This window comes from Platalea leucorodia (genome assembly GCF_965183815.1).
Source record: "Platalea leucorodia genome assembly, chromosome: Z".
In the NCBI taxonomy this organism is placed as follows: domain Eukaryota; kingdom Metazoa; phylum Chordata; class Aves; order Pelecaniformes; family Threskiornithidae; genus Platalea; species Platalea leucorodia.
The window spans coordinates 64,960,485-65,081,972 of NC_138858.1; the positions used below are offsets into that span (position 1 = coordinate 64,960,485).

Below are 121,488 nucleotides of genomic sequence, written 5' to 3' on the forward strand. Positions count from 1 at the left end.
TTACGATTGGGAGCTGGCCGCTAAAGCATGTCCACCGGCTCAGGGCACGCCAGAGCCCGCCTTGAGAGGAGAGGCCTGCGGGACGGAGGCGCCTCAGCGCGAAGCTGAGGTGTTTCTGGCGAGGCTCACTGAGCGCGTGGACAAACACAGGCTGAGCGGGAGGATGGATCTTCTGCGGGGGGAAAGTGCCTCGCTGGCTGCCGGGCGAGGTCCCAATAAGCACACAGAGAAAGGGGGAAGGACCCCGGCGCCGCAGCCGAGGCCTCGGCGGCGGCGGGCGGCCCCGACGGCGGCGAGCGACCGGTAACGGCGGCCCGGCCCCGCCGCCCGGCGGCCCCTCCCGGCCGCGGCCCCGCCCCCCGCGGCAGGTGCGCGCCGCAGGGAGGGGGGCGGAGCGGCCCCCACCTTCGCGCGTGCGCGCCGCCGCCGCAGCGGCCGGGCCGCGCCTGCGCGCTCGCCTCTCGCCTCGGGCAAGATGGCGGCGGGGAGATCGGCCCGGGGAAGCGAGTGAGGGGGGCGGCTGGGCAGCCGGGCTGGCGGGGAGGGGGCCCCGGCGCCGCGGCCGAGGTGCGCCGGAGGGAGGCGGCTGCCGGGCGGGGGCCGGGCCCGCGCAGGAGCTGGGGAGGAGGCCGGGGCCGCCCCGGAGCCCGCCGCGGGGATGAGGAGCTGGGGAGACGGGGCAGGGACCGGCCCTCGCCGGTGAGGAGGGGGAGCGGCCGCCCCCGTATGCGCGCCCGCCGGCGGCCCCTGCACGCCGCCCCGGGGAGGAGGCGCCGCTCTCGGCTCCGCGGGTCCGCGCCGGCGGCGGCAGCGGCGGGAGGCGCCAGAGGTGTCGCGGCGGCGCTGCCGGGCGGGGAGAGCAAGGCGGACAGGTGAGTGCACCCTGCCCGCTCCACCGGGCCCTTCGCCCCCGCCTCCGCCGGCGGCCCCCGCTAGCGGCAGCCCCGGCGGGCCGGTCTGAGCCGGGCGGCCGGCCGGGGCTTGTGGGCACCTCGCTGCGGGCGCCCGCCCCTGCCCCGCGTCCCCGGCGCCCGGGGCAAGGGCTGAGCCCCGCCGGTGCTGCCCCCGGGACGGAGAGAGCCCGGCCTAAGGGGTGCTGCTTAAAGCCAGTAGTGGCTTTTTCTTTGGGTTTTGTTTTTTGTTTTTTTTTTTTTTGTTTTGTTTTGTTTTTGTTTTTTGTGGTAGCATACTGCGATTTGACTTCATTTAGCGGTTTTGTTCTTCCAAATCTGCCAGGAAGTGTTCGGATACTCGACAGCTAAAATACCACTGGAATATGAAGGCAACAGAGTCAAGGCCCAGCAACTAGGTGTTAGCAAGAGCTCAGCTGCTGTCTTCTAGGAAAAGACACTTAAAGTCCTTGATGTGCAAAAACCTTCCTCTAACTGTTAGATGAGTCTTTGACTTCAAAACACAGTATTAGTAGGGCTTATTTTTTCTGTTATGTGTCCTCTCTGTCGTCTTGTAATGAGGGGTGCATCTGTACAGGTGTCTGTGACTACAGCCTCCGTTTCTGAAGTCATTCTAGCCTCAGCGGCCATTTGTAGCTTCAGAAGTGATTGAACGTAAAATAAAATAGTTCAGATTTCTGTAAATGTCAGCTTCATTGTGTAACTGCAAAGTAATGGAGAAGTGAAGATGTGAGTGTACTAAACTATATAACTGACTTGTTTGTTGTTGTCCTTCCCCCCCCAACTATAAACAATATGATGGTAGTGGCCTGTAAAACTGGGAAGACAAGCCCTTGGGTAAAGCTGTCGTAGAAACTTTTAACTTTCTGAAAAAGAAAATAAGGTTCTGCAGAAACTGTTTTCATGTACTTGCGTCTACCAGCTACTGATTGAACAAGAGGAGATTTTTTTATGTAGTAGTGGAGAAGCACTGATTTGAAAGCTTTGCTTCAGGAGTACTGCTAACATTTTGGTAAGTTAAGGCTATGGCAAGAGTTAAGTAAGATTAGATCACTAATTGAAATGCAGAGAAACGGAATAATTGAAGTGCAGAGAAACTGAACGTTTTTCCTGTTTAGGTGCTGTAATCTTATATTTTTCAACTGGGTTTGAAAAAAATTATATGCCAGATGGGTTCATCCAATCCTAAACACTCAAGAAGTATTAGTCTTAAAGTGAATGTCATGAGATCATTGTTATGCTTCACCTTCAACTTCCTTTAGTTATGGTGACGACTATTTCTAGACTAGTTCTGCCAGTGAGGAAGACCTTGCAAGTACTTGCTGTCCTTGGATGCTTTAGGTTTCAAAAAAAAAAAAAAAATTATTAAGTAAAAGGTATTTATACTTAGGGGTATAAAGGGAAAAAACACCAAACTCTGGAAATCCAAATGGTGATGCAGTTGATAAAATTTTTTTTTTATTTCAAAATAATGCAATGGGAAACACACTGAGTGTAAGAACATGTCTTACCATGTGTCTTATTTCCATGCAATGAAATACATGCTCAAGCATGTCAGCTTTTGATACCTAGGCATGTGTTGCACAAAGTGTTCGTTGAGTAACTGACATCACTACAGTTTCTTTAGAATGTCCAATGAATACTATCAACAATGTGCTGTGCCACTGTATGCAGAAAGTTTCTGATACTCTGTAGTATCTTTTTTGATATCTTTTGATATCTATTTTTGATCTGTACTAGTGCTAAACTTATAGCTTTGGGCCCCAACAAACACCTGCATTTTGTATTTACAGTACCTTGTGTATTCTTTCAAAAACTTATATATTTGTGTGTATATATTACTTATTACTTTCAGTGAAGACTTCTAGATTATTTCTAGAATCTTATTATATCTAGATAATCTCTAGTGTAAGGGAGTTATATTCCTCTATGATTGTATTTGAAACTCAATAGCATGGTTAACAATAAAACTTCCTTAATCCTGTAATGATCAAGAAAGAAAATTTTGATTTGGCTAACTTTATTTTGGCTAGACTTTGAAAATTCTTTGAGTAAAAGCAAAATAGTTTGGATTGTTTTAGAGAAGTTTACTTTTCTTGTTTGTTTTAAGCAGCTCAGTAGCAATAAACAGAATTAGTTGCACAGGTATTATATATATGCTTTTGGAAATATTTTATGGTAGCAACTTGTTCTGAAATATCATGAGTGGCACGTGAAAGCATAGTACTGATGTAGGATAGTGTGCATCTTGTTTCCACTGTCAAACTATGCTGTAGAAGTTGTTTCATAGCATTATACAGTAGAAATCCATTAATTCTGTGACCTCTCACACTATCTGAAACTCAGTGTAGGAATCTGGTTTTTTTTGTTGTTGTTGTGCCTCGTATATTCTCCTTTGAGTTGTCTTGATTTGGACAGTAGAAAGCAATGCGTCTTTTTCTTTGTATCAAGTTACCATTTTTTCACAGTATGATTTTTAGTAACTCATATGATAGTGATGGAATAAGCAATGATTTAATGTACTGAAGTTATGTAGGTAACCAGCTTGGTGAATAAAACATACACTGCTAACTTTTCATGTTTTAATGAGAGTATAAATGTTATGAATGTTAAAAGAAAAAACAGTATATCAGGATTATTTTATGAGCCAAGTTTTCAATGAAGTCTTCATTGTAAGTTTAAAAATGCAGTATGGCTGTACTAAAGGAGTGTACATGGACTCAGCTGGGAAGTGGAATCCAGTAGTTGTAACTGATCTTTAAATGGATCTTCTAGTTGTTTGCTGTTCATCTTCATATTATTTTCATCATCCACTTATTAACAGCATTAGCAAAGCAAAACCACTTTTACTGTATAGTCTTAGCTTTAAGTCCTCCAGTTTCACTTACCCAACTTCTAAAGTTTTGACATTTAATACCCCACACTGTTGGGATTTTGATCCTAATCAATTTGAATTATGACTACAAGTATGACTTTGTTAAAATAGTGTTAAAATAACCTGTGATATGGCAACTCATGCTGTGCTGTTGTAGAACTTGGGTTGTTGAGTGATTGCCATTCAATTTTAGTTGAAAGTTGGCATCTGGGTGCATCAATTGTAGCTGGACGATAAAACTACTAGGCAGTAAGCATTTGCTCAGAATATCGGAGGCCTATATTCAGCAGGGATGGTATGTTTCAGTGAAGGTTATGGGAGAGGTAGGTAGCTGGCAAGAAGGTTCAAAAGAATAATACATGTTTGGTTTTGTTATCTCCATGTGTTGTTATAACAGTACCTCTGATACTGCTTGCTGGTCATGGTCACAAGGCTAGTATATGCTAATTTGAATTGACTGCCAAAGATTGATTGGGTTCCCTGAGTATCTTCATTTGTGTCTTTATTAGAGGATGATTGCTTTAATGTTAGTCATCACTAATGGAAATGAGAAATTTTAAAAACATGAATGCTTTTTGAGATCAGAGAGAATTCATTTTGCCATTACTTCCACGTGGATTTTCAGCAGGTGAGAAATTAAATTCGGTAGACAAGAATATCTTTTGAATTAGTAAATACAGTTGTATTAGAGCACAAGTAGTTTGATTTCTCTATGGAAATGGTAACTAAAACATTGAAGTTTGAGCATCAATAGCATTTTGAGGTGTCTTTCATAAGCGTGGTGTTATTCTTCAGGGGTGCATTTTTAGGGTTGCAACCACAAATGGATAGAATATTAATCTCTAATCGAAGAAGAGACCTTACTCATGTATGCTTTGTAGTTCAAAACAAAAAGAATTTAGGCTTGTGTGAAATAGCATAATGATACCTCTCTTAATGCTGTAATTTTTTTTGAAGATACGAACTTTTTATTCTTATCTTGTAAGAGAACTCTGGTGACACAGTAAGACATCACTTAAGGCTTAGCTTTTCATGCATAGATTAAATTCTTTGAGTGGAAATTGTGTATTTTTTCTGGAAATCAGATATCAATAAAAAGCCTTGTTATTTGTGCAGTTAATGCATGAGTGTTGGTTGCTTTAAAGAGATTCTGAAAGGTGCTGGGTTTCACAAAACTGAATTTGGCTGTTAGTAGATTGGCCTTTTTGTAGTAATTGGCATGTGGAGGGAACTGGAAGGAAACTAGGACTTCTCATTGTTGTGTGACAAGAGTGCAAAGAAATCATGAAAGCATAAATTGTGTGAGTTGGCTCTCCCTTTATTAATGGAAAAAGGTTCTCAGGATCACATGAGCTTTTTCTCCTCTCTGAAACCCCTGCTATGGAGATCTCACATTGCTGCTGTTCTTCTGTTTAAAGGGCTTCAGCTAAGAATCCCTTTAGAACTAAGCAATAATTTTTCTGATATAATAGTGTTAAAAATTCCAATTTAGCACACATTTTATACACAAATTTAGTTATATTACTCAAACATGCCTACTTTGTCTCATTGTTCTTTCACTTTATGCTAATTGAGTCATATATTGAGTTTTATGACTTGGTTGTGCTTTGCTGCTATTTCTTGGAGTAAGATTTCCACTTTTTTTATACACTATACATTGAAATTCAGTTGATCAACGGGAAACGTTTCCCTCAAGCCCCCTCTGGCTTGTTTTGTTACAGGCTTTGCTGGAGTTTGCATTTGGATTGCAAACTCCATGTTTAGGTAGTGGGGTGTCTAATAAAATTATTTGAATGCCTGAGTAAGCATGTGAGGATAGAACATGCAGATGTCACTGTGTATGCTGAAGTGGATTCCTGCTCCTTATTTTGGTTTGTCTCCTGATGTGTGATTTGTTGGGTTGTTTAATTATTGGGTTTTGTTGTTGTTGTTTTTGGTTGGGTTTTGTTTGTTTGTTTGTTTTTGTTATACAGGTGTATCTTTCTTAACTGATTTTTGGGAATATGGAAAGGTAAGTATTAGTGTGAATAAAAATATGATGTAGATGGAGGCTCTGGTTATATAACTAAGAAATGAGGTTCAAACATGGTGGTGAAAATCAAAAGTACTGTAATATTAAATGTGTCCCTGTAGCTTTAGAGGAAATTACCTATCAGGTTGTCTTTGCAAGATTTTTTTTTTTGGACAAAAGTCTTGTGAACATCTTTGGTCACAGACTTTATATTGAGGTATCTACAGTAGAACAGATCTGAATCCATGTTGCCACTTGTGTTATCCTTGGAGAAACAGACTAATCTTCAGAGTGATAGAAGCAAAGTGTTACTACATCAGAATTTTTAGAAGGAGTCTGTCCAACCTAGTATTTTTATGTAATGTGGCTGTAATTATTTCCTAGAAATTGAGGGGCGTTAATAAAACCAAAGAAATGGCATGTAGTGTGCAGAGATTTTTGTTGTTGTGAAAAGTGTTTCTTGTTTTGGGTTTTTATAATGAATAGCCTTTCATGACTAGTCTTCGTAATAAATTTGTGGCCTTCCTTGCTAGGATACTGTTGATAAGAGTTCTTTCTTCTCTACAGTTCAGTAATTATAACGATGGTTCTCCTGTTTGTGATAGGTAGCTGTTACTGCACTGTGGGTATAAAGTTCTTGCTTACAATGTCTTATCTTGCAGCTGATCTCCGTTCTCGGAAATGATTGATTTGCCAAGCTTGTGGAGTTTGATGTGATTAATGTTGCTTTTCATGCCAGTTATGCTTGCATTTGGAGGAGAATATAAGAAAAGGTGTTGATGGTAAGAGAGTTGTAATTAGGAGAAGCAAAGGAGTGTGCTGCAGAGCAAGTTAAAATTGAGGTGAAGATATAGCTGTACCTGTATTTCAGTGCTTTTGTTTGAGGGGAGGAGCAGGGGAAGGTTTAGTTATTCCTTGCAGCATAGACCTGAAGATCAAACTTACACAGTCCATTAAGAAGCAGTAATAAATGCTGTTACAGGAGGACTACACATGAAATAGCTCTTTTCACATGTGTATGGGTTCTTTGTTAAGGAATAGGATGATCTTTTTTTATAGAACCATAGAATTGTTTTGTTTGGAAAAGACCTTTAAGATCATCCAGTGAACTTAGCACTGCCAAGTCCACCACTAAACCATGTCCCTACGCACCACATCTACACATCTTTTCAGTACCTCCAGGGATGGTGACTCAACCACTTCCCTGGCACTTCATAGATAATATGTACTATTTTTTATGTACAAACTACTTGTATGTTAAACAGACATTGTAGGAAGTCCTACTGTGTAGTTAGCATTAATGTACCTTTCTTTGGATATGTTTGAGAGCATATGAAGGATGTCTTGGGAAGGAAATTTACCATGTTGATACCTACTTACTGGCACTGGAAATTAGTAGTTCGGAGGTTAGACTCTTTCAGTTCCTAATTTTTAGAAGTGTTATTTCAGATATGGTAACAGTACTGTCCTGGAATGTCGTAACTCTAGGAATTAAGCTTTTCAAGGGGCTGTGGTATAAGAATTTGAGCAGATACGTTCATGTTTTACAAGAAGCAGTCGTGCTACTTGTTATTCTAATAGATGCTTTAATGGTCAAAGTTTCTTCTAATAGTGTGATATAGCAACAGTTTTTGTTTTTATTTGAATGATAATGGAAACAGTGAAGCATTCAATTATCATTGATAATTTAAACATTTAAAATGTTTCTATATTTAAAAAAATCTAGAGTAAAAAATGCATAATTTATCTTTGATTTATTTTAATAATGCAATCCATTCCTTGCTGGCTTGAACCATCTGGAAAAGAGGATGTTAGAAAGTGCAACAGTTTTTTTTTTTTAACTGTGGCAGTCTTAATTGCTACTTCAGTCAGTAAGAGTTACCTCCGTTGCTTTGTGTATGTATAACATCCTTTGGAATAGTCTAAGATTAATCAAACTGTGAAACAAGACATTCCTTTTGAAAATGGAGTAGTTTGATCAAACAAGTTCATAATCTTACTAAGTTGTATTTTGTGTGTACAGTGTCTGAATAAAAATACTGAGTTCCTCAGTTGTTCGTCTTGGAGGCAGGTCATAGTAGTGCTGTCTTTACAGGATTAAATTCAGATGTCAGTCTTGCGAAGAACCTCCACTTTGCCTCAAGTTGCTGACATCTTAGGGTAATACTGCTACTGTCTATTTGTCTTCATTTGTGCTACTCAGATTAAATATTGTTTTTCAGTGGTTACTTCTTTTCAAAACATCATCCTGATATCGGATGCATTTTGAAAATATAATTGAAAATACTTTTTCTTATTGCAAAGTCTTTTGGTACTCGTATTGGTCTTGGTAGTTGGTCACGTTGGTCTTTACTATTCAGTAAAAATTAAATGCAGTGTAGTTAAACTCTGGAATTCTAGAAGCTTGCTCTTAAGACCAGCAATTTAACATGCCTTCATTTGTGAACTTTTTCATGCAGTTAAATGCTGGCTTCTAGTTCCCAAAGCTTTGAAACATTGTCGGAAGTCTGCTTAATGACTTGTAAGAGCCTAAGAAAGTGGGTGAGCTTCACACTACTCTTGCCTACTTAGTAAAAAAACCCTTTTCTGTAGCCGATCTAGTGCCTGGTTTGAAATTTTAGTATCATGTTGCAACCTGCTTATTTCAGTGAAAATGCTGGCCATTTTATCATTTTGCTATTCTGTAAAAGCTTCAAATAGGTAGGCTCTTCACTTTCATGACAGAGAAGTCATCTTCCATTCTGAAAGAGAAGTTTGTATTTTCAGTCCTGCTCTAGTGTCCTTCCAGTGCCCATAATGCTTGCCCCAAGGAAGGATTGTCTCTTCCTCATGTTTAGGAGTTCTTCGAGTAGAAAATTCCCATTAATGATTTGCAAAGCATATAGGTCATAAAGGGCTAAGTAGCTGTGGTTCTTTTACTGTAGGAGAAGGGATACACAACTGAAGTTGTTTTGAACCCAGAACTTCTTTTTTTGTATGGGTTTGTTTTTCTCAGTGGGTTTTGTTTTGTTGATTGTTCTTTTTCTTTTTTAGAATTCACCTGTGCTTTTTAGTGGGGTGAAAAAAAAAAGATTTGGGTATTTGAATTAGACATTCCACAAAGGAAACAATGTACATGCCTTGAACAATGGGATTTCTGGAGTTAAATGCCTGTCTTGTCTAAGATTGTTTGCAACGTCTGTATTTTCTCCTCAGAGAGATCTACATTCAAGATCTCTACTCTTTCCAAGCTGTTTCCCGTAGAAGTTGTGATCCAAGGGCTCATGTAAAGTCTCCTTGATTACTCTGTATTAGTCATTAAAGCCTTGGTTGTGGAATGAAGTTTGGGTAAAATTGTTGGCTGTCAGCAGGTGCTATACATGAGGATCTAGACCAACCGAAAAAAAAATGCTGATTATGTTAGAATTTACTTATTTACTTACTTTTGGCATCAAAAGCCTCCTTGTCAGCAGTTTTGGAGTAAAAGCTTTGGTGCCAGTAACCTTGACACTATAATTGGCACTTATTGCTGCCGAGAAGACAGCGTCAGCAGGCAACGCTGAGATACATGAGATTCCAAGGTTAGCAGAATCTAATATATGACCATATTCCTTCCACACTGTTGCTTTTTAGCAGAAAGCAAAAGTGATTTTTTTTTATAACACAATGTAACAAAAATTTCATATACAGACTTTACCAATACCAGGATTAAGCACAACTCTGAACACTTCCCAATTGCCTTATATATCTATTTCTTTAATCTTTCGTGGTACTAGTCTTGCTCCTCCCCTCTATTTCAGCAGAATGACTCTATTGGGGTTTTGTTTGCTGGTATTCAAATTGTTCAACTGCAAGCCTTTCATTGTATAGGACTCTAATTTTAGCCCAGTCTAGTGGAGTGGTGACTCAAACTTCTGTAAAATTCTTGTTTCCGCAAAAGCAGGCAAAACACCCACAGAGTTCCTGCCATTTGCTCTAGCATTTTTCTACATTTTGGGTTTTGTTGTTATTTCAGGGAAAACCACAGATCTAAATTAGAAATACAAGCTGAAAAAGGGCATTAGCTCATGTGATTTTTCTTCTTTGGTTCCAAATATAGCTTATTTGTTTATATGTATTGTTACATACGTTCATGACTTTTTAAAAATTCTGTATAGACTGAGGGTAGAAATGTCAATGTAGAATAATGGTACTTAGTTCACATGTGTAAGTCTCTAAATATGGTTCAGAATGAGCTCCAGAAAGGTTTAAGATCAGGACTCAGCTTGGAATCAATGAAACAGTTTTAATTCGATCACATCCTTTTTTTTTTTTTTCCCCCCACTTGGATCTTAGTATAATTGCATCCAGGCTACCAGGAAGCACAGAGTATGCCTGAGTACCAGTTCATACACGAATGTGGTTATTCATATTTTTGTCTTAAAATATGCTTGCTAGTTTAACGTGTGTAAACTGTAAATTTGTGTCCTTGCATTCAGTTAGATTCATGCCACTGTTGCGTTAATGCATTCCAGTGCAATCAAGTAGCCAGAATATTATGAGACTTCTTGTTAGTTAATATAAGACTAATGGGATGTTTGAATTGGCATGGAATTAGGTCTCTGACAAAAGGTTTAGATGCCAGTCCAAGTGATGGCTGGCTAATTAAATGTCTAAATGTCATTGTTAAGACCTTGAGAACTAGACTTGATTCATAAAGCTTTTTCCAAAAAATGTTTCAAGTGCTGGAAGCTGAAAAGAATGAATTGAATGGAGAAAGAGAGCTTGTCTTCCTCTGAAACCAGTGGATTTGTGTGTTGCTTTATTTGCATGAAAAAGTAGTTGTCTGTACATGACTGTCTTTATACTGTTCCAAATCTCTCTCTGTTTTACTTGTGAGCAAGATGTCCAGATTTTTTTTTTACAAGTGAAACAGTGCCTTGAATGATGTAAAGGTACTGAAGAGTCCATGTGACAGTCTCGTATACATGTAGCAAAGAGGACCTGAAACTAGTAGTAATGGCAAAGCCTGGTTGTAATTCACTGTTTTATATTTTAGAAGCCTCAGGTGTTTTAGAATGTTTTAACTTGTGCAGAGAAGAGTGACAAAACATCTACCTTCAGCATACTGGGGTTGCCATGGCTAAGTTTTATATTTGCTCTCTGCTAATATATTAATTCTTGCCTTTAATGTCAGCTGCTGTGAATATAGGTAGTGTAGGAGCGTACGAATTTGTTACTTGCTCAATCAGTGTTTATTGCTTGAAAATTTTCTGACTTGTGACTTACAAGTGATGGAGTTCTTTACAAAGCCAAGTAATTGATTGTGTGGGCAGTCTGCCACCTAGTTTGCTGTTTGAAGGACAATTGTCCGTTTTATTAAATTCATGTTCTTTTAAGTTTATTGCCCCATTTGCAAGCATGGATGGATAGTGCTTTTCATCATTCTTGCCTCTGCTCTGCATTTCCTAGGTTGTTAATGTAATTATATTGCAGGAGTCTCTAGAAGCCCTGTAAACATCAGAATTGCTTTGTGTTGAGCAAACCTCGGATCCATAAAAAGGCACAGTTCCTGTACTGAAGCAATTACACTGCTCATAGCCTGTGGCATATAACGTTACCAGGCATTTGAACTGGGGAATAAGGTTTTCATGAGGCTCCCTACTAGCACTTGCCAGCGTTTACTCTTTGGGAAAGGAAAGGTAATACACAGTAGATAAAAGAACGTGAGGAAAGTATCAGCCAGGTGTAGACTAGAAAGCCCCTGCTCTTGTAGCTCACTTGTCTTTCAGTGAAGTCATGCTATACAGTCTTTCATGGAAGTGCTTGGACTTGGTGGAGTGGCCATGCTCTGCCACATGCCTGAAGCACAGCTGTACCCTTCTGTGTAATGGGTGCACATCTGGGCACACAAGAAAAGTTCCAGTCAAGCCACTCGGCCAGATGACTTTAGTCACATACATGTTTGATCACACAGTGATTCAGTGCCATGATGTGAATGTCACATGAAATTTCCAAGTGATAACACATGTCTGGTCATGAGATAGGGCAAAAAATTCAGGGAAAGTGGAAAAAGTAAAAAGTGAGACTGGGGAACAATTAATCCATAATCTTAAATAAGAAAATTTCGATTACTGCCAACTGTGTTTCTGGAGAAGGACTGTGGTTTTCTGTTCATGTGAGAGAAGGAATTTTGCCAGTGACATGGGATCCCTTCCATTGTTTCTTCCTGTCAGAACAAGTAATACCTACTGTGAAGATTTCTGTTTTTCTCTTGCCACCTGGGGTAATTAGCTTGCAAAATTAACCCCTTCAGTGTTGTGGGAAATGCTTAAATTCTTGGCATCTCAGCTTATCTTGATTTGCAGGCACTAAGTTTGCCTGCCACTTTATTTGGAATTTTTGTTTGGGTAGAAACAATGTGTTATGTCTGCCAGAGTTTACTCAGGATCATTCAGTGCCAGGCAAACTTTAAACTTGAATGGTTTGAGTTTTAACATTAAAACAACACAAATTATTTCCACTAAGGGATTCAGTACTTGATTAAAACTGTAAACAGTAATAAAAGATTAATGGATCAATAAAATGCAAATCCATGCTGAGGAGGAAGATCTGTGTCAAATATGGTTTTCCCTAAATCTCAGCTAGTTGGGGCTGGTGTTCTAGCTGACTTGCCTTGGGGACCTTTGAAAATACATCTTTTCATTTAAGATTGAAGTATTGGGGTTATGTGTTAGGAGGAAAGAAAATGAAAGTATTCATCTAGTACACTTAGCAATGGGAAGCCTTTCTAAATATGGTTGTGATTATTTAAAATTTTCCCTTCCCATGTCCGTAGGGATTGGAGGCTGAGATGCAAAATGTATCTGTAATCAGTAAGATGTTTTTCCTCTCAGTGACAGTATTTTAAATTGTACCTCTAGCCTGAGTGTTTCAAGAGACTTGCAATGTTATACGCTTTAATCATGCATGCAGTTTTATCATACAGTTGTAAGATATAATGTTTGCAATTTAGGTATTTTGATTGTCTAAGTTGAGTGGCTGATGGCCCTGGATCCAAGCTGGGGGAGGGTAGCTGGCACTCAAATATTCACTCTCTCTAGAACAAAGAATTTAAAAACACTCCTTGTTTCTCAGTTTTTACAAACTTAAGTGCCTTTTTCTCTCTGTAGCTCCACTGATGCCTTATTTGTTCTGGGCATGGCTATCAGCCCTTTTCTTCTTCAGTTGCTTTTTCCTAGTACTTACCTGAAGTAACTTTGGTAGTGGTAAACTTTTAGTGGCAACTGTCTCAAATGCTGGTTTTGTTACTCTGAAGTTGCATGTTGATTTCCAAGATGAAGAATGGCCCAAAGAAAGGCCACTGTTGCTACATGTATAGAGCTTGGTACTGGGAGCAGCTTGCCTGGAGATGCAATGAATAGTTCAGTTTTGTGTTCTTTTTCTACTGAGCAGGTAGATCAATTTCAAAAAGTATTTGTGCTGCTGAAATACTGGACGGGGCAGACTGAGTCACCCACCCTTAGCTTATACTTGAATTTTTCTTCCTTACTGACTGACTATTCGGTAAGCTGAACCTTCATTCTTAGGAGAAAATATCCTAAGATATTATAGACTTATCAGATTTTTATAAAAACACCACGCCAATGGAAGCAAAAAGTCTTTTTTCAACCTCAGTAGTGTTACAGAAATTAAGATTTGAAGATGCTGTTCATTCAAAACGCCAAAACAAAAACATAACTCCTAGCACCCACTCCACCGACACCATAAAACCCCATATTTTGAAATGAGGCTGTGGATTTTTAACTTTCAGTAAACACACTAAACTGTGTGCCAAAAGAGGAGGGGGAAAACAAAAACCCTTAGTATGCCACCAATGCCTAGAGGCTTGTGTAACAGCAAATTCCCTAAGGGAGTGAGACCCAGATCATCCAAGGGAGCATTTTTATGCTGAATAAATAAGCTGAAGAGAGCAAGAACGTTTCCAAAACAAAAGCTAACCCAAAAATCTGACATGAATCATTATGTTTGATGATTAATATGGCTGTGAGCAGGAAAACTGCATGCTGGCCAGGTGTCCGTGGGGGTTGTGCTACCTGGGAGCACAAGTCCATTCTGCAGCAGTGCTGCCTCCCACAGCAGCTCATCTCTGCACGCACAGAAATGAATTAATGGTGAAGTTCTGCACTGGTCCTGAGAAAAGAGCTGGAGGACTTGCTTTCCTAACCTTAACAAGCCATCAGCTAAATCTCAGCAGTGTGAGACTTGATTATAATTGTTGCAACACATTCTGAGCATTGTGAGGCATTAAATTCTTGCAGGATTAAATGTATTGTGAACTTTCATGCGTTTCAAGCCCAGAACGGATCCCAGCACTGTTATGTATGACCCTTATATTAGAAGCTGCAGAACACTGAAAGTCAATATTTCTTAAAGAAATACCTTGTGGGCTCAGTTCCTACTGAGCTTTTGTGATTTGATTAACCACACCAATGTTAGGAAATTCAATTCCAGTTTGTCTAATTTCCAACTGATGGATCTCTTTAAGCTTGTGACAAACTTGGAAGTATTTTCAATACACAGTAATAAAAAACAGCCTACTTTTTGCTAAACCAGCTAAGTTGTATTCCTTAAACCATACAGCATAAATCTTCCTTAAACTGAGCTGGTTTTTGTAGTCCTTCTTCGAACTCCTTAGGAATTACTGTTATGTACTGAAATGTGGAAATTTTTTGAGATTTTTAAGGAAGATATATGTATCCTCAGATTTTTTGTCAACACTTTAGCTTGTAAAGGACAGTTTTTCTGGATTGATTTGATACGGTTGTCGTATTCTAGCTAAGAGCCTCTGAGGCTCAGGCCTTAATTTAAGTGTTTAAAAGATTATGATTATGGTAAGAGAACTCACAGCCACAGCTTAGCAAGATCTTTGTGTTTCTAGACCTTGTCACAGCCTTTCTTAATGCAGTGAGCTTTAAGAAACTTGCCTATAGCTGGAACATTTTTTTTTTCTTAGCAGACTTGTAGAACGGTGATGGTTAACATACCTTTTTGTAAAAGGTCTTTGCTACTGGATTCCACAAAAATTGACCTTCCCTCCATTTCAATATTCTGGGCAAAAAACATGTTGATGACCTTTAGCTAAACAGATTTTTAACTGATTTATTACTACTAAAATGTCAGAATGCTTACAAGAAGTCAACTGTTGCATTAAGAACATCTGGTTCAAACCAAACAAAGGGAGGACTGAAAAGAAGGTTGTGAAGAAAAAGGTAAATATTCCAATGGAGTGACAGAGCTTCCATCTGTCAGGGTGGTGTGGACTTCTGGGGTGCTCCTCCGTTCACTATAAAGCTTAGGTAACCATGTAGCATCCGTTATTTTAGCAGTGAGCTCTGTCAACCACAGTGTAACAAGAAACTGAATCTGATCATCCATTTGCATGTGCAGTCATCCATTTGTCATGTACAGATGTAAATACTGCAGCTTCTTATGGCCAATGCTAAATACTAAGAACAAGCAAAATAGGGCTTTGTCTTGTAACTCAGGCCACTGTAAGTATTCTAGGTATGCACTCAATTTCTTCTACTGGGTCTGACCCTTAATCAGTCTCTGAGCAGCTGATGCATGTGCAGCCCTGGGTAAAGAAGTACATCAGAGCCAAGAGCTGTGCGACAGCTAAGGACAAAGTATTCTAAGACTAAGTGCTTTGATTACAAAAGATAGCTCTGGTGGAGACCAGGCAGATCCAGAGCCTGGCACTCTCCAAGAAACATGGGAAAACATCAAATTCTTGATCTTTTTCTAGACATTTAATATTTTTCTACTCTATGGCCCAGATGAGGAAAAGAGGAGAAATCTGTATTAATAAACGAAGTCCTCTAGGAAGAGCTTTTCCTCTGAAAAAAATTTCCCAGAGAATCCCTGAGGTACGCTAGACAAGGGCTTCTATACAGAAGGTGCTCAGCACTATATATGTTCAGCCTTCAATACAGTTAACAGATTACAGAAACAGAATTAAAGATAGGTTAGAAGGTGTGATTACAGGTTTCCAAAAGTGCTGAATAAGGCTTTAGTTTGCTGGAGGTTTGGAATGAGTGGGTAGGCACATGCATGAATCAGTGGAGTGAACGAAACTACACTTGGAAGTCAACTCTTTATCTGGTCAATGTGAACTCACTTTCTGCACATTGCCAAGAAACGATAAGTTTTCTACCTCATATCTTTAAAATCAGCTTTCTAAACTTCTGTAAAAGTCCACCCCTTTAGTGGATTGGATGAGCACCATCCATTTCTGTTTTCTTCCTTTTTAGCTTTTTTATCTTCCTTTTACATTGTTGCAACAGAGCTTTTTGGATAGGATTGTTTTGTGAAAATTAATGCATAATGTTAATATTGCATAAGATGAAGATATCTGTAGTTAGTTGGGGAAAGCAAGAGCTCATGTAGGTATGTATTGAACTTCTCTGTTGCCTTTCATCCGAGGTACTTACTGGGCAACATTGCTCTGACTTGCTACCTCCTGGTGTCCTTCAGGTGAGGCCCAGATTAAATAACAACTCAGTTTGTTGATATTTGACCAGAAATATTTCTTTGAAGGCTTGTACTCTAAAGTCCTTTAGAATTGAGGCCTAACAACTATCATGCTTTGCCATAGTATTAAGAGGAGGTGGAAAAGAAAGGTAAATAGAAGGAAGGCTGAAAATATAAACATGCAGCTGGTTAGAAGGGCAAGAAAACACAAGGCATGGCTGAAGTAAGAAGTGGTAATTACAGTACACAGGTGCAGTAAACTACCTAACAAGCCTGAAAGAGCTGCAGCAGAGGAAACAAAGCGATACAATACCAGGATACTGTGATGTTTTTAATTAGAGGGTGAGGAAACCATAGTTAATGTGAAATGAAGTTGTGTCAGGTGGCGTTTATTATATAGCTGAGATAGAAAAACGGGTAAATGGATGGTGAAGTTTACTGGTTTAATGGCTTGCTATGCAAACTCTTTTCATTATTGTTGTACTGATTTTAGAATATACGTGACTAATATTACAGATTGGGCTGTGGCACCATGCTAGATCTTAACAGATGTGAGGAAGGAAGCAGTCCTTCTCCTTGAATCTTCATTTCATTAAGTTGCAGCAAGAAACTTGCATGCAGATGGAAAAACTTAGTGAGAGGGAAGAAAGCATGAGTGGGAGATGCCCCAGAGAGCACAGTACTTCTGGACAAAACTGAGGAATTGGCAAACAATAGACAGTATTAGATAGTAAAGGATTTAAAGAGCAGGTGATAGCTTTCTGTACATCTGACTTATTTGTGAAATAATTAAACAGCATGCATTTCTCTGCTTTTCTTGTTTAGCTTATGTTACATGACTTTCCGGTAGTTAGTTGACTCCTGTGAAAGACAGATCCTTTCATTGCCTGTGGGAAAATCTTCTCAAGTTCAGGAACTTGTAGCATAACCTTCTGGGGGAAGAAAAAAAAAAAAGTGGAATTTTAATACATTAGTGTAATAGAAAATCTTAAAAGAACAACTTGATTTCTGATTCTTTATTCTCGGTACAGAAGTTTCCTGTCTATTTTTGTAGGATTAGTGTCAGAAGAGTTGAGTGCATGTGCTCTGGATGATGCATTAGGAACAGTGACAGAGGTTTTTTTTCCTTTCTGCATCTGCATGAAAAAGGTGGTCCTTTAGTTTCTTGATCCTCAGGAAACCTTTTTCTGATGATCTTTCTAATGCTTATAGTTGGAGGTCATCTGTATGGGGAAATAACATGCAATATTTCTGAGAGAATCTTGATGGACAAAGTAGGAATACAGCTTTTCATGGTCAAAACACTGGTATTAATGCTGATGGGAGCAGGTTATGAGTATTCCCAATGTGTGTATATACAAACTATCACTGATCCCAGTCGCATGGTAAGGACAAGGCTCAGAGAGAACAATACACAGTCTGTGTGTGGTAGTGAGAGAGGTGAAAGCAACTTCACAATTTCCAAGGAAATGAGAAGCAGAGAGCATGTTCAGCTTCATTGATTTTTAAAATAAAGTTGAAAGGCAGGAGGGGATCTTTGGTTATAACAGCTGCTTAAGTATTTTATCAAGTCCTGTGTTAAGATGAAAATTACATCTATGTAAAACAGATGTGAAATCTTTTCAGTTTATTTTGTTAATAAAAGCTGTTTACACCACCTTTCTAAAAGATGCAGCCTGATGTAAGTCAATGTGTAAAACTTACCTTAGTAACTGAAGTTCTGAAGGCAAGATCTCTTGAGTTGGCAACGCTACATTTCACATTTGCGAGTAATACCAACCTTCGTGCCTGGCAACAGAGAGCGAGTATTTAACTCATTATCCAATCCACTCACTGTGCCCAGAGTCTCTGAAGCAGGTAGTACCGTGCATGTGCAATGACTAATAATGAAATATCAATCACTTTAAATATACTAAATAGTAAAAAGCTTCTAGGGAGAAGGGTACTGCTGCAGAAGGTGAGGTTGTGAAGGCACAGAGAACTGTCCCATTTATGAGCCAGTTATCTAAAAACAGAAACCCCCTTGCATTTTCTATTGTAATAGTCTTGATTTTATGAAGCAAATAAATACTCTGGGGAATGTCCTTTATGTTTTTTAAAACGTGGATCTTAATCTGCTGAGAGCTTCTATTTAGCCCTACTTAGTAGAGAGGGAAACAGGGTTATGACAACTTCATTTGGTCTCAAACTGGATTTCTATAAATGCAGGAAGAAGTTGGGAAATACTCAGTGCATGGATTACTTCAAATATTCTATGAAAAGATTGCCAATTCCTTTTCTGGAGAAAATTCCCATTTGGCTGTTTGAGAATGCTGTGCTGGGTAGACTGCAGGGATCTTGTCCAAAATAATAGAAGTAATCGTATTTTGAATACTGAAACTGAGCTGGTATTTTTCAGTAGTAAAGCTTTGTGTCCCTGGGATTTGATCGCTTCATGCAGAGCTTTCATTCTTTTAATAGATTTTAAAGGTTGGTTTTTTTTTTTTTTATGTAATACGGAGCAGGTATTGCTAGACCTGTCTTGGTAATGGCATCTTTCAAAGAGTGAAAAAGCCATCTTGTTTGTTCTGCCAGATAGAAAATAACCATCCAAAAATAAACTAAGTCTAAACATTACTTTTCTCTGTACATTTCCTTTCTGTGTTTTAGTTTTTCCTGAGAGCCTAACCTTTTTTGTTCAAATACTGTTTAATTGGTATCAGTTCTATTAGCAGAATCCAGTACTGCACATAGAAAGCAGTTTTGAAAGAAAATAAGAGTATGTGTCACAATACCATTCACCTGTTTGGCTGTGTATCAATGTTTTAACACCACTGGAATATACAGTATGAGAAAGGTCATCTTATTACTAATAACATACTATTTATTAAACTGAATTTCACTTAATACTGGATTTTGCTTCAGAGGCAAGTGCGTGTGACACAGACATAAAACATAAGCTGCCATTTTTATGAAATCATAACAGAGTGGACATGACTATGAACAAGGAAGGGAAAGCTTTCTGTCTCACACTCAGCTGTCATCTTGGCAGAATGTATTGGAGAATTCATGCTGCTGCTTATGCTCTGCTTGTTCTGCGAATAGATACGGGACTTCAGGCTATAGAGCAGTGAACCTAACATCACTCATCACCACTGCATTTACTCAAACTTAAGCAGCTTGTGACTACCAGGCTTTAACCAGAGCCAAAGGACTAACCAGTACCAGGACTAACAAGAATCTTTTCACAGAGTGAGAACTATAGATAGTTTTTCAGAGTTGCAGAAAATGCCATATGATGTGTGTAAACAAATGGAATACATTATGTAGCCTTCAGTCTTTTGATATTCCTATTTTGGATTCCAGAAAATTAGGTGTACTTCTCAAGCTTAGTTTTTCAATTCCAAGTATGCAGTGTAGCTCTAAAGTATATAGGATTTCAGTTTCTCTGGCATTTTCTTTGGCATCGGTTATCTGGTATTGTCTTTGCACACTTAAAGTAGTCACTGCAGACTGCGTTGCACTTGCAACTTCTTAAGATGATTTAAAACCATTACTGGACCAACCTGATGGGTATATAAGCCACAACTCATATTGCAACAACTTGCCCACTGATAACGTAAGTGTTGAGCTATGTCTATACTTACTTGAGTATACACTTATGCTAATGTAAATAATTTTAGGATGGAGAGAGCTGCACAATAACAACTGGGAGCACTTCGCTTTTCTGAGGGGAGGAACAGTGGTGTGTATCAGTAGATATAAAGTGAGCTGGCTTTAGATCTAATGCCTAGCTAGGTACTAAACCGTAAACCTGGTAAGAGTAATGTGATAATTTGTTACAGCTGAGGGAGTATGAACTCAGTCTCTGTAGTACATCAAGTCTGAAATGAAATTGAGTGGATCAAAAGCCAGAAGGGTGTCAGCCATTGCTGTAATTAATAGCAGCTTTGTAGCAAAAAATCATAGAGCCTGAAACACCCTTGAATACTGGCCCTGTTAACTTTTGTTTAAAATGGTTTACTGTAACTGCTGAAGCGACAGGACCTCTATAGCTAGCCATACTGGTGAAATCAAAGAGGATTTTGTGTGATACCATGCTGAAGGTAGCAGATGACATAATGTTATACGTGTCCTTAATCATGAAGACATTTGATGAAAGGTTATCTGGTCCTGAGAGTGGAGTATTGCCTTCTGTGACTCTGGAAAAAGGAGCCATGAGAAAACAGCTGGAATTAAAGTAGTAGTATGTAAGTATCTGTAGTGCAATTGCTCACGTGCATACATAGGCCTGTAGTGCCTTTAATTTTGTCTGTCTGGTCCCAACCACGGCGTTATCACGAGCCTGCTTGTTTCATACAAATCAAAGCAATTGTCATAGGAAGAATGAAATTTCCTCAGGCAGGTAAGGATATATGTTCTTAATGAGCTATCTATCCTTATGTCCACTTGTATAAAACTCCATGATTTATGTGAAGTGCCACAGGGAAGGGCATTCATTTGCTCCAGTTGAGAAAACGGTTGCACTTTTTCAGATGTCTTTTATCAGGCACTATTCTGTTGAGATGGACTACACTGCCCATAGATTTATTCTTGAATGCTTCTTCTAGAGGATTGAAAAGACTTAATATTGTGCTGTTTCTACAAAGCTGCCTTTTATGTTAGAGCTGGATTTTTTTAAACGTCATCCCCACGGTACCTGTTATCCATAAAACCTTTTTTTAAAGCAAAAATACAGACTATGAATTCGAACAGCTGAAATAACAGCTGAATTTCTGCTGTCTCTTGTATTCAGTAGTGTGCTTCTGTGAGGCTTTAAGTCTTCTTCACGAGTACTTTGTTGCGTCCTTATCCTTGGAGAGAGATCAGTTCTGGAAGGGGATTCTGAAGTAGCTTCATTAATTGATTTGTTTATTGCTCTGTCTTTTGGATTTTTTCCAACCCATCGCTAAACTGGTATCCGTTGTTTGAAGTTGGTATAGCTTAAACGTAGACATACTCGATCTGTTACTAAACTACCAAGTAGTAGTGACAACTTTATACCTGAAAAGCACTTGAAAAGTGTTTTACTGAACCGCAAATAAATCTGAGATGCCCTTGAAGGATACGCTAACAGTTGGCTTTTTGGTGAGCAGCGTCTCTGTGTATTTCTATAAAAACTAGCCGACCTGTATGAGCTTTAATTCTAGTACGTGCAGAACCTCGTTCCATTTTTATATAAAAGCAAAGTGTCTTCCTTTATATAAATGCAGAAGACTGTCGTCTTACATGGTATTTCGTCCTTGCGTCCTTTTATTGAAAGGTGGACGAATGACTTCACAACTGAAGTGATGCGGGCGCTGGTGAGGTCATTTCTGCAGGGCGTGCGTCACGGCTCTTGCCCGTGGCCACGCGGAGCGAGTCCCGGTGCCGCAGCACAGAGCGGGGGCGCTTTGGGGGGAAGCGGAGGCCTCCGCCTCCCCTCCCGGGGTTTAAAGCCTCCCCGGCCGCTGGCGCCGGAGCCTGCGCGCACTGGCAGGAGTCACAGGCTGTGTTTTACGTCACGCGTGCGCAGTGGGCGGTAGCAGGTTTCGGGCGGCGCAGGCCTGCGGCGGCGTGCGGCGGCGGGCAGGGCCGCAGCGCTGCGCCGCGCCGCGGGGAGGAGGACGGCGCCCTGGCACGGCCCGAGCGCGCCCGGCCGCCTCCTTCCCCTCAGCGCCCCGCCGGGGGCGTGCCCCGCCTGCCGGCTGCCAGCGCCGGGCCCCGCCTGCCGCCGGTGCCCGCGGGAGAGCGGCCGGGCCGGTGCCGGCCGCCGAGGGCCGCCGGTGCCGAGGGCCGCGGCTCCGGGCGGGGGCGCAGCTGCTCCCCGCCGAGGGGGCGGGCGCATCCTGCGGGACGCGCCGCCCCATTGGCCGGGCCGCCGCGCCGGGCGGCACGTGACCGGCGGGGCAGCATTGGCCGCGGCGCTGGCGCAGGCGGCGGGCGCGGGCGGGGCCGGCCGGGCCGGGCCGGGCGCTGGCGGCGGGATGGAGGCGCAGCGGCCGTGGCCATGGGGTGAGTGCGGCGGCGGCGGAGGCTCCCCGGGGCCGCCGCGCCCGGGCGGCAGCGGCGGGGCGGCTCCCTGCGCCTGTGACAGGGAGGCGGCCGCGGCGCCGCCGGGAAGGGAGAAGGCGGCGGCTTTTGTGGCTAAAAAAACCCCAGAACCCACCGCAGAAAGACCCCGGGCTGCGGGCAGAGGGCTGCCGGCGCGGGGGGGAGGCGGAGGGCCCGCGGCCGGGCACGGCGGGGAGCCGCTGCGGGCGGCACCCCGCGCCAGCCCGCGCCGCCGGCGAGGGGCACAAAGCCGCGGCGGAGCGCTGGCGCGGCCGTGCGGGCTGCGGGGCTGGGGCGGGCGGGCGGGCGGGGGTCCCCGGCGGGCAGCCGCAGCCCGGCGGGCGGAGGTGCCCCCGCGGCGCTGCCCGCGGGTGGCAGCGGCCCGGCTTTGTTAGCGGCGGCGGGCGGCGGTGCCTCCGCTGCCGCAGCGCGTCCCCTCGCCGGGAAGGGCGAGCCGCGGGGGGACGGGGGCCGGGCCGGGAGGGGAGGGGAGCCGGGCCGGGCCGGGCCGGGCCGGGCCAGCAGCGCGCCGGGGGGAGCGCGGCGCGTCCAGGGCGCCCTGGGATCCGCTGACTTCTTACGAATTTATTTAACATCACAAAGAGATGCTTGGGTCCGCGACTTAACCTGAATGCTGTGGGAAATCTTAATAAATTATGTATGAAGCAGTGGGTCCTTTCTTTCCCTTTGTCAGATACGCAGCTTTTATTCTAGTAATTAGGTCATTGCCAGCAGAGCGCTCCTTGCTTCTGCAGAAATCTGTGGCGATTTTTGGAAGGCACATATGCTGCCAAATTATTTCATCCTATTCACCCTTTGGGTCAAGATTTAAAATCCTTCCTGTGGGCTTACGTGGAGGACCCTGGCTATGAGCTCCAAGGAGCATTTTTCATTTGATGGGATTTTCTTCAAGGGATCAGCAGAGCCCGGTTTTGGCTCGGTTTGGGTAGTCGTACAGTGAAAGATGCCTTTTAAAGGCGTAGCGAGAAACCTACAGCTTCTTAGTTTGAGTAGAAGTATTTTCGTAAATTACTGTGCATATGTGAATAATACAATATAGATCAACTTCAGGTTTTAAATACTTCCCCCCCTCTGCTGTTTGTTCCGTTGAAAGTGCTCCTTAATGTTCTTTCTACTCGTTTTTTACTGTTTAGTCAATTTTTCTGTTACTTCTAATGCAGTTAATAGATTTATGAATATTTTGTCGAAATTACAGTTCTTTGAAAATACACATAAACACGTGTACTGAAAGTAGTTTCCTGGAACCAGACTCTTCTGTATTTTACTCGAAGTAACTGGTAAAATATTTTTTTTGCTCCTTCTCAGTTCTGTTAAATACGATAAAGGTTTGGTGAAGACAAATCTAACTGACTGAGTTTAAATTTCTGCTTTATAGTAAACATCCCCTCAAAACATTTTCTATATATACCATTATTTTTTAGAATCATAGATTTCCTGTCTATCAGTAAGAGAGGCTTTGGATGATGTGAAATTTTAAAACATCAGTTGAGGACTTACCATTTGGAGGAATTGGTTTCAAAAGGTAAATTGGTCATACTAGATGTTTCTCTTGTAACATTTTGGATGTTCATTATAGTTGCTTAAATATTAGAAGATACAATAGGTGCTTTCACCACTTTTTTTTCCTGAAAGGAAAGAGGATGACAAAAGCACAGTACTGATTATGGTGATTATTATGGTGATCCTTCTTCCTGTGCCTTTTTAAGTCTTAAAAAGAAACGGTCTTAGTATTGTTTTGTGTAACAAGTGGAGTAGTTCCTGAAACAAGCGGTAGTCACACTCTTAAAAATGGCAGCTTGACTAAAACATCACTTTTAAATGTAATACTTTAAGTAATTTAATGAGTGCCGACTCTCCTAAATGTCATCTCTCAAATGCCATTGTGATACTTGCCAAAACATTTGTACAAAATATTTGGTTATGTTAAATATTCTGATATATGTTGTCATAGTACGCTATTAGTATATCATCAATATGGAGTAATACAGCGTAAGTTGGAAATGCATATGGCTGAAATCGGTTCCTTTGGACTCTAAATTCTTATGTTGGATTTCAATGCGTCTTGGACTCTAAATTCTTATGTAGGATTTCAATGTGTCTTAATTCAGTGGGTAAAATGTTTATGTTGATGAAATGTGATTAATTATTTTTTCATCAATGTCGTGAAATCCTGTTTAAAATAGGCTATACTGCTAATGATATGCTGTGACAGTAAGTCATTGTCAGCGAAGACCAAGTCTCCGCTGGTGGTTTTCCAAAATTTGTGCAGGACCTGTGTGAAACGATGCTGATATATTTCCTGCAAGACAAATGGTCTTCTGTTCCCTACAAGCGCTGAAGGGAACTCTGAAGATGACCTTGATAGGTCAACCAATATGGGGATTTATTTCTTTATTACAAAATAATACTTTTTTAATGAAAACTGATTTATTTCATGTTAATGGTTTTGGGTTTAATTTGTGTTTCCAGTTAAAATAGGAAAATAGAGACCTGTCTCAGGCTTTTTAATAGCCTAAACTTTCTAGAATTGAATCCTTAAAAGATTATGAGAAATATAGAAGTAAACAGGAACAAGTCATATGCAGTGAGGGAATACACAATTAGCCGTGAATAGCAAAGATGATCATCATGAAGAATGAGTGTTGAGGCTTGTGAATCATCCCTGGTCCAATATAAATTATGATTCAAATGATGTCTGGACTGCTTTGTGTTCAATATAGTATTTAAATGCAAATCATGTTTCGTATTTTCACAGTTGCATTCTGAATGCAGCATGACTAACCAGCTAAGGAACTAACCAACCCAGAATTATAAAAGGAAGAAGTGGGACTTTTTTCTTGGCAGTGTAATAAAAGCTGAACTTGACTGTTCATAGCCTGAAATGTATGACTTCTGGATTTCACTCTTTTTTTTGTACTAAGAGGAATGTGTTTTGGATTGTTAGCATTCTTCAGTAAAATCCTAAACATGGGGTCATTTCTGTTTCTCACACACACGCATACTAGACTCCCATCATACTTGACCTGTAATGAGGAAGGCAAGCCAAGAGTTCAGACCATCATCTTCTCTTTCCTTCTCCTCCTGGTCTTTTAAGGAATGCGGAGAATATGGATCACTTTTTATTTCGAACCTTCATCAGCCAAGTTAAGTTTTGGTTATGCTTCTGCTTATGGTGGTTGGTGAGTACAGGCCAAGTATTGACCTTAAGGAATTATCCCAAAATATAACAATGGATTGAAAGCTCTTGCCAAGTTATGAATTCATTTATGGAAGAACAAACCCAAAAAAATTCTCTACTCTACCACCCGCAGTCAAAAGGATTTAGGAAGGTCAGGTATAGTAACGCTTCAGTGTTCTAGTCTGCTGTCCACAAAGATAACCCTCATGCAGAATTGTATAGAAAAACTAAGAAAAAATCCTCTCCATGCAGCTGACGTGTAGTGAAAATTGTGTGGCCTTCTTTTAAAGGGGCTAACCCTTTCTCACATTGTATTAGGATAACTGATAATAGTAATGGCTTTTCATCTGGCCCTTGTGTTTTTTTTCTACACAGCTGAAAAACCCAGGAATTTGGAGGGTACCTAATCTAGAGATTATCACTTGGTATAATTTGTTGTCGATTTTTTTCAACGTCAGCTTTTTCAAATGTATTAAAAGGAGTAGTGTTACAGAACTTGCAATTCGCTTTCTGATGTCAAAGCCCGTGTTGCTAAAACAAGCTGATGCAGAGCAGTTTTCTGTGGTGGCTCTGTTCTACTCCTTCCTGCATCCCTCTGGTGACCGGAGCACGCCGATGCAGAACGAACAAGAACGTGAGCAGAAGGTATCAGATCCGCTGCTTCACTGACGGGCAGTTCTCGTTCTGTGCCGACTGTTTCCTTAATTCTCTTTAACCACACCCAAAGCCTTAGAGCACTTTCAGATTCTTCATTATATTTGTGTGCCCACATAGCCCAGATGAGGAAAAACCAAACAAAATAGCGTCTCTTCTAGCTGCTACTGACTTATAGGTTTTGGGCTTTCTTAAATGCAAGTAGGAATAGGAAGAATAGGAGGATTAAATACGCTGGGAACACAAGCTGTTTTAATAAAGCATAGGCTTATTACCAGGTGGAAATAACATAGTTGTTCAGTGTGATGCTGGAGAAGGCAAAAGTACAGTTTTTCTGCTCTTGTCTGGAAAGAATCAGGATAATGGGCTTTTACAATCTGAGCCCGATGGAGTATTTTTCAGTGAGTAGGAAAGGAGAGCATTAAACAAGGCCTGTGAAGGATAAACATGTTTAAATCGGCAAGCATGGAAAGCTTGCCCCAAACTGAAATGGATGAGACAATCCCTGGCCCACTGATACCCATTTTTGATAAGTTCTTAAACACAACACTTAAAGTGCTGGTATTTTGCTAGAGTTGAAAAAGGACAAGCAGAAGGGTATTTATATATAAACCATTTAACCTGAAGACAAGCTTCAAAGAAAATAGTGGAAAATCTGACAGAGGATTCAGTCAACAGAGAAATTGAATTAATGCAAATTGGCATGGTTTGATATGTTCAAAATAAGAATGGCCGAAAAAACCCTCACTTTATTCTCTTGAGTGTATTGATAAAGGTAACTATATGAAAATGGTCCGTTTAAGGCTGAAGTTAGTACGCGGGGCTGGCTTACCTTAGAACAGCTGTGCTGGATTCCTGCCCCTGTCTCTCAGCCTTGCTCCTCTTTTGGAAATAGCTGCATAACAGCTGCTGAACCATTGTGGTTAATGGCCCAGCACAGCAAGTTAAACCGACACCTATTTCAGATTACCTTGGTAGTTGGGCAGTAATCTGCAGTGGTTTAGGCAGCTGCCACTTGAGCAGCTGAGCCCTTCTCTCTTCCCTGGGTGGGAAGCTTGTGGAGATGGGTAGGGCAGACAGCTGGGGGCAGGCATGGGTGCAGCCCTCCCAGCTGTCCCAGCGTTAGCACTAGCTGCTTGCAAGTCAGAACCCCTAGACCTAGTGCTTAAAACAAAAAATCTGTTCTTAAATGTATTTAAGCTAAACTAATTGGAAAAATCTCTCATGAGAGTATGACTGTTTTGTCCCTGTACTCAGTGTGATACGCCCTTGAAGAAACACTTCCCCATTAGTCACATGGGAATGAATCACAAAAAATCATAGAATGGTAAAGAATAGTAAAGACAAGATACTGGGCTCAGCACTGAATGGTTGGGTAAAATTTGTGGATGTGGAAAGAAATCAGAGTTAATGGTCCTTTCCAGCCTTACTAAATAATAAACTAGATATTCATGAGCTTTAGATACAATGATTGCAAATTGTTATATTAAGAAGATAAACTACATTGTGAAAGATTTTCAGTTACAGAGCGCAGGAGCACATCTGCTTACTGGTGGTGGTAGTAGAATGCAAAATTCTGTTTGCTTATTAGAGAGTTAAACATCTGAGTTACTACTCTCAACAAAGTTCATAATCCAAAATCAATTGCATGAACAGGAGCCTTGGTTGATATCGGTGTTTTTTGAGTTGGACCTTACTGAAGAAAGTATTTTTGCCTTTTTTCACTGATTTTGATGTCTGAAGTAGCAGTACAACTTATTTGCTAACAAAAAAAAAAATCACCCTCAAGCAGTTACTGTGGGTGACGGAATAATTATTCCATTGAAGATTTCAAAAATTGAAACAAATAGGTTGTAGTTATTTGAAAATGTTATCTAGCTTTACATATAGACAGTGCTAGGTCTCTGTCTCTGTAGTTGAAAAAACACATGGTAGGGTTTTATATCTTAGATTATTCTTAGCCTCTGTTTTGGAAAGACTAAGACTAATTTGTTCTACAAAAGTTGCTTTTTAAAAATAGGATGCTCTGGTAACAATGATAGCTTTTATGGATGAAAAATAGTAATGGGAGTCTGAAATATTTTCATAAGGAGATTTAATTAATATATCACAAATTGTTGGGGTTCTTAAGTAGAACCTCTTTAGGGCATGTTGAATATATATGCTTACTGATTTCAAATTTAAAAAAAAGGCTCTGATCAGTAAAAAATTGCCAGTTTTCAGAGAATGTTGGGGTTTTTGCCTGTCTCTTGAGATTTGAGACTAAAAACAGTACGTCTAAGTTCCTGATTTCTGGGAAGTTGTTACTGATGTAGTTTTCTTAATGTAGAAAAATGCATATCTAAATCTTAACAGTACATTTGCATAAATTTAGGCTTCTCATTAATTTTTATTTTAGTGTGTAAGAGAGTTATATCCAGCTTGAAGTTCTTCTTTGATGTGTATATTCATGTGAACTGCTGATTCAGTAAAGCATGAGATTTCTTGTCATAATTTCACCTTACTTTAGGAGGTGGAGAGGAAACCTCCTAATGATGAGAAATATGGGTCAGAGAGGTAGGAGACCTAGATTTTAGGTGGTTCTTACAATGAAGGAATTAAATTTCAAGGCTTCTGTATTCCAAGAGAGTTGTTTCTTGGAGTAAATCTAGAGAAAGGGGTATCTCCATTCCTCCCTTTGAATAATGACCGCTCTGCGAAGAAGAAACAGAGTTGGAGTGCAAAAGGAAGCTTGACTGAAGCGTAATAGTGAACTTCACAAGGGGGGGTTGTGTTGCATGTCATGCATTTTCCCTTGGGCTGGGTAAAATGTGAAATGGGTATTGGAGCCCAGAGTTGTTCCTCTTCCTCTCTGCTCCCCACTGTGGTGGTTTCGTATGGGGGGGAGGAAGAGTCATTTATTCTTGATTCAGCTGATTCTGGCCCCAATAATCTTGAATATGTTTGTGTGTGTGTGTGTGTGTGCAGTGGTGCAGCTTCAGCCTAGTGGGCCCTGTGTAAACTATTCCTTGCTTTCCTTTGGGCTGGTTACTGGTTGCTTCTGCTGTGAATGGGGTGATATGTGGCTGTGAGCCCTGTCTGGATGAGAGGGTCCAGAGTTTGACTCCTTCCCCAAGGCAAGTGTTTTGACCACTGGGAAGTTACAAGAAGGAGATGCAGCAATACAGTCAATTTCTATTGATGCCACCAATTCTGTGTTTGAAAATAGTCGTCGTTTTGTACTCAAATAATGTGGAGCATAAATCCAAGGATTAGTTTTGGGACCTGAACTCTGATCTGATGTGTCTAGTTTGAGGCTATTGGTAAAAATCTATTTTCAGAAGAGAGGCAGTTTTTAATTTTGAGGGGTTTAGCTCAATATACATGGAACAGCTTGTGTGTAATGGTGCCTTGTAATTTTACTCTACAAATTAAGTGCCTGAGAGGTGTCGCAGTGTTCAGCATCAGAAAGCCTAAGCTGCTTTGTGGTCATGCATTACCTGTGTCCGTTTCCCCCATTTTAAAATTAAATAATAGTGTGTTTTGTGAAACAGCTTTGGTATTTCATTATTTCAGGAGAAAAAGATTCAAATAGCTTGGAGATACAAAAATAAGTACAGTATTCTTCTGTATTGAAGTTTAGGAATATAAGATTGGATTTCTGAACCGCTAAGTCCAGTTCCTTCCTGTGCAGTGAGCCAGGGAACGATGTTGCTGAATTTACAACTCCTAATGGATGTTGCCAGCCTACGTTGATAAATGACCAATTTATACCCATTTGTTCTGTGTTGGTATTGTGTTTTAACATAAATATTTTTCTCCCTCTTGAGTATTTTCCCCTCCCCAATAACAAAGTGTAGCTGCATCATTCCAGCCTTTGCTGTGCTGAGGCAGCAAACGCTTGCCCGTCAAGTCTCTTCTCATATGAGAGAACTTCTAGTCCCCTGGTCACTTAGCGTCTTTCTCTGCACCCACTTAAGTTAACTTCTCTTACCCATGTCTTTGTAAAATGACTTGATAACTCCAGGGATCGTGTTTGCTTTCCTCATGCCAGTCTCGTGTTGTCACTGCCCGGGTGCTCTGCGGGCTGGCTGCCGAGAGGCTCGAGTTGCTTCTCCCCACACGCTGCTTCCAGGTGACGGGATGCCTACACGAGTGACCTTACGTTGTAATGCTATCTAATTCCACCCTGTTTCTACTGCTCTGTTTCTCAGTTCATCAAGTTCCTTGCGTATTACATGTAGTCCTCTGACCTTGTGAAGCCTCTTGAATTTATGGGAGCCAGTTTTAATGCCACTTCTTGTGCCCAGGTCAATAATGAAATATTTAAAAAACCTGTCACAGACTACTTTTGGGGGAGCTTTGCTAACAGCCTGCCTCTAGCCCAACAGTTTGGCTTTCAGCACTGCCCGGTGTTATCTTGTCTTTGAGCTACTCTTCACCCATGTACAGTTTTCCTGCTCATCTCTGTTACAACTGTGGCTGGTTTTACACAGAATCATAGAATCGTTAAGGTTGGAAAAGACCCTTAAGATCATCGAGCCCAACCGTTAACCTGTCACTGCCAAGTCCACCACTAAACCGTGGCCTCAAGCACCACGTCTACCCGTCTTTTAAATACCTCCAGGGATGGAGACTCAACCACTTCCCTGGGCAGCCTCTTCCAGTGCCTGACTACCCTTTCAGTGAAAAGGTTTTTCGTAATACCCAACCTAAACTTCCCCTGGTGCAGTTTGAGGCCGTTTCCTCTCGTCCTGTCACTTGTTACTACATGTGGCACTGTATCAAACGCCTTGGTGCACTTGGGGTAGGTGAGACCCGTTATTTCTAAAAAGTAGTTTACTGTTCTCCTCAAATACAGGGTAGTCCTTCCTTTACAGATAGGAAAAAGGAGAATTACCTTGGAGGGCCAGGGAGGCAGGTATGCATCTGCATGCCCCCAAGAAGTCCAGATGCCTCTGCCAGTGGGGCGGCAGGCATGGCTGGAAGCACATGCCTAGGTGGCTCGCAGCGTATTGCTAACGAGGGACTGGCTGCCTGCAGTCCAGTTTTCAGCGTGGATGTACTGGCTGCAAACACACTTTGCCCAAGCCTCGCCATGCTCCCAGAAGATAAGATATATGCTTTTTCCCCGCCCCCCCCCCCCCCCGCCTCAGGAGGTTCTTTTTAAAATTTGTGCCGTATCCTGAGGTGCCGATGCGAATGCCCTGGTAGCGGAGAGCAGCTGCCAGGCATTGCTGCGGTTCCTGCTGGTGCAGGCGCCTTTCCAGTCAGGCAGCGTGGCTCCTGCCCAATGCCAAACTGGCAGGAGTGAGTTTCTGCCTGTGGCAGTGTTGCTTATTGCCCATTTGGGCATCTATTTAACAAAAAAACGATGATGTTTTGGATTACCCAGCTTGTGGTAATCAGCTGACTCAATTTTTTTTTTTTATCTGAAAACCCACAGAGTAAGCTTGACATTTGAATAAATCAGGAAGCGACTCCTAGTCTTGAGGCAGAATGCTGTCTCATAGTGGTGATGTCCTACTTCCATGTTATGAAAATAAAATACAGAAAAGGAAACTTAGGAACTTAGATCAGGAGGGGGAGAAGACGAACCAAACCTCCCCTTCAGAACCTGGATTCTTACTCATTAAACATAAGTACATTTAAGCCTATTTTGCATTTAAAATACCAGAGCTATGCAGTTGCTGTTTTTCTACTGTTGCTCCTCCCCTCGTTCAGTTTTCTCCATTTTCTTCGCTGTGCATATGCGTCTTGTTAATGTGGCTAATTGTTGTAACTTCCAGATTCATTGAGTGAGAATTCCTTAGTGTGGACAGAAAATGGGAAAGCTTGATATTTTTTATCATTACCTGTCCTTTCATACTAATCATGAATTAAAATAATGGGAGAAAAAGGTATTCTAGCTAGAATCAAAACGCATGTCAAATACATGGCACACAGCAACTTCTGTAAATTAGGTGTAAATGAGTAAATGTGTGATATACTTGCGTCGAAACCAACAGATATATCAATATTACAATACTAATTTATGACAACTCATGTGAAAATGTTTCCACTCCTATCTACCTTTCCTTGGGCTAGTGCAGAATTGTCCATGCCGTGTATGTTCTGAAAAGAAATGTGAACTACAGCTGTTGGTTTTATTAATAAGAATGGAAACTATTACTTATTAAATAAAAACATACCTGAAATAGAACAGAAGCAGTCTGTCTTTTTTTTTTCTTTTTTTTTTTTTTCTTTTGGTTACAACTGTCTTTGACAGGTCTTCACCTTTTAGGTGAGACAGACTGATGGTAAAAGCACAGCATTCACAGAATAGAGTAGATGTTTCAGATTGCCTTCATTTCTCTAAAAATGAGGTCTCCAGTAAAGCATGACCAAATTTTGAAGAAGAAATGTTAGGGATTTTTTTTTTCTTCAGCTTATTGGTAGTGTCATGGAAATCACAATTCCATAAGTGGCAGGCTTCTTCCTTCTCCTGTCTTTGATGATGACAGGTGCTCAGGGCGTGAAGACTTCCTTCTTGAAAAGGAAATAAACTAGTCATATCAAATGCACTACGGCTTTTGTTATTGTTCCTGTCTTCAATTGTATATATTCTTCTTTACGTTTCATTGAGTTTAAATTTAGAAAGATTAAACACAGTTTTCAAAATTTGTATTGGGGAACTAAAACCTTTTTGAATAATTCTACCCATTTTTTAGTAGGCTGGATAATTCAATTAATTGGAAGAGCAAAGTTGATTACGTAAGAAGTTACACAAACAGTAAGGTCAAAGGCTTAGTGAGAGGATACACAGAAAATGCTAAATAAGAGCTTTTAATTGTTTCATCTTTTCCAAAGTACTGCAGTAACAATGAAAAGGAATGTTGTCCTGTAAGCTTTTTATATTTTTTTTCTTTGAGTTAGAGGCTGAATACTTAGGAAATTCCTGCAACAACATTGGAAGGGTAACTTGTGTGTATATGAAGTGCTAGGCTTCCTTTTGTTCACTTGAATGGCTGATGAATAAGAAATTGATGGCTTCAACTGTAAAGAGCTTCAAATGGGGCTAGCCATGTTTTAGTTAACTTAAATTGTTAGATGAACAACTTCGATGGTTTTTGGTTTGGAAAGTGGGAAACAATTTGATTTTTATAATTTAAATTGGAGTATTTGTTTCTTTGTCCTTTGTAATGGATGAATAATTGTGGTGGTGTTACAGTATTACCCAAAATAATATGGGATATCTTGATATGAAAAATAGCCTTTTATGTTTTTATTCTACTGTGCAATATGACTGCTTCTTGTGTTGGAATTTTCTACATATATTTGTTTTAATCTTTGTCTTGGAGGGTATTTTTACAAAAGACTTGATTACTACTACATTTGATGCTTTGTTTTTTGGTTTTGTTTTTTTTTTTTTTTGTTAAAATTCCTCAGTATTTACTGTTTGCCTTTCATACAACATCTCCTTTAGCATGTGCTGTTCCTAGGAACTTTGAACATCTGTGACTATCTTCCGTTTCATAAAATACGTAGGCAGTCAGCATCTTTTAGATATGGTTGACGGTGCTTGTTGTCTATCCAAAAATGATTAAATATGGTCTATTATCTGCATAGTTTCTCAATGTTAGAACTGAAATGCAAATAGTAAGGATGCTTTTGTATGATGCTATGATTTTCTTTTATGTATTCTGGCTTCCCCTAATACTTAATGCAATTGTTAATGAACTTCTTTCATTTGCTTAATCATGTGTATCAAATGGAAGCCCACTGAAAAAAGTCTTTGAACTGTCATTAGTTGTAGGCATTAATAGTTTGATTTAAGGGATTTAAATTAAATGTTTAGAAAGTTGAGTGGTAAATGGGAAAGAGAGAGAATTTTTTTTTTTTTTAATATTTAATATTTTCTCTTACTTTTTTTAGGGCTGAGGGTAGCCCAGGATGGCCGCAGCTTCATATGATCAGTTGTTAAAGCAAGTTGAGGCATTAAAGATGGAGAACTCCAACCTTCGGCAAGAGCTAGAGGATAACTCAAATCATCTAACAAAACTGGAAACTGAGGCATCTAACATGAAGGTATTGCAAGCTCTGTGCCTGTGTACATCAGTGTTTCTGTTTCTGCCTTTTGTGTCATGGACTGGTAGTTGCTCAACAAGTTTTGTGTGCTTTTAGATTCCTACAGAAGTCGTTTTCCAGGCTGTGTAAGGAAAAACTATCAAATCTACTTAATTTTTTTTTTTTTTAATTTCAAAATTGAATTATTTCAAAACAGTTTTTTTTATAATCAGCTTCCAATTTTTGTAGCTTCTTTTCTGGTGTGTCATGATAAGTGCTACCATTTTAGCACTGCTGTACTTACCAGCAGGAAGCCCAGTCTGCTGACATAGTTTGACAAAGGAAGTATTGTTCAACTCTTGAAAACATGGGAGAGACTGGAGGTTTTCAGTGTTGTAAGTTTAAGTTTAAAAATTCTGAGGTTTACTACAATTACAGTATTTAACAGGCCAAAAGGAAAAGTTTGTTTTAAATAAGACCACAGTTTCTCCAGCCTCTCCCAAAGCCTAAATTCATACTTAATGATTTCACCCAGATCTGTCCCATCTGGTGTTTATTGGTTAGGCGTAGGCCTTCAGAGCCACCTATCCAAGAGGAAACACTAGGCTCAGCTGGAATTCAGGTGGATTTTAATCAGTAGGAAAATACATACACAGCTGCATCTGTGTGATCCATGATACTGAACAAGGCAGAATTTCACAAGCATTATAGGTGCATTAATGTAGTATTACTTGTCCTAAGCTCACAAATCCTGCTGCTTTTTGCTAACAGCTACCAAAACCAGACTGCTTTTGGTACCTCCGTTAATATGGCTCAGAAATTGTTGGTATCTCTGCATATACTCCTGTATAGGGTAGGCATATTCTAAATATTAAACAATGTTTGTGTGTCCGTCACCTTACTTTCTGATCCTCATATTGCAGACTTACTGTTCCTTTATAACTAATCTTTATTTTTTAAATATAGTAATGCAATGAATGTAGCAATTAAAAATACTTCGAACTGAAGTTTGTTTTCCTCCAGCATGTAGGTTGTGACCTGTATATTCACTGTAAGAAGAAAAATTTTGTGTTCTGAAGCACTGTCACTAGTTACAACACTTGGAAGAAGCACAAATTTTTCACATATGTTTAATCCTTGCGTTGCAGAGTAAAATGAACATGGCTCTGCTACCTAAATTGAAATGAAATTATAGTCCTTTACACCAGATACTTGAAACAGTGGTTGGCATCAGTAGCTGTGGAAAAAAAAATTAGTTTGTTTCCTCAGTTATGTATCTGAAAGCTAGTTCTATCATTTACACTGTTTTTCTTAATATTATAACAAATCTGCCAGTAACTCCCCTTCCCTCCCTGTCATTGCAGTCTAAAATAAGGGAGGGAACCGGAGAGAAGATCTTCCTCATCATTTGATAAAGGAGTGATAATGTCTTTTTTTTTTTTCTTTTCCCCTTCTTTGTCCCCATACAGTTATTTTTCCTTTTTTCTTTTTTTTTTCTTTTTTTTTTAGCTTTTGTGCAGATAATGAGATTTCCACTGACCTCGAGACAGACCAGCTGTATAAGCTGGTCTCTAGGGCATTAATTTGGGATGTGGAACAGCTTTCTGTCCTTACTTTCAACATGGCAGACCACCAAACAGAAAGTGGCTCTATTGCACTCCACAGAGAAGTGCTTATGAGCATATTCAGAGTCGATGGTGCATTTTTTTCTCTCCTGAAATGCCATTCTAGATCTAAGGAATTTATCTGAAAAAAACTCCAACTCAAATATGAAACTCAGTATGTTTCTTTTCATTTTGGGGGATGGATGGGGAGGAGATGATTGAAATGAATTTGTTTTTTTTTTTTTTTTAAATCCATATTCTATGAAGAAATCCTAATCAGCTGTGTTCCTCAGGAGCGTTTGCTCCTGTAGCTGGACCAAGCAGCTGTTTCTTCCCCTTGTTTGTTTTGGATGTGTTTGGAAAGGGTCAAAACCTAGCTTTGACTTGACTTGAACTTGAAGGATGGTATGGGAGTGATCTTGGAGTCTGGTTGGAGTCTGTGGGTGAAGTTCGATGGGGATCATTGCAGGATTATCTTTAGTTGGGAGATAATTGTAGTTTTGCAGGCTTTTGGAGAAAGTATGCCGTGGCTTTGTTCCACTGAAAGAAACTGCATGGTTTGTATGGTTCCAGTGCCATAATTAGGGATAATTACAAGAAAAATAATTAGAAAAAGCAAAGCAATGGAGACTGAAAGCCCTTTGACTACCGTATAAGCAGTTAAAACTCCAAATACTTTGGAAAAAAACAATCCTTTGGGAGCATGTAAGTGTCACAGAGCCCTAACAAACCCTCCTGCCAAGTAAAATCCCAAATATTAGTGGGAGAAGGGGCGCAGCACTGGGGAAGACAATCTGTGGTTCTGTGGCAAACATCACTGTTCTTGCACCGTGAATTTTGATCTGTGGGCTAGTGCTGAAACATCTCACGGTGATTCTTTGGATTGTTAATGTGTTTGCTTGTGTCGCCACTTTTACCTTATATTCTTTAATTGGTTGTGAAAGGCAATAGGAAGGGCATTTTAAAGACAATATGGTATCTTTAAAGAAATTTATTTTGGAAGTAGTAGTGTTAAAGTGTTGTGTAAGTGTGCCTCGTCCTTATAATCACTCCATTTCAGAAATGTAAGGTAATCATACTGGAATTAAAAGCTTAACATGAGCTCATCTTCCACATGTATTTATTATAAACTACTACTGACCTATATAAGAACAGTGTCTGAATGTTTCATGTTTAAAGCTGAATTTCATACTTAAAAGTGAAAACTGTACATCTGCTGACCAGAAAACAACATGATGGGTAAACAAAGATAAATGTGATCACGGGGGTGCCTAAATGATTAGTAAAACAGTGTCCACTTTGTTTTTTAATTTGTGTTGTCCTAGGGATTAACTGTTCAAACAAAAGAAATCCCTCAGAGTATTATGACTAACTTGGGAAATTCAGTTGTTACTATTGGCTTACTGTCAGATGAAATAAAGCAGTCCCGTATGATAAAATGTTCTTTCTAAATCAACAAATACTCTGTTTGATGGTCAATGAAATAATGATGTTGGCCCATAAATGAAAAACAGTTTCAGTGTCTAGATGTAGATAGTAACAGTAGCTGCACAAAACACAGACTATGGACAAATTTAGCAAAAAATTAACAAGTTTTATTTAAATTCAAAACCTGTAAAATTCATGAAGGGACAAAAAGGAATCCCAACGTCAGCTATACTACTTTGTGCGTGTAAATGTAGGAGACTTTTTGTCAGAAAAAGACCTCAATTTTTGAGATGTATGTTGCAAACGAAGAATCTCCTCCATGGTTCTTGTAGAAGCCAACTATTTTTCTGTTAAGGATGGCTTTTTTTTTTTTGTCATAGCTAATTCATGTCAGCATTTTTCCTCATATAAAATCTGGGGAGAAATAGGTATATGTAACTTAGGTACTCAAGAAGTAGCAAAAGAGTAACATCATGCTTGATTTCTACACTCACTCTCTGAGTGCTTGGATTTTACAGTAAATGAGTAATGTATGTTATCTTGTGTAAGAAAGCTATCTTTAGTGTATGTGATGCTCCGTGGGCAAAACGTTCTCTCTTTTGTCTTTATATAGGACACTTAAAATTATAATCTACATACGATTTTTCCAGCTGATTTAATGTCCTCTGTAGTGTGTCCACACCTATCAATAATAAACCAGGAAAACTGTCAGTAGAACTGATTCAGATATCTTTAAATTTTTTGAGAAATGTTCTAACCAGCTAAATATACACTGAAAAGAAACAAGGTTAAACATGGTTAAATTCTTTTTCTCAGAAAATCATTACCTGCTTATTCATATTTCTTTTTTTTTTTTTTGTTCTGTTTTTTGGAGGGCAGTTTTTTTGCAGATCATTGTCCTCATATAAAGGTTTTAGTTTTAATAATTTACTGTGGGTGTTTTTGGTTGTTTGGTTGTTTGTTTTAAGGAATTCAGGTTTAAAACACAAAGTCCTAGAGGGCCAGTTACTATGATGTCCAGTGCAGGCCCGAAGAGTGGTTTATTTTTGACATGGATGGTGTTTGTGCGTTTCTTCCACTAATGAGACAGCAGGGTAATAAACCTTGTGATGCTGTTGTGTTGGGTTGGAATGGATTTTGACTAAATAAAAAGTGCTAAGATATTTCAAGGAGTTTGATTTTGGATGTATTTGTACAGTGTTAAGCTAAGATAATGTAATGTGGTTGCAAAAGAAATGTTAAGCCTATAGAATATAATATTCCAGATTTATGGCAGTGTTGTGCATACTTTGTGAGGTTGATTAATTAATACTCAAATTTGCAGAATTAAAGGTAAAATGTGTGCTAAAGAAGATGCCATGGTGCCTGTTTTTCATCTTGTTTCTGTCATGATGGATTTGTGAGAATCTGAGCTTGTGTCTTACTAGAACTGAGTGTGGTTTTATAATTAAATATGGTTAAGTTGCATTTTATTTTATCTCCAAATGTAACTTCCTATAATATCTTTTTATAACTATTTAAAGGGATGAATATACAAATCCTTAGCAGGAAGAGCAGACTGGCCAGCAGGTTAGCAACTTAACAGTTACAATAGCTTGTTTGTTTCATTAAAAAGAAGGAATCTGAAAAACGTACTGCTTCCAGCTTGGAGTTTGCTAACATACGTTTGTTTATAAAAACAAAAGATTTATGTTCAGAACCTTCCAAAAACTAACTGGCTTGCAATATTTTGATGCTCTGTTACACTTTCTGGACATGAACTCTTTGTCAACTTTGTATGGAAGTAGCATTTTGTGATCTATAAGCCATAAGAATAAAAAAAAGTGCTGATCCCTTACATTGGGTATACCAGTGGCTGAATCACATCCTTTTTTTTAAGTTTACGCTTGTATTGACGTAAGATTTCAGGTACTCTTGGTACCCTTTATCCCCCTTGCCTGAATTTTAAGGTTTGCTTTAAAATGGCTGCGTGGGATTCTCTGTTTTGGAATATGTGACTACTTTTATCAGATGTTTCCTTGATTGGTTAAGCAGGTGATCACATTTTCTTTTAACTCACCAAACCCCATTTTATGCTCATACAGTCTGCTTAGCCACCATTTCTTGATACTTAACCTTGTAAACCTGCTGTATTCTGATCGGCTGTCTCTGATCATCCTCAGTGTTAAATGATCCTCATTGTAAAGCACAGAAGGTGCTAGGAGATATTTTTGTAACTGGCAAAAGAATTTTTAGTTCAGTGTATCGTAGTAAGCCGTGTGCTTGCAAATGAGAATTTGAAGCCCGACATGTTCACAGAGACCTGGGATACATACAGCTTAACCGTTTTGTCCTGTGCTACATACATACGTAGTGTGTATCTATCTATCTGTATATGAGGTTCCTCAAGTAGATGGTAGATAAATACATTTAATGGATACCATGTTTGCAATCCCATCTTCAGAAATCTAACAACAGTTTTTCTTCTAAGGTACCAGAAATCATACATTTTGCTGGGGACACTTACTGTGTCAGGTAACAGGACTTTCCCATCTCTTTCCAAAGGGAGAGTGTTTTTTAGCTTCATCTTGCCTTTCCCTTTTTCCTTTTATCTTCGGAAAAAGGATTTCTAGTTGGCATCACACACAGGGAAATGTTTCACCAAGGCATACAGAAATAAAAAAAAAATAATTGAAAAATTATGTTAAACTGTGAAACAGTACACAAAAGAGAAATGCTCATGTTAAAATAGATATATTTGATCTGGAATTGCTATTAGTGAATAGGCTACACATAGTAAGCAAACTGCAGTATAACTTGAGAAGTTTGTATTTGAATCTTGAATTTAGTATGATACACATTTCTTTGTGCATCCTGTCACACATAGAGTGTTAGTATCATTTCCAGAACTGTCACTGGAAATCTAGTTTCCAAGTGATGTGAGTTATCTGGTATGTTGTTACTTCTGCTAAGAGGTCAGGTCAGATATAACGTAGTGGATTATAGTTGCTTCATGAACCAAAACCAATGTTGTGATATCTCCACAGTAATTGCTCGTATGGAGCTTAGGGATATGTACTTACTATGCAGAGAACATCTCAGTGGCCCTGTCTTGAGTTTAAGTGTCAACAATAAAACTTTAGAACAAAGGGATAAAACAGATACAGTGAAATGTCAGAAACAAATTATATTCACCTAAGTCTTGGAAAGCGACTTGAGTATGAAATTGCTGAACTGTCAACTGTAAGGTATAACCTGTTCCACCCTCTCCTCTTCAGCAGTTGAGAAGATGGAGGTGTGACCCCTTTGGCTTTAACGAAAGAGCAGACTATAGCCTAAGAAGGAGGAGAACTCATTTCCTGGAGTGATTGTAAGATCTGGGTACTTAAAAGTGTAGTCATGCAAATTATTTCCCTTCTGTTAAAAAGTCTTCATCAGCTTGTCAGCTGGTAATTTCTTGTTTGTTCATGGATCCTGAAGTTCCTCTATGGTAGGTTCCCTCCTTGTAGCAATTCAGCAAGTATGGCTTCTTAGTCAAAGCTTCTCTTCTGTATAACCCACACTATGTCAGCCTTACTGCTTAAGAGACCTCTTCCCTTATTTAGGTATCCCTTAGCCCCTGAGGTTCTTCACCGGCATGTTTCCACTTGCTTCCTTATGTATCTTCCTTTATTTACTGTCTGTTAAGTGTAATGATACATTGTCAAACTATAGAATTCAAACCCAAGAAAGTTCAGTAATTTTTTTTTTTTACTCTTCCACCAGACAGACATCTGCATTGCTTGCCGAATTTGTGTGTATGTATGTAATTTTCCTGCAAGATCCTTTACATATTTAAGTCCTTCTGGTTATAACAACCACTTGTGATTGTCAGACAAAGATCAAGATCTGCATTCTGTGTTTAAAATGGCCTCAGTGTGGAAGTTATGGAAGGTGGCAGGTGTGATGCCACTTTTTAAGAAAAAAGAAGAGTTTAGGAGAAACTGCTGATCTACAGACCTGCAAGCTTGAGTTTGTAATGGACATGTTGTCAGAAACCACAGTGGGCAGACTACAGACTACTAGTGGGCAAAAAGTTAACTTTTCTTTCTTAGGGAGAAGTGTAGCTCACAAATACGAGTTCTTTGAAGAAATCATTGAGTAAGAGGTAAGCAATATTGGCACTGATGAGTCTGCTTGGATTTCTAAAATGTTCAGTAATGTCCTTCATCAAAGACTTCTGAAGAACCCAAGTTGATTTAGGAAGGTTCTTGGATTACTATCCAACTTAAAGGTAGAAAATGAAGAGCAGAATAAATAGTTAGGGTTGGTTTGTTTGGTTGTTTTTTTATTTTACCACTAGTGTCCTAGTGAGATTTCTGCCGTGAGCTATGTTTTTTCTACATATTCTTAAGTTATCTGGAAAAAAAGAATGAGATGAAGAAGTTTGAGTGATTATTTTCAGTGTGGTAAAAATGAACATGGAGCGTGAAGAGCTGCAGAAGAATCTTGTGGTACTGAGTAACTGAATTGAGTACATGGCAAATAAAATTCAGCGCTCCAAAGCGTAAAACAGTCATGATGGAAAACAACTTTAACTTTATATACTGGGTAATGAGGGGTTCTGAAATAGCATGGCAACAACATAGAAAGAGGTCTTAGAGATACTGTAAATACCTGAAAATGTCAGGGTTTTTTCATAAGTTGTCATATTAGTGCTTAGTTTGGATCCAAAAAGTTGGTCTGATACTGGGAATTACTGGGCACAGATAAGGAAACAAAAAAGCTATAACTGTCAGGATGGACACATGCTGCATCCAGAAGTTGAGTAGTGTGTCCTGTTCTGATGAACCTCCTCAAGAAGGATCTAGTAGAATTAGTATAGGTGCAAAAAAAAAAAATTAAGTGATATGAAAAGCTTCCTTAAGTGGCATGATTGAATAGAATGGGACTTTTCAGGTGGAGAGAGCAGGAAGAGAGAGAGGGAAGAAGGTTATTGAGCTCTAAAAGATCATAAATAGCATGAGGAAAGTTAATAGGGAATTATTAGTTTCCCTCAATAGCAGATCTAAGGGACATCAAATAACATTATCAGGCAGCAAGTGGAAAACAAGCAAGGAACAGGTTGCCCCGTCCTTGGTAGATGGTGGCAGATGCCCCATCCTTGGAAACATTGAAGGCCAGGCTGGATGGGGCTCTGAGCAACCTGATCGAGTGGAAGATGTCCCTGCCAATTTCAGGGGGGATGGACTAGATGACCTTTAAAGGTCCCTTCCATCCCAAAGCACTCTATGATTCTCGTCGTAAGTCTTTGCCACAGGAGCATTTGGATGCCAAAAGAATTTATCAGGAGGTAGTACCGCTGGAGAGATGGTTTCAAGAAGTCTTCAAGTCAAGGCCAGCTGGAAGCTGGGGAGAGGACATGCAAGAGAAATGAAAAGTATGTTTTGTTTTGTTCATGTATCCTCACTAGGTTCCTGCTGTTGGAGGTGGGTCCAGAGGAGGGCCACAAAAATGATCAGAGGGATGGAGCACCTCTGCTGTGAGGAAAGGCTGAAAGAACTGGGGTTGTTCAGCCTGGAGAAGAGAAGGCTGTGGGGACACCTTATTGCAGCCTTCCAGTACTTAAAGGGGGCTTATAAGAAAGACGAGGACAGACTTTTTAGCAGGGCCGGTAGCAATAGGACAAGGGGTAATGATTTTAAACTAAAAGAGGGTAGATTCAAACTAGATATAAGGAAGAAATTTTTCACAATGAGGGTCGTGAAACACTGGAAAGAGTTGCCCAGAGAGGTGGTAGATGCCCCATCCTTGGAAACATTCAAGGCCAGGCTGGATGGGGCTCTGAGCAACCTGATCTAGTTGTAGATATCCCTGCCAATTGCAGGGGGGTTGGACGAGATGACCTTTAAAGGTTCCTTCCAACCCTAAGCATTCTATGATTCTGTGTTGGTGTGGATGGGCGTTTGGTCTGTCTCAGTGTAAAGGACAGCGTTTACTCTTGGTTCTGTTCTTTTTTTTCCTAGCTGGGTTATGATCCCTTAAGAAGAGGGGAGGAGGACAAGGAGGAATTTCCTTCCCTTCTAGAGCTCCCAAGTATTGTGATGGAGAGGGAGAGGGGTCTTCAGAGGTTGGAGGCAGGGCACTGGAGTGGGGTGAAGGAGGCAGCAGCCTGGCAGCCCATGGCTGAAGAAGAAACCCAAAGAGCCTGTGGTAGAGTAGGAAATAGAGATCTCTGCCTGGCCAGTGATGGAGAGCCCTTTCTTGGACCAGGTAGTGCTCTGCAGTTCACATCTGCCCAGCAAACATACAGTAAGCCGGGGGGGTGGTGGGGTGGGGTGTACTGAGACTGAAGAACAGCAGTTGAAGTGTTTCTTGAAGTAACTTTTTTTTTTCATTTGGATGGTTAATATTTTTAATTAAAAGGTTAGCTAATTATCCTGGTTTATAGTTTAGCGTTTTGTTTAAAAACTTTTCAGTCTTTGGGAGCTCAACAGAAAGTGTTAATGGGAAGGTCTAAGCAGATACACCACAAAGCTCTGGCCACCTGAATAGTAGCATGGTCCCCAGTTGTCCTGCTTTCAGCTGGGATAGAGTTAGTTTTCTTCTTAGTAGCTGGTAGAGTGCTGTGTTTTGGATTTAGGATGAGAATAATGTTGATAACACACTGATGTTTTGGTTCTTGCTGAGCAGAGTTTACACCAGTCAAGGACTTTTCAGCTTCCCGTGCTCTGCCAGGTGCACAAGAAGCTGGGAGGGGGCACGGCCAGGACAGCTGACCCAGACTGGCCCAAGGGCTATGCCATACCATGTGACATCATGCTCAGTATATAAACTGGGGGAAGAAGAAGGAAGGGGGGGACGTTGGGAGTGATGGCGTTTGTCTTCCCAAATAACCATTACGCGTGTAAACCGTCCCCCCTGCTTTCCTGGGGATGGCTGAACACCTGCCTGCTGATGGGAAGTAGTGAATGAATTCCTTGCTTTGCTTTGCTTGCGTGCGTGGCTTTTGCTTTACCTATTTAACTGTCTTTACCTCAACCCATGAGTTTTCTCACTTTTCTGATTCTCGCCCCCACCCCACCGGGGGGGAGTGAGTGAGCGGCTGTGCGGTGCTCTAGTTGCTGGCTGGGGTTAAACCATGACACCAGTGCATTAGTTTTTATGTTCCTGGAGAACAGTTTAGCAAATAATTTCATGAAAGCGTTTTTGGTGAAAATTTGTACTTATGTCAATTGGGACTAAAATGTGTGGTAATTTAACTTAAAAAATTCTGTATGAGGTGGCACTAGGATAACTTTGTCACATTTAAAAGTGGTAGGTTTTGGGTGGTGGGTTTTGGTGGGGTTTTTTTTATGAAAACAGAGTTGTTAGATTATTATATAAAGGTCCAGAAAACTTGAATAATTTACGTTGCCCATATGATCCCATAGTTTCTTTACAATTTATGAAGCAGTTGCAAAGCATCATGATCATCCTGTGATGTCAATACTGTGCTGCTATGAGGTTGTGGACACACTGGCATTTTTTACTGTACCCTTTGTTTCTGGCACTTTTTTTTTTTTTTTTTTTTTTTTGCATCGTCCTAGTTCTGCCTGTGCATACCTGGCTTACAGCTTTTTGGAGAAGAATCCTGTTTACCTGGATACAGGTGGTAGTGAAAGAAACTTCTTTTTTGCTTGTTACTAGCAGCAGTTGAACATAAATTTTCCCTCCTTAATTAGCCTGTGTGTCACCAACTGATGAGAACCTTCTAGCATCCTCTTCATTTGTTCATTGCCATGCAAGTAGTGTACCTCAGAAAGTGGTGCCTGTGTTGAATCTGCCCTTGTCCTGGCGTTGTTTCCATGTGTCTTCCAGCCAACTCTAATGAGTCAACTTCATTTTGTCTGACTGATTTTTCAGCGTTCTGGCTGATGTGGCCAAAGTTAAAGGTTGGTGGTTTTTTTTTTTTTTATACTTTGTATTCCTGGCTCTTAGGAGTTATTTGTATGGTACTGTGCACTCCGCTGACTTAACAGAGCTCATTTTTCTTCTCTGGACTTCCATTTTTTAAAGCTTGTTTTGAAACGTGCTCTGTCTGGCACACAGTAGAGGCTTTGTCTTGATTTCTTTGATACTTCACTGAATTTTGTTGTGGCCCAGATTTAGGGGAGCTTTAAGCAGGAACATAAATTACAACAGACAATAAAGGGAAATGTAGAAGGAACTAGAAGTGTTTTGAAGAACAGCTCAAGGTGCAGTAGCAAATGTGTAATAAGTTTCCTGCTTTTGAGAAGGCAACTATGGAGGGCATCAATGAATCAAAAGCATAAATTAAAGAAATTTCTGTAAAATTCTTCTTTGTGTCAGTTTTCAGTGGTGGGGACATTGCAATGAATCTGACCCCCAGATCTGTTCTTTGATTGTAGCACTAACAAATCTTGTGATTGAAATGAACTACAAAAAAATAGTAATTTACACAATAGAGTTTATTTTTACTTTTTTTCCTCTTTAGATAAAAAAATACCACCAAAATAAGATTTAAAATGCATTTTATTTGGGTTTGCACATTCAGACATTGAGGAAATGCCAGCTGTAAGGTAGGCGATGCCACCCTGATTTTGTCAGACGGTTTGTACTCCCTATGATACAATTTCACCTATTCTACAAAAAAACCTTCCAAAGTTGGCATGCTTAATGCTCACAGTAAAGATGAAAATATACCCTTGTATAAAATAGTGTTATTTTCTAATTTACCTGTGCAAGTGAAGTCTTTAAACACAGATTTTCATGTATATGATGATCTGTAGAGAGTCAGGTATATTTCTCTTGAAAGTTACTGCTTGACAGAAATGCAGTCTGCAGGAAAAAATTGAACTTTTTTCCAGAAAATATATTTTATTTAAAATATTTTTTTTACAGTATTAAAACTAACTGAAGCTCCATCCTTTCTGTCAGTTGGATTTCTTAGCCAAACTATGTCTCTCTGAACGAGCTATGTTCTCACTGTGAGTGGGTTGCATATGTCATGGAAATTGCATGACTGCAGTCACTGTCAGAAACACCGTCTACAGACAGCTGAGCTAGTAGGATAGAATTCAGTGAGAATTGTGAGATACAGATCTCACACAGCAATGTGGCATCCTGGACAGGCAGTGCTCAAAATCCAATTACATTCAGTACAACCTACCAAAATATTTTGATTGAATAATAATGTATATTTTGCTTTCAGTGTAACTGAATTATGTTTTTTATTCTGAAGTAATGTAGTTTTTAAAAGTTCACTAGAAGCTCTCTCTGTTGTGCATGGTAATGAATCAGCTAGCTGTAGAAATTCCACATGATACCTATTTAATAAGGGAGAACTTTGAAAATATAAAGTAGCATAGGATCTGACACTTTGAAAGTCAGGTCCTCTTCCAAATGGTTGGCCATATAGGCGTTTGAACAGCAGACAGGCCTATATCCCTGCTCTTGGTGAAAGCCTGTTTTAGCTTTATATTCATCCCGTTCTGCACAACAAGTGTAATAAAAATGGACAGAACGTGGTGACACCTTGTTTTGTTCTTAGAGTAGCCATACTAGATTCCTACTTTCTTTCTCAGGTCTTCATATTTGCGTTATTTAACTGTCTGTATGAACAGTCTTAGTGCACATGATAATAGCTAGCTAGTCTAGTTTGAGAGTGAAATGAGCTGCATATAATCTTACACATACAGGCTGTTCGTCTGCAGAATTCTTAGGGGCAAGTTGGCAGAGTACTAGCTTCTGTCTTTTTGCTGCCTAGAAGTATTCCATTAACATTGGCAATGCTAAATTTCTGAAGATTTTTACTTCCAACTCATGAAAATACTATTTTTCAATGTTTTTCAACAAAATGCATTGTTTGATGAACAAGTAGGGAGAAAAGCCATTGATTCACCAGTAACATTCTTTGCCTGTGTAAATATTTGTGGAATACATGCTAAATTCTGAGCTTCTATAACTTCTGCTGTGTAAATTCATCCAGTATTTTCTTTCCAATATATGCTTGGTTTCCATTTAATTTCAATGATTCCTTTCCCAACATGTAGGCGCTTGAACTTTTTTAAGTCTTTCAAGGGAAAATTGTCATCATGGTTAGAGTAGGAAACACTATATGCTTTTTCTCCCCCCCCCCCCCGCCATGTGAGCTTTCATCTTCTTCTCAAATTAATTCTCTTACTCTCAGTTGGATTTGCACATGCAGAATGTTTTTGTGGTGCCCCACGCCCCCGTGCCTTTCAGGAGGGAAGAGGTGATGTCAGTCTTAAGGCACATAGAGGAGACCGACACATCAGGATTGTGGCACGGGGCAGAAGAATACGGGTAGTACAGTAGATAGGCAAGGGACAGAGCAATGGATAGATCCTCTAAAAGTACTGCTAAAAATACAAGTAATTTTGAAGATATTAATGTGTATTGGTCATTTGATAAATTCTAATGTGTGAGTAGAAGAAAATCCCATAAGCTGAACTGATTTTTGCAAATTGAATAAATGATGAATTCTGGGGAATACTTCTCTTCAGTGACTGCACAACTAATGCAGTTAGACATTTGTGAATAACTTTTGTTTTTGCGAGTAAGTTCTTGTGAACTAAAAATGCAGTTATAAAAGTCATTTAGCATCTTACAAAACACAGACATTTAAAATATCAGTGAATTTATTTAAGCAGTAAAGCAGCAGTGGCATTAAATTGTGTTTGATTTGTGTCTTTTTAAATTTGTTGGTATGATTTCACAATAAGTAATACATTTTTAGCGTTATTTTTGCAATTCTAAAGATTGTACCAGAAACCAAATTGGTTGGAAACTGAATAAAAGATGATTTTTTTTTTTTTTTTAAAGAATGTAGGTGAAATTGAGCTGGTGCTATATATAGTTACTGACATTACTTCAGACAGCATTCTTTCTGAGCATAAAATCAGATAACGTTAGTTGATGCGACAGTGGGCTTGCACTAAAAACTTAGTAGACCAGTATGTGGTTACAGCAAGTGACAGCTCTTGAGCATGGTGGCAACCAAGCGAATATTTTTCTTTTAGAAAATGACATTGTTTGAAATTAAAATGAACACCATCATTGCACATAACAAGTGCTTTCCTTTTTCTACAAGGTTAAAGTTGAGTTGCTCCAGCGTTTCACCTCACTCAGCAGTGCTGTCATCATTGCTGTTATCATTTGGACCTGGTTGAAGGGTTGAGGAACCAGAGTGGTTGCTTGACGCTTCAGGCCATTAGAAGGGCTCCCAGCAAGCTTGATTAAGTAGCAGTGTAATTCTCCAAAATACATAGGTGTGAAGGGCCTCTTCCATAGCTTTCGCTTGGCCCCTGTGAGTGTCATACGATATGTGATAGTATTAAGGCACTGTCAAGCTCATAGAGTTATGAGGGATCATGCAAGACCTTGAACTTAAGCTTACATGATCTATAAATGCATAGAAAATAGAATTCTGGTGTCCATTCCTTCCCACCCCCGCTGCTGTTTTGACATCTAATGTTTTTGTTGAATTTGAGTGATCAATATGCGTTTAGTATACGTTACCTCTTTTCTGCCCTTTTAAACCAATAATAGAAAAAATGTGCAACACTGGGTTGAACTTCGAAAATCACTTTCAGTTTAGGGTATGTTAAGTTTTCAGCATATTGGGTTAAAAACATGAGTACAAATGCTGTCAGGAATATTCTCATTTGAAAATACTGCTGATTTGGTTAAAAATAATAGTTCCGAGTCACTCAGTGTGCATTATTCCCATACTATGTGGTGCTGATAGATGTTCAGGTACTGTCTGAAATTGTAAACACTTTCTGTATTTGTGCAGTTAAACCTGTTTTTATACTCAAATGTTGTAAATATAGTGGTAACCAAGGTAAGCATAACCTAAGAAACCTGAACTGAAGGATAACTCAGTTTCGGTTTTGTCTGCAAACATTGAAAGAAACACACAGTGAGGTCTATGTGTGTATGTATGTATGTAGATGACAGGAATGTCTCTTCACACAGGCCCAAGTATAGTTAATAGCTAAAAAGGAAGAACAGGTATGAAGAGTGCCTTACTAAAAATTGATTGATAGAATAGCTTTTGTTGGAAGTCTTTTTAAATGTAGACTTATGCTTACCTTTAAAAGATCCAGTAAATTTTAAAACATGTTGTTGGCTTACTATTCCAGCTGATACTGGCCTGTGAGTATATCTGGCATACTGCTGCCAGATATTTCATGTATTTAATTTTCATGATGATTTTCATACACTTTGGCATTCGCTGAATACACAAAACTTCTCGAAAGCTGAATACAAGTAATAAAGCTTATTCTATTTAAAAGGGGAGGGGGGTGCAAGTAGTGTTTACAGAAGACCAAACATATCTGATTTGTCTGAATTGTCATCAGTGCTCCTTTTCCTGCCAAAGGAGAGGTATATTTCTAAACCAGAATGTCTTTTTACAGATGCCATCTTTTGAAATATTCTAAATATGAATATTAATATTTATACTGGCAGTCCTCAAAAATTGAATATACTTTTAAGTCTTAACTCATTGGGATTTGAAATCTGGCATTGTTAGTGTTGTTCCTCTGTGGTTCCATTCTTTATTAGCACCTTGAGTAACTTCACAGCCCTTAAGCAATTTTATTTACAACCCTCACCACTTAGCTGGGTGCACGTACTGTTAGTTAAGGTGCCTTTCATCTCAGTAGTTTTCTAGTTACTTGCTGATGAGTCTGATCTTTTTTATTTAATTATCCATAAAGAGGTCAGGACTACATTCATAGAGTCCAAACAAAAAAGAAAAATTGACATTGTTTCTGTACTTCACAGTCCAGAGACTGTGAAGACAGAAACCTTTTTAAATGATGATGAGTCATAGGGAACAGCTCCATTTCCAAAAGCATTCTTTTGTACTTCTCCAGTGGGACAAGATAAACTAGGCTATATTTAAGTGACCGTTAAAATCATTTGAATTAGAACAGAAAAGAACTTTTGCAGCCTTCCTTATAGATGCACTTATATTTGTGTGTTTTATCAGTAAGTCACTACTAAGTCAGTAAAGAATTTGCTTAGAATAATGCTATAAACCAATACAAATATGTTTATTCAAACTTCCATAACTGAACAGCATATTAATTTAACTTTAGTTAAATGGATTCAGTTTTATTTGTGGAGAAGATTTTACACTATCTAGCAGACATGATATCAAAAGTAATATAAAGTCATTGTGGAAAAGTACTATTTCAAAGCACTGTATTAATCTGGGGGAAAAAATGGGAGAACTGCACATAAACAGCATTAGTATTGAGTCCTGGAGTTATAGTAAGTGAATAAATAAAAATCCACATTATCACAGTAACAGATAACTTGCCGTGTTTCCTCCGAACGGGTTATTGCAGAAAACTTCCCTGTTCCCTTATTCAAGTAAAATTGTAAATTCCCCAATTTTCCATTTTAGCACGCTGCCTCATTTTCCACCAGTACCTGGCCCAGGGGCTGCATCTCCCTCTCTAACCTTTGTCTGCTTCATCAGCTTAGATTTCAGTGTGCCGTGATTGAGTTTGAAACAGATGTCATAGCCTCATAATGGCATTGTTACCTTAGCAATGGTAATATAGAAAGGAAATGTAGAAAAATATAGAAAAGAATGCTTTACCTCCTAACTTGAAAGAAATGCATGTGGTGTTGAAGAAAAGGGTGTAATTTAAAATTTGAAAGTTACAGCCTAAATTAATGAATTTAGAGAGAGAAAATTGAGAAAGGTGATCCAATATGCTAATGTTTAACTGTTGCCAGTATTCAGAAAGAGCAGTCCCTAGCTGGCTGGACACCTCAGTCGTGTAATTTGGTAACACAGGAAAAGGTGATAGTATTTCCACTTAGCTCTTCATGTTGGCTCTTGAAGCAGGAGGACTCATTATGTAGGAAAGTATCCTGAACATACGATTTCTGAAACAGCAGAACTGCCACGCAGAGACGTGTGAAAGAGGCTTCTGAGAAGGGAATGGGAGGAGGGGTTGGAAGTTTGGGTTGGGTTTTTTCCCTGCACCAAGGTGCTGTTCTCAGGGGAAAGGGATTCATTAGTTATTGCTAAATTTATCTGAGTTGACAGGTCTTCCAGAAGCCTGCAAAACTCCCAAGACCACTCCACATATACACATCGCCCTTTTAGGCTTTTAAGCTAAGACTGCTGTCTGCAAATGTTATCTGCCCTTAAGTCAGATAATGCAGGAGTCCTCCTTTGAGAAACACCAGATTACTTGTTTGTCTGACTTTGCTGACAAGGCAGATGTTATGTATAGAGATGGCTGGGCCATATGGCTAATGAGGATGCCCTTGAATGTACTTAAAATCACAAGCACAGTGGAGAAGTCTTTCTGAGAGTAGTGATTTTATCACACCAGACTTGATCCTAAAGGCTATGCCAGCATTAACAGGTAGTGCAGTAAGAGCAGATCTGTAGATTCATTATGTTGAGGACCCAGCTTGCATACTGTATGTGTTTCAGGGGATTTTGGTTTTGGACTAGCTCCATTCTGGTCCCATGGAGTGCATGCCCATTACCAGTCTTGAGTGTAACTGCTGGCTTGGTTTGATCGGAAAGGAATTCAGTTCACACTCTGAGATCACCCTACAATGTGAACTGAAGTACAGCTGGTCGGGCAGATGGGAGTCTGGCGTGAGACTGATGCAAACTAAAACATGAGTGCAGACACACACCTTGACTCCATCACTCAGGCAACATGTAAATTGGGAAATTTGGCCTCAACTCCACCTGCAGAATTATTTCCACAAAACAGTGTAAAGATAATTAGTGTGTCTGTGCCCCAGAATTCCTCTTCCTAGAGTGCTGGCACCTAATTACACGGTGGGTGGCTGCAGTGACTGTGCTGCTCTGAGTCTAGTGCTTGGAGATTATTTCCCCAGAACACTGTGCAGTTCTTTACTCAAAATCCTTTTACTTTTTTTTTTTTTTTTTTTTTTTGTACAAGGAACAACACTTTAAATACAGAAAAGATCAGTATTGTGTCTGTTTAAAGAATATCTTGACTTTTTGTAGGTGCTGTTTTGTTTGCTTTGAAAAGGGCAAAATGCATTTAAAAGGTACCTTCTGTACAGTTTGCAAGAACCATTAATGTTGACAGTAAGGTATGCTAGGCTCTTGAAAGAGTAAAACAGTGATGTGGAGATCTTTTTAAATTGTCTAAAACTCATTAGTTTTCAGGTCTGAACAGAAGTACAATTCAGGGTGTAGAGTCTGTGTATGAAAAGTATGGAGTATCTTTCATTATTCAGAATTGTTTTCATTTCCTGACTGTTCTTGCTTTTAAAAATATTTTCTATGCCACAGTATGAAAACTGATATTTTACATTCCAGTAACAGCATTTTGCCTTGTGGCCAGTCTTTTCAATTTATTTTTGCGATTGAGGTATCCGCCATTATGATATAGAAAAGGCATTCACTAACTTGCATTTAATTTTCTACCTGAATTTAGGCCACGGAGCATTTGGAACCCGGGGCCTTGCAGGCCCCTTTTAGTGTAGTAGTCATTGTTTACTACAAATCTTCTTGTGTGTTAGAAGTACGTTCCTTCAGCTGTATAATTTTGTCATACATATTGCCGTGTGCTATTGAAACTGTTCTTGGCTTTGAAGCTTCAGCTGCATGAAGGAGTCCTAAATCTCTTTCTTGTAGGCATGGTGGTGGTGGTAGTAGTAGTAGTAATAAGCCAAATAACGTGAGACCATGAAGACTTCTTAAGTCTTTTCCTCACAGGTGTGGTGGTGGTGGTGGTGGTAGTAGTCGTAGTAAGAATAATATGACTCTACTTGCTGGTTTACAGTTGTGCTAAGGCTCTGCAGAAAATAAATCCTGGGGATTCCTTCTGCTCTCATATCTTTTGAGGTTTAAAAAATGTGATATTCAAGATACTTTTGTAACTTTTAGTTATGTATCCGAATTATTTTTACAAGACTAACTTTAGGTACACAGATGGAGAAATTGAACTAATTTCTCTGTGCTTCCATTTCTCCATCTGTAAATTTGAAATAACTGGTATTCACTTTGAGAAGAACTTTTAAATAAGCCAATAGACTGGACTACCGGAGAGGATGAGTTATTCAGATTATACTTTACATCATGACAGTGCTTGGGGAAATACTGTAGAATATATTTGATGGCAATTAAAGTTAGTACACTTGATCACTGCTCACATGAAATGTAGATTACATCAGTGTCTCAGTAGCTGTTACCTAAATGTGCACTTGAGGGCAGGATAAGATGTATTTACTTTGTGGTTTATTATTGTAAGGATTTCTTAATTAAGTTTAATTTCTCACAGGAGGTGCTGAAACAGCTACAAGGAAGTATTGAAGATGAGGCAATGGCGTCTTCTGGACAAATTGACTTACTGGAACGACTTAAAGGTAAATCTAGTATTATGTCTAAGTAGGTTCATTTGTTTTTCAGTTGTTTTTCCTTTGGGACAAAATTTTCTAACTCAGCTGCACCTTCTTATCCGTGCTGACTTTGATGGTTAGGCATAGTCTCAATGCCTGTTATTTTTGCTAGGCATTTTAAGACACGTTCTCAAAAAAAAATATGTTCCTATGCTGCTTTTGTGCTTTTGCTACTGTTGCCCTAGGGCTTCATATTAATTGCTTTTGACACAACTGGGATTTCATTCAGTTCTTCAGAAAAAATACATTTGTTTAAGTGAATGATGGATTAGTTCCACCAAATTTCTAAACTTGTTTGCATGCCCTGCTCTCTTCATGTCATATTACTGGAATTGTATCCACCATGCTGCAGATTGATGCCCCTGATGCCCCCTTCCCTATAGTATCTGCTGGAATGTGCACCATCCCATTATATGGGATATGCAAAGCAAGCCCAGACCACTGACTCCCTGTATACATCTATTATCCCTACCACTGTACCAGAAATATCATCAGGGATGTATACATTTAAGGGCCCTGTGGTGAACAGAGTTGTCATCATTTACGTGACAGTGAAGCATCTGCAGGATCTCTGAGAAAGAAGCTATTAGGAGGTGGGCAGCAAGAACAATTCATATGACATTTATGCAAAACTCTGCCCATTTCTTAAGTCCTCTGGGAAGAGAGGCAGGCAGGCTCATGTGGGGATACTGTTCTGATTGTCAGGATTGCAGTTTGGCCATCTGTTCAGACGACTGGTATTCTCCAAGTGTGCCATTAAGATTAGTTTTGTTCACATTATGTTCTCCTGTGGAGTCCAGTGCAGAATGTTTCCATCAAAAAATTTTGTTCACAAAATAAGAAATCAAGATAGAAATTATCTTTTAAATTTGTGCTGCTGAATTTCAACTCTGAAAATGTTTGCTCTTTATTATCCAGAACTGAACTTGGAAAGTACCAACTTCCCTGGAGTGAAATTAAGGCCAAAGGTGTCTGTGCGCTCATATGGGAGCCGGGAAGGGTCCGTGTCAAGCCGTTCAGGAGAGTGCAGTCCTGTTCCCATGGGATCGTTTCCAAGAAGAGGATTTATGAATGGAAGCAGAGAAAGCACTGGTTATTTAGAAGAGCTAGAAAAAGAGAGGTAAGTTTCTTCGTTTATTCATCCAGTGTGGATTGACTTCTAGTTTTAACGTGAAGGTTTCCTGACACACCTAGTGTTTAACTACCATGCATATAGAATCATAGAATCATAGAATACCAGGACGGAAGGAACCTTGAGGATCATCTGGTCCAACCTTTCTAGCACAATCTAGATGAGATGGCCCAGGACCATGTCCAGCTGAGTTTTAAATATGTTCAGCGTAGCAGAGTCAACCACTTCCCTGGGGAGATTATTCCAATGATTGACTGTTCTCATTGTGAAAAATTTACCTCTCGTGTCCAATCGGAATCTCCCTGGGAGTAACTTGTACCCGTTACCCCTTGTCCTCACCATGTGACTCCTTGTAAAAAGGGAGTCTCCATCTTCTTTGTAGCTCCCCTTTACGTACTGGTACATGGTGATGAGATCCCCTCTAAGCCTCCTTTTCTCAAGGCTGAACAAGCCCAGCCCTCTCAGTCTATCCTCACACGGCAGGCTTCCCAGACCCTTGATCACCTTGGTGGCCCTCCTCTGGAGCCCCTCCAGCCTGTCCACATCTTTTTTATATAACGGGGACCAGAACTGTACACAGTATTCCAGGTGTGGCCTGACAAGCGCCAAGTAGAGTGGGAGATGTTTTCATCACTGGTATATTTATCTTAACAAGTAAGGAAACCAGGAATCTACATTATATTTAGATGCACACACAAAAAAAAAAATATCTTAAACCACATCATACAGTTTCTACTGCTTCTTCATATGTGCGTTTCATTGTTACTGTTTCTTGGCTGAAGGTTATTTTATTTTTATCAGCAGATTGTCAGCATCTGAAATACATTTAGAGAGAGGGAGCATCGCAAACACCTCTGTATCTCTTCACCACTATTGATAAGTGGTGAAACTGTAACAATGTGAGGGTGCAATCTCTTTCTCTTTTTTGCAAATGGTTATAACTACCCTAGCTGGTTGATCAGTAACATACTATTAGCAGACATCAACCTAGTGATTTTGCTCTCTCAGCAAAAATGTCGACTAAACAAAAATACTTACTCTGTCTTCAAGATGATGTTCTCACCTGATGTTTTGTGTTGACAAAATAATGAAATTTCTTTTCTTGTAAGGTAGTGGTATCCATTTAATAGGAAGAACATACTTTCAGGGCATAATACAGATTAGTAGCACTTTATCAGTCACTCACTAAGGAAATGCAAGGGAAGAGACATGCAGCTGTTTCCACTGAAGACATCTTTATATCTTAAAATGAACCTGAGTGCAATCCCAGATGTTTTCAGAGGCCTGTCTGTAAGGCAGGGTTTCCTAAGATTTGGTCATTGACAGCTACTTAATGGATAGGATATCAAGCTGGGGGCTGCAAAGCCAAATAAATAGCAACACAGTATTTTTATGCCTAGTAGTCATTAACAAGAAAAAAAATCCACTTTGGAATCATAATAGAAAAGGCTTGGTGGGTAATAAGCAGTTTGTGGGCAGCCCTTCAGAAACCCCTCTAAAGGGCCTTTCCTGATGTTCAGTAAAATCTTTGCAGTTCAGAGCTGAAAGGAGTACACTTTTCCTCCAAGGTACTATGTCTAGGTCCCTTTATTTTGGTCCTATCAGTAGAATGAAAGTAACTTCCTGTGGATCTGTATTGAGTGTCTTCTAGCAGCCACTCTATTTTTTTCATTTTCTTAGTCAGGATCACTAATCGTATTTGTTCTGTCACATAAAACCTAGATTCCTGAGGAGCTGTATAAGAATATTTAGGAATTTGGGAATCTCTTCCCACTTGCTCCTACCAGTCTTCAGGAATCTAATGTGCCTGCCATTTTCCATGTTGACAAAACAGTGTACTTGTTTGTATTCTTGCAGTGCTGTTTTTTACCCATGTGATACTAAAATCTTTAAGTGTAGTTACGATTCAAGTGAACTCCAGGTCACTTGGAACAAGGAGTATTAATTTATAGCAGCTGGAGTTCTTCAGGGTGGTTAGCACATCTGATTTATGGTCTGTGATTCTTTCCCACTCTTGTGGATTCTAAGGTGATGGTTCTTTGGACGTTTTTCTCAGCGATGAAGACAGCTTAGGTAGTGAACTGGTCTTTGTTCCAAATAAAGCTGAAAAAAAGGAGTAAGGGTATTTTCATTTCAGATGAGCTTAGGAAGTGTTACTGTCGCAGCTGATGGGGTAAAGATTTGTGCTGTGGAGATGGTCTGTAGAGGCATGGCCAGATCATCATCTGGCTTCATTATTAGTGAAGTGATGGATAATCCATCTGCCCTGTTCTTTATGCTGTTTCGGAGGATGTGTAGGGCATTGATGTGGACCCTGGGTAGCCAAATGAATCAGAACTTGGGGCAGGGGATGTTGGACCATGCATCTGAAACTACTACAATTTCTGAAAGAAAATTAACCACTTATTTTCCTATGCTTTGTGTCTGAACTTGTTTGGCATACTTACTAAGTTTCTGTGTTCCTAAATGTTTATATAAACATGTGTTATTTGCTAATAGAATTTTTTGGGGCACTTAAGGAGACTTTGAAAGAACTCAGGGAACTTGGTAAGCCTCAAAGTATTAAAATGATTTAGAAGAAAATAACATTTTTGGAAACCTGCAGCAAGGGAATATTTCCACACAGTATCTTAACACACTGGAACAATATGTGCTGCTTATGGGCAACAGTGTTTGGGCGAGGACCAAATAATGTATTAACTGTGTGTGAATTTGGCAAATTCGTGAGGTGTTTATGAATAAACTAATTCACTAGCTGTTTATTAATGTAAACAAGTAAGAAACAAGAAAAAATTGCTAAAATTTGGTTTGTGTTGAAAAAATTATTTAGCTTGGCTAAAAGTGATCTTCTGAGGGGCAGAGAATTAACCAATTGATTCACTTACCAGAATGAAGATGAAAATGCCTGCCTGTTTCTCATTTGCTTAGCTCTCCTCTAATTTCAAAGTCAAAAAAAGAAAAGAGAAAAAGTGCGTGTGCGTGTGTATGTTTTTAGATTACCAATTCAGAATACGCTGTTCATTAAATATCTCCTGCTTTCTCTCTGGCTATTTCCAGAAGTATTTGATAAGACACTGTATCAACAACAAAACTGTTCAGAATACACTGCACGTTATTTTTTGTGTTGGTTTGCCTTTTGCAATTCAGTAAATTTAATTTTCTCACCTTTGTAAATTCTGTAATTTACCAGTAAAGATGGCAATCTTATGATGAATTTTTTATGAAAATGTTTGTCTCCTTTATTCCTTCTGGTTTATGCCACTCCTTTTTTATTTTCTTAATGTTGATTTTGAGCATTTTCTCTGTCTCATGGCTTCTTTCTCCCCCTACTTGTATCTCCCTTTGGCTGACTGTACGACTTACCTAAGTCTTTACAGCATCTATCAGCAGTGTTTAATTTTCAAATTTTATTTTATCACCTACCAACTGAAGTGAAAGTATTAATTATAATTGTAATTTAGGTAACGCAAGTAGCATATATTTTGTTTCCCTTCTGCCTTTTAACTGGGAATAGCATTGGCATAATTACGCAGAAAAGATTTCCGAAAGAAGAAACCAATTTTCTGCATTCATTCAGCTTCATCTATTGTTGGGAGCTTCAAAAATACCACATTAGAGAAGTCTTTCGAAATACCCACCCTTCAGAAAAGCAGTTCAAATTGGAAACTTTTTGTTAACTTATAAAAATAGTGTAAAGTTCCAAAAGCTTGCTTCATTTGCCTTGCTGCGTTCTCTCTGAACTTGAGAGAGAGAACAGAATTTTCTCTGATGCTGTGAAAGTCCTTATATAAACAATTTTGGGGTATGAAAAGATGGAATAACTGTGCTGGGTTTTTCCATCAATTTTCTTCCATGATCAGTAACAGCTCTTCTACCTGAAATGCTCTCCTAACTTCAAGAAGTTCCAGAAGGCTGAGAAGGAGCTATATTTCTGGTTGGTCTAGTATCTGATAGTAACGTTAAGTGCAGGGAGCCGCCTATCAGACACATCTACAGAGACCTGGGGCTTATTTTCAAGGAAATTGAAGTGCAACCTGCTATAGTTGTACCAACCCTTCAGGCTTTGTGCTGAGAGACCTTAAAGACATTGTTAAAACCTGAATTCTCATGGAGCAATGATACCAAACTAGTAATCTGAAATAAAGCGTTACTCAGAAGCAAAAATGACACTATTAAATTAAAGGAGTTGCCCTCAGTCATGCGTTATGTTGCTTATGGAGCAACACTGATGGTTCCTAAGTTCTTTTCTTGCTTCTAGCATCTGCTGTGCGTGTCAAAACAGGTTGAATGACAGCGTCTCACAAACTGAATACCCTACATTTTACAAGAGGAACCTAATCAGATGTTCACTTAGCTGAAAGTAATCCCTCTGTTTTCTACTACCAGTTCCTTGACATCCAGAGGCAGAATTAGTCAGTCCTTTCACATTTGCAAATCCTCATATGGTAAAAGTACTTTTTATAGGGATTGCATTAATTATGCTTTTGCAAATTTGATTTCACAAACTGGATGTAACTGGTGCCGGGGCACCCAAGGTGGTAAAAAGGGGAGCTGTGCAGAATGCCTGCGTGCGCAGAGGTCAGGCACCCAGGCTATGTGTTAAGAGGATGGGCAGGTGGGAGGCTTGAAAAAATTACTTCCCTCACAGGCTTTCCCCAAGCACCACCTATTAGCTTTTCCTTCAGCCTGTCTTAAGGACTTAAGGAATTCCTGCCAGCCCCATCCTTATGGCTGAAGAATTACTGCTTTCCTGTAATCCTGCTACAGTTACCTGCAACGGTATAGTAATTGTTCTTTGTTGCTTTGCTGCTTCTTTTCACTGGTTTTGATTGTAAACCTGTCTGATGTAAAAGCTGCCCAGTAAATGATATAATGTGTAGTCTTGACATTCTTAAAACAGTTTTGTTTCAACCTAACTGTTGAATCAATTCTGGAGATTTATGTCATTCTGTTCTTGTTCAAAAACATTTAGCACTCTTAGAGGTGTGTAGTTTTTCAGTCTCTTGCAGTTGCAGTGAGGGATCCTGTCAATTTTTCCATTTGAACACTGGTCAGGTCACTTGCATTGGGTGTGGAGTATAAATGTTAAGTCATCAAAACTAGTTTGAAACATTTTTAAAGCAGGATCTAACTTGAACAGATCCTTTAAAATACATATTTTTAAATTCTACCTAAAGTTCTCTCATGTAGAAGTTTGATTATCTTAATCTGAAATCATGACTGGGATGCGTTATCAAAGGAGTCAGGGGAAATTTGTATTTTTGTTGTACATTGTGGTTTTGGTCCTTAACAACTTACAGTAATTATCCATGTGTTTGTGTGCTTTATAAAGGTTCATATAGCTCTTGCTTAGAAAGACCACAGTGTGAGACGGGGATGCAGAAGCTAAGGGGTGGGAAATAATACTGGGCAAACTCGTATGCAGCTTTCTGTCCTCTGGCAAAGTGTTGATTTTTAACATTGCCGTTAATGAGCAATATTAAAATGTCAGAAGGAAGAAGAGTACTCACAGAAAGCATTTATAAAAAAACCTAATAAACTTGTATTTAAAAAAAAAACCAAACCACCAACTGCCCCCCCCCTAAAAAACACCAAACCCAAGGGTGGCTTTTCTGTATACTCCTACTAGCCAGATTTTGCCTGAAAATCTTAACACCTGTTTTGAAAAGTGTTGTAACAATGAATGCTATATAACTATATTGATAAAATTTGCAACTATGTAAATGTAGTTCATGAAGGATTGATAAAATAGTATGTAAAATTTCTAATAGATTTTTTTCTTGGTAGTCTACATGTATTAATCTTATCTTTCTCATATACTACTCAGTTATGCAGTATGCATATGATATCCATTTAAAATGTTTTAAAGAGCTGCAAATGTATCCTGTGTATAACATTTGATGGGAAATACTCTTCTAAAGTATTTTTAATACTCACAGAAATAGCTTGGTTTCGTGTGCTTTACCCATAGTTTTGGTATGGGTGACAAAGTTAGTAAGGAGACACTGCAAAGGTGGATGAGGTAATTTAATTCAGTAATGTGATTCAGGGATGTATATGTGTCTGTTACATCCAGGCCTTTTCTTAAATGTAGTTTGATGCATTGTACAAAGCAATATTGTCTAAAAGAAGCAGGATACAAGTTAGCACAGGACTAGTAACTGTTTTTTGCTTTCACAAAATGCATCTTAGCTTTAGATTTCGAAGTGGTTTTGTAGAGAAATGTAGGTATTTTCCTCCTTTATAGATGTGGACCTGATACACGAGAAGCTAATGACTTGCTTAGCACAGAGGAGTGGATAGGTTGCTTAGCCAGGGCCAGGGAACTGCACCCACCTTCTCAAATGTCTTCTTAGAGCCCTCTTCAAACCTTGTTTCTCATTTAACTTTTTTTATGGGTATCAATGCCTATTTCTGTACCTACATGGTAATGAGGTCTTAATAGCGAGACATTTCCCACTTCTATTTTTACTAGATCTCTTTTGCTTGCGGAGCTTGAGAAGGAAGAGAAAGAAAAGGACTGGTATTATGCCCAGCTTCAGAACCTGACTAAAAGGATTGATAGTCTCCCCCTTACTGAAAATGTGAGTACCTTCAGTATGCTTGGTCATGTATCTGGTGCTATGATCTCCGTTTAGATGCTGTGTATATTATTTGCATTTTGTGACATTCTCTACTATTATTTTAATTTAAAACATTTTTTATTCACTATGTAAAGCTAACTTAGCCTAAATAATGCATTTTTTGATATATAATTTTACACATTAGAATTCATACCTATCAGTATATAAATGTCAGTGATAGAGAGGAGCACTGAGAAGTTGTTATGACAAATTAATTACATGTCAGTACACTACTTCTTTAACTCTACCCCCAGAGGTCTTTTCTCTCTCTGTTCTGTTATTTAATGGATTCTTTTAGTTTTGAGAGCAGTACTAGCCTAAGAGACAATTTACAGAGGAGCCCTTAATTCATGACAGCAAGTAAAGTGGTGTGATAGCCTATGCAGGTATTGTTGCTCCAAGCTTTTACCTTGGCATCTCTAAACTATTTATAGTCAAGTCACCATTATCTGGGATAATGAAGATGTCTGATATCCCAGATAATACAAGTTTTCCTGTTGTTGGACCTCGGCAGCTTGGATATATTTGCAGTGCATTCCTTCACGCATACAGTATTGGGAAGACCTGGTTGCCCATCTTCACAGAGTCATACCTGATCAGGAATCAGTCAGCCTCCTGGAACTGGAAACAGACAATGGAAACGCTTCTGTGACTGGGGTGAAGCAGCTGGACTTCAGCAAGTCTAATGCTGAGTCATGGCTGAGCTTATCAGAACACCAGAAGCAAGGGGAGAAGGTCTGAGAAGGATCTCAGAGAAGTGCAGCCCATTCCCAAAGGCACTGTCAGCTGTATCTGTGTCACTGTATTGTGGCTTTTAAGGTTGTCTCCCCAGTTTCATAGCTAATCAATTAACTTCACTCTTCTTATGATTAGAATGACTTACTTAACATCTACACTACATCTCTTTTGTGGTAATTTATATCCATTACTACTTACTCCAGCCACATTAGAATGACAGGCCCCATTCTTTTTAGTAGCATTTTAGATATTTGTAGATGATTGTCTCTTTTTGACTCTCTGAATTGACCTTAGTGAAGTCTTCTGGGAGGACTGCTGTTGGAGACTCATTTATTTGCAAATGGAGTAATTCTCCAAAGCTGGTGAAGTGCTTTGCTCCTGCCTTGAAAAATCTATTGGTTGGAATGTCTTCTCTTAAGCTGTGCTGTTGTTTGTGAATTGAACACTTGTGCCTTTTTCACAGGATAGTTAAAAATAGGGTAGACAGCAGTAGTATGAATACCATCACTACGTGCAATAGTTTGATACCTCTGAATATTTTTGAAAATACTGATTCAGATGCATGCATAACAATTTTGTTGGTATGCTGACATACATTAGTAGTCAGATGTTCCAGGCTTGTAATGAATGATACCGTCTCAATGTTTATATGTTATAGTTGGTCATTTGACAAAACCTGCAGGTAGTCTGTTAGTTGAACAACATTATGTGTTCTTGTTTTTAATAATGCAATCATATTTTAAGGATCTATTATTATATTTTGTTTGTTTATGAAGCGTGCTGTGGAAAAGTAAGCGTTCTGCTTTTGTTCAGAGAAATACGTAGTTTACATAAAGGTTGTTTACTAAAATGCCTTCTCTGTACTTCAATTTCAGTTCTCCTTGCAAACAGATATGACCAGAAGGCAGCTGGAGTATGAGGCAAGGCAAATCAGAGCTGCAATGGAAGAACAACTAGGTACTTGTCAGGACATGGAGAAGCGAGCACAGGTATTGTTTGTCTTTCATTATTAGAAGGAATGGAAAAAGTTTTACTGCATTTTTATTAAATTGTTGGAAGTTGTATCTTTAAACTGTGTGTAAACACAGTGATACCTTAGAGTATTTAGTTAGCCTTTCAAATACAAAAATAACTACTCAGCAAAAAGTACCCTCCTCTGCCTGTTTAAAAGAAGACTTGTGAGTAGGCAGAAATAGACAATTTCTTCAAAAGAAAATATTTGTTAATTATTATTTGCTTATAATTAATTACCATACTAGCTTCAAACAAAAATATGTTTGCAACTGCTTTATTTTGCATCTGCCATGCTGGGTTTTTTAATGCTTTTAAGTTTAGAATAAAATCCAGCTACTATTTTTGAGTTTCCTTAACCAGAAACCATGTATTCAAGGAATAATCTTTGAAAACAAGGTATTCAAGTAAAATATAATTCACATACATATCTGGAATTTGTTTGCTCTCACCAGGAGTTGTTTTGCATTCATGATGAGAACATGCACAACTGTATGCAAATCATGTTACACATTTGGAAGTATAACTCAGCATGTAATTGTGTGGAACGTGTAAATGGAATAATCAGTTGCTTGCTGGTTATAAAAACTATTCCTCCACAGTAGTAGACTGACAATTCAAATTATTTATTACCATTTATTTCCAGAGATGTTAAATAACCAGCTTGGTAAGATAATCTGGTTTTGTTTTTTTGTTGTGGTTTTGTTGTTGTTGTTGGGGGTTTTTTGGGGTTTTTTTGTTTTTTTATGATGAAAGACTGTGGTCTGGTTGTTTAACCAGGACAGTTACAAAAATAAGCCTTTCCAATAAAAATAGTCTCATTAGGCTCTATTTTTCTTGCCAGGTTTACCCAACGCAAAATTTTGCTACATAAGAAACTTCTCTAATTAATTTTGTTTGTAATTAGAAAAGCTGCTTTTAAAATTTAAAGTGAGTAATTTAGTAGGAGTTTTCAGAAAATTCATATGGTTATAAGTGTTTAATGAAACAGATTCCCTACAGTTGTCAGGTATGTACATAAAGGCTGCGTAGGGATTTGTCTGTATAGGTGTACTCAGACAGACCCAAGTTTAATCTGCCTGGATAATAACTGGCTCTGATCTGGAAGCCGTATGGCTGTGTTACCCAGGTTCATCAGCAGTGGTGATGCCCTGCACAAATTCAGCATGTGTCAGCCAGTCCTGAGTGAAGGCAGAGCAGACTCAGGATTGCCTGCAGATGTCTGGTTAGCCGTGTTGAAGAATAAAATGTTAGGGCATTGACACTAGAACTTCTGGGAAAGTTCTCTTGCTGCTAACAAACTTAAGCTAGATTAAGGTGGGCTGCCCGTGAAATTCTAATTGCACTCAGGCAGAGGATAAATTAATTTTTTCAGAGAAACAATTTGACTGTGGTTATATCACTATGAAAGTAAGTTGTCCCTAAAGTAGCTTCTTCCCTGCTCACTCTTTAATTTCATGTGGGGAAAAATGCTACCAAGATGATGTTGAAATATTTTATGGTTTTCTGAATTAATGTTTGCCCCTGGGTTTATGACAACTGTTTTATTCTTGATATGTATGTATAATACTTACAGAAATTACAATTCCTATTGTGATTATATCAAGGTTACAAAATAGGAAGTAACTACGTCTTCATGTGCTTCTTGTGAATTTGACTGGTAATTCCCCTTGGCTTCATTTTACCAAGGACATGTGCCAAAACTGTGTAGAAGTTCATTGGTGTACAAATATATAAAAGCAAATTCTGGATTATTTCACTGTGATGTTTAAATGTGCAAACTGAAGCATTCATATTTGGCAAGTATAGTGAACTTGCTAGTGTTCCGACTAACTTTCTGCTCTGTATTTTCCTTCCACCCTAACTGATCGTGACACACAATAAAATGCAAAATGTAGATTGAAGGGAGAGAACGGTTCAGCTATATAAACGCTGGCATTGCCAACATCTCTGTAATAAGAGTCCCAAAGATTTACTCTGTGAGAGCTGGTAATGTGCTGTTGCCCAAGTAATGGATGCACTAGCCACCCTTTCTCGTGGACCTTAAAATAATGGCCTTCCTCTTTCATGAGCCTCAATCTGTCATGATTGGGCTTTGTTTCCTTTAACCTTCTCTTTAGTTAGCTCACAGCAACTCACTTCTTATGTTATCTTTTATGAAGATTGTATGCAAGCATGTGCCCAAAAATTATTCAGAAAGATGCATTAGACAACTGTTAGCAATGTATTTTAGCTTGTTTAATTATTTACACTAACTTGTACTACACCCTGAAGTTTATAACTTCACATGGGAGTTCTTACTTGAAAAAACAAAAAAGCATACTTATCCATGTTTTATTTTGACTATTCAAATATTGTAGCCTCTATACTTAGTAATAAGTAGAAGCAAACTTAAATTTCTGTAAAATATAAAAATTCCAATTCCAAGACTGAAATCATGTTCACATAGAATTTATTTTTCCTTCATGCTGGAACAAGAAGTATCTAATTTTTTTTAGGTTTAGAGTTACTTAAAATCTCACAAGAAATGCTCAGTCTCCTAAGAATTTATCTCAAGATCCTTAAAAGTTTGCTAAAACAGCAGACCATAAAGATATAAGAAAATTTGGATCCTGGAGTCTTGCACAGGTGAAGATTTCCAGTGGTCTTATTTGTAAATGTAGACCAACCCATTAAAGTATATTATATTTTTTAAAAAAAAAAAAATCTACCTTTTTAAAAGAAAATAATATTCTTTATTTTTATTTTCTAGAAAGTGACTATTTTGCTATGACTATGAATATGGAGGAATTTTTTTGTTGTTGTTAGAAGTCCTACTGGAGCAGTGGAATCCATATAATTTGTAAATGTAAATGTTAAGTTACTTTATCCAACAATTTTATGTTAATAAAGGTGATGAGTAAATATAACAATAAATGGGAGTATACTATGAGCAAATAGGAATAGAAAGTAATGTTTCTTGTATAGGTTCTAAAGCTAAAACCATTCCTGGTGCTGGTTTGATGTGTGTACCTCTGGTTTTGCGTGTTTGCCATTTGCGTGTACACCTTTGTGGCAAGAAATGCATTCTTTTTTCTGCTTGTACAGTGTTTGGTACAAAATATGCTCCTGGTTAATGGAACTCCTCAATTTCACTGTAATACAAATAATGAATTAGCAGAAAGAAGAATGGTCTGATGTTTAAATCTCTGGACTAAAATTGGGAAGGGTCGATTGAATTCCTGTCCCTTTTCACGGCTCCGTCAGTGATACCGGGCAAATCATGCAATATTTAATTTTTTTTCACCTGCACAAAATATTTCCTCATGTTTAGGTGTATATACACAGATACTGAGATTCTTTTGATGCCCTTTATGGAATAAACTGCTGGTTACACAGAAAGAAAATAAATTTAGGGGAAATTCAAGTCATTCTTAAAGACAATGAGAGACATATTCTGTCAGTTATGCATTACTTCACTGATGCAGTTATTTCCAGGATTATATTTTTATTATCTTTCTAGTACTTAAGAATTTCTTGATCCAGGAGCAAAGGGGGGATGAATGATCCGTTTGCCTCATGTTGTGCTGAAGCTTCTGTGTGTGCAGCTTTCAGATTTTTATTTCCATTTTTTCCAGTTCGGTATTCTGTTCATATCCTGATACTCTTGGGCTAATTATTTTTTGCTCACTTTTAAAGTCAATTAATGTCAATTTATTAAATTATCAAGCTCATACAGGGACATACAACTTTATACACGTACTATTTCACAGAATCATAATGCATCCTGTGCTTCACATTACAACTTGTAGAAGTATATGTATCCTGTAATGTTCAGGTTTTTTAACATTCCCTTTACTAACCACAGAATGGTTGCAGTGGGAAATGAGTAGTAATATAGCTTTAAAAGACTCTGATTCAGAGATGTCTGTAAAATCCCAGACAAGCCAAAGAAGCAGTATGTAGTTTTCTTCGTACCTAGCTTGTTAAATTCTGAGATTTGTAGGAGCAAAAAATATTCAGAGGCTGTGAATAAGCAAAACTCCCAAATCATTTAGTAACTGAATTAATAGAAGACATTCAGGATTTCATATCTTCAAGACACTCTGCAAATATAAATCTCTCAAATCTCTGTAAGGCAAGTAGAATTCTTAACATTTGAGATGAAGTCAAGTAATTTGCTAAAGATCTGCACAAAATGTCGGTTTCAAAAACAGGAAAATTGTGCAAGTTAACTGGAGTGTTTTTCTGTACTTGAATGTGTACTGTGTGACAACCTATTATATCCAGATGAGTTTCAGTTTTATTAAAAACCCAGCTATGTTTTGAATGTTTGCAATCACGCCTGTGTTTTATTATGAAGAACACTTGAATTACCATATGAACAAAGTAGTTTTGTAGTCTGCTGTATTTGCAGAAAACTCTACATATTGTCATTCTATAGAGTAAGTAAACAGAGTTTTTGAACAAAATTAAACATGAAAATGCATTCATTTCAGGCAAGGGTGGCGAGAATTCAACAAATAGAGAAGGACATTCTTCGTATACGACAGCTCCTGCAATCACAAGCAGCTGAAGCAGAGGTTAGTGAGCAATTACTTGCCCTCTTTGGATTATAGTATGCATCTTTTCCTAAAAAAACTCAAATTATTTGAATAAAGTGGTAGGCAGGATTATTTCTATCAGCCAGTGAAGTCACAGTTAATCAACTAGTCAATGTACGTCGGCTTTCTCTTACCAGTGAACTGAAGGTCGAATACTTGGATTAGTCTTCATGCTACTACTGAACTTTAATCAGTAATGATATATCAGTTGAAAGTTTAACTTGAAATTTCAGTAAAAATGCCAAAGTGCAATGTATTATAAAGACTGAGTCTCAGTTTTAGCGAATAATTATAACAATCAGTTGTACATGCCTTTCTAAGTATGAATCACTGATAAGCACCTTCATGATTTGCTTATCTTTTGAGAAAGATAAGATTAAAAAAAGGGTGAATACAGCTTCTGTCAGACTTCATTATAGAAGCCTGGCATATTTTTAGTGTTTAAGTATTGGGTTCTATGTTAAGAAATACAAGATAACATTTCCTGTAAATTGCAAAGTCCATAGTAGTAATTGCCATTAGCAAAAACTGCTCTTATAGTGGAAATTCACTTACAAGGTCAACTACATTCCTTGTACTGGTAAATTAAATATAAATTGAATGTTGGACTGAAAATTTTATGGTTTGTCTTCACCCAAAATAACTATTGTGGAAGCTCAGAGCAGGATTTGGATTACTAAGGCATGTATATTTCTCCATTTTGAAAAAAAATGGTTTCATAATTCCAGGGTTTTGGGGAAAATCTGGTTTTATAAGCGAAGCAGGCAGTATTGTGTAAAATTAAAGTTGCCTGGCCTTGTGGCATAGTAGCCAATCCAGGTGTTTATACACATTGATGAGATCCCTCTGAGCCTTCTCTTCTCCAGGCTGAACAGTCTCAGCTCTCTCAGCCTCTCTGAATATGAGAGATGCTCCAGTCCCTTAAGCACTGTTGTGGCCCTGCGCAGCGCTTGCTCCAGTAAGTCCGTACCTTTATTGTACTGGAGGGGCTGGAACGGGACACTGTATTCCATATGCAGCCTCACCAGCTGAGTAGAGAGGAAGGATCACCTCCCTTGACCTGCTGGCAACACACTTCTTAATGCAGCCCAGGATACTGTTAGACTTTCTGCCACAAGGGTCTGCTGCTAGCATGTTCAACTTGTCCACAAGGGCCTCCACGTCCTGTTCTACCAAGTTGCTTTCCAGCTGGGTGGCCCCCAGCATGTACTGGTGCTTGGGGTTGTTGCCCCCCAGGTGCAGCACTTTGCACTTCCCCTTGTTGAACTGCATGAGGTTCCCATCAGCCCATTTCTCCAGCCTGTCCAGGTCCCTCTGAAAGGTGGGTGAACCATCTAGTATATCAGCTTCTCCCCCCAGTTTTCTGTCATCTGCAGACTTGGTGAGGGTGTGCTGTGTGCCAGCGTCCAGGTCACAATGAAGATGTTGAACAGTACTCGTCCCAGTATTGACCCCGGGGTAAATCACTAGTGACTTGCCTCCAACTGTGCTTTGTGCTACTGATGACAACCCTCCAGTGCCCAGCTGCTCTGCCAGTTTTCAATCCACATCACTGTCTGCTTATCTAACCCACACATTGTCAGCTTGTCTATGATGTTATGGGAGACAGTGTCTGCAGGCTTACTAAAGTTGATGTAAGTAACATCAGCTGCTCTTCCGTCACCCGCCAAGCTAGTCACCTCATTGTAGAACGGTCAAGGCTGGCTTCCTCTTTGTAAAACCCTGCAGATTTCTCCCAGTCACATTCTTGTCTTTCATGCGTTTGGGAATGCTTTCCAGGAGGATTGTAGTCATCACCTTCAATCGCCAGAGACTGAGGTGAGGCTGACTAGCCTGTAGTTGTGACATTTGCTCTCCTTCAGTCTTAAGGAACCTCTCCCTGCTGCCATGACCATTCAAGAGTGGCCTCGCAATGACATCATCCCTCTCCCTCAGCGCTCACAGGTGCAGTCTCTGAGGCCATTAGGACTTACGTATGTCCAGTTTGTTTAAGCTCTCCCTAACCTGATCCTCCCCAGCAAGGCTAAGTCTTCCTTGCTCCAGACTTTCCTTGTGGTCTCAGGGACCGGGATTCCTGAAGGATGGTTTTACTGGTAAACACTGAGGCAAAGAAGGCATTAAGTACCTTGGCCTTTTCTGTGTCCTGTGTCACCAGGTCCCCTTCCCCATTCAGCAGAAGGCCCACATTTTCCCTCATCTTCCTTTTGCTGTTTATGTACTTGTAGAGTCCTTTCATGTTGCCCTTCACATCCCTGCATGATTGGACAGCCTCTTTACTCCTGGGTCACCTGACCCCACTTCTGCCTCTTGTACTCTTCTTTTTAACGCCCAAGTTCAGTTAGGAGCTTCTTGCTCATCCATACAAGCCTCCTGCTGCCCTTGCTTTGTTTCCTACTTGTTGGGATGGACCTTTCTTGAGCTTGGAGGAGGTGATCCTTGAATATCAGCCAGCTGTCCTGGACCCTTCTTCTCTGCAGGGCTGTATCCCATGGGATTCTTCCAAGCAGATAGCTGAAGACGTTGAAATCTGCTCTCCTGCAATGCAGGTCTGTGGTCCTGTTTTTTGCCCTTCTCCTTCCTCTTAGGATCCTGAACCCTACCATCTCATGGTCACTGCAGCCAAGGCTGCTTCTAATTTTCATGTCCTTGACCAGTGTTTCCTTTTTTGTAAGTATCAAGTCCAACACAACTCTCCTTGTTGACTCTTCAATCACCTGTGTCAGGAAGTTGTCATCAGAGCACTCAAGAGATCTCCTAGAATGTTTCATCCTGCTATTGCCCCTCCAGCAGATACCAGCGTGCTTGAAGTTCCCCATGAGGGCCAGGACCCATACACATGAGGCTTTCTCCAGTTGCTTTGAAAAGGTGTCATCTGTTTCTTTTTCCTGATCAGGAAGTCTTTAGCAGATGTCCACTACAACAGCACCCATGTTGGTCTGCATGCTAATCTTCACCCATAAGCTGTTGCCTGACTCCTGACCCATTCCCAGCAGAGCTCCGTGCACTCTAGCTGCTCTCTTGCATAAAGGACAACTCCCCTTGCTCATCTTAGAATCATAGAATTGTTAAGTTTGGAAGAGGTCTTCAAGATCTTCAAGTCCAACCATAAACCTAACACTGCCAAGTCCACCACTAAACCATGTCCCTAAGCACGACATCTACACATCTTTTAAATACCAGCAGGGATGGGGACTCAACCACTTCCCTGGGCAGCCTCTTCCAGTGCCTGACTACCCTTTCAGTGAAGAAATTTTTCCTAATATCCAACCTAAACCTCCCCTGGCACACCTTGAGGCTGTTTTCCTCTCGTCCTATTACTTGTTACTTGGGAGAAGAGACTGACCCCCACCTCGCTACAACCTCCTTTCAGGTAGTTGTAGAGAGCAATAAGGTCTCCCCTGAGCCTTCCCAGCCTGTCCTTCCTAAAACGTCTGTATTCCTCAATTGCTGCCTTCCAGTCATATGAGCTTTCCCACCACATCTCCATGATCCCAATGAGGTCATAGCCCCATGACTGCGCACACTTCAACTCTTCCTGTTTGTTCCCATGCGGTGTGCATTAGTGTAGAGGTATGCCAGAGAAGCACCCAAGCGTGCCGATTCCCCACCACAGGCTTGAGAGCTTTCCCCACAGGGCTCTTTTGCTGCACCTCCTTCTTCATATGCCTGTGCTCACTTCCTCTCAGTTGTATGGATTGCCTTTCTGTTCCCATCAGCCAGGGCGCTTGCCTTGCCTGCCCTGTCCCCAGCTTCTTTACTTGTTTGTTGAGGAATTGCTCTGTCCCTTATCATTTCTAGTTTAAAGCTCTCCCTACCTGGTTGGCCAGCCTCTCAACGGATACCTCTGCCTCATTTTGTCAGACAGATCCTGTCCCCAGAGTGTTTATCTGTTACTCAGGTAAAAAAAAAACCACTGTATTTTGGACTCACTTAAGCTCAAGGACTCAAACAACATTGAGATGCAACTACAGAATTTAAGAATTTTTTGTCTTAGTTCTTCAGCCCTTTCACCAAAGTATTTGGCTGCTGAATATGTGGAAATTCTAATGTATTGAAATTTCTTTGTGGTGTGTCTTATCCGTAAAGCATCTGGATGGCTGGTTTTATAGTTATACGTTTTGGGACGGAGTTACCAGGGTGCTGGTGGTAAAGGAGGCAGTCACTACACAGTTATTGATAATTTAATAGTGTGTTTTAATAATTTCCAAAGGATGGCCATCACCTACAGAAAACATCTGGATCTAGTTCTGAAATTGCCTGGTGGCAAGGAAGAACATAGTAGCAGTCAGACCGCGGAGTCCATGTAACTGAAAAATATAAACATGAGGCATTTATTATATTTTTATACTGTGCTTGATATAGTGATATGCAAATTGAATGTGCTTCTTACGTTTATAAAGATTTAGTAACAACAATAATGAAGACAATAGTTTGTCTACTGATAGAGTTGGCCCCTGTGGTGATGCCAATCACTGTAGAATCCAAGTGCAATGTATCTTGTAGAATAAGACCAGGTATAATACTGCACCATAAAAATAACTTTTGGAAATCAATGAGCAGAGAAAATTTTGCCTCACATTTTAGCACATTTTTAAGGTTTGGCGAATCACTAAGTCTCATAAATGCTGCTAGCAAAAGTTGAAGTAATTTACCTGCAAGTGATGGTACCTTCAAATTTTGTGATACTTCTGTTAGATATTTTGCAAGATATTCAAAATAAGGTTTGAAATCCACTGTAGAGTTAGACCCTTCCAAAGAGAATTTTTGGCTGTCAGGTACAAATCTGAAATTATTTAAAAGAAAAAAAGCAAATTCTTGGCAAGTGTTTAATACGGGGTTTTCAAGTTGTTATAGTGGTACAGGCCTTTCTTTGACAGTATCTGTAATTTGAAATATGTGAAGTATTTCCATTGGGCAATGTTGCTGTAGATAAAACGTAAAGGATTTATTCCGTACAGAGATTATGCTCAGCAAGCTTAAACTGTTAAAACTGTGATAGGGAGGAGTTCTCTCAAGGATTTGACTCACTAGACTTTCTTTTTTCTTTGACTCAACTGTAGCAAAACTGTTTCAATCTTACGATTTCTTATTTTTGTTTGTTGCATTGTTCTTTGTCTTACCTTCTTACTTACACCTGTATGTGTATTGCGTTTAATACGAAGTAATGGCAAAGTAAATGTTTTCTGGTATCTAGAAAATAATAGTGTATCTGTAGTTTTCAATACACAGAAAATACTAGGATAGTTGAATATTGGGGGAAAAACCAGTGGTTTATGCATAGAAGCGTCTTCTGTCCTAATAAATACACAAGGGGCTGCTTTGGCAAGTCATGTTGACAAAGTGTTAGACAAAATTACTTGTAATAGATTGTCTAAGCAAAAATGATCAAGGCCTACTATGCTTGCAAATGTCATAAAATAGCTAGAGATTTATGATTTTTCTGCTAGAAATACAGGGAAATTAATAATTGACAAGTGATAGTTATTGTTGACTTCAGAAGCATTGAAAAAATAGTGGCAAACAAGATGGAGGGAGTGTCTCTGTCTTGCTGTAATAGTCATGTGTGGTCTTCCACCATTTTGCTGCAAGAGCAAACAAGCGTACTCTGTTAAAGTGACTTCTGTAGTGTGATGGCAGAGGGCTATAAACCCAGCTTATACCCCTTCAAAAATCATGCTTCAAAACAGGTGGTGCTCTTTAACCCAGGGGACCTGTGTGCCATTCTCTAGCTGCTGTACCTCACGTAGAGGTTACAGAGTGTGCTGCTGTTCATGCTCTGTAGTTCTTTGCTGATGTGGTTGGTAGTTTATATATTTTCATCCACAGGTCCTACATTCAGTGTTAGAAGGTAATGCGAAGAGGGGACATACTTGCAGCGGTTATACTGTCTTTATAACCGCTAATCCACAGTCTGTCAGCTGAATATTAATTTATTTACAGTAATGCTATTTCTATACAAAAGTATATGTTAATAATCCATGTGTGTGAATACATATTAATTTTATATAATACACATCTATAATAAATATATGTTGGTACTTATTATAGATGTATTAATATATATTTAATAGAAGTATCTATATTTACATAAAGAATCAGTTTTCAATAAATACCTGTTATCTGCTGCCTGTGTTACTGTTAACTTGTTTGGGCCAGTCTGCATGAAGAGAACAGCTCCTCACTTCAAATTAGTTCAGTAGCTGAAGTGTTAAAAACTCTTTGCTGTGAACTTGCAGATTTGACATTCAAGCCCAGCTGGTGATTTATGTGACAGTAATGTGTGTACATGTTTGTGCATGTTGTAAGCGCATACTGCATTTAGATGAGCCTTGCTAGTAACTGTTAAAAATTGCCTTACAATTATAAATTAATTTGTGTGTTACGTTGACTACTTTTTGTATTGGCATGTTTTTGAGAGCGCTTGAGGATAAGGGGAAGCCACGTCTTTCATAAATAAAATGTAGCAGACAAAATGTATGTGAATGGGAGGAGGACAGGGAGTGCTGAGGAGAGCAGAAACTTCTCTTGTCAGAGAATGAAATAGCTCCATGTTTGTGCCCTAGATGCATCAAAACTATTTAATAGATAGCCCATCATCACCACCCCAAAAAATTTGCCCCAAACCCAAGAGTATTCTTGGAGGAGTAGCATTGTCCCCTCTCAGATGACTTGGTGGGTCAGAGCCTGGCTAATGAACAGTTCAGCTTTTCTCCTCTAGGTGTGTTGAATGCTACTTTCTTTGTGAAATTGAAAATTACTGTCACCTAATCACTGGACAATTCTGTCTTGAGTTATACTGGAGGCTTATATCTAGATTTTGTCAAACTCATCATTACACTTTATTCAAGATTGAAAGTACTGTGAGACAGGGATTCAGCATATAATACATGATACTGCGTTCAGCATGTAATACAGCAAGGCCTGATCTCTACTAGATCCCCAGTCTTGTATTTGGAACGAAAATTTCTTTAGTCATTGTATGAGCATCAATGACAATGTCATTTCATACACAATGACAGAGGTGGTGACTTTTAAAATTACAGATCAGATTTAAAAGAATAGCAACACTGTGTCTCCTAAAGTATTTTGCGAGTTTTGCTTTGTGGGTTATTCATTTTCCATAACTGAACATACAATGTTAAGAAAAATGTTATCCATCATTGTTTTCAATTTTCTCATGTTATTACTTTGTCTAATACTACTGTGTTCTCATGTTATTACTTTGTCTAATACTACTGTGTTCTTTGACATATCTTATTCCTTAGTTAAGCTGTATAGATATAATTTTTCAAGTTCATCCCTAAATTATCACTTCACATGTATTTAGTTAGTTACTGGTTTCTGAAATTCTGTTCAACGTTAAATATTTTCTGGGTTTGAGACTCTAACGTCTTTCTATGAACAAAATAGAGCTAGTACGCCAGTGACACTGTATGAGTTTGATCACCAGGTAACTAAAGAAGTTTCAGTGTGTATACATTGAAGAGAAGTATATTTCTGCTAAAAGTTAAAGAGAAATTTCCATAAAGCAAGATGAGGCAGGCTATGCTATCATAGGCTGTACCGCTCAAGAATATTGCAGAGCCGCACATAAACTCAATTTAATATATCAAGTGTAGTTAAACAAAATAATTGAGAGGGATACAAGAGTGTTGTCTGTTAAGGTAGTAGCCTCTGCATCTTAAAAATGAGATTTGGCATCAAAACTAATACTTGGAGAATAATCATGCTTCGGAGGTAAGGTGACACCTTTTCAACTCCAGACTTCAAGCCACTTCCAAGGACAGGATTATTTATGTCTTTTCTGAAAATCTAAAACATTTTGAACACATCAGTAGGTAATGTTGGATACTTCACACACTACATAACTGCTCAGTTATTCTATTTGCTTTATTAAGAAACTGCATTCAAAGTCCTGATTTTCATGTTGATCTCATGATCCCTGTCAGTGGCAGGGACACCAGTTTAAGTTCCATGTAGTTGTATAGAAAATTGGGTCTCCTGAAGGAACTGAAACGTGTCTGTGCCAGCTTGCCAGATCAGTTGAATTTATTTTTATAAAATCTGATTAGGTGGATCAGTATCAGGTTATATAAATCTTATTTGCATCGAAGTGGTTATTCCTGCACTGTTTGTCCTTAAAATTTAGACGGATTCTTACAGTACAGATATCGTTCTGTTCATGCAGAAATTATTCATCTTTGAATGCAAAGCTTAATTGAACTATGCTAGCTGTAGTGTCCAGTAAATGCACGGATCACAGGGCGGTGCAGAGAAGACAGTTGTTTGCCCCAGTTCTGTTACATTTCTGATAGCGATGTGAGCACAGCTGGTGGAAAATGGTGTTTCTGTGTCTCACAGCAAATCCTTTGTCTTGCAGGGCTATAATCCTCAGAGGACATGCTTCGCTTTCATCTTGCAGTTTTTCGAAGACACTCAGTCTCAGCTGTTAATTATTGAGGCTAAGGGTTATGAAATACAAAGTACTCTTCAGTGGCTTTGTGAGGGTGCAGCACTGATGCATTCACAGTCTAGAGAGCTTTGAATGGTCAAGTGTACTTCATTTCTGTATGTAATTTCATGAACTCTTATATTAACAGAGAGCACCTCAAAGCAAGCATGATGCAGGTTCCCATGATACAGAGAGGCAGAATGAAGGTCAAGGAGCAGCAGAAATCAGCATGGCAACTAGCAGTACTGGTCAGGTAAATTGATTATTGTGTTTGTTGATAGTATAATTAAATACTCAAAATGTACAGTGCTTATATATTGGTGTATACCTTAAGGTGTTTGTATGCCTGCTCATTTTAAAAAGATACATGTTTTTCTTCTTTCCATCTATACGTGAGAAAATTCTTGTATTTATTGGAAGGAAATGTTTTAATAAGGTGAAGTATAAATATTCAATAATGCAAGGAGCATTTTTCTTCTGTTTAAATGATTAATGAGCCCAATGCTATGAAGGAGATAACAAGAGCAACTAACAGAAAATGTATTTCATTGTAGGGGAACTGTAATATTAGAAGTATGGTTTAAGTATGGAAAATTGTTCAAATTCTCACTTTAAAAATTACCAGTGAAATATCATTGATGTTTAAAAAAAGAGGAGAACCAAATAGCAGGTTTATCATTAATTTTTCTTTAATACTGTTTTAGATAAAGCTTTGAAACAGTTGTATCAATGAGGTAATCTCCTGGAAGCGGGCTGAAGGGTTATTTAAATGCTTCTAAATAATCTTTCATTGCTGTTCCTTTTATTAGTGAAATACATTAGTGGAATATTTTAAGGGGTACATTAAATTCTTTACTTGTCTTTTAAAACAAATATCTATAAAAATTTATGATTTGTGTCTTTGGCTAAAAATAGTTTTATTTATTTACCATGTGCTAATGATCATTCCCTTAATGATTTCCAACTGTAGCTGAGACATTCCCACTAGTAATTTGTGTTCTTAAAACTTTGCACTACGAATTTAATAGTTGAATTCATATGCAAAATATTTTTGCTACTCCAGGGAACTAAAATTATTTAAGTCCTTCTGAAAGTGTCTTGTACAAAAAGATTTATCAGAAAGAATTGTGGTTTGGCTAGAATATTTCACTTGATTAAACATTAAGCACAGCCTATAATTTTGCTTTTGAAATATGTTTGATCACCTTTTGGAATTAAGTTCCATCGGCCATATCTGAGCAATTGCTTGAGGCTCTGACTCTAATTCTTATGACAGCTTTATTGTTTGGGAAGAAAATAGTTCAGTGCTGCTTTGGGTCTGAAAGCATAATGTATTTAAATAATTGATGTGTTGTGGCTGTATCATCCATCTTCAGTGTATGAATCGGGAGTTATTCTGAACAACAGATATTTTACAGGGAAGGAAGGAAGAAGGGATTGTCATGTCTTGGCATACGTATGCAAGTGGGAGATTCATTCATACTTCATTTGAGGTCTTATGTTGAGGATTTGTGCAATTTTGAACTTTGCCTCATAAAAATGTATAAAACATGCATATTCCTTCCTCCTGGAGGTGGACAGGGCACTCAGTCTGTGTTAAGAGACATCTGGGGATCAGCTGCTTTCAGTGCAAGTCCAGACAGAGGAGGTTTAACGTATTGAGCTCAACATTTATTTCTGATAAACCAGCTCAATATACATTGAGCAATCACTATTCAGTTGAGTGCAAAAAGAAAAGTTTTAACCAAATCATTTGGTTCTAATTGGTTTTGCAGTCATATAATCAGTGTTAATTGAAACATTGCCAATTGAATCCAGGATTTTTCAGGATTCAGTTATGTCATTTTCTGCACCATCTTTCAGCTATCTTCTCTTTTCCATTACACTCACTATCCTGCTGCTGAAGTACAATTTTTTTCATACCTTTGTTTCGCAAGTTTTATAAAGGTATTCAATGAGATTGTCTATTTTGTTAAGAAAATGTGCCACAAAATAGGGAAAATTACCTATTTGACAGAGTAAACAGCAAGCATAGTAAAACAACGAGTGAAAGACAGTAAAGTATAAAAGGAGAAAACGAGATGAAGTAGGCAGATAGAAGATACTGAAAAAGAAGGTTTTACACAAGAAGGGTCCACGTAACATATTCCCATTTTCCCAGATGAATGACTACACACCTTACACTAGTTCTTCCACATCAATCTTTATGAGCCAGTATGAAATGTAGCTACGCTTCATTTGGGCATCCTCGCATCCTCAAAGTAGCAAGGCCACATGATGGCTCTGAAGGAAATAGTTATCGGAATCAAAGTTGATACGGTTTTGGGGTAACGATAGAAAAATAATGCTATTTCTGTCTACACCATGGTGAATTTTAATAGGTAGTGCTCCAGACTTATGTCTTTTTTACCTTCTTGGATAAAACAATCATACTGAACCTAATAATGGAGAATTCTGGCATGTACATTATGTTGAACCTGTAATCCTCTGAATGTACTTTGAGGTCAAGATGATATGAAAGGATTACTCAGTGTAAAAATATGGGAATTCATTCACATATTCCTAGCACTGCAGATTGTTTAATTGAATAATTGAGAAAGTCCAATATAATTTTCATTCTAAGCTTTAAGATTTTTATTTTTTCCTGTACTCAACAGAGAAAATAAGGGCTTGTTTACACAGGAAATATATATTAGAATAAATTGTGTGAACATAAATCCTTCTAGTTATACTCTTTTAGCATAATACTTATTCTGGAACATGCATGAAATGTTCCGGATTCAAATGGGAGAGCGAAATGAGTATAATAATGTGTGTTTAAATATTCCAGTATAACTATAATTTTTGTGTGTCTAGATGAACATTACATGAAGTTATACCTACGTTTTAGTAATAGTCACTTTCAACTTCAAATTTAAGATGTTGAACTGCATGAACAGCAAATACTTGGAGAAGAATAGTCGTCTTTCTTTATGGTGCCCCTAGAAAAAACGTAGAAATTATTTCAAAATATCTTTCATACAGATTTTTTCAGTGTGTGATACATTTTTGTTGGAAAAAAAGTCATACTCATTGATCCAGATAGCTTGAAAATGTTGTTTTGCAAATTAAGCTAATAATTTCATGAACAGATTTTAGGTTTTGTAGAGCATCAACAAAAGACTGGTGTTCTGCTACTAAAAGAGTTCAGTCTTCAAATGTATTTTTAAGTTCTCCAAAGTGCACGGGAAGGCAGGGACATAGTAAGGGAAAATTCACAGATAGGAAGCAGAGAAAAAGAAAGAAAGCAACAACAAAGGGGGAAAAAAAAGGCAAAGAGAGTGAGTGGATAAAAGATGGTAAAAAAAGGAAAAATGTGAATACACAAAATGGATTAAAAGAGGACAAAGATTTGAATAACTGGGTCTTGCTACTACAGGTATGAGCATGCTATTTACAATAATTTCTAGGAAAATCACAGCAAATAGTGTCAGCATTATTTTATAGCTTTTCATTTAAAAATGAACTAGATTCATCCACTCATAATTTGCTTTTGATATGGACAAATTCAAGTAGGGTTACTCCTTGTCCAGATAAATCTTTTTATTTGCCAGTTCTTGCATGCCTGGTTGTGTTCTGAAGAAGTACAGACTTACCCCTATGCACTACATAATCTGACATAAAAGTTGAGGCTGGTTTTTTTTTCCTCTGTAAAAATTACGGGTTGGTTTGTTGCAAAGTCCACTTCTCCTTCCTGGTGAAAATAGTAATTATAAAATAATTCCATTGAAAATATAACCCTATTGAGACAATTTCAGGAAAAGTGGTTAATAAAACCCAGTTTAACAGTGACCTCTAAATTGTGTCAGGGCAGAGAGGACCTAACTTAACAAAAGTAAGTTGACAGTTCATTACCGTGAATACGATTTCATGATCCAGTGCTGAAACTGAATTAGCCAATAGTTGTTTTTTCACGCAGACTTTGTTTTATACTGAATTGTTGTTTAAATTTTTAGGCTTCTGCTGCTCGAATGGACCATGAGACAGCCAGTGTTATGAGCTCTAGTAGTAACTATTCTGTTCCTCGCAGATTGACAAGTCATCTGGGTACCAAGGTAACCGAAGATTACAAACCACAGGTCGCTAATGCTACATTTTTACTAATACAATAACCTCATTGTTTCTGCCAATAGTACTAATATTAGTTGAACGATCTATCCACACATAGTAATTTTATGGAGTTGAAATTTTAGAATATTTTTTCAACTTTTAAAATACATGCACAGAAATCCTTTTTTTAACTTGATGATCAGTTAAGAGTTGTTACAGTAAGGAAAAAACGGTTGCTAGAAATTAATAGAATATCTAGAAAGTTTGTTATGTTGATTTGTAATCCGTGATGAAAACTAACCCTTTTAAGAGCAGTTCTTCAAATACTTTTCCAGAGTCCAAATCCACAAAACAGATGCAATTGCTAAGAAATTAAAGGGACAAACAAACCCAGAACAAATTATGTAGGCCCTTCATGTTGATAAATGTCTGTTCATGAAAGACTGTGCTCAAAGTGTATGTGCAGCATGAAAAGAGAGGGGAAGAAAAGGGCACATCTGTAACACAACATTGAGTTAATGAAACACTGAAGTTTATACTGCTTCTGGAATCAGCAGCGGTGTACATACTATTGGTGTGTACTGCTGAGCGCAGTCTTCTGGGAAGCAGGGCCTATTAGCTTGACATAGTATTAATTACTTTGGGCCTTAAAACAGTGTTATAATGATGTCATTTCAGTCCTGCACTGTATGCGTGTACCAAATGGGGGTGATATCAGCTAGTCTGTCTGTCTGCAAGTTGTCATTGCAAATTGTAGAATTCCCAGAACTGCTGACAACAGGAGAGCTCGTGAAGGCAGGGAAAGGGACTGAGTAGGGAAGGATGGAGGCAAAGAAATAGGTTGAACTGAGTGTGCTCGTGGGGTAGGAAAAGCGTAACATTAATGCATGAGAAGAAGGGAAAGTGGTAGAGATTCTAAATAGAGGAATGCATTTACAGATGCAGAAAGAGATGTGTCTGTGGGCAGTGTGTGTAGAGAGAGAGAGAGAGACAGCCAAATATGTTTCTAGTTTTTCCTAGACTATATTTGCCACAACCTGGATGCCGGATTTTGGTGGCTTCTTCAGCTTTACTCTCTGACAAAAACTTTACCTTCCAAATATAAATAACACTGGATTAAAGCTGCCAATTGAAGTGTTTTATCTAAAGGCATGCATAAAGCACATTAAATTCACTCTCCTTTAAGAATCCAAGTGGTTTGTCTTAATACTGTATTTGATTTTTCCCAGACCAAGAAGACAGAATCTCCAAACTGGGATGCTAGGCTGTCATAAAATTGTCTCCAAGACTATTTCAGTGGATTTTGCATGTGATCATACAGTTTCACAGATTCTAAGCTTTCTATTTCTTCAGCAATCTTATAGTATTTAGAGAAGTTCATGTTAACTTGCTGCTTAGTCTACCTACTGCTATCCAATTTTTTTATATTTCAGTATTTGTACTCATCTTCAGGCACATTAGAATTGCCTCTGAAGAAAGCAAATAAAATCATTCATTGGTCTGGTAACCAGTGCAAATATCTAGTTATTAGTAGAAAACTTTGTCTAACAGTCCAAAGTCTCATTTCTTCCTTAATTTGTATGTTCTAAAGAAACACACATTCTGCTACTTTACAATTCCCTTTGATAGTTTCTTTATGTTGTGCTTTGATTTTGAATGTTCCTGTTTATCTTGGATTTGCGAGTTTGAAGTTTCTAGATAGTATCTAAAATCATCCTCTACAGCCTGTTATTCTACTAAAAGTTCACTAAAAGTACCAAATGCATTTCTTGATCTAAAGCTATTATTGAAGAAAACAGAGTGGGAAAGACAAACCACATAGTGCATTGACCACTGTATTACATGACAGTCAAGGGAGTTCCTCAAAAATTGCTATTTTTTTAACAAGAAATTTGATTACTCCAAGTTAAATGTGTAATGCTGGGTTTTCGTGGCTTGATTTAACTTGACAAATGCTCAGTATTTTGTATATATTAAATGAGCATTTTGTTGCTTTACTGGTTTTATCCCTGTAAACTTGAAAAAGTGTTAATTTAACTCTTCAGTTTTGCCATTGCTGTAAATAAGCTAGTCCATATGCAAGTCAGTAATCGTAACAAAAAATGATTAGTTAATTTGACATAATTTTAAAGGAACACTTCAAAATACATGGATGTAAGATTTTTTTTTTTAGCACAATGCAAATTAAAATTTCATATAATCATTCTTATCCTTTGTCTAGAATAATTGTATTTAATGCCACATAGCAGTTTTTCACTGCAGAGCATCTTTACATGAAAGTGTGATTGATACAGAGCATATTTTTATGAGACAGAATTAATTTTAAGATTTCTCAATCACTTTCATTAGTATGTTTATTTAATATTTTTGTACAATAGAAATGTAGAAGTCTTTGCCATTGGTCTTGTAGATCGATAGTTACATACAGCTACCACCCACTTCTAGCCATTTAACCACTAAGTGAAATTTATTAAGATTATGAATGCTGAAGTAGTAATAGTACTTAATTATTTCTAAATAGCACTGTTTTTTGCGCCACTAAATAAGGCTTTTTTGCTCATGTCTGCCATTCAAATTTCATTTTAATTTAATGTGTATTTTTTAAATGTAACTGTATTTTTAAAATCATTTGACCTGCAGGTGGAAATGGTGTATTCATTATTATCAATGCTTGGTACTCATGATAAAGATGACATGTCAAGAACATTGCTAGCAATGTCTAGCTCCCAAGACAGCTGCATAGCCATGCGTCAGTCTGGATGTCTTCCTCTCCTCATCCAGCTTTTACATGGCAACGATAAAGACTCTGTCTTGTTAGGAAACTCTCGTGGTAGTAAAGAGGCCCGTGCCAGAGCCAGCGCAGCACTGCATAACATCATTCACTCCCAGCCTGATGACAAGCGAGGCAGACGGGAAATCCGCGTGCTCCATCTTTTGGAGCAGATCCGTGCTTACTGTGAAACGTGTTGGGAATGGCAGGAAGCCCATGAACAAGGCATGGACCAAGACAAAAACCCAAGTAGGTTCTGCAAGCCGTTTAAAAATGTTTCAAGGCTATATTGAAAACAGTAAATTTACAGAAAGTACAACTTTAATCTGACTTCTTACTGAATGTATGAGAGTTTTCTTGTGTGTGTGTGTGTATTTGTTTTTAAGTTGAGGTAGTGTTAGGAAATAATATCTATTACAGAGATGGTACCCTATTTATAAACTTGTTATTTAAATCATAGACCTTGGTGTGCTTTCCAGATAATAATTCTAGTGTTTTATAGTCTGTAAATGAATATCGAATATGTACTCATTCTATTTTACATTTTAATGGATAATGAAACATATCTAAATAAACCCAAATTGCTTTTCATGGAGATGTATTCAGATAGCACATTTCGTTTAGGAGAGGGACAGAGAGAATAAATTAAATAATTTCAATCTATTCAATATAATGTGAACTGTTATTTATAATGTTGTATGTAAGAAATATTTCTGTATTAAAATAGAAGATAGTGACAGTCTAAGTGAATAGGAGTTTTCTCAGGGAACAGATAGAAAAAAGATGTAACCTTCTGGATTGCTTAGCTGCTTTTCTGAATTGAGGGTATTCTGTAAATACAGGCTGTAGGAGTCTATGACAGAAGCACTACTGAAATCACTGGTCCGTGTCATGGCTGTTGGAGTTTACCGCAAGGACCATTTAGCAGGAGTGGGTCTCTGAACAAGATGTACCAATACCATTTGTGCATTAGCCAGAATCTAGCTCACAAAATTATGAACTTAAAAACTTCTCGTTTATGAAACAAAGGGTTTAATTAACCATTCATAAGGACATAACCAAAGAAACAGCTTCGCCTTAGGTGGTGTATTATTTAATGCCACTAAAATATTTAACCTTATTGATTTGTTTGACTAAGATTATTAATTTTTAAAAGTAATAAGATAATTTTTTTTTTGTACTGGGAGTCATATTTCTTACTTAATACATACATTCAGGATTCCCTCTAATTTCTTTTTCAGCATCAAATATATTTCTAGTCCACACATTTGTTAGTAATATTCTTAACTAATTGTTCATGGATTACTGGGAAGATACAAACCCTGAACAAAACTGCATTTGATTTATCTTAAGATTAGATTCGCTTTGGAAGACTTAGGATCTAGATAAAATCACCTAGGAAATACTAATTGTTACCTATTTCTGGATCAGTGCCTGCTCCAGTGGATCATCAAATCTGTCCCGCTGTGTGTGTTCTGATGAAACTTTCATTTGATGAAGAACACAGGCATGCGATGAATGAGCTTGGTAAGACCAAACGTATTTCTCTGACTTCCTTTGAGAAGCTTGCTGGAAACGCTGACACTCCTTCTGTACCTCACTGGATATATCGCTGTTTTTTACTGCTAGTTTAAACAGATCGTCAGTTCATTTGTGTCAGTTTTTCCCCTCTAAGTGATGAATGCAGTTTAAATTAACCAGACCATTTCCTGATGAATAAATTATGTCAGTTACTCTTTTTTCTGGCATGAATTATGAATTGTCAAAGAGTATTATTATTATTATTATGGAAATATTTGCAATTTTAGAAGTACTGGGATTACAATGGAGACTACTTTCCAGGATGGGAGGTTTTTTGTTGGTGTTTTGTTTTCAGGATTTTTTTTGTCATGAGTTGGTTCCTGTTTAACAGCCTGAATTTTTTAGCCCATTCTCAGTAAATTCTGTGCATACAAATTTCTTTAATTTGCCACTTTTCATTATTGATGAGAATATTCTATGTATTTTTCTCAGAAAATAACATTCAGTGATGATAATTAAATGCGTAATTTTCAGATTTACTAAATAGCCTTTTATGTAACTGTTGGGAGTTCAGATTTTGGCTGGGTGGAATTAAAAAATGAGTGTGCTTCTTACTTTCTCATAATTCCTCCTGTTCCCATTTTCCCCTGAAATCTCAATGTCATGCTATCATACCTTTTCGGCTGCTACTAAGCACAGGATTCAAGATCCGGAGTCAGTATTTAACAATTTGTTTATCTTTCTGAGCCTTCTCATTTTCAGATGTTGGAGATTTGTTCTGTACATATAAATGCAATTTTCTCCTTAGTATATATGTACTGTACTCGTGATACTAGAGTACAGGTATTATTTATTTTCTTATTTGTTTGTTTTTAAAGGAGGTTTGCAGGCCATTGCTGAACTGTTGCAAGTGGATTGTGAAATGTATGGACTTACAAATGATCACTATAGTGTTACCTTAAGGAGGTATGCTGGAATGGCTCTGACAAACTTGACTTTTGGAGATGTGGCAAACAAGGTAAGAGTGGAGTTTTAAACATACGGTCATTTCATTTCATAGCTATGTTTGAATTGTAGTTCTCAAGACAGGTTGATGAAAATCTCCGGGATAAGATATCGAGTTTGAGCTCAAGACAGAAGTTCAAAATACCTCTGTCATTCCATCCTGTTCCTGACAGAGAGCACCACAAACTGAATGTTGCATCATGCAAGTATTGTATCAACTCTCATATTAAATTAAGTCACTTTTAATTTGTCACTGAAAGTAAGGGTTTTATCTACTGGCTTAATTTTTTTATGAGCATTAGATTAGTATAGCACATAATGATTATGGACCAACAATTACAGATAGTGACTGATTTTTCTGAGGATGTTGAACTAAAACTGCTAATTGAGTCAAATCGTGTAAAGTTGTCAGTTATTTAACAATACTATTATTGTCTGATGAAATTTTGCAAACCTTTTCAGGCTGGAGCTTGCTTTTAAATATTTGGAGCCTGTCTGGCTCATAATGGGCACTACTTCAAATTATTGTAAGAGAAAATAAATTCCCTAATTTCTGACATGGACCTTGCTTTCAAAAGATAGAAAGCGTCCATAATTTCTTGCCCCAGAGTTTGCCAAGCTATGGATCTTAAAATAACTTCACACTGAGAAGACTTTTATCTTTCTACTCTAGAGGAAGACATTTCAGGAGTGAATGGAACTAACAGGCTTCATATATCTTGCTTTTTATTCCAAGTTTAGACAAGAGTAAAGCATAAATCCTTGCTGCAATTGAATTGCTTCACAAAATACTGGCTCTTTACATCATCCAATCAGTAACTGATACAGGGCTGCAATTACTGGGTTTATATCATAAACTAAACTACTCAGATATAAATGTACATGCTGTCCAGCTGACAAGTAGTACAGTTATAACACGTACTTTGTTTTTGAATAATTTTTAATTGTGCTTTGTCACAAACAATTTCCAACATAAGCCTCACAGTTTTTCAGTTGCTATTGTATTCTTAAAAAGTTGTTCTTCAAATGTCAGAAATGTTGTTATACTTGTGTCAGTTTTAAATATTCATATTATTTTCGCGCTATGTTTATTTGAAATAAAAAATTATGATCGCGAGACTCAGTAGACAGTAGGTAACAACACATTACCAGCTCACAGGTGATTTATATCTGGCGCATAGTAAAGAAGGCTTCTAAGGTAGTAAAGTTCTAGATCAAGTCCTAGACCTGTTGTAAAAAATAGAAAATTTAGTACAATTTTACCACTTATGTATTGTCCAGAATAGAAACTGATAGTTATGCTTAACTTTTTAGTAGTTGTAAACCAAATATTTATTGTTGGCAATATATTTTACTAACCTTTTATTGAACTTCAGGTATGATTAGCTTAAATTATCAACACATTGTGCAGAATCAAGCCACCTAACCTGTCATTTAATGCTATTCACTTGCTTTTTTTTTTCTGATTCCTAACAGGCTACATTATGTTCTATGAAGGGCTGCATGAGAGCTCTTGTAGCCCAACTGAAATCTGAAAGTGAAGACTTACAGCAGGTAACGTCCTTTTGAAATGAAATATTTCTTTAGCTTGGACATTTCCATCACTTCGCTTGCCATGAATTTCATTGCATTGTATTAAAATACTGTATTTCTGCTCTCCTTTCTTAATATTTACCTTCCTTCTACTCATTCGGCCTTGCCACCAGTTATTTTTATACTTGAATTCTGTGATATTCGTGAGGTTTCTAGTGTGCTGTCCATAGCCAGCCTTCTCTTTTTTTTTTAATTTGGCGCTCTCTTCGAAATATGCTTCGTTCATCCCAGCCTGATTTTTTTTTTGTAATCATTGTTCTTATGTCGTCTTGTCTACCTTGACTTTGATGCAAAGTTTGTACCTGTACTCGTTCCACAAATTATGAAGTACAACTTTCTTCTTGTAAAAATGTTTAACTGTGGGTCATATTCTGTTTTTTTTACCAAAGCACATGTGCTATAAAGCTCACTTTTATGACCCTGATCTTTTAGTGGAAGTTTTAAAGATGAGTTTGAGTGATCTTAGATTCTCTAATTTATTATAATGGTGCTAATGGAGTGGGATTACGCGGAGGGTTAATACACTCTTGTGACTCCTCCTACAGTTGCAGCAAGTAAATAATAGGGGAATAAAAGTAGAGGAAGCTGTATTTCCAGAGAATCTGCATTTGACTTGACAAGTCGTACTACTCTCGACACCAGCACCTCCCAAAGAAGCTTTCTAAGTATGAGCGAAGTGTTCGGTGTGACACTTGAGTGTCTCTTCCAATGGCTTCTGCTGTGTAAAGAAAACAGCGTGAAAATAAAGTCTTTAGGAAGTGCTTAGGGTGATTCTGAGAGTTGAGAGCGCAGAACTGTTCTTCATTGGTGTGGAACTTGTTTAAAATTACTAAATATTAAATTATAATCTATTTTAATGAATATATACTGTAAACAAACTGGAACAGCTTTTGGAAGGGAAAAACCTGCTTTCCTTGCAGTTTGAGTGAATCATCAGATAAAAGAACAATTTCAAGTAAAATTGACTTTATCTCTTAAAACACTGTTCATAAAAAAATTTCTCCAGTACAGGACGATCTAGCTAGTTATGATTGAGAAAAAATTAGAATTATAATAGAGGTTATTGGGTAAACACTTTGATTTGATATCAGGGCAAATATTAAGTGTATTTGGTATTCTTGAAAAGGAAGTCACGGACACATGGGCCCTCTGACTCGTGGTGTATCTTCACTTACTGCGGCCCATAAATGGATGGAGTTTAATATGTAATGACTGTCCACTGTAGTGACAGTCTATCTCAGTCTAGCTGCTGACAAGGACATAGGCTGAATGGCTACTCGTCTTCAATTCTGATTGTAAAAGTGTATTTTTAAAAGACTTTAAAAAGCTTTATAAACATTAATCAAAGTGATCATACCATCTGAGAGACAGGCAAGTATTATTATTCTATTTCACAAGCAGAAAAGATGAGAAAAATATTATATAAATCTCTCCTGAGATTATGTAAGTCTAATGCTGACATCAGAGCAGAGCACAATTCTGAATTTTTGGACCAATTTTTCAACCAGAGTGGAAAGCAGGGAACCTGATTTCAAATCTTTGTTTTAGGTACCCACACAGAAAAGCCTGTACTTTTGATGAAACTTCATACTGAAACGTTAGACCAGTCTAGCAGGCAACACAACAAAAAGCAGATTTGAGCCAAAAGGCTAGTTCAGTAGCTGAACGTGACCACTGTTAATTAATCCACAGCATTCCAGAAATCCAGAAGGAAAGTCTGATAACCTGGTAAAGAAGTAGCTATATTGAGATACATTCCTTTTCTTTCACGTTTTGCAGGTCATTGCAAGTGTATTGAGGAACTTGTCCTGGCGAGCAGATGTAAACAGTAAAAAGACTCTAAGAGAAGTTGGAAGTGTGAAAGCATTGATGGAATGTGCTTTAGAAGTTAAGAAGGTATCCTGTATAAATGATTGAGAGAAATTTTGGAGAGATTGCATTTATTTTACACGAAACAAAAATATTGTCCTTTTTTGACAAAAGCAGTTAGTCAAATATTTGGAATGTTTTAGGTAACTTGCTTTGAAGAAGAGAGTTGCTTTGAGTTAACATGGCAGCAGACCACAATATAGCAATAACATCTCAAAACTACTAGTATTTCTGTAATTTTGTTTATGAAGGTTGACAGCTTTTGCTCTTCAGTTTCATGAGCTGTGCTGTTGCAATAGCCTTTTTTATAGTTTTGCAATTTAATAAAACCTCTTTTGAGTTAATGAATAGGTAACTACCACTTCTGTAATTTTCTAGATATATTTTGGGTATCCAGACAGGATTATATTCCATCCCACATTCCCCTGCCAGTTAGTCTTCAAGCCATTTTTACCAGTATGGCATCTAACAAGTATTGTGGCACGTATTTCTGAAGACTTGGGGGCAAGCAATACCAAATCGATAGCTAAAGAAAGGAGAGAAGCGAACAAAAGTATTTACAGGTGCGCTGCTGCCTGCATCTAGCTTACGAGTCCAGAAGGCAGAAATTGGAACATAGATAATTCCTTAACACTAACTTACGTATTTCTGAGAGGTTGTGATCAATAGTTGAAAACTTCTCTAATTCTGTTGTTCTGTTATTTTCCTAGGAATCCACCCTAAAAAGTGTTCTGAGTGCCTTATGGAATTTGTCAGCACACTGTACTGAGAACAAAGCTGACATATGTGCTGTTGATGGTGCTCTCGCATTTCTAGTCGGCACACTGACATACCGGAGCCAAACAAACACTTTAGCCATCATAGAAAGTGGAGGAGGAATATTAAGAAATGTTTCTAGCTTAATTGCTACTAATGAGGACCATAGGTGGGTATACTTTTTCTGAAAATCTTTAGCAGTTCCACATGTATATTTAGTAGACAGTTTCTACTGTCTTAAGACAGAGTCTTAATATGAATGCATGTATGAAGTACAGTAATTAAGTACAGTTAATTTTTAATGCATTTGATAAGGCAAGTATTTCACTTACATGGCAGGAATGTGCAAACACATTAATACCTGCTGCTTGTTAATAATGAACTGTACTAAAAGCTAACTATTCATATTTGTAATAGGATTTGATTAACATTCAGATGAAAGCTAGAGGAAAAATGAGATAAATTTGCACTGGAGAATTCATGATTATCCTTTCGAAGGGCAAAACTTGCCTCTAGCATAATAGGTTTCTGTTTTGCTTTGTCTCTTATCCTTTTGAAATGCCACTTACTGATGTTTGTTTTCAATTACAGGCAAATCCTGCGAGAGAACAGCTGCTTACAAACCTTGTTACAACACTTGAAGTCACACAGTTTGACAATAGTCAGTAATGCATGTGGGACCCTGTGGAATCTTTCTGCACGAAATGCAAAGGATCAGGAGGCGCTGTGGGACATGGGAGCAGTCAGCATGCTGAAAAATCTCATCCACTCAAAACACAAAATGATAGCCATGGGTAGTGCTGCAGCTCTAAGAAACCTCATGGCAAACAGGCCAGCAAAATATAAGGATGCCAACATTATGTCTCCAGGATCAAGCTTACCATCTCTTCATGTCAGAAAACAAAAGGCACTGGAAGCAGAATTAGATGCTCAGCATTTATCAGAGACTTTTGACAACATTGATAATTTAAGCCCGAAAGCATCTCACCGTAATAAGCAGAGACATAAGCAAAATATATACAGTGAGTATGTCTTGGACTCCAGTCGGCATGATGATGGTATATGCAGATCAGAGAGTTTTAATGCTGGTAATGTGACTGTACTTTCACCATATTTAAATACTACAGTATTGCCTGGCTCCTCCTCTTCCAGTAGAGGAAACATAGAAAATTCTCGGTCCGAGAAGGATAGAAGTCTTGATAGGGATCGAGCAGTAGGCTTAAATACCTATCATCCAGCTGCAGAGAATACTGGGAACTCCTCTAAGAGAATAGGAATGCAGATTTCTACTGCTGCAGCTCAGATCACCAAAGTTATGGAAGAAGTAACAAGCATGCATATTCCACAAGAAGACAGAAGTTCTGGTTCCACTTCTGAAATGCACTGTTTGACAGAAGACAGAAATGCCCCAAGGAGATCAGCCACTGCCCATACTCACTCAAACACCTACTTTCCTAAATCTGAGAATTCAAACAGGACATGTCCTGTGCCTTATACAAAAATGGAATACAAGAGAGCTTCAAATGATAGCTTAAATAGCGTCAGCAGCAGTGATGGCTATGGTAAAAGAGGCCAAATGAAACCTTCCATTGAATCTTATTCTGAAGATGATGAAAGTAAATTTTGTAGTTATGGTCAATATCCAGCTGACTTGGCACATAAGATTCATAGTGCAAATCATATGGATGACAATGATGGAGAGCTAGACACTCCTATCAATTATAGTCTTAAATACTCAGATGAACAGTTAAATTCTGGAAGGCAAAGTCCCTCTCAGAATGAAAGATGGGCACGGCCTAAGCATATAATAGATGATGAAATGAAACAAAATGAACAAAGGCAATCAAGGAGCCAAAATGCAACGTACCCGGTATACACTGAAAGTGGAGATGATAAACACATGAAATATCAGTCACCTTTTGGACAGCAAGAGTGTGTTTCTTCCTTTAGATCAAGAGGATCCAATGGTTCAGATCAGAACAGAGTAGGCTCAACTCTAGGAATGAATCAGAAAGTAAACCAGTCCTTGTGCCAGGTTGATGATTACGATGATGATAAGCCAACCAACTATAGTGAACGTTACTCTGAGGAGGAACAACATGAAGAGGAAGACAGACCAACTAATTATAGCATAAAGTACAATGAAGAGGAACATCATGTCGATCAGCCTATTGATTATAGTCTAAAATACTCAACAGAAGTTCCTCCTTCTTCTCAGAAGCCATCTTTTACTTTTTCAAAGACTTCTTCAGCGCAAAGCACTAAAACTGACCATATTTCCTCAAGCAGTGGGAACACATCAGCCCCCTCAGCCAGTTCAAAGAGACAGAATCAGCTTCACCCAAATTCTGCACAGAGCAGAGGTGGTCATGCGCAAAAGACTGCCTCCTGTAAAACTCCCTCTATTAATCAGGAAACTATACAAACTTACTGTGTGGAAGATACCCCAATATGTTTTTCAAGGTGTAGCTCTTTGTCATCTTTGTCATCAGCTGAAGATGAAATAGGACGTGATCAATCCACACGTGTGACAGATGCTAATAACACACTACAGATAGCAGAACTAAAGGAAAACAGTGGGGCTCTATCTACAGAAGGTGCAGGAAGTGAAATCACGTCAACATCACAACACATCAGAACAAAATCCAGTAGACTTCAGACTTCTAGTTTGTCTCCTTCTGATTCCTCTAGACATAAAGCTGTTGAATTTTCTTCAGGTGCCAAATCTCCCTCAAAGAGTGGTGCACAGACTCCTAAAAGCCCACCAGAACATTATGTGCAGGAAACGCCACTCATGTTCAGCAGGTGTACTTCTGTAAGCTCCCTGGATAGTTTTGAAAGCCGTTCAATTGCTAGTTCAGTTCAAAGTGAGCCTTGCAGTGGAATGGTAAGTGGTATTATAAGTCCCAGTGACCTTCCAGACAGCCCGGGACAAACAATGCCTCCAAGCAGAAGTAAAACGCCACCCCCGGCTCAAGGAGTTCAAGTAAAAAGAGATGTAGCTAAAGGTAAAGTACCTAGTGCAGAAAAGAGAGAGCCTGGTCCTAGACAGGCAGCTGTAAATGCAGCTGTTCAAAGAGTTCAGGTACTGCCAGATGCTGATACACTATTACATTTTGCTACAGAAAGCACACCAGATGGGTTTTCTTGCTCTTCTAGCCTAAGTGCTCTGAGTCTTGATGAGCCGTTTATACAGAAAGATGTAGAGTTAAGAATAATGCCTCCCGTTCATGAAAACGAACATGGAAATGAAGCAGAACCTGAACAGTCTGATGATACAAAGGATGACCAAGAGAAGAAAGTGGAGAAGCCTACTGAAGCAGAAAAAGACATTCTGGATGATTCGGATGATGATGATGATATTGAAATACTGGAAGCATGCATTATTTCTGCAATGCCAACAAAGTCTTCACGTAAAGCCAAAAAGCCGCCTCAGGCATCTGCTCCAAAAATACCTCCTCCTGTAGCCAGAAAGCCCAGCCAGTTGCCAGTTTACAAACTTCTGCCTTCACAAAGCAGACTGCAATCCCAAAAGCATGTGAGTTTTACACCAGGAGATGATATGCCACGGGTATATTGTGTTGAGGGTACCCCAATAAATTTTTCAACAGCTACATCTCTGAGTGATCTCACAATAGAATCGCCCCCGAGTGAGTTGGCCAATGTAGACGGTACAGGAGCAGAGTCAGGGGAGTTTGAAAAGCGAGATACCATTCCTACAGAAGGTAGAAGTACTGATGACTCACAGAGAGCAAAAAGCTCAGCTGTGACTCCCCCAGGCCTGGATGATGACAAAACAGAAGAGGGTGATATTCTGGCTGAGTGCATTAACTCAGCTATGCCAAAAGGAAAAAGTCACAAACCCTTCAGAGTGAAGAAGATAATGGATCAAATTCAACAAGCGTCTTCAGCTCTAAGTAATAAAAACCAACCAGAAGGTGAGAAGAAGAAGCCAACATCACCAGTAAAGCCTGTTCCCCAAAATAATGAATACAGAGCACGTATAAGAAAAAACACAGAACCTAAAAGCAATATTAATAATGAAAGAAGCTATCCAGAGAACAGAGATGCAAAGAAACAGAATCTTAAAAACAATTCAAGAGATTTTACTGACAAATTGCCAAATAATGAAGAGCGTGTAAGAGGAAGCTTTGCATTTGATTCCCCTCATCATTACACACCTATTGAGGGCACTCCTTACTGTTTTTCACGGAATGATTCCCTAAGTTCTTTAGATTTTGATGATGATGATGTTGACCTTTCAAGGGAGAAGGCAGAGTTAAGAAAAGGCAAAGAAGCAAAGGAAGCAGAAACTAAAGACTGCACTAATCCAGAACAGTCTTCAAATCAGCAACCCAGTAACAGGACACAAGTTTGTCAAAAACACCCAACAGGCAGAAGCCAGCCTAAAGCTTTCTCTCAGTCAACTAAAGATATTCCAGACAGAGGAGCAGCTACAGATGAGAAAATGCAGAATTTTGCTATCGAAAACACACCTGTTTGTTTTTCTCGCAATTCATCTCTTAGTTCCCTCAGTGATATTGATCAAGAAAATAATAACAAAGAAGGGGAACCTGCAAAACGTACTGAGGCTCCTGATTCACAGATGGAATCAAACAGGCCACAGACTTCTGGTTATGCACCTAAATCATTTCATGTTGAAGATACTCCTGTATGTTTCTCTAGAAACAGCTCTCTGAGTTCTCTTAGTATTGACTCAGAAGATGATCTTTTGCAGGAATGCATTAGTTCTGCTATGCCTAAAAAGAAAAAACCCTCAAGAATAAAGAGTGAAAGTGAAAAAAATAATTCCAGAAATACAGGTGGTATATTGGCAGAAGATTTAACACTGGATTTGAGAGAGATACAGAGGCCGGATTCAGAACATGGTTTCTCACCTGATTCAGAGAACTTTGATTGGAAAGCTATACAAGAAGGTGCAAATTCTATAGTTAGTAGCTTGCATCAAGCTGCGGCTGCTGCATCGCTGTCTAGACAAGCTTCATCAGACTCTGATTCTATTCTTTCATTAAAATCTGGTATTTCTCTAGGGTCACCATTTCATCTTACCCCAGACCAAGAAGAAAAACCTTTCACTAGTAATAAAGGTCCAAGAATTCTTAAGCCAGGAGAGAAGAGTACACTGGAGTCTAAAAAAGCAGAATCCGAAAGTAGGGGAATTAAAGGAGGGAAGAAAGTGTATAAAAGTATAATTACAGGAAAAGCTCGCTCCAATTCAGAAGTTTCAAGCCAGTTGAAGCAACCACAACAGACAAGTGTGCCTTCAATTTCACGTGGGCGGACAATGATCCATATTCCAGGAGTTCGAAATAGTTCTTCAAGTACTAGTCCTGTTTCCAAAAAAGGTCCCCCACTGAAAAACACAAACTCTAAGAGTCCCAGTGAAGGCCAAAGTTTGACTAGTTCTCCAAGAGGAGTCAAGTCATCAGTGAAACCTGAGCCAGCTCCTGTAACTAGGCAACCATCAGGGTTGAACCAGAGTGGATCAAGTAAAGGACCTTCTAGGTCAGGATCTAGAGACTCCACTCCTTCTAGACCTCAACAGCAGCCATTAAGTAGGCCTCTGCAATCTCCCGGCCGAAACTCAATTTCCCCAGGAAGAAATGGTATAAGTCCTCCCAACAAACTGTCTCAGTTGCCAAGGACATCATCTCCTAGCACAGCTTCAACTAAATCTTCGAGTTCAGGTAGAATGTCATATACATCACCAGGCAGGCAGATGAGCCAGCAAAACCTTACAAAGCAAACTGCCTTACCTAAGAGTACCAGTAGCATTCCACGAAGTGAGTCTGCTTCAAAAGGGTTAAACCAAGCTCTCAGCAGTGGTGGATCAAACAAAAAGACTGAACTATCCAGAATGTCATCCACAAAATCTAGCGGAAGTGAATCTGACAGATCCGAGAGACCTGTTCTCGTTCGTCAGTCAACTTTCATTAAAGAAGCTCCGAGCCCAACTCTAAGACGGAAATTAGAAGAGTCAGCTTCATTTGAATCTCTGTCTCCTTCCAGGCCGGATTCTCCCACAAGGTCCCAACTACAGACCCCAGTTTTAAGTCCATCTCTTCCTGATATGTCTTTATCCACTCATTCAACTGCCCAGACTAGTGGTTGGCGAAAATTACCCCCTAATCTGAGCCCTTCTGTAGAATATGATGGGAGACCAGCGAAACGTCATGATATAGCTCGTTCTCATTCTGAGAGTCCATCTAGACTGCCGATCAATAGATCGGGAACATGGAAGCGTGAGCATAGTAAGCATTCCTCGTCACTTCCTCGTGTAAGCACTTGGCGAAGAACTGGAAGTTCCTCCTCAATTCTGTCAGCTTCTTCAGAATCCAGTGAAAAGGCGAAAAGTGAAGATGAAAAGCAACATGGAAGTTCTCTTTCTGGACACAAGCAAAGTAAAGAAAGTCAAGCACCAGCAAAAGGTACTTGGAGAAAAATAAAAGAAAATGAAATTCCTCAGATAATGAATGATCCTCAGCATTCTTCCTCAGGTGCCACAAATGGCTCCGATTCCAAAACGCTCATCTATCAGATGGCACCAGCTGTCTCTAAGACAGAGGATGTGTGGGTGAGGATAGAGGACTGCCCAATCAACAATCCTCGATCTGGAAGGTCCCCAACTGGAAATACTCCCCCTGTTATTGACAGTGTTTCAGAGAAAGGGGGTGTGAATGGTAAAGATTCTAAAGAGATTCAAGAAAAACAAATTGCAGGGAATGGAGGTGTTCCTGTTCGTACCATTGGTTTAGAAAACCGTCTGAACTCTTTCTTTCAGATAGACAGTCCAGACAAGAAAGGCACTGAAACAAAGCCTCTGCAGAATAATCCTGTTCCTGCACCAGAAAATAATGAAAGTACCGTAAGCGAGCGTACACCATTCAGTTCCAGTAGCTCAAGCAAACATAGCTCCCCCATTGGTGCTGTTGCAGCAAGGGTGACTCCTTTCAACTACAATCCAAGCCGCAGGAAGAGTAGTGTGGACAATAGTTCTGCTCGTCCATCACAAATACCAACACCGGTAAATAACAGCACGAAGAAACGTGACTCCAAGCCTGAAAATCCAGACTCCAGTGGAACTCAGAGTCCTAAACGTCACTCTGGCTCTTACCTGGTAACTTCTGTTTAAGTGCAACAAAAAAGAAATAAAACTGATGTATTATATACAGCAGCTACTTAGAAACTGTTTCAAATGAAACTTTAAAAAAATGGGGATTAACTTTTTTGTTGTTCTTATTTGTTGTAAATAGGTTTGATTCTTGTTAGAGGGTCCTTGTTCTGGAAGCCATATTTGATAGTATACTTTGTCTTCACTGGTAATATTTTGGAGGAATACCTGATTGACAGTTTGGAATAAAATTGCTAACGCAAGTATATTTGTACAGTATGTTTAACATGTATTTAATTAGCACCCCATCCCATAATCCTTTAAATATTGCTTGTCGTTGAAATCATGGAACATTGCAGATAGAGATGATACAGTCATATTTGCTTTATCGATCATTTCTAGATTACAGACTGACTAAACTACATCAGGGAAAAATTGGTATTATTTATGCAAAAAAAAGTATACTCAGTTTTAGTATTTGTGAGTCCATCTAACCCAATAATTAATCATGTGGCTGTGAAATTCACAGTAATATGGTTTCTGCTGAACAAGCTTTCCCAGCCTGCTTTTCTGCATGAATGGAACTGATGGTTCATTTTCTGAAGTTATGATTAACATTTCTGTGGTCACATAATGTGCATAGATAGTTATGGTGTAACAATTTACACTTTCTTTGTGCTCTGCAAAAAAAAAAAAAAAAAAGGAAAACTGTGTAACTGTAAAACCTTGAACAAAATTATTTTACCTGAATTAGATTTTATCTTAAAGTAGGTAGAATTTTTTTGCTATGCTGTAACTTGTTGTATATTCTGGTATTTGAGGTGAGATGGCTGCTCCTTTATTAATGAGACATGGGTGATGTCTCAACAGAGACTAAAATGAACATTTCAGAATAAATTATTACTATATGTAAATTGTGTGTGTTACTTCTGCATTACATAAAAATACAGTATTTTATTTTGAGATGTCACCATATAATGTGTTGCATAATGCACTTACATTTAAGGCCTGATCCAGAAGAATCTTGCACCTCCAATATTCGTTCTTCCTATCACTGACAAATGGCTGTTGTAGGATGCCTAAACAGTTGCAGGATCAGGCACTAGGTCTTCTGTAATGTATTTGTAATTGAGACAGTTGCACACATCTCAGGTGCATAACAAGGCTAAACGCAGGGTATTTCCAGTAGCCAAGCAGTATAATTGTTTTCATGACTGCAAGCCTGAAACAATATTGTATGTACAAAAATTGTATTTGTAAACCAAAAGATTTTTTTTTTAATTGGGGGAAATAATGTAGAATGTGAAATAGTGACTATAAGATGAAATTTTAATTCTATTTGAAATCTTCATGCATTTTTTTAATTTATTTTTTAAAAATTATGAATGGGAAAATATTGCAAGAACCCCATGGCAGCAAGAAATTTGTTATCATAGTAGAAAAACAATTTTATACACAAACCAGGACATTTGTTGCCTCAAACCTTTTTAGTGCGAATACGGTTTGTGCTAGAACAATACTGAAAAGACAGATTTGTGCTTTAAGAATATAAATATAGTCTGAATTTAGATGAGAATTTGTTTAAAGTAGAAACGCGAGAGAACAGAACATTAACCAAACTGTGCATGATTGAACAAACCATGAAACGGTATATCAGTTTTGTTGTATCTCAACTGGCCTATTCTAAAGTTAGCATTCTAAATAATTTGTATTCAGGATTCAAGTTGCAGAGCATATCACATCTGTGGCTTTTGTACTTCATCTGATATTGAAATTAATCCATTTTTATTTTGAGTTCACCATAAGACATGCACTGTTTATGAACAGAATTGAGATACTATCAGCAGACAGAAGTCAATTGAGATAAAGTTAAAAGCCAATACCAAAAATAACCTGTTTGGCAGAAATGCTGTCTTATTTGCTTTTGTGTTCTTTGCTTCCTGTCAGATTTGCTCTAGAGATATGCCATGTTTCAACATTTGGTGAATCTGTTAACAAGCAGTGCCCCTCGTGTGCTAGCACTTGAAATATTTTGCATATAGTACTGTCACAAAACTTTTAATATGAATATTAGTGTCCTTTTAAAGATTAAATAGAGACAGAGATTATGTGATGTGTCCAAAGTCAGGACTTCCTGTTGGAGCAGAATACAGAACTCCATCCTTGACGTTAAAATGCAAGACCACTTTTCTTATAAATGATGTGATACTTTTTTTGTGCTGGGCTTTTAAGTACTAGCATGAAGATACACCACATAATCCAGGATAGTTGTTTAACACTGGCTTTATATCTATGGCCTGTCGATTCAAGAATTTAAAAGTAAAGTCAATCTCATTAAAGAAATTCTGATTTCAGTTTTATAACTGAGGGAATTAGAAGAAGATGAGGTGAAACAACAAATAATTGTATGCGTATCAAACACCAGAATGTCTTTGAAAATTGTAGTGGCTTCTTTAGATAGTCTTGGACATACTTCATGATCATTATAATTGGGAAGTTTCTCTTAGTATCCTCATAACTAACCTATATTTGTAGCAAAGATGGATGAGAGAAACTTTCCAACTATAAGGGTAGTGATACACTGAAATATGCTTCCCATGGGAGTTGTTAAATTTCCATTATAGAAGTTTTAAGAAGAGGTTTATGAAACATCTCATAGGGATGGACTATAGTATATTTCATATTGCCTGTGTGCAGAGATGGGCTTAGGTGATCTTTTGAAATCCCTTCCAGATCTACATTTCTCTGATTCTTTATCTAAGACACTTAGTATCCACTAAGAGCCCTTTTAGAATATTTAAGGACATCCATGATGTTTGATTTATCTTAGTGATGAGGATACAAAGTTATATTCTGAGCTTAACTATAAGAACAGATCCCAGAAATATAAAATTAAAAAAAAAAAAAAAAAATGGCTGTAATAAATATATTTGGTCTTGGATTTTGTTAATGATGTCTAGGTTCATGATAGTCAGATTTGATTTATGCTGCTAAAGATTTACTCTTGTTCCTTGGTTTTATTTTTATGATGTTGCCACAGCAGGTAAAAGGATTTTATTTTTTTTTTTATGTCAAGGCAAAACAAAGAAAAGGAAGGAGCTAAGGAAACCAAGAATCATTTTACTGTTCTTCTGCGAGGCACTGCCTTTCTTTCTACAGATTTTGGTAGAACTTTTGTGACTGGTGCTCAGACCTTTAGTTGTCCTTGAATTAGTTTACCATATCCAGAATATATCAAACTTGTACTTAAAAATCAGTTTATACTGAAAATACACTCATAAAGCTCATTTCAGACTGGCTTATAGCTTTGTCCTCTTGATGCAGAAATGTGACCTCCCCACAAATTCTAATTAATTCACTTCTTAAAATGTACATTAGTTTTAGTTTCTTGCAGTGTGCCACAGTTAAGGTTATTGCTCAATTTCTGTGGAAGGTCTTCTGACTAAATATTGCAAACTTTAAGGGGGAATTAATCTATTTCTGTTTTTCTTGTGCAGTTCTCTATCAGAATATTTTCCCCTGAAAGCTTAAAGATAATTCTCAAAACTCTGTCAGAGATGACAGCTTAAAAATTGAAAGCCTTCCCAGGATTTCCTGATGAGATTGGAATGTTGTTTCAAGCAGGATTTGGCTGCAGAATACAAGTACAGTTTATGCTATGAACTTCAGTAAGCAACAGTATTGTTCAGCATAGACTAGTATCTTTGGTGGCTTTGGCAAGTTAGTTGCTGTGTCTTGGGTAAAGGGGGAGGGAAGGAAAAGGGACAATTTCAGAGAGTCTGGGCCATGTTGTCCCAGGGATGTACTTTTGTATCTTCCCCAGTAAATTGCATAAGCTGCACAGGAGAGAACATTTTGTCCACAAATTAATGAGGTTTTATTTTGAAAGTATACCAATATACCATGAATTGCAAAACTTTTGTCTGATAATCTGACAGCTGAATTCTTTGATGGTCACTTTGGAGTACTTCCAAACTGTCTATCCTCCCATCCCCCTTAACAGAAATTGAGATTACCAAGAAGAAAACAGTGTATTAGCTTCTTCATTCTTCTTAAGGATAAAGATCCATATTATTTCTAGAATCAACAGCATGCACTGTTGAAAGTTTTCTTCTGTCCATGCTCCGGCTGTGAAACCTGGCGCTCATCTGACCCTTCAGTGGACCAGCTTGCCTCTTACCTAGCAGAACTGATGACCGGAGTAGGAGTAGTGCTGCATTTAGTATGCTGAATTTGCTCAGTGCAGAGTTGGACAAGTGCCGCCTGAGCCAGCAGAAAAGAAAATAAGCATCTAGGGCTGGTAGAAAGAGGTTGGGATTGTTTCCTTTATGGGTGGTCAGGGGGTTGGATCAAGCCATTACAGGCAATTTTAAGCCACTATACCAGGTTTCAGATCTGTTCTTCACCCTTTTTGAGAGCAAAAACAAAGTCGGGGGTTTTTTTCACTTTTAACTACTGTTCACTCTGAAATTCTGCCTAATGGCCCCTAGCACTTTGCATTTAAATACAGTATATTCAGATTAAGTCCCTTATCCTGGAAGTTCTGATAACTAACTTCAGAAGTACTACATCAGTCTATAGTTTGGGCTTGTGCAAAAGAAATATTTCTTCATTGAAAATACCCAAAGAACAATTTTTTATTTTTTTTTACCATATGTAAACTTCTGGGCAACAACTTTTAAATTTGCAATATTAAATTCAGTGCAGTAAATCCTTCCTGTAAAAAGATTTATTGCAACTCGTCGTTTTCTAGAAGAGGCTTGAAGAGGGAGAGGACATATCCCTTTCCTAATGAAGACAGTACTACTTGCAGGGATGATCTGGAAAATGTTTAGGTGGACTCTTACAAGCCTTTCCATTCTCTTGTTACTAGATGCCTCCCAAACTGTCTTTTCTCATCTAGCTTTCATTAAATAGTATGAACAGCCATAAGGGTATCACTAACAATCGTGTAGACTTCCACCTAAATCTAACTTCATATATCTACTGTAATGCCTTGCGAAGTCTCATCCACCTGTCTGACACCTTTGTTCTTGATGGGATGTGTGATTTGGGTGAAGCTGCAAATCAGAAGTGAAGCGTCAGTTAATATGAAGCATGACTTTCTCCACATGCTTAAAACTTCGAGGACCTTCGTAATACCAAATTACCCAAATGTATTCACTCTCTGGTTCCACAGCCATCTCCTTTGCACTTTTTAAGTATAACCAGAAGGGATGTCTGCACTTTTTTATTTTCATTTCAAATCACATATAGAAATACCATTCCTGCTTCATAGTCTCTTATATGCAGAATAACAGATTGTATCTATAAATGTGCTTATAGAGAATGTTAATGTAGTTAAGGTTTTTAGTCAGAATGGTAAGTTAATTGGTTACGTGTTGTGTTTGGTTACATATTGGAAGTGCAAGGGAATTTGGTGTGGTGCTGAAGAGCTTAAGAGTTCACAACAGTAATTAATGTAGGTGTAATGTAGGGGATTTGTGATGCAAACATGAATATAAAGTATGTATTTAATACACAGGTTTCCTGCTGTCAACTTTCAGTTTACCAGATGTGCTGTTTCCTTCCTCTAAGTCTGGGTAATGCCTCCCTAGCATAGTTTTGCAGATAATCTTTCTTAGGAAATTTCCACGTAGTTACAGGCTTATGTATTTATGCACTTCTGCCACTTCAAGATTTCAGGAAATTATTGCTGTTCATGAAAGCATCCTTTGTTTCAGTGGCTGTGGAATTGCAATTAGGGTATCAGTCAGATGTAGAGGGTAGCTTGTTCACTTCTGTTCAGACCTCAAGCCATGCATACAAACAGTACCCCTAATGCCCTACTTTTTGGTGGGATTTAATCTGCATAAAGCTTGTGCTAGTTCTGTGCAAGTAATTAAATTGTCATCCTCTGACATCAGATGCATTTTCCCACCTGTAAATGTTGTTTCTCTTGAACAAACTCGGCCCACAATTATCTTTCCTTCAGTTTTGTTGTTTGCTTCTGCCTGAGATGCATTACTGTTTATATCCTAACTCTGTAATTCTTTCTTCAACTACTCTAATGTATTTTGTTTCACAGTATACTAATTCTGAATTTAGTCTTGCTATGCATAATTTATTTATTACTTGCAGTGTTATATAAAATTGCCTCCTGATTGCACCTTGTCAGAGTGGAATTGTTTTCTTGGCTACTGCTGAAAGTTAGGTGTCTGTTTGCTGTATTAGAAATACGATTTCATTTAAAAAGGAAGTTGCTGTTAAAGACACTTCAGCAATGACTCAGCATATCAGAACAAATGCCCTAAAAAAAACATGCAGTTTCGTTTTGGTGGTAGTCACATTTCAGATAAACAAGAAGTGGAAAAAAGCTGAGAGACATGTGGTTCACCAGTAGAGATCTCTGTTCTCTAACGTGTTTCATTTTAGAACGAACTGCACAAAACAAAATCTAGTTGCAACACAGTGTAATTCCATAATCTCTCTGTTACAAGAGGTTTGCAAGAAGGCTTATTTTGTTATGGCTCATAAGCACAGCAGAGACTCAGTTAATTCCATTCTTTTCCATAATGAATGCATTCTTTAGTCCCTGATTAGACTATTAAGGGACCTAGGTTGATTAATTCCCAACACACAAACGTGTATTCATATATACATTCATATTTTGCACTCTTACGTTCACTTTAGGCTTTGAATAGTTAGAAGCATTTAAACTGTTCATAGTTGAGAAGATGAGTTCTAATTTCAGGACTGATTAGCTGGTACCTTATTTTTGAAGTGTCCTAGAGAAAGATGCACTTAAGTCTTTATTTATATGCAGAAAAGGAAATTCCCGTGCTAGTAATTTAAACATTTTTATTCAGGATAAAGAAAAAGCATTGTTACTATCACCTGCAGTTTAAAGTCAGTAGGGATCATGAAAACAAGGAGATTTTAAGTGATTACATTTAATACAAATGAAGGTAGGTTATGCCTAGTTCTGTCCATCCTTCTAACAATCCTCTGTACGAAAAGCATATTGTTTGGGGCGGGGGGGAAAGGCAGTTTGCATACACTGTTAACACAGAATTCAGATTTGCTTCTGCATCTTACCTAGATTATTGGAAAGGTCTGTGGTGGCACACATTTAGAGTGGAAGTAGCTATGGAAGAGCAGGAAGGTAGACATAAAAATTAAGCTATAATACGAACGGTGAGAAAACTCCCATTTTTTAATCTTTTTTATCATTATTATTCCATTGCGTGACGAAAGGGAGTTGGCATCTTTTTTTTCTTACTATAATTGAGCAGTTGAACAACTGTGATCAATTATTTTACAATTTTAAGTGTTTTAAGTAATTTGGAATTCTTACAACAGAAATCCCTTAGCTTAAGTGAAAGCTACAAATACAGTGCAAATATTGTATTATTGTCACACACAGATGCTTGATGGCTCCTTTTGATCTTACAAACTGACTGTACATAGCTGTGACTTTACACAGCTGAGAGCTGTTGTACAAGGCTAAAACTGAAGGCCAGAGGAAGATTGGGTGTAAAACTGAGATCTGTACTTAGGAGACATAGTCTTTGCAAATATGAAGGAATGACAGATGGGTAGAAATCCCTATTTTTCTATTTCCATTTTTCCAGTTCTCCTGTTGCCAGCTAAATAGGGATTTGGATAGAATCTTGGCAATGTGGTGCCTCACAGTCTCCCCTGTATCTCAGTGAAATACTGTATATATTGTCTGCTGTGCTTTCTAAATTACTTTATGTAAGTCAAGGCTTGGGTCTACGTGACATAATCCAAAAGACTTTTAGGTCTGAACAGCATACCAGTCAGGATGACTGTTTCAAGGCCACTCTGTCAGCTGCTCTTGTGGTGCAGCACTTACACAGATTGAAACAAGTAAGCCTAATGTGGCTTTAGAACATCCCACATGCCTTAAAAAGGCATGAACATCCCCAAGATGACAGAAAAGATGAAGAGATGACGGAAAGACAAGCTTTCGAGATAGTTTATAGGCCTCTGCCATTGAGATGAACAAAAGCGATGCTTCTGCTAATACAGAAAGTTGTGTAGCTGTTGTCTCTGTAGGACAGGCATGAGGTAGTGCCTCTCCAGAAAACACGTATGCAAAAGACAGGATTTGGGATTGTTAAGACTGAAAGAACTGGGGTAGTCTATGGATTTAAAATAACCAATTCTTTGGGGAAAGTGCTCTATACAGTCTTTTAAAAGTGGCATATACCAAGAACGGTATGGTTAATTCTGAATGTTGAAGTTTCATGGTAAGTAAATACCAGTTTTATGAAACTAAATGAAGGACAGCATTATTTTCTCTCTCCTCTATGCTGTTGGAAGTTCTCTGTTGGACAGACCTAGTTCACACCTGTCTATTACTTCCACCTTAAAGTCACATTTCATGAAGCATGTTTTCGTTCTGAACAGTTTTGCTTTTTTCCCCAGCTTCTATATTTTATTTAAAAAGATATTTTTTGAATCCTTGCTTATAAAGATTGTGGAGAAAATACTTCTCACCTTGCCCCCTTCCCTTCAATGTCTGTTGAACCAATGAAGATTTCACTCTACATCCCTTTCTTTGTTCTGCGTTTTATCTGCAGTCCATTACGGAGCTGTTCCACCAATCTAGCTGAAAATATACCTCCTCTCAAATGACTTCACTAGTCCAATTATGATATAGGCATTTCTAGCATGTTTAGACTAGGCGGTGTAACATCAGGTTAGAGAAAACTGAACATGCAAGCTAGGTCTGACTAAGCTGGCATCTGTACACGGCACTTCCAGTAAAACACAGAGGAACTGTGTCGCCTCAAACCACCTACATTTTCTTGGGCTCCCAGTTCTGTTAGGGTATCTGCATTTATTCGAGGTGAAAGGTACCAGCCTGTATCACAACCGCTTTGAATTTGTTTCACACTTGTACAGGGCTCTTGCTGCTGGGTTGGTTTTGGGGGGGTTTTTTGCTATTTTACTTTCCCCGGGCACCCTTAACAGTAAAAATAGAGTCTGACTAAGGACACCTGACTTGCTGCTGACAGCGCATGCAGTGAGGGAATTCTCTGCTTGAGATCCCTGCAGTGCAGTGCTCATTCCCTCCTGCTTCCCCTTCCCCTGCAGCTACCGCAAATGGAATAACCTCACCAAGTTACACACAGCTTTCGGAGACCCGTATCCCTGCTACTAACCAAAGGCATTATCTGCAATCTTGAAATTTTGCTGCAGACCTACACGAGTCCTATCCTCACCCGCAATTACACCTTCTCTCCATATTGCTTTAAGGTGTTTAAAAGCTGTCAGGTTTTGATTGCTTCATCATTCAATTTCTGATGTCAGGGTCAGCAGATATTTGGGAAGCGCATGTAGCTACAATGTGCCTGAGCTACTGTGCTTTGTGACCTACTTCTGTCTCTGAATTCCTCAGGCTAGAAATATGCAGAATTCAAGTTTGAAATGTATTTCTTATGGCACTAGAACAAATGCAGTAACTGGGTGCCATATACTCAATGAAGTCATTCTGCAGTGATGATGGGGATTAAATTGACATGTCTGTACCCAGTGCTTCATTTTAGGCATGTTAGTTTCACAATATTGTGAATTCTAGCACCAGGAAATGAGATTGGTATGCAATAATAGCATCTGCAGAAGATGCTTCCCCTGTTGTGGTCAGTCATGTATGCCATATGATTGAATCTGTAACTCCACAAACTGCATTTCCAACAATTTTTCAATTCTTTTTTTCCATCTGAAAAGGATGTGGAAAATAATTTTTGTCATTGCCACAAATACTGATACAGGCTATGTAGGTTTTGTTCTGTTACAGTAAGTTTAAATATTGTTTTAAAAGAGAAGCCATTAATCTAATATGTTGGTATTAAAAAGCTGTATGAATTCAAAGGAAAAAACATGCAATTCTCAAATATAACAACATTTTAAAAATACACAAAAGCTTTCTCAGTGTCCTGATTTAAGTGGACTGACTGAGAGCAATCTTAATATGCAACGGTGGTACTGTGCCACTCACGAACTGCAGCTGTGTTCGATGCCTTCTTTAACGTAACGTCAGAGCAGCGCTTTCTCACACTGATGTCCAATGGTAGCCCCTTATGCACCAGAAATTGCTTTACAACGTAAGTGAGAAACTAAAAACATTGCAGAAAATCCAAGGGAGGTGAGAAGGAAACAGTATAAAGAAGTAAATTTTTAATATTTATTCATGAAGTTTTAGCCTATTTTTGATGTAATTGTATATGAAGCTGTGGTAATACCAAATAACTATTTCTTAGCATTTTTTCCTAAAAGCATTAGATTGTTCTTCAATTTAAACTCTGTTAGAGCACTGTCCTTCAGAGAGAGATATATGTTTATACCCTTCTGGTGGGTTCAAGCCTATGTATCCCAGAAGAAAAGGGCTATGCACGTTATTTGACAAAACCAAACAGCAATAATCTTAATTTGCAACGTGTTTTAGTGATGACCATGTTTCATGCAATGGTCAGATCGTAAGTATGCCCTGCATACTGAACACCTGCATGGAGACAGAGTGAACATAATGAAAACTAGTCTGTCCACAGTTCCCATTTTATGTACAGTCATGGAGGATTAAATGGTGTAAACAGTTGCTGAAGCTTTTTTTAGCTTTAAGCCCTTCCTCTCCCCAGTCACAGGGACGAGGCCCACAGCCCAGTGTTTGGGAAGCACAACCCCACCACTGCGGGATCCAGTTGCCAGGCAGGGTGAGTGCAGGTGAAACGCCTGTAGGCCAAGGCTACAAAGGCTGCTGACCTGCCCACCTCCCTCCTTCCCTCCCCTACAGCCTGCCTCTGTCTTGCTGAATGCAGGTGACAGCAGCTGACAGAACTCAGTTGACAGAACTTCTGCCGCTGTGGCTGATGCACAGATTAAGCATTGAAAACCTGAACAAGCGGACAGCAACTACCACGGTAATGGCAGCTCAAACACTTTTTAGGTGGTGGGGATCTCAATGGAAAATCATTTAATAGGCACACGAGTGTATGTGTATGCAATGGAGATTTAAAAGAAAAACTGCGTAAAGGAACAACATCCATTACCAAGCTAGCGTTAACAAGATGAGAACATTTTGTTCTTACGCAACAAAAAATATCTAAGTAATTATTTTTAATAGATTACCTCTTAGAGAGATACACTTAACTCTGTATCAACCAGCTTGACAGTACTTGGGAGATAATCCTCCAAAAATCTGTCTTTAGCACTGCACAACTATCGTGTCAAAAGCTCCCTCCCCCCCCCCCCCCCCCCGCATAACTTGACACACCTCGTTTACACAACCTTTTGTTTTTAGCTGAGTTGCTTGTTGAGTCGTGTTTGTGAGGTGCTGCTAAATCGCTGCCTTGCTACCGGACAGCTGCAGTCACATTTTCGAAAGCTGCTACTGCTGAGGCCACGCAGTTGTACTGCTTGTATTTTCTGAAGTACTTTGTGCAGCATATTCACTTCTGATATAACGAGAGACAAGACAGAAGACAATAAAGCTGCCCGTCATTCAAAAGACTCAATAGACAAATAACTTGTTAATCAGTGCCGAATGCCACCCTGACTGTTTCTGAAGCTTCTCCATAACTCTTAATTCTTCCAAGTTTTCATGAACTGTACTTGCAGTTCTTCCCTGGGAATATCACTGTGTTGCACTGGGTCTCAGCACCCACCCCTTCAGTATTTCATTGTGGGGAGCTGGATGCTTTGGTGAAGCAGAAAAAAAAATACAAGAACATGGATAAATATTGAATAAATACCTTCAGTTCTTTGTCCTGGTACATAGCTGCTACATGAAGTTTAACTGGTGAGTGTAACAGTGCACAAAATATGCCCTCTTAAATTCACAGAGTGACTGAAAGGCTGAGACTGGCAGGGACCTCTGGAGGTCATCTGGTCCAATCCCCAACTCAAGTAGGGCCACCTAGAGCCAGTTGCCCAGGACCATTCCCAGACATCTTTTGAGTATCTCCAAGGAGGGAGACTCCACCACCTCCCTGGGCAACCTGTGCCAGTGCTCGGTCACCCTCACAGTGAAAAGGTGTTTCCTGATGTTCAGAGGGAACCTCCTGTGTTTCAGTCTGTGCCCATTGCCTCTGCTCCTGGCACCAGGCATCACTGAAAAGAGCCTGGCTCTGTCCTCTTTGCAGGCTCCCTGCAGGTATTTATACACATTGATGAGATCCCCCCTGAGCCATCTCGTCTCCAGGCTGAACAATCCCAGCTCTCTCAGCCTTTCCCTTTGATGGACTCTCTCCAGTATGCCCATGTCTCTCTTGTGCTGGGCAGCCCAGCACTGGACCCAGCGTTCCAGGTGTGGCCTCACCAGTGCTGAGTACAGCAGAAGGATCACCTCTCTCAAACAGCTGGCAACACTCCTCGTAATGCAGCCGAGGACACGATTGGCCTCCTCTGCTGCATGGGCATGTTGCTGGCTCATGTTCAACTTTGTGTCAACCAGGACCCTCAGTTCCTGTTCTGCCAAGCTGCTTTCCATCAGGCAGCCCCCAGCATGTACTGGTGCCTGGGGTTGTTCCTTCCCAGGTGCAGGACTTTGCACGTCTCCTTGGTGAACTGCATGAGGTTCCTGTCAGCCCATTTCTCCTGCCTGTCCAGGTCCCTCTGGATGGCAGCAGGACCCTCTGGCGTATCAGCCCCTCCTCCCAGTTTGATGTCATCAGCAAACTTGCTGAGGGTGCACTCTGCCCCATCATCCAGATCATTAATGAAGATGTGAAACAGTACTGGACCCACCATTGACCCGAGGCACACTGCTACTTACTGCCCTCCAACTAGACTTAGTGCCACCGATCACCTCCCTCGGGGCTCATCTTTTATTAGCGCTTGTACTCCACTCAGGGTACGTATCGCCACTGCTGCACTCCCCTACAACCAGCAAGATGGCACGCCTTGCAGGCTGCCAGGCAGAGCCGGTGGTGGCTGCCAGGCCTCCCACCGTTGTCTCTCTGCTAAGTACTGCACAAGGCACGGAACGGGAACAGCGCTCTCCAGCCTGCAGTGTCACCTTCCGCTCATTTGTGATTCATGAGAGACATCAGCCACTGCCAGCTTGATCGGAACCTTGGCTCGCCCTCCACGTTTCACCCTGGATGCGGCCTCTCTCGGTTGGCACAGGCGGCCCAGCCCGGCGGTGCGGCCTACGCCCCCGCAGCTGCGGCGAGCTACCACAGTGATTTCTCGGTACTGGATCGTTCTCGCACAGCGTTCCCGGTATTGACCGAAGAGTCCCTGCTTTCACAGGCCGGGACGCCGCTGAGCTCGTGTCCCAACGCGGCCTGCCCCGGGACCCCTCCCCCGCCGCCCGCCGCCCGCCGCGGCCTCCCCTCCCGGCCCGCCCCCCGCTCCCGCCGCAAACGCGCATGCGCGGCCCAGCGGCGCAGACGTTGCGCCTCCTTACAGGGTGATGCGCTTTACAGACAGCACCGCCGGCCAATGGGATTCCCGAACCGGGAGGGCGGGGGCGGGATTTCCTGGCGAAGGGGAAGAGGGGCGAGGCTGGTGCAGGTCGGCGGCGTCGGTGCTGCCGTTATCATGGCCGCCGCCGCCACAGCCACGTCTCCGGCTGATAAGGAGAGGTAACGCGGGCCGTGCCCTCCCAGCAGCGGCGTGCCCAGCTGCTGCCCTCCTGTCGCAGGCTGCCGCACCTTTCCCTGGAGCGGGGCGCGGCCGGCGGCGCGTTGGGGCCGCAGCCGGCGGTGAGGGGGCGGGCGGCCCGGGTGGCGAAGGGATCTTGTATTTAGGGGAAAATATCAGTGAAAAGGTATTTAGGAGGAGAAGAGTAATGAGGTGACTGAGGGCAGTTTTAGAGGCAGCAAGAGATGTTTCCTCGGAGGCAGGAGGGGTCAGCGATCCGTGTCAGTCTCCCGCTCCCTGAGCGCTGGTCTGCTCCAGATTATTTTCTCACTTTCTGCTTCCCTGTTTTCTTACGCTGTCATAGCTCCTTATTCAGAGGCAGGCGCTCGTCAGCCTCTCCTTGTAGGCCTCAGCTACTTGGGTTTTTATTGTCTATGAAGAATTATAATTGAGGTTCTGTCACCCTTGTCCCCTATATGTGCTTGACAGGTTTAAATCTTTTGGAAAATCTTAAGTTTTTAAGCATAGTTTTTCAGAGGCTTTATAACTTATGCAAATCTGAGTTTTTCTGTGTGTGAATAAGAAAAAAAAGTCTGTAGCAAAAAAACCCGCCCCTTGCTTCTTGCTTTTATCAAGAACTTAGTGAGCAATTAGTGTACTAAAACCTTTTCAGGAAACCTTTAGTTCTTTCAGGGAAAAGTGTATGTTTCCTTCTAGGTTTCAGGGGTTTAAGAAGTGGGTTAAAACACTCTCTTTCAACCTTCTTTTCTTCTCAATTTAAATAGCACTGTCCTGCGTATGCACTGTGCCCCAAAAAGTGGTATCACACAAGGAACATTTCAGCCAAATGGTTATGCAGTGTCGTGGATAACTCAAAATGGGGTTCTGCAACATCTTACTAATTGGTCTAGGGAAAACAAATGGTTGTTCTAAGCTGCTATGGGAACTTCTGTGTTGTAGCCGTGAGTTTTATTTTTTGTTTTACTAGGAAAATATTGCATAAACAATTAAGGAGTTGATGTTACTTACTTAAACTCACTGTTTTGTCTTTTTAGATTCATCTGCATTTATCCAGCGTATTTGAATAACAAGAAGACAATAGCAGAAGGAAGAAGGATACCTATAGACAAAGTAATTTTGTGGGTGGCGGGGAAATACGGTGTTTTGTTTTGCTATGCAGTAGTGTGTAGAGAGTTGGAAAATAAATCTCAAAGCTGTTACCTTTCCTATCCCCCATGGCAAGTAGCTCTGTAACTGGAAAGTACAGTGTATTTGAAGATAACCTAGCGTCAGCATGTGAATTTGGTAGAAGAACACTGGGTTTAAGTGTCTGCTTTCCTGTGAGCAGCACCTTTGGCAAGCAGGTGAAGTATTGAGAAGCTTAATGCACTCAGCCTCCTGCATAAGTAGTTTGCCAAATTTGAAAGCGATGCAGAAAAGAATAGCTAGCTAATGATTGTTTGATTGTTTGTGACTGACTATATGTGCCTATATTCTGTGCCCAGTCCCCTTTGCTGCTGTTAAAGGTAGAAATTACAGTGCATGTGGCACATAGACTTGGTAGTTGTCATTGCTTTTAATCTGTGCAGAAATAATTTTTGATCATCTTACTCCTTTATAATATTTTTAACAAGCAGTGCTGGGAATATAAAGGGCTTTTGTTGCTGCTTAGTGTTGGGATTTTCTTCTTACAATAGTTAAAAATAAAATCTTTCTTGAGCATGCAAGTTGCCAGTCAAAGATCTGTGTATGGGAGGAATCTGCTGCCCTGTGCCTAGGAAGCTTCTGTTCTTTTCTCCTTCAGTCCTTGCTATAAGTTTGTTGTTGCTGATTCATGGCTTTTGGTCTTTTTGTAAATATAATAAATGTTATTTCATTTCAGTTATTTTTCCTAAGCAATTCTTGTCCTTGCTCCTGTCCTAATTAATTTTCTCATCTGTTTCCTGTTTTACTGATATCTTATATCTTCTTTTCTTTTTTTTATGTTTTCTAGACCGTAGGAGTGCTCACAGATGACTTCTACAGTAGATTTGTCATTATTTGAAGTACCTTCTCTTTCCCCATCTGCCTTTTTTAGTTATAGAGTATAGGGTGAGAAACTGCTAGCTGTTGCTGTATTGGTAGTTCATCATTGAAAAATAATTAACTGTAACATGTTGTTTCAACAGGCTGTTGAAAATCCCACGTCTACAGAAATCCAAGATGTATGTGCAGCAGTTGGATTCAACGTGCTATTAGAGGTAATTAAAAAACAAACAAACAAAAAAAAAAAACCCACAAAAAATACCCCACAAACATGGTATGTGTCTCTGTTCTTCTTTCATTATATCTTTTCTTACAGACAGGCTAAATTACAATTGAGACGTTTTTGTTATCAGTCAAGGTATTTGCTTGCTTTGAGTAATAACTGACCAAACTGCTGAAGTAAATGTTGGAAAACTGTATGCAAGGCAGGAATAACCCAGATCTCTGAGACAATGCCACTTTTTAAGCTTGCAGAGAGATTACTTTTATTTAAATATCCTTCTGAGAAAACTATCTTAGATGCTTAAAAGTGTGTCGGAATAACAGCTAATTTTGCAAGCTGCAACTCTGCATATTAAGCTTTTAAAAAAAGCATATTTTTAATGAACGGTGATTACCTTTTGGAATGACTGTCCTGTAGGAATAGGATTCTGATGCTCGAAATCTTCAGGGTCCTTTGGAGTCACGTTTTAGCCAGAGAATGTTAATTTTTTATTGCAGTACCTGCTTGGCCTTTAAATAGTTTAAGTTGGTTACTTTTTTGTTAGGGAATGAGTCTGGGTTTCTAGAGAGGTAACTTTTTGCAATTCATTTTCTGAAATAATTATTAATTTAAAATACTGTTGGATTTTCTATCACTTCTTTACTAAAGAAAGTCCTCATCTAAGAGTGTGACTGGTATCCAAAAACCAGTACAGCGTCACTTTGCTTTTCAGAAGGAGTCAGATATATTCCTGTTAGTGCACACTAGCCTGTGAAATAGCCAGTACCGGTAAGAAACCTGTAACGTTTTAACAAGAATGAAGGCTATCGGTACCCAAAGGCCTCAGACTGTGACCTCCTGACATACTGTCTCTAGGTGTCCAGAAGGGTTTGTGGCTGTGGAGATGAAACAAAAACCTGTGTCACTGCAGCCCAGACTGGTGGGGATGTAGAAGAGTCCCCGTAGTAGGTTACACACTAAATTGTTCTGTGCCAGTAGCTGGTTGCAGCAGTGCTTCCGAAAAAGTTACGCTGTCGCTTTGGATACTACTGCAACGGCTAAATGGTGGGTGGCACTGTTGGAGAGCTACAGTTATGGTTTGCATCTGTTCAGAAGAATTCCAGGCTGCTATGACTTAGATGATTGCCTGACAAATTTTGCAGAAAATTATTCCAGTACTTAGGATAATAAGTTTCTCCTTGTGTATGACAGAAAAATAAGATGTATCCTAGAGAGTGGAACAGAGACGTGCAGTACAGAGGCAGAGTACGAATCCAGCTCAAACAAGATGATGGCAACCCATGTTTACCTCAGTTTCCAACACGTGAGTAGAGTACCTGGCTTAGGCACTTTATCTGTTACTAAAACAGAAAGACTTTGAATATTCTGTTATGTTACCATCTTGTTTAATTAGTTTTACTGTTACAAATTTTACAGCTTCACATTAAATCTGTTTACGTGTGTAAGGCAGACAAATCAAGTTGATGTGTGAGCATTGAGTGGAGTTTGTAAAATGCTGTTGTCTTTAATCCTGCTGTTTCTTCAGCACTTGAATTGGAGGGGGTTGTGAAGAGTGTTGTGTGATTGCTCTGTTGAACAAAGCAGCCGTTCAGTTTTGGCTTACTCTTTTTTTGACAGTCAAAACGGAGGATTTAGCCATCTTAATACAAAAACCTACCTTTTTCTTAGGTTACATGCATCAGCTAGTCATCAGCATGAGTGCCATATTGATAAAATACAATACTGACTTCAGTTTTCTGGTGGCTATTTTCATAAATTTAACAATGGAGCAGCTCCCTTTAACTGATTAACAAGAATAGTTCATCTTGAAGGACAAGTAGTTTAGTCTTTTGCATTTTTCCCGATGAGTAATCAGTGTGTAAAAGGGAAGCAAATACATATCTGAAGAAGCATGTATCTTAAGGAAAGAGCAAGGAGAACACTGAATGTAGAGTAGCGTAAGAGTGCTGTTGGTCAGAAGGAGATGATTTAAAGCCATATTCCTGCTGGAAGACAGCAGTGCCTTTTTAAAAAATGCTTGCAGCTTTTGCTGGTCGTTCTCTGCCAGGTATTTTAGGACATTAAAAGGTGAAGGGAAAGAGTAACAGGAAGGATGTGGATACTTTGGAGATTGTCACGTTATGTGCCAGTTCCAGTATGCTGTGATATTTATCAGTCCTGCACTTTTTTTAGAATTAAAAAAAAAAAAAAAAATTTATAAGAGTTTTTCACTAATCTCTAGCTACACAGGAGAAGGAAGCAGAACTCCTAGGCTTTATATCTAGTTTAACAGAAATCTGTTAAAGTGGGACTAAAAGTGGGACTGAAGTTTCTGATTTTGAAAATGATGCAAATGTTCTTAACATAGTAGGTATGCATTGATCTCTCCCTGTATTTTTAGGTAAATCAGTGATGCTGTATGCTGCAGAAACCATTCCCAAACTGAAAACAAGAACCCAAAAGATGGGAGGTAGCGATCAAAGTCTTCAGCAAGGAGAGGGAGGCAAGAAGGGTAAAGGGAAGAAAAAGAAATGAGCTGACATCTGGAATAATTGTTGCATCCCGTAGTTGTACTTAGGACAAATATGGATGGACACATTACTTGCTGCAACTTTGAAGTGAAAGATACAAGCAAGAAATAAACAGGTGAAACTGAATAGAACTGCCTGCTTTTCTTGGAACTGGAATGCATGTTGCTGCCTCGCATCTGTGTAACAATAAATCTGTCTTTACACACAACCTGCAAGTCTGAAGCTAGCACCCACTTTTGAAAGTGGAAGAGCATAAGCCAGTGGGGTGGGTGGGAGAATTATTCTTTCCAGAAGAAATATGCAGCTTTTGATAAATAAATAAATATTCTTATGCAGACTAGATATCTGAATGCTGGTTGCCTTAGTAAACCATTTCTCTATGCTAGTGAAGTGATTGTCTTAATTTTGGAGAGTCTTTATCACTAAAAGAAAAATGTAAATCAATAAAAGTTATTGCTCTGTGACCTTCCCTTGTTAATAATATTTCACAACTGTCAAGTGTACTAATAAAGGTGACATGTTAATTTTAAAAAATGTGATTTTATAGAATACTTTCCCAAAAGTGTTAATTTTTCCTCCATAGCCTGTTGAAAAGAAGTCAGTGACATGTATTGTAAGGATAATATTGTAAAGTTTTAAGATAATCTGAAAAAAATAGCTCCCTTTTGTGTCTTGTATAATATGGGATACTGTATTATCCTATTTGGGGTTGTTGTTTGAGAGCTTAGGAAATGCAGCTTTATTTTCTACCTGTCAAATACTATTTCAGATGGCTGAGACTTGCAATAACTTAAATTTTTTTTTTTTTTATGTAGTCCACAGACAGGGACAGGAAGTTACTTGGAGAAGATCAGTTGGTCAGAACAGCTGTCCAGTAGCAAGACTCCTTTGAAGTAATTAAGAAATTAAAAAAAACTGTGCAAGTTAAATGAGGGATGGTTTAGTATAAGGAGACTGAAAAAGAAGCAGCAGAACCTGTTTTGCATTTAAAAACAAAAATCCTGCATGAGTTCTCTACTGCTTACTGTATGAAAACAAAGTCAGTTGAATGCTTTCTCAGATGACTGCTAGAAGCAAGGTATCAGATTATTTTTGATAATGTTTTGTGTGGCAGTATTCTCTTCCAGGGTTTGTCTGGTTTGTCTGTCAGTATGCTATTCTGTGGCATCACTTTTTTCCCGTTTTAAAGATAAACAGCATTCAAAATGTTTCTAGACATTTAATGAGTATTCTAAAGTAATGAAACTTTAGATAAAGTTCCTGATGATATCCCTGCTCAAGTTACTTGTGCTTGTAGTTTTGAGTTTTCTTATGTTCTCATATTTCTTGTTCCACTCAACTGCATCTTTTTCAAATAGATGGTGAGCTACCAGTGCCCCTTGACGTCGATGCCAGGAGGCACCGGTAGTGCAACTGCCTAGAGCCTCGGACTTGTCAATAATTCAAAGTCAGTTGTATTTCCTCTCTGTAATCCTTTGCAAGCGTGGTTCTTGTATTGCGTTGTTTAATGAAGGAGGAGGATGCGTTCTCGTTCTCACCGCAGTTGTACCAAATCCAAAAGCTGCTGTGACAGAGTTCCTCAGGCCGAGCCCCGTACCAGTGTGGCAGTAGCAGTATGTAGGCTCTCTAAAATAGAATGGCTTAGGAGGAGAAGTCCTGTGGTCCAAGGCTGTAGTTGACCACAGTCGTATACAAATGTCTTATACAACAGTTTACGCAAGTTACCTTTGGAGTGTCTGGCCTTGAAAACACACTTAGATTTTGAGAAGTTAGTTAAATGGTATCATCTGTGTGAGTTGGTGGAATGCTGTGGGGTAGGAACAGCAGGAGCAGGTGCTATCTGAAAGGCTTTTTTGTTACAGAAAACAACTGGACGTGGTCAGAGGTGGTTAGTTATATCCACTCTGCAGAGTCAGGGAAGTGCTACAGGTTAGTTGCAATATGAGGAAGAATACCAAGCGAGGTATGCGAGCAAGAGTAGAGATACACCTGTGATCTAAAAGACCGTAACTGCCCACAGACGGGGGCTCGAGTTATTCCTGGCTTTTCCTGAGTGCTGAGTAACTTTTCTGAAACTTCATTTAAAGTGAGAGCTCTCTGAAAATTAGTTGGTACAAGATAACTCGGATCCGTGATGTTAAGTGGAGGGGAATGACTCCAGCCAAGTCATGATCATGTTATGCCGAAGTATTTTAAAGCAGAGTGTTAAGACCACAGACAGCTGAAAAATACGGTGGTTAAGTCTCATGGGATATCTGTTTATAGTGGCCAGAAATTAAATATCTTAAGAACTTCTCTGTGCTATGGTGTGCATGTTGAGAAAGAATCTTAGTGGCATTGCTTACCAAAATTTCCCAATCAAAGAACCCAAAATAGTAAACCTGTTTTAAAGGGTAAGGATCTTATAAAAAAGACTGAGAAAGATTTCTGAAAAGAGTCACATTGAGCTCAAATATATAAAACTGTGATTTAATAAAATTAACAAAGATATCTTTATGGTATTTTGGGTAAAGCTGACTCTTTTTAAGCAAATTACGCAGTGCTAGGACATCAGATGATTACTACCATTAGGGAGTTGAAGTCTGATTCCCCCAACCCCTGCCTGCTTATCCACCCATCTCTGAGCTCAGCATTTTGCTTTTTTTGATTTCTGTCTGGCTTTAGAGTAAGTACGCTATGTGAGCGATACTTGTTCCTAAATTGGATATCAGAAAGTTAAACACAACTCCCCCTTTCCTGCCAGGGTTAAGCTTACAAACCAGACTTGCATTTCTTTATTTCCTGCTTTTTAATAAACTGGGTTCCTTAGAGGATTAAAAACAAGCGGGTCAGGATGGTAAGTCAGGTTCTTCTGCAGGTGTTTCCCCCCTCTTCTGCACCCTTCCCCTCTCCCCTTCACCCCCTCAGTTCCCCTCAGGGAGCAGGGAAGATGGTTAGAGGCCCCTGTGGGATGGGGAGTGGAGACAAGGCTGCTGTGAAAACACAGAAGTACTGCAACTGTTGGTCTCAATGCTATCGATAAAAAAATACTTTTTTTTGAGGGGAAAAATGGGCTGATAATGGATGTCTCTTCATTTCACCTGTCTTGCTTTTACAGTTTTCTGTGAGAATTTGCTTAAGTAGCATTGTTACTAAAAAGACACTGTGGTTTCCTGTAGGTGGCAACATTAACAAAGACATGCATCGCTGAGTGGGAATTTACTCTGCATCTAAGACGTGAGGAATATGGATATTGAGATAGTGTCCCTCCAGAAGATACCAGTCTAGCTAATTAAAAATATATACTTGTTATTTTCCTATACTGTTTTTTGGGTACCTAGACAAAAATTGAACATTGGAAATGGACATGTGAGCTCAGAATCCTTATAACAATCCTTACAATGATTTCTGCGTCAGCTCCGGATGGGAACATGGACACTGGGCCTTAAGCAGATCTGAAGACGCAGGCAAACAACAAAGGAATGACTAAAAATGAAAATTCAGCACTGTTGTGAGGCAGATGCTTTATTATCTATCTATATTTTAGATGTTTTATTCTTTCAGATGTATGCAAGAGAGCATGTAGCTGCTGCAGCAGAAGCACAGGCACCATTATTCAGTTCTTAATGTAAAGAAAGTGAGTTTCAGAAGGTTCTCTTGAAATGTGTTTTAACTTGGGAAGTGACAATAATGTATGACCATATGTAGTTCTCCATCTTCATCCATGAAGTAAATTTCTCCAAGACCAGGTCTGCAGTAAATAGCTGTTCTTAAAAAACTTGCCTGTGTGCATATCCTGTTCCTTGTGTGCGCTTAGTGGTTAGAGCCTGTCGTGGTTTAACCCCAGCCAGCAACTAAGCACCATGCAGCTGCTCGCTCACTCCTCCCCGGTGGGATGGGGGAGAGAATTGGAAGAGTAAAAGTGAGAAAACTCATGGGTTGAGATAAAGACGGTTTAATAGGTAAAGCAAAAGCCGCACACACAAGCAAAGCAAAGCAAGGAATTCATTCACTCCTTGCCATGGGCAGGCAGGTGTTCAGCCATCCCCAGGAAAGCAGGGCTCCATCACACGTAACGGTTACTTGGGAAGACAAACGCCATCACGCCCAATGTCCCCCCCTTCCTTCTTCTTCCCCCAGTTTATATACTGAGCATGACGTCACATGGTATGGCACAGCCCTTTGGCCAGTCTGGGTCAGCTGTCCTGGCCGTGCTCTCTCCCAGCTTCTTGTGCACCTGGCAGAGCACGGGAAGCTGAAAAGTCCTTGGCTGGTGTAAACTCTGCTCAGCAAGAACCAAAACATCAGTGTGTTATCAACATTATTCTCATCCTAAATCCAAAACACAGCACTCTACCAGCTACTAAGAAGAAAACTAACTCTATCCCAGCTGAAAGCAGGACAGAGCCCTTGAGCCAGAACTCCCTTTTGGGGCACATACGTGTCTGGGATGTTTGTATGTGCTGTACTGTGAGCATGAGAGATGGTGTGGCTCCCTTGCTTCCTTCTCTCTCTGTAGCTGCAGATGTAGCTGTCTTGGCATGGCATGGCACAGCATAGAATAGACTGGAATAGAGCAGAGCAGAGCAGTTCAGCTGGAAGGGACCTACAACGATCATCTAGTCCAACTGCCTGACCACTTCAGGGCTGACCAAAAGTTAAACCAAATTATAAAGAGCATTGTCCAAATGCCTCTTAAACACTGGCAGGCCTGGGGCATCGACCGCCTCTCTGGGAAGCCTCTTCCAGCATTTGAGCACCCTCTCAGTAAAGAAATGTTTCCTAATGTCCAGTCTGATCCTCCCCTGTTGTAGCTTTGAGCCATTCCCATGAATCCTGTCACTGGATACCAGTTATTTGCTTCTTCCTGTTACAGACTGGCCTTTAATGGGTTATTTAACCTCTTAGGATAAAATAACCTCACTTTTCAAAGAGGTTTTTTTTTTTCCCCCTAAAGAAAAAAGACTTAATGCAAATGCTCTCTTCATCTATTGCTTTATAACTTTTAAGCCTATTGACTCATTTGGTTAACATGACAAAAAGATTAGAGGGCTCAAAGATATAGTAAGTAAGTTCCCACAAGCCATGAAGCTAAGTGGTCAAATTAGGAAATAAGACTATGGTTATGCATCATCCAGTGAAGAAACTTTCTATGATGTCCCAGACGGGACAAGAAGAGGCAAGGAGAATGAGTGTTTGTTTATCCTTTTTTTTTGGTTGGCAATTTGCTCCAACCAAACTGCATTTAATCTGCTGGGCTGCCTTTTGCTAAAGGCCCTGCAAAGACGAGAGAATTGAGTGTACGGTAGTGGCTGGTGTAAGGGAGATGGGAGGAAACTGACCATCAGTGGTAGCATGGGACCTGGGGGAGAGCAGGGGACATCCCGAGTAGGAACTGAGCAGCCTGCGCTGTAATGCTATTTCTTACGAAACAGTATGCGTGTCTTTTTTTTCCTCTATCAAGATTTGAGTTTTATTTTTTAGATGTGTTTTTTGGGGTTTTTTTTGTGTGTTTTTTTTTTTTTTTTTTTCCCCCCCAGATAGGAGAACTTAGACATGTCTAATTGAAGGCTTCAAGAATTCTCCCCCCGCAAGGGTGCAATAATACAAAATGGTAGGTGTATAAAGTGTTATTTGTTTTGTGGAATTCCATAGCCTCAGCAAAGGCGTCAACTGCATCTAAGACGTGAGGAATATGGATATTGAGATAGTGTCCCTCCAGAAGATACCAGTCTAGCTAATTAAAAATATATACTTGTTATTTTCCTATACTGTTTTTTGGGTACCTAGACAAAAATTGAACATTGGAAATGGACATGTGAGCTCAGAATCCTTATAACAATCCTTACAATGATTTCTGCGTCAGCTCCGGATGGGAACATGGACACTGGGCCTTAAGCAGATCTGAAGACGCAGGCAAACAACAAAGGAATGACTAAAAATGAAAATTCAGCACTGTTGTGAGGCAGATGCTTTATTATCTATCTATATTTTAGATGTTTTATTCTTTCAGATGTATGCAAGAGAGCATGTAGCTGCTGCAGCAGAAGCACAGGCACCATTATTCAGTTCTTAATGTAAAGAAAGTGAGTTTCAGAAGGTTCTCTTGAAATGTGTTTTAACTTGGGAAGTGACAATAATGTATGACCATATGTAGTTCTCCATCTTCATCCATGAAGTAAATTTCTCCAAGACCAGGTCTGCAGTAAATAGCTGTTCTTAAAAAACTTG

At 39.1% G+C, this 121,488-nt stretch overlaps 2 protein-coding genes across 7 annotated transcripts; both read left to right on the top strand.

Moving 5' to 3' along the window:
- The first annotated feature begins 484 nt into the window (after positions 1 to 484).
- Positions 485 to 97,824, top strand: APC (APC regulator of WNT signaling pathway). Of its 6 annotated transcripts, none has more exons than XM_082336328.1 (17): positions 815 to 872; positions 34,086 to 34,238; positions 53,536 to 53,620; positions 54,572 to 54,773; positions 61,261 to 61,369; positions 63,022 to 63,135; positions 67,636 to 67,719; positions 76,341 to 76,445; positions 80,188 to 80,310; positions 82,922 to 83,300; positions 84,483 to 84,578; positions 85,451 to 85,590; positions 87,054 to 87,131; positions 88,950 to 89,066; positions 89,750 to 89,964; positions 90,387 to 96,496; positions 96,598 to 96,769. In XM_082336328.1, the coding sequence occupies exons 2-17, from the start codon at positions 34,104 to 34,106 to the stop codon at positions 96,624 to 96,626; spliced, it is 8,121 nt and encodes a 2,706-aa protein (XP_082192454.1). In that variant the 5' UTR covers positions 815 to 872; positions 34,086 to 34,103; the 3' UTR covers positions 96,627 to 96,769. The 6 variants fall into 6 exon arrangements, with proteins under 6 accessions (XP_082192452.1, XP_082192454.1, XP_082192455.1 ...); XM_082336329.1 differs by having other exon boundaries at positions 90,387 to 96,244; XM_082336326.1 differs by lacking the exon at positions 815 to 872 and adding an exon at positions 485 to 507 and having other exon boundaries at positions 90,387 to 97,824.
- A 12,603-nt stretch (positions 97,825 to 110,427) lies between these two features.
- On the top strand, positions 110,428 to 115,334 carry SRP19 (signal recognition particle 19). Its single transcript, XM_082337244.1, has 5 exons — positions 110,428 to 110,522; positions 111,576 to 111,651; positions 112,689 to 112,760; positions 113,960 to 114,071; positions 115,149 to 115,334. Exons 1-5 carry the CDS (start codon positions 110,479 to 110,481, stop codon positions 115,280 to 115,282), a joined length of 438 nt encoding a protein of 145 aa, XP_082193370.1. The 5' UTR covers positions 110,428 to 110,478; the 3' UTR covers positions 115,283 to 115,334.
- Positions 115,335 to 121,488: the final 6,154 nt, after the last annotated feature.

What these genes read in the sequence shown, in the direction of transcription:
- APC (XM_082336326.1), top strand. Translation starts at nt 34,104, where the DNA reads ATGGCCGCAGCTTCATATGATCAGTTGTTAAAGCAAGTTGAGGCATTA. An exon ending in TTGGAGATGTGGCAAACAAG is followed by an intron (nt 85,591 to 87,053) that starts GTAAGAGTGGAG and finishes GATTCCTAACAG; the next exon opens with GCTACATTATGTTCTATGAA. An exon ending in AAAGTGAAGACTTACAGCAG is followed by an intron (nt 87,132 to 88,949) that starts GTAACGTCCTTT and finishes CACGTTTTGCAG; the next exon opens with GTCATTGCAAGTGTATTGAG.
- SRP19 (XM_082337244.1), top strand. Translation starts at nt 110,479, where the DNA reads ATGGCCGCCGCCGCCACAGCCACGTCTCCGGCTGATAAGGAGAG. An exon ending in GAAGGATACCTATAGACAAA is followed by an intron (nt 111,652 to 112,688) that starts GTAATTTTGTGG and finishes TTGTTTCAACAG; the next exon opens with GCTGTTGAAAATCCCACGTC. An exon ending in GATTCAACGTGCTATTAGAG is followed by an intron (nt 112,761 to 113,959) that starts GTAATTAAAAAA and finishes TGTGTATGACAG; the next exon opens with AAAAATAAGATGTATCCTAG.